Source organism: Myotis daubentonii, chromosome 16, assembly GCF_963259705.1.
Source record: "Myotis daubentonii chromosome 16, mMyoDau2.1, whole genome shotgun sequence".
NCBI classification, from domain to species: domain Eukaryota; kingdom Metazoa; phylum Chordata; class Mammalia; order Chiroptera; family Vespertilionidae; genus Myotis; species Myotis daubentonii.
This window is the reverse complement of record NC_081855.1, coordinates 9,691,176-9,835,354: the sequence shown is the minus strand read 5'-3', so window position 1 is coordinate 9,835,354 and position 144,179 is coordinate 9,691,176. Positions and strand designations below refer to the sequence as shown.

The following is a 144,179-nucleotide window of genomic DNA, read 5'->3' as shown; positions in this document are numbered from 1 at the left end:
GTGAGGCACAAGTGATCCAAGAATTGTGTATGTGAAAAGGAACCACATGCTCACTGACTAGCTCAGGGAAGCCCTGTGTGGTGTTCTTGCAAACTCAGAGACCTAAAGTTATCAAAAAGAATGTTCTGAAATGAAAACTTTTAAACTAAAAGCAGTTTATGGTGGGTAGTCATGTCCTAGGCTGGCATCTTCCCTGACAAAGGGCAATCTTAACCTTCACTGAGCCTGTCTGTTGCCTTTTGGCATCTACAATAACATATAATTTGGAATGTCAAAGGAATTTCCCTATTTCCAAGCCCCTCAACACATAGGCAATGCTCTGCGGAGACCACAAATCCCCTCATTCTTACTGAGTTCATTGTTCACTTGGAACTATCCTATATCCACATGTAAAAGAAGTATGTCTGTGTCATTTTACTGTTTATCCAGTCACAGAGGATTCACTGCTTTGATTTCTCTGAAACCCTAATGCATCACCACTGGGTTTCCTGTTACCACCATACATCTCCTGTTCTGATTGTAATGTATAAAATAAGGTGCAAAACTGCCAGAGAGAATATCTCAATCCGCTGAGAGTTTCATCCTGCCAGTTATTGACAGTGGGACTTAAATAAACGACCAAAATTCTTGACAAGTTTGAATGTTTCATACTTTGACTTTTACTTGACGTAGTGGGTCAGGATTCCAAAAGAGCTCACCCAGGACCAACCCGTGGACATGGTGTTAGGATTCAACAAAGGACCCATTGAACTGCTGGTTCCCCACCCATTGGGTGAACCTGGGTGAGTTGTATCTTAAATCCATGCCTTTTCCCTTGCTGGTGGTAGAGGGTTAGATTTATTTGAGCTGTATTTTTAAATAGTCCAGATAGACCTAAGATTAAGGGTTGATGGAACTTAGGTTAAGACAAGACAGTAGGAAAAAAATTGGTGGCTGTTGTTAAATTGTGCCTTTCCAATCGGAATTGCTTTCTGAGAATCAGAGCAAAAAAAACCCAAAAAAACAACAACACCCAATATCATTCAAATTAGAGTTGAACTAAATCAGCTCCAAAAATACAGTGTCATATTCTCCCTCAGGTCCGAGTATTAGGTATTCTTAGGGGACTAAGAATCTCTGTGGATGTGTGATGTCATTCCTCATGATGTGCAGAAGCCCCAATTCAAAATTTCAACACAATTGCAATTAAAGTGACTGGTTCTGGTGGGGGAGCACCCATAAGGTTTGGTCAACCGTTCCCTGACCCTCTGGTTGTTTGAGACAGCAGGGAGATCAACCGAGGCACATCAGAGGTTTGAATGTGATTTGAGGGGTGAGAGCCTCGTGGAGCTCAACAGATAAGCAACACAGGTTGACCAACTACATTATATAACAATCCTAGAGAATTTGCTCAGATTCTGCAGATATCGGAAAGAAAAGAAAAACCACATACACATACACACAACTACAAAACAACAACAACAAAACACACCTAAAATTAACATGGGAAGTGGTGCCTCCAAGTCCAGGAGATGCCCGATCCCATCCCTCACTAATATTCCTGATAGGAAGCTTTTACTTACACGTGCTTTACAGAAATGGGAAGATTTAATTAGAAAATATCCTCCTAAAATGGCCAAAGTGCAGTTTTATTTGTGTGCCTAAATTAATTTTTGGCATGCAATGAAAATTAGGAAAATGCCAGGTCTAGCATTAAACTGAATGAATGAATGGAAGCATATCTTGATTTGGAAATCAGGAGATTTTCAGAAGCACATATAAATTCCTTTAAAAACAATTAAGGAATTAGAAATTTTATAGACTGTCTCTGAACTCTTCTGAAGGTAATAATTGCCAACACCCCATTCTTCCACCTTCTCTAGTTCCCCCACTATATTCTGCACCCTTTTCCATCCTTCTTCCTTTCCCTTCAGTCCCCTCCATTATCACTTCCTACTGACTTAAGAGAAAATGAGAATAGGAATTCTAACAACTCCCTTTGGAGAAAAGCTTGTCTCAGCAAGAGAGGAACCAGCAAATGTTCCTGATTTTCTCAATGACCCTGGTGGGTTCACAAAGGCATTTAACTCTTAGAATATGTAATCCTGGATTTTCTAACTGATTCCAATTAATATAGCTAATGGTTTTTGTCAGCAAATGCAACACAAATTCTAAATAAGGCTTTCAGGAAAATTCCTGTAGAGAAATCTGTTCACTGAAATGGGATGTAGAAAACCAATAACAAACAAACCACACACACACACACACACACACACACACACACACACACACACACACAAATATAGGGTTGATCCATGGGTGTTTGCATTCTCACTGATAGTTTGGGAGCAGGTGAAATTATCATAGAAAGAGAAGCCACTAAGACCCCTGTAGACACTGGGGCTACTGTATTCCTAACCACAGCGAACTAATTATCTTCTCCTTCAGAGTAAACCTTCTGTGGAAATGGCAGGAATATTTAACCAATGTCTGTTTTTAATCAAAACCTGTTTCCAACTAGGGAATGTTATAGCAATATTAGCAAATATCTATCTTTGCTAATAAAATATGCCCCAAATCAGCTGATAGGGAGAGGTGTTTAGTTTGCTTATTTGTTTGTTTTATGAAATCAGTAATACCCACACATGCTTTTTCCAGAAGGGTAATATGTATTTAGAAATAAATGAACAAGATACTGAGCCCAACAGAGCCTGAGATGAATCCAGCGGTGTGTCCTCAAAGTTGGGGTCCTGGCTCCACCCAGGTTTCCTCGGGGGCTCTGGAAAAGGATCTGCTGGTGGCATCATGCACAGACATGGAAAGGCATGGGGGAGATGGTGAGCATTCAGCAGGTAAATGAGCCTTTCGCCAGTATTTTACTGAAAGGGAGTCCAGAGTTGGAACCACAGGCATGCACCTCTGTCCAGTGCCCACCCAGGGTGGAGGGAGCTGGGCCCCTTTGTTGTGAGGTCAGGCTTATGCAGTTCTGAACCCAACCCTCAATGGAAAATTGGGAAACTGATGTCCATAGAGTGGCAGATATCACCCAATGTCCATAACATTCAGAGCCCAGAGTTCAGGAATGTTCATACCTTCCAGGCCAAGGATCCCACCTCTCCAACAGAGTTGGTCTGGACATTAGAAATCCTGACATACTGGGAAGCTCCTGCATGTTCCTCCATATCTAGGGGTCAGGGGGCGCTTTGTTCTGGGACCCAGAAAGAGCACTAGCTCTCTCTCTCTTTTTTTTTTTTACTAAGAGAAATATTTGTATTATTTTATTTTATTATGGTTTAAAGTATAACATATGTTTCCATTTTTCCCCTAGACCCCTCCCCAGCCACCCCCACCTGCAGCACATGCACCTACCCCCTTAATGACTGTGTCCACTGATTATGCTTATATGCATGCATTCAAGACCTTTGCTTGGTCTCTTACTCTCTCCCCCACTCTCCCCTGCCTTCCTGCTGAGGTTTGAGGGTCTGTTTGATGCTTCTCTGTCTCTGGATCAATTTTTGTTCATCAGTTTATGTTATTCATTATATTCCACAAATGAATGAGACCGTGTGATATTTACTTTTACTGACGGGCTTATTTCACTTAGCATAATGCTCTCCATGTCCATCCAAGCTGTTGTGAATGGTAAGACTTCTTTCTTTTTTACAGCAGCATAGTATTCCATAATGTAGATGTACCACGGGTTTTTTACACTCAGCTGCTGTTGGGCACTTACGCTGATGGGAATATAGGCTGTTTCCAAATCTTAGCTATTGTGCTGCTACGAACACAGGGATGCATATATCCTTTTTGATTGGTGTTTCTGCTTTCTTGGGATATATTCCAGAAGTGGAATTACTGGGTAAAATGGGAGTTTCACTTTAATTTTTCAAAGAAGCTCCATACTGTTTTCCAGAGTGCCTGCTCCAGTCTATGTTCCCACCAGCAATGCACAAGGGTTCCTTTTTTTCCACATAATCACCGGCATTTGTCCTTTCTTGATTTCTGGATGATAGCCATTCTGACAAGTGTGAGACGGTATCCCATTGTGTTTTGAAAAAATATATTTTTATTGATTTCAGAGAGAGAGAGAAAAACATCAATGATGAGAGAATCATTGATTAGCTGCCTCCTACATGCCCCTATTTGGGATCAATGCCCAAAACTGGGCATGTGCCCTTGACCGGAATCGAAGCCGGGACTTTTCATTCCTCAGGCCAACACTCTATCCACTGACTAAACCAGCCAGAGCCCTCGTTTTTGTTTTCATTTGCATCTCTCACATGATTATTGACTAAAAGCATGTTTTCATAAGGCCATGAGACATATGAAAACAGAACTTTTTTTCTTGTGACTAACAAAAAGAATTTTATTCAACTCACTGAAGTCACATGTCCACATACAACCGTCATCACTGTGGCCAGGCCAGTGAGCTGTGCTGATAACTCCACTCTGGGGCCTTGACCCAAACTCCCCAGACCACCTGGATATGGACATTGGCAGCTGTTACAAAGGGGGAAATGGAAGTCATGTCCCCCACAAGCCATTGTCAAATAAAATGTCAACTTCTGGTTTCCACTCTGACATATGACCTTGTAAGTTCTTACTCTCATCCTTACAATAAGAAAAATGATGAATAATCCAAAAAATCAGGAAGTCTTTTTAGTTCCACCAGATCATTGAAGGCATATGGCTATGAAATGAATCGTTGCCTCTGCAAACTACTGTATTCAGGCTTTGTTAACACAATACAACCTAGCACTAACATATGTGTGTGTGCGCACACACAATCTCTCTCTCTCTCTCTCTCTCTCTCTCTCTCTCTCTCTCTCTCTCTCATACACACACACACACAGTCAAATGACCCTGGGTGGAATTAAAAGAAAATCAGACATCGAGGAGGTGACAATAGGAAGAAAAAGAGGTTGTAGGCACTTTTGCCTTGTGGCATTCCTCCTCCTACTTTATAGCTACTACCTTCATGAGCGTGAATATCGCTAAGAAGCAAATGCTGCAATAATCCATTGTGCAGGCAGAGAAGAGACAGGATCTAACAGGCACAATGACTTATCCAGGATCAAGAAGAGGTAAGAATGAGGGGTTGAGTCTGAGCCCTGGTCTGTCTCCTCAAACCTAGCACCTTGGCTTCAGCTAAACATTGTGGAGAGGGTGTGTTCGTGTCACTGTGTACAATGTTGGTATTCCATGGAGAAGGTAGTTGAGCAGTCAGCAGCCCTCAGGACTATCTATAGCTGTAATTAGGTGAGGGGAGTCAGGGAGGCAATTCCAGGAAGTGAGGTCACTTCCTGATAGAACTTGGAACCCCCGTAACCAGGCACCCACTTTCTTGCAACTGCCCAACTGCCACTCACTTGGCAAGAGACAGTTGACAGTTCAACATGTTCTCTTGTTGTGTTCCCAGTTATGGGGGCTCTGGTTCCCGGAGACCCTGCAGGGAGTGTTGTTCCAGACTCTGTAGACGATTCAACACTCGTGCCCGACATCTCTGGCCGTTTTCAAGAAGATCCCCTCAGGTAAGTGAAGGTGGCCTGAGTCAGACCCATTCCCACCAGGCCAGCCTCCTCTGTGGGCCATCCCTGTGCAGCCCACATCCCCCCTCTTCATGTGGTGGATAGGAGGTCCTGCAGGGAGAACCGCGGGAGTGTTTGGAGCAGTGGATAACCTAGAGGTCCTGCTGTGATCACACCCCAGGGTAGGGCAGGCAGGTGGAGATGGGGCTCTAGAGGGGTCCCTTATCTATGCCAATGGGAGTCCCAGGCCCTCAGGCTGTCATGCCTTTTCCTTGCCAGTAGAGGTCTCAGCAGATCACATTCTGTGTGTCTGGAGTGGAGAGTCACAAGTTTTAGAGAACCAGCAAAACAGGGCTCTGAGGTTTTCCCCTGGTGACTGGAAACTGTCTTTATAGAGCTCTGCACAGGAGAGCGGACTGGAGCCAACAGATGGGGTCTTCAATTCCATGCCCTTGCAGGCGGCACAGACACCTGATATATCCTCCAGCCTGAAGCACCGCCGCAGGGTGAGTGTAGGTGCCCAATTGACCCAAACTCCAGGACCCCAGGGAGTCAACAGGACTCAGGTTCCAGAAGGCACCCTGCTACTCCCCTGAGATCCCTCCTAGTGTCCAGTTCCCAAAGGAATCTGGGTCCTCATCTCCTCCATGTCAGGAGCTGGGGCCTCCCAGGGCTGCACATTGTATGGGGACTGGGACTGCATATCACAGAGATCCATGTCTTTTTTTCTGTGGAACCTGGTTTTAAAACCTTCCATTGCCATGACGACGGTGCCACACTAAACATACCACATGTCCTAATATCCAAATCCTCCACCCCAGGAAAAGCCTCGGTGTTCTCATCATACATTGGGATGTTCTGTCAGAAATCGCATGGGTGACACTGTTAATACAAGCATGTGCAGTTTGTCCTCTGCTAAGAGAATGACCTAAGATACTAATGTGCTTCATATTCCTCACCTGCAATTCTACTTTTCCTGCCAAGGACCTTTTCTCTTATTAATGTGAAAAACTTTCAGAGCTCTGAAAAATTTGTGTGTGTTTATTTGATCCAAAGTATCAACAATTGTGAGCGAGAAAAATCTCAATGGGTTGAGAGAATGCTCCCGAGAATGACAATTTTTCACGTTATTTTATACAATACAAGCAAAATTGCAGACTTATGTGGGTTGCATGAAATCCATGGGTGATAGATTAGGGAGACAGGAGAAAGCAAATTGGAGACACTTCTGTGATTGGATAAAGGGTAAAATGATAGGCACATATTTGTTTTACCATGGTGGATGTAGGATAGTTTCAAGTCAACAAGGAACTCAATAGCAACGAAGGGATCTCTGATCTCCGCAGAGCACAGAACAGTGCCTGAGCATGAGGTGTCCAAAATAAGGAAAATCCAAAGATATGTTATCATAGAGGCAAAAAGGCAGTACACACACTCAGTTAAGGTAAAGATTGACCTTTGTCAGGGAAGATGCCAGGCAAGGATCTGACTACCCATCATGAGCTCCTGTTAGTGTTTTAATTTCAGACCATCCTTTGTAGTTACTTAAGGTCTCTGAGTTTGCAAGGCTGCCTTGCATCACTTCCCTGAGCTAGTCAGGTTAGCATGGGGCCCCTTTTTCATTCACACATCCTCCTTTTATTCAGAAATCAATACAAATTATGCATTGATGATGAGTGTTAGTGTTATGTCTTGCTGAACAATGGACCATTCGGGATAAGGTAAGACTCTAACTTTGAATGGCATTCAAAGTGGAATTTTTATTATTAATCAAAATTAAAAGGCAGGCGCATGGGAGGCCATGAGATCCTATATGTTCTTCTTAAAAAATGTTCTGTATCAAATTTATATTTTGAGCTAACATGAGCAGAGTCCGTTTGCTGCTTGTCTTAAGTTTTGGTATTTTGCATCTAGTATAACACTTACATACCAGGAACAAAAGCAAAAACATTAAAGCAGGAACACTGCTTAGGAATAGAAAATGTCTACTACTAGACAAGAAAGTGACGAAGGAAAATAAGCATCCCAGCCAACCAAAAACCCTTTGCATGTATTTTCATAATTGTTTATTAAGCTAATTTTATGTTTCCTTCTTCATCCACTGTTCCTTGTACTTATGCTATGTTTGACCTGAAGAATTTAGACTCTCTACTGTTTCCTTACCATACTGATCATTAGAATGTACTTGTCTAGTAGGTGGGAAAACTTAGCAGATGTCGAAATTCAACTATTCATATGTAATAAGGTGTGTAATAGAAATATAAAAATCAGTTGATGTACATATAATCAATAACAGTTAGGAGATAGAAGAACAAGGTTTGAGCAGCAGTAATCTGTCAGCATCCAGGCCTTGTTGACTTCTTGGGAAAGCTGTCAGCCCCCACTGCCCGTGGGTTCTCATCCTTGAAAAGTCTTCAGTCTCCTTAGTGGATGGAGGGCAGTGTCAGTGACAGATATCCATTTAGGGTTAGGCCTCTCATAAGGTAACGTCCTTTTTAACACATTGAAGAGAGTCTTTAATTAATGTGTTTCAATAAACAAAATCTCCTGGTTGTAAGTTTTGGTCCTTGAAGTCTTTGTCTCTTGGGATTACTGTGAAATGAGTGTCACTAATGTATCATTCCCTCTAACCTACCTAGTGAGTCATGGATAGTAATGTAGAATTTCTGCTTTTAGTTTTCCTTATATTTGAAAAACAAAATGATTTAAAAATCAGCAGTATTTTAAACAGAGTCATAACAATAATAACCATCTTCTCTTCATTTAGTTCCCTACCCATTTTGTTGTTTATCCTGGTTATTTGCTAGTATTTTCGTGAATTCAGTCATTCCTTAGAGTTCTATACTTCTTCATTCAGTTCAAAGATGTGCCCTGCGTAGAAACCTGTTACTTAGAGTAAGTCAAGCCCTGACCAGTTTGACTCAGTGGGTGGAGCTTAGACCTGAGGACTCAAGGGTCCCAGGTTCAATTCAGGTCAAGGGCATGTACCTTGGTTGCAGGCACATTTCCAGTAGGGATTGTGCCAGAGGCAGCTGATGGATGTTTCTCTCTCATCAATGTTTCCAACTCTCTATACCTTTCTTTTTCTGTAAAAAAATCAATAAAATATATGAAAAGAATAAAAAAATAGAGTAAGTCAAGAGTCCTTTTCATGAATTTTTCTAAAGATGTAACATATTTGAAAATGCAGTAAAGTAAAACAATATCTATGAACGACAAAACAAAGTGGTATGGTTATAGTTTTGATTGCAATGCAATTGATGAAAACCTGCCTTTTTGGTAAAATATAACATTTCAAGGCAATAATTTTTGGGTAACAAAAATTACTGTAAAATTACAGAGAACGATATGAAAATATATACGTATATGTATATATTTGGATTCAATACATAATTTCAATATAAAAGGAACAGATAGCATGTAAGATTTTAAAACATTGTCCATGGCTTCTTGTATTGAGAATTGGATATAATTCATAAACTTCCAATGTTTGTGCCACAAATACCCGGAGTCCAACTGCCAGACACCCTCACAGGGAACCATCCTCTTGGCTGGCCTGGTGTCGCTGACACCAAGACCACTGTTACACCAGAGTGTTTCCTATTTGAAATTTTCTTGAATCTTTGTACGTTCCTTCCTAGAGCAGGTTGAAATCTTTAGAACATCCATTTTAATAAAAATATAGGTACACAAATAGCACAGTTATTTATATTTTTAATTTTTTAAAGCTTCTCAGGTAATTTCAAGCATATTAAGTAGTCCTAAATTAGTTAAAAACGTTTCTCTAATAAGGAGAGAGAATAAATCCTTGAGGTACTCCAGGGCCCATTGGAATTGACTCAAAGTCATCTCCTGTTTTAAAAGTCTCTTACAATAGAAACTTTGGGAAGGTTGCAAATATACTTGTGCAAAAGATTATACCATGGACTTTTTGTAAATCTACGTAAAGCAAACACAGACTTAGGGTAACTAACTCTAAAAGATATTAATCATACTTGCAAACAGTTGTAATATTAAGTATTTTGTCCAGACTACAGAATTCTCCTTAATTTACATAAGCATTTAATCTTTGTAGGCCAATAAAAGATTATATCCTAGTAATGTCATATGGAGGCTGACAATTCACCACACATGACACATAGATGAACACATATCACACAAAGACTGTACACACAATTTGAATTATTTTTTTGGTAGAGAAATAAAAGAATATTTTTATATAAAACTTTCACAAAGTTGTATAGCCTATACCCCCTTTTACAAACCTTTCCTCACCTTTTACAAACCTTCTTACCCATTCAGAAATAACTATCCTTAGAGAAACTTACATTTGCCCTTTTCCTTCAAATATGACTCTCCATACCTCAAGCCTTCTATTGTCATAACTGTATAATTTCTTCCAACTTAACTGGAACTTTTAACTGTTAGGAGCATTAATTTCCAATCGTAAGCACACAAGTGAACAAACAGCATTCCTTAGATAGACGTTGATGAACATATTTTAATCAAACTCTTACTTTCAAAAAACACACCTTCAGCAAAGCAAAAAACATTACATCAACAGCTCCAAATCCATTTTACAGACCTTCTGCAATTAAAAAACCCCCAAAAGCAGTGAACTTCAGACTTGTCTAGCAATCAATGTGTCAGTATTCACGTTAATTCAAAATGTGTAGATATTTAATAACTTTCATTAAAACTTACTAAGTTAGAAAGATATAGTTGAAAAAGCTAAAGAGATTTGTGTTGGTGGGTAAGGTATTGTTTTTTCTATTGGGATAAGTCATATCTTCCAGAGATTTGTATTTTTAAAAATGGCCTGGACAAGACGTCTTGGTGAACTCAGGTATTTTCACTTCAAAGGTTCTGGGACTTTGGTTGCATGAAGCCAATTACCTGTAAGCCTCCAAAATGAATAGGGGAGGTTTGGAGAAGGTAAAAGGACTTGGTGGGCTTTGAATTGTTTCTGGAGCAAAACCTATGGCACCTTGAAAACTTCATTTGTAAAACAAGGAGAGTCATTTTCAATACCTCAGGAACTGGGTTGCCCCCCCCACCCCCCACAAATGTTAGCAAGGGATTGACAAATTCATTCGCCCATTTTTGGATTGTTTCTATTTGGGAATATTCTTCTACTTTCCAGAAAGCTCACAACTCTGAGAGGTATAAAGACTTTCAGGTATATGAAACCTCCGTCTATCTCCCCTGGGAATGGCAACACAGGTCCCAGGTGCAAGATAGTCTTAAAGTTAATGGTGCCAAAGCCTCTCTATTACCCACTTTATATTGCAACCAGGTAATTGGTGTCACAAAAGAAGATTGGCTTCTTGTTTGAGGCACCCAGGGTGAAGTTACTCCCATTTGGTGAATATGTACCCCAAAAGAGAATTCTCACTTCACTGTGGGCTGGTCCCCCATCTTTAGGCAGACATATGAGAAAGCCTAGTGTCAGAGGCATGGCTGCATGTCTCTGGGCTGTTTGGGGCCATTCTGAGTTGGGTGGGTACCCTGTTAAGCCATCTCTCAGGGTCTTGTGGAAGATAATACTGAAGAAGAGATGATTAGCAAACATTCAGTCAGTCTCAAGCTTAGTTTCCTCCTGGAAGGTTCCTTTAAAATCATTACTTTCCCTTTTGGTTCAGTATCTGGTTCATTTATTCTAAGTATATATGTTACTATTCTGGAGAAAGCATATGTCAGCATCACTGATATCATTAAACAGTAAAAAAAAAACAAAAACCCACTCACTAAACAGGGGAATTGGGGAAGATTTGATAAGCAAACCATATATATTCTCATAACATTCCCTAGTTGGAAGGAAACAGGTTTTGATTAAAAAACAGACATTTGTAGGAAAGCTTTATTCCGATGGTGAAAGCAATTAATTGTTTGTGGTTAAAAACAAATAAAATAGCCTCAATATATACAGGGTTTATATGTTTGCTTCTCCCCCTCCCCCTTTTTTAAAATAGATTTTGTATTGATTTCAGAGAGGAAGGGAAAGGGAGAGAGAGATAGACACATCAATGATGAGAGAGAATCTCCAATTGGCTGCCTTCTGCACGCCCCCTAATGGGGATCAAGCCTCCAACCTGGGCATGTGCTCTTGACCAGAATCACACCTGGGACCCTTCAGTCTGCAGGCGACACTCTATCTTGGAGCAGCCCTAGGCATGTTTCTGTTTGTATCCTTTTTCTAAATCCTGTTTCAGTTTCCTATATCCCTAAAGTGTGGAGGCTTCTCTATGGGAGTTTTCTATAAACCTTATTGAGTAATTCTCTTGCTTTTGCTCCCAGAAACCAGGAGTATATTAATTGCAATAGGTTAAAATAGCCAGGATTACATGTTCCATCAGTTAAATTTCTCTGTGAACCAATCAGGGCCATAGAGAAAATGGAGGATGATTGCTGGTTCCTGTCTGGCTGAGAGCAGCTTTTCTCCAAAGGGAGTTGGCAGAATTCCTAATCTCATTTTCCCTTAAGTCAGTAGGGAGGGGCAGTGGAGGGGACAGAAGGGGAAGAAAGAAGGGAAGGGAAGGAACACATCTGGACAAGGAAGCTCAGAGAGCAAAAGATATAGGGGACGTGCTATAGAAGGGGGAGGATGGGGAGTTAGCATGTATTAGCTTCAGGAGAGTTTGAAGATAATCTCTGAAATTTATTGTTCATTTATTTTTTAAAGAGAATTTGTCTGTGCTTCTCCTTAGAAGTTTCTAATTTCCAAATCAAGATATGCATCCTATACACTCAATCAGTTCAATTTTCAGGCCGCCATTGTTATAGTTATTTGTTTCTTTTGTTTTATTTTGCCTGTGAAAAATTAAATTAGGCACCCAAAGAAAACTGTATATTGGCCATTTTTCAGTTGATATTTTGAAGTTAAAACTTCCTACATTTACACTTCTGTAAAGCACTTGCAAGTCAAGGCTTCCTATCAGGAATATTAATGAGGGCTGGGGCCTGGGAGTTCCCAGCCATGGAGGCACAACTTCCCTTGTTAATTATAGGTGTGTTTGTTGCTGTTGTTTTTATGGTTTGGTATCTGCAGAGTCTCAGCACAGTTTCTGGGAGTGTTATGTAGTGGGTTAAAGTTTGTTGCTTTATGGGTTGAGCTGCAAGTTGCTCACTCACCTAGAGTCTCATTCAACCTTCTTATGTGCCTCAGTTTCTCTCCTTGCTGACTACAACAACCAGAAGGGCTACCAGCAGAGGTGGACTAAACCTCATTAGTACTCCCCCTGAAGAGCCAGTTAGTTTAATTGCAGTTGTGTGGGAATTTCCTTATGGGGCTCCTGCATGTCATGAGGAATGACCTCTGACACATCCGCAAAGATCCTCAGTTGTCTAAGAACATCTGAGATTCATGCAGGAAGGAGGATGTGCCCCTTTATCTTCTGAGCTGAACAAGATCAGCTCTCACTTAAACAGCTAAGGTGTTTGCCCAGACTCTCAAAAGGCAAATCTTATAGAAAAGCCAGGGGTAAAAACCAGTCCCATTTTCCCTCCTGTCTCTCCATAGCCTGGGATCTATTAACTGTTAACCTTTGTTCCACCAAGAGTATTACAAAATATGGCTCCAATAAAGTCAGCAACACAAGCAAGGGAGGGTCCTGAATCCAACAGACAAGTGTCACAAGTTCACCGGCAGGCAGGGAACTGGTGCGTCAATGGGCCCTTTGCTGGATGCCAGCACCAGGTGTAGGTCTGCAAGGTGGTGCTGGGTGAGAGTTTCTGGGATCCTGCTGTATTGTGCCAAGTAAATGTCCATGTAAGAAGCATTCAAAACTGTGAACAATTGTTGAGATTTTATCTGAGCCAAATGGTCATTTGCCTTGAATCAAAACCTCAAAGGATTGAAATAATGCTCTGAAGAATGGGAGTTGTCACCTTATTTTAGATATTACAGTCAGAAGTGGCGATGTATGTGAGTTGCATGAAATCCATTGGTGATGGATTGGATGAAAAGTGAAATGACAGACACATACTTCTTTCCCATAGGGGGATATAGGACAGAACAGCCAACAATGAACTCAATAACAATGAGGGGATTTGTGGTCTCCACAGACCACAGAGTATCCAAAAAAAAAGGAAAATTCCTTTGACGTTCCAAAGCTATGTTCTTGTAGATTCCAAAAGATAGTAGGCAGTCTCAGTTAAGGTAAATAATGACCTTTTTTTGCAGAAGATTCCAACCTAGGACCCAGCGACCACCGTAAACAGCTTTTAGTTAAAACGTTTTAATTTCAAAGCATCTTTGTGATATCTTTAGGTCTCTGAGGTTAAAAGACCATCACCCAGGCCTTCCCTGACCTAATCACAGATTAGCGAGTGGCCACTTTTTGTGTGGCCACACTCTCCTTTGATCACTCATGCGCCACTTCTTGCCACCAATCATGTCCCTCCTCTGTCCCACCACAGGAGAAAAAACCACGAACCCTGAGTAGGAAAAGGTCCAGTAGGATGCCAGCAGCTGCAGCTTCCTCACGAACTGTGGGCCTGGCCAGCACGTCCAAGGTGCTCAAAACACAGGTCCCCCAGAACCTGTTCGCCACCTGGGAGGTGGACTGCTCCAGCCCCAGCTGCGTGCCCAGGTGGTGTAGTCTCACCGTAACGAAGCTAGTGATCTTCAAGAAGCTGGCCAAGGACCTCCACTCCGTGGTAATTTCCGTGAGGATGCGAGACTCCAAGGGCATCCTGAGGTCCCAAGAGATTGTGCTGCCCCGCAGTAGACCAGTGCAGACCAACCTGGCGCTCACCTTCTCCCTGCAGTACAACCACTTCCTCAAGGGAGAAGGTAACAAGCTCCTGATCATGCTGGAGCAGAGGAAGTGCTCTAAGAACAGAAACGTCCTGGGCTACGAGACACTGGCCTCTGGCGCCATCCGCATGGCTGACGTCATGCAGCGAAACCCCAGGTGTGGCCAGATGGTGAGCCTCTTTGGCAGCATCAAGGAATCCTCCACTACGGTGGCCGAGATCTGGATCTCCTCCCTGTGCAGTGAGCCCATCGAACACGAGGGCACTGCCATGCAGGTCAGCCCTAAGGCCAAGTCGGCAGGTAACTATGAGGGGCAGGATGAGCTGCAGGCCAGTGGCAGGGGAAAGCACAGACACGACCTGGACAAGGATGCCTTGGAGAAGGGGGAACCAAAGAAGCAGCGGCCATCAATACGAGGAAAGCTGAAGCAGAAAGTCCTGGCGCTGTTTCACAGGTCCAAAGTGTCAGAGAGGGACCTTCGGTCTGACATGATGGGGAATCGCAGGAAAAGTGACCCATACCTGGAGGATGATGAGAGCGTCCTCAGCACCCCCAGGCCCAAGCTCAGGCCATACTTCGATGGCCTGTCAGACTCCAGTTTGCAGACGGAGATGTGGGGCAGCCACAGTGACAGGACCCAAACAGAGCCTCTGAGTCTGCCCCACATGCCCGAGAATTCGTGGGCCCTGGGAGGCAAGCAGCCAAGCGAGAGGGACAACGAATTTGTGGCCCACAGCACACCCACCAGCAAGGTGGACAAGATCCAGATCTCCTCCCTGTCCATGCCGCCCATCGACCACGAGGACAGCGCCAGGCAAGACAGTCCTGAGGCTGAGTCCTCGGACAACTACTCTGAGTGCATGTGTGAGAGCTTCTTCTCGCAGCGGGAGGCCAGCTACCATACCGCTGACTAGGAGGAGGATGACTGTGATGAGGGGAATCTCATATTCACAAGGAGCACCCTGACCACGCAACAGAACTACCAACAGAAAGTCCTGTTATGGCTGCGCACTGTCCAATTGTCGGAGGAGGTCCTGGGCCCTGAGCAGGACCATGGGGAGCATGTCCCGGAGGTGGAGGAGGACCTGGACCTCCTGTATGACATGCTGCCGAACCCCAGTGACAGTGGCCCAGACACTGAGGACGATGGCAGCGTCCTCAGCACCCCCACACCTAAGCTTTGGCCATACTTTGAAGGCCTGTCTAGCGGCCCAGACATGAAGTACAATCACAGTGTCCTCAGCAGCCCCAATCCCAAGCTCAGGCCATACATGGAAGGCCTTTCAGACTCCAGCTTGTCGATGGAGATGCGGGGCCTCCACAGCACCAGGATCCAAAAAGAGCCTCTGAGTCTGGCCCACCTGCCTGAGAACGCTAGGGCCCCGGGAGGCAAGCAGCCAAGCCACAGTGACTCCCAACTTGTGGCCTACAGCAAACCCACCACTGAGATTCGAATGCCCTCCCTGTCCCGCCAGCATATCGATCAGGAGGCCACTGCCATGCCGGCCAGCAACAAGGTCCAAACCTCGCATAACGACCTCGCCAGCACATCTGAGAGCTGCTTCTTTGAGCAGCCGGCCAGCCACAATTCCGTCCACAGGCAGTCCCAGGAGAATAACTTGGACAAAGGTAATCTCATAGTAAGAAGGAGGTGCATGAACAGTCAACACAATTACCACCAGGAAGCCATGGCATCTATGCTCAGGGCCCAAGTGTCGGAGAAGTTCATATCCTCAGAACAGGCCCTTGTGAGGCATGTCCCCAAAGTGGAGAAGGCTCTGCACCGTCAGTATGACATTGTGCTGAGCTCTAGTGACAGTAGCCTAGACACGGAGGACGATATCAGTGTCCCCAGCACCCCAAAGCCCAAACTCAGGCGATACTTTGACAGCATGTCAAGTGATAGCAGCTCTGACTCAATGGCCCACAGAATTTGCTCCCCTGGGAAGCAGCTGGCACAGCTGGAGGACAACCGGGAGGCAGGGTCCTCCGCCCAGCACTGGTTCACCAAGAAGCTGCCATCCATAGTGCGCTTCACCAAGTCTCTGGTCCTGCCCTCCAGCAGGTCCAAGAGGAAGCAGGCTGGCCACCGGGGCTGCGACACAGCCCGGAATGAGTGGGTCAACAGACTGGACAACGAGAGCCCAGACCCACAGAGCCAGCGGCAGATCCCCAGGAAGCCCGTCCGTGACCAGCTCAGCAACATCCTCATTTCCCAGGACAAGATGCCCGAGAACATCATCCTGGTCAACACCTGCGACTGGCAGGGCCAGTTACTTTCGGACATCCTGCAGGGGCACACGCTGCCCGTGGTGTGCACTTGCTCCACAGATGACGTCCAGGAGGCCTTCAGCATCATCGTCTCCCACATGCAGAGATACTGCAACTGCAATTCCCAGGCCCTGACGCCTGTGAAGATGGCGGTGGCAGGGGCACAGCCCTACTTCAGCGCTGTGCTGCGGGTCTTCGTGAGGCAGCTGTCCCAGCAGCCACCCCAATGGCTAGACTACATGCGCTTCCTGGTCATCCCGCTGGGTCCCCACCCCTTGGCCAGCTACCTGGGCTCCATGGATTGCTGCTACAACAACTTATTCCAGGACCTGTACTGGCGGGACATGTTCAACAACCTGGAGTCTGAGAACACCTTGCAGGACACACAGGACGTTGTGTCGAGAATCTCTGAGTACGTTGCGGGGGCCAACTGTGTCTACCTGCTGCCCATTGCTGAGGCCATTCTCATGTCTAAGCAGCAGCGCCCCAATGAAAAGTCCACACAGCTCATCCCCTTTGTGGGGGCAGTGAAGGTTGGAAGAGTGGAACCATCTGCAGCCACGTCAGGAGGCTCAGATGATGTAGTCCTCTCATGGTGCGGTGAGCTTCTGTCCCCTACCGGGAAGGCCTCACCCAACACACTCTCCCCCACATCAATGAGTGGGGGCCTGTCCTCCACCAGCCAGAGTGTCCATGCACAGATGATGGAGCTGCAGGTGGATTACTGGACAGCAGTCCAGCCAATAGATACAAAGAGAGTCGCAGAGAAGAAACAGCTGCCTACCACCAAAAACACACTCAAGTGCTTCTTCCAGTCTGTCCATGTCAGCAGGCTGCCCCGCAGTGGTGAGGGCACAGCAACACCTGCCATGTCCATGACTGTGGTCACCAAGGAGAGAAAAAAGAAGGCGCCCAAGAAAACCACGGACGAGGATGTGGAGTCCCAAAGCCAGTGCATCCAGGGCATTGGTTGCCTGGTTTGCAGGGCCAAGCACCAGCAGAGCATGCTGCCGGTCGTCATCGATGGCGTGGAGTGGAATGACGTGGCGTTTTTCCAGTTGTCCGCCCAGTGGTCCTCCCACGTCAAGCACTTCCCCATCTGCATCTTCGGACACAACAATCCCACCTTCTAGCCCTGCCCCTCCCCCTGCCCTTCACTCTGCCTTGGCCAAGACCAGAAGGACCCAGCTGCTTTTCTGTGAACAGTTCAGTTTACTACAGACACAGACCCTGGGAACCCAAAGAGAATGTGCTCACAGCCTGGAACCTAAGGGGGTTGCCCCTCACTGGGAGCTCCTCAATGCTCTGTTCAGTAACCAGAACGCTGTGGCGGGTGGGACTCAGGAGGGCAGTGTTGAGCTGGAGCATCATGGAAGATGTGTTTTGGCCTCAGGATGCCCAACATTCTCAGTGAGAAGGGTTCTGGCCTTGAAGACCTGCCCTTCCAGGATGCCAGGACTCTGCTTCCATGGGAGACAGCTCCAACCTGTGCCCAGACTCAGAGGTTGGCAGCCAGAGGTCAAGGGCTAGCCTCTGATGGCAGCCTTCTGAGCAGAACTTGGAGTCCATTCAGCCCAGGCCTGGGAAACAGCTGCCGGACAGCCAACCGGTCTAGCACCACCTACTCAGGGTTACCAGTGAACTTCAGCCTCACAGGCAGAAAGAAAAAAGACCTGTATGGTGCACATCGCCTTAGCACACTGGCTAGACAAAGTGGTCAATTACCTGAGGAGGGAACCCACCTTCGTTCCTGTTACTACAGAACATTTGTTACCACCCAGCAGCAGTGGAACCAATTATTTACCAGGTGAGCCCCTCCCCCTCCAGAGCACATGCTCATGGGGCCACCTGTTGGCTGTTTGCCTTCAGGTCACTGCAACTCTCTGAGTGTTTGTTCCTCTGAAACCTCTGAGAAGCAGGGAGCAGGCTCATAGGGCTATTGTAGGGACTTGCTGGGTTCTTCCCTGGTAAGTGTTCTCTGGGAGCCTAGACCGAGGAGAGGTCTGCTGGAGGGGCTATGATTGAACCAACTGGTCATTTTCTCTTCCTGTTGAAGAAGCCACTGCCAAATTGTGATTCTCTTTGGGGCCTTGGGTTTAGCTCTTTTCTAATATTACAAAGAGATTGGAGATACTCTTAGGGGTCTCTGTCCCAGGTGAATCCAGATTAGAGATGCCAGGGGTGAGCAGTGGGGCCCAGGGTCACCCAGCAATCTGAGATGGGGCTGGTTTGGGCTCATTCAATCAGCACGTATATTAGAAGCCCTGCCAGGTACAGAAATGTTTCTAGGCACTGACCATAACCCAGTGCTCAGAGCAGACACCAAGCCTGCACTCCAGAGCTTCCTTCTGGGAGGGAGCGATTCAGTCCCACTAGGCGGCACAGGCTCATAGTGTCCACAGGAAACCTGATGTGACGTCCTCCTGGCCTCCTCTCCCTATGGCTGCATCTTCGCGTATTGTGAAGAGGATGGTAAACCTCTGTTCAGCAGAAAACGTGAGTCAGTTTTGGATCAGATCCATGAGGGGAGTATGGAGACTGTGAATTCAAGGTGTTGGCAAAACCCTGGATCCCACTCATGGTGGGATTTATGCAAGAGGCAGAGGTCGGAGGGCTTCCCTAGAAAAAGGGACATGAGTCAGAGAACTGTGCAAGTGGATTTGGGTGGTGTGGGCGAGTGGGAAGGTCAGTGGACAGACAGCCCCTCAGACAATTCATAGCCTTCCACTCCTAATTCTAGCCCAGTCTGCACCCCTATCCCGGGACCTTGCTCCCTAATGTGGTAGAACCTCCGCAGTGGCAGCTTGGGGTACCCCACCCTGTGGGAGTTGAGTTTCAGTGGGAGGCAAAGAACCACACAGGACAGCTAGTGACAGAGGCAGCATGTAGGTGCAGGAGCTAAAGTTTGAGGTGATAGGAAGGCCCTGGGGTTTGTTTGATTGCTCACTGGTCAGTATTTCTGAAGCACCTGCTCAGTGCCAATCAGTGACATGAACTGGGTGGACACCAGCCCTCTCAGTCCTAATGGGAGGGAACAGGGACACTGGGAGAGCATGTCAGGTTCCCCTGAAGAAGGGGACAGGTGGTTCCCTCATTGATCCAGAGCTGTCAGGTAGGAGGGCTTCATGCCAACCATTCCTGGGTGACCAGGCCCATCTCTGCCAGGACTGCCAGACTGAAGGTGGACAAGGAGTAGGTCTGGCTTCTGGATGGGCAGGAGCAGCAGGCACAGGACCCCAGGCTCTCTGAGTGGTGCTGTGGGAGGGCCGTGTGGAAGGGAAAGGCAGGCCTCACATTCTGCTGCTCACCTATCTCTCTCCCCAGGGCCATCTCCTGCATCCTGAGCATCTGGCTGGACCAGCACCTTCAGAATTTCCCAGCCTGATGATGCTGTTGGCTTCCATAGAGCTCAACTTGCAGTCTCCTACCTGCCAAACCAGGCCCAGTGCCCCAGGGGGAGCACCTGAGCCCACTGAGGCCGAGACAGGAGGAGGAGGAGGCTTCCGGGGGTGGCGTGGGTGAGTGTGCCTTTGGAAGGCACACAAAACGCAGTGAGGGTGGTAACATGTCCTCTTCTTGCATCTACAGAACCAGCTCCAGAAGAACATCAGGAAAACCCTCAAGGGCAACGCCACCCTAGTGGCCTCTCCAGAGCCAGAGCCGGATCCAGGCCCAGCTTTCACTGAACTTCAAGAGGCAGAAGAACCACCTGCAGCATTTGAGCAACTCACCCCAGCATCTGTGCGGCCTGTGGTGCTAGATCCCGGGCCAGAGCGCATGTCAGCAGCGATAGCAGAGAGGGCACCCTTCTAACCCCATTTAGACACAGTGTTAAATGTTTAATATTCTTGTTAGATATGTTTATAATTTTATTATATTTTTATGATATTTAATAGCATACAGTGTACCGTAGAGAAAATATACTGAAATACTCCTAAACAGAAACTTAATTTAGATTCTATAAAATTTAACCCTAAAAACCCTCAAAGCTTTGAGCAAGTCTGTTTTTCTGGACCCTGACCCACCCAGGGAGAACTGCCCTCACCTTCTCCACCTGCCCTTCCTGGAGCCAGGACTCTGCTTCCCAGGGAGCTGGCTCCACCCTGTGCTGTGCCCAGACTCAGAGCTGACCTCCCAGTGGGGGCATCCTAAGCCCAACATGGAGGCCTGTCAGCTCACCCCTGGGCCTCCATGTTGTCCCCAACACCACTCACTCAGGCTTCCAAATAAGCTTGACCTTCACAGGGCAAAAAAAAAAAAAAAAAATTAAATTAAAAATAAAAATGGACATGTAAGGTGCAGACCTCCCAGGAACAGTTAATGGAAAAACTGGTCAAATACTTGGTGCCCAGCTTCCTGGGCAGCGTCCCCACCTTGGTTCGCACCCACCCTTCTGTGTTAATACAGAACTTTTGGGACTCACCAACGTGTGTGGGACCAACCATGGACCAGGTGAGCCCTGCCCCTCCACAGCGCAGTGGTCACTCAGCCACCTGCTTGCTGTGAGTCTCCAGATCACTGCATGTCTCTGAGTGTTTTTTTCTCTGAACATGGGGAGAGCCTAGGCCCAGCTTCATAGGGTTATTGTAGGGACTTGGGGCGGCGGGTGGGGGTTCCTCCCAGGAAAATGCCCGCTGGGAGCCTGGACTCTGGAGAGCTGTGCTGGAGGAGCTGTGCTTGTTCCAATTGGCCATTTTCTCTTCTTTTAAAGAAACTTGTGCCTTATTTGTGATTCTCCTCAGGACTTAGGCTAAGCTATTTTCTCTTTTGATAAAGACGTTAGAGATTCCATTAAGGGTCTCTGTCCTGGGTGAAGCCAGATCAGAAATCCCAGGGGTGAGCAGGGGGACCCGAGGCTCACCCAGCCTTCTGAGATGGGGGTGGTTTGGGCTCATTCATTCAGCAAAGGCCCTGACCCCAGGGCTGCACTCCAGCGCTTCCTTCTAGGCAGGTGTGATTTCAGTCACACTGGGCTGCGCAGGCAGGTAGCATCCACAGTACACCCCATATGACCTCTTCCTCAAAGTATCGCTGATCTACACGTACTGTGAAGCAGAAAGTGGATCTCTAGACCAGCAGAAAAAGTGAATGGGCTTTGGATCAGAGCCTTAAGGGGAGTATGGGGACTGTGAGTTGGAGAAGCTGGCAACACCCTGGATCCCATGCCTTGTGAGATTTCTGCCAGAGGGCAGAGGTCTGAGGGCTTCTGCTAGAAAAAAGGGAGGGAGTCAGAGAGCTGTGCATGTGGATTGGGTGGTGTGGGTGAGTGGGGATCAGGCTGGCCCACACAGAAAAGAGCTCCCAGAGGCTGAGCTTAGGCAGGAGCACAGAGCCACTCAGGTCATAGCCCAGGGCCTGCAGTCTGGAGGGCTTCCTGGGGTGGGGCCTTGAAATGGGACTTCAGTGATGGAGATGGGAAGTTTCTTTCTTGTAAGGCACACAAAAGGCAGTCATGGTGGTAACATGTTCTCTTCCTGGATCTACAGAAGCAACTCCAGAGCAAGATGAAGAAACACCTAAAGTGGCAACGCCTACTCTGGTGCCCCCTCCAGAGCCAGAGCAGGCACCAGGCACAGCCGTCACTGAACTTCCAGATGTGGACCCACCTGCAGCTTGTGAGCAACGCCCCTCAGCTCCTTTGGAACCTGTGGTCATAGATCCTGGGCCACAGCGTGTGTCAGCTGCCACAACAGAGAGGGCTCCCTCCCCTCATTTATATGAAGTTTTAAAATATTTGTGTTCATCACATATATGTTTATAACTTTATGTATTTTTCATACTATTCAGTAACATTCAGTCTAATTCAAGAAAATGTAATGAAATACTCAAATATAAATTTAATTTAGATTCCATAAAATTTAACTCTACAATCCTTCAGAGACTTGAGCAAGTCTGTTTCTTCTGGGGCTGCGTTGTGTTACTATGAGTCATAGGTTGGGAAGAATGAGTCAGGAGCCATCTGCTCTAAGGATGTGATGTTCTTCAGGCCCAAGACAATGGGACTTTGGGGGAAATTGACCCACCAGCATTGGGGCAGGGACCCTTGATGTCAGGGCTGCAAACCCACATTGTGTTTGACTTCATCTCCCAAAAGCACATGGACAAAGCCTGGCCTTCAGCGCCCCCTGGTGTCCACGTTGCAGAATGCTGTAGGGTTTAACCAGCAGAGAGCAGTTCCTGAACACTGACTGCCACCTGCACCTGGACAGAAAGTCCACCCTGCTCCACGGGCACTGAACAGCTTTCTGAGCATCTCCTCTGTCGGCCCACAGCACTGAAGAGGGAACAGGGAATGTCCCTGGGCCCGGGGTCCACACTCATCTCCTCCAGAGGCACCGCTTCGAAATTTCCTCTGGGGTCAGAGCCTCTGTCTGTCTGCCCTCAGACCCTAGGCTCTGGTTCAGCTGGGCTTTTTCCTGAGGCTCTTCTGTCTCACCAGAGCCCAGCAGCCATTCTTTCTCACGCCCCAAGGCTGAACAAGGTTGTGGTGACAGCCTGGCTTCTCCTTTTACATCAATCCTCCTCAGTGCTCTGAACCACCCTGGTGAGGATGGACTAGCAGCCTTGTACAGCACCCCGCCATGGCACAAGCTACACTGACGCAGGACAAATGGGCGCTCACTGGGGACCACACCCAGGGTCCCTACTCTCAAGGAGATCTGCCCTGTTGGTTGACACAGAGAGAAAGGAAATCTGAATGGAGTCTGATGAGACCTCCCACTGACCCCTGAGGACCATAAGCACTGCGAACGTGAGCCCATCGTGGGGACATTGCACAGGCTCTCTTTAGGATGTGATTTCTAAACCAGAAAGATGAATAAGTACTTGTCTACCCTCTTCATCCTGATTTCACAATGGCAGCCGATGAAGGCTTGTGAAATTAAAGGAGGTCTGGAAATCAGGGGCAGGTCTACTTTAGAGGTCCATGGTGATGACAGTGCACTTGCATGCACTTGCAGTGGGCCTGGAGGGGCAGCCGCCAGCCTTGCCTGTAGTGTCTCTGCAGTACACCAATTCCAGCATGTCATAATTTTAAGAGGTTCATCAAATGTTGATGAAACTTGGGGTCTCAACAGGGTTGAGTCACACATGTTGGGAATGGCTAAAGGCATTTCCCCAAACCTGAATAGGAAACTGATTGTGGTTGCCAGACAGCTAAAAGGCATCTTAATCTACATGTTATTGCCTCCTACTGGCCAAACAACCTGAACAGCCTTAGGCTAATACCCAAACTGACAATGCCTCTGTACCCTTTGAAACCTTACCTTTTGAAGTGTATTATCTCCACCTTGCCTTAGGACAAATTGTATTAATAAAAGCAAGGGGCCTAGACAAGGAGGTACTCTTCAGTTCCTTTAGCTGAAGGTCCTCTGACCCCAATGCCTTTCAAAATTATAACTCGGCTCTGGACTCTTTATCAGTCTCTGGATTTCTATGTCATCTGCTCACAGCCTTTTCCAGATTCTTGAACCCTTCTTGATGCTGGGACATGAACCCTGGCACATCTCCTTACCTTGGAAGCTCAGAACTGTGGTCACAACCGGTCCTGTTTCTTCTTTCGAATTACACTTTTCAGTTTGGCTCTACTTTGCAGTGTCCTTTCCTATGTTTCACAGCCATCATCCAAACTGGAGGCAGAGGGTGTGGGAAATGAGGGGCTGGGGGCTGGAGGTAATTGGGAGGAAAAAAGGAGGGAGATAGGAGGGCAGGGCCAGGGCCTGGTGTGGGACGACTGTGCTAGTGACCTATTGCTGACAGTTACCCCACATTAGAGACTTAACCAACACACACTTATTAGCTCACACATCTGTGACCAGGAATCCCGCACGGCTCAGCTGGGACTACTGTGGTCTCACCTGGGGCAGGATCTCTGTCACTGAGGGTCTGAGCTCACTCAGGGGAGGGGGTGTCTTTAGGATTCAGTTTGGATGGAAGGCCTGACTTCCTCTCTCTGTTGGTCTCATTCAGTGCTGGGTCACATGGGTCTGTCCAGATAGCAACTCACAGCACAGAGGCTTATTCCTCAGTAGAGAGAGAGAGAGAGAGAGAGAGAGAGAGAGAGAGAGAGCAGATCAGAGTGAGCAAGTGGATAAGCATCAACTTTTAAAATCTTATCAGGTTGGGAATTATTCAACTAAAGAACTTGTATGCATATATACATAACTCAGGGACATAGATAATAGGGTGGTGAAGGCCTGGGGTGCGGGGTAGGGATCGGCTAGAAGTGGTCAATGGGGTAAAAAGGGGACATATGTAACACTTTCAGCAATGAAGATTAAAGAAATAAAATGGATTTGCTTTAAAATTGTTAAATTAGCCGAAACCGATTTGGCTCAGTGGATAGAGCGTCAGCCTGCGGACTGAAGGGTCCCAGGTTCAATTCCGGCCAAGGGCATGTACTTGGGTTGCAGGCATATCCCCAGTAGGAGATGTGCAGGAGGGAGCTGATCGATGTTTCTCTCTCATCGATGTTTCTAGCTCTCTATCTCTCTCCCTTCCTCTCTGTAAAAAATCAATAAAATATATTTTTAAAAAATTGTTAAATTATTTTTTTCCTAAAAAATTGATGAGACAGTGAGAGAGAACCAAAAGTGTGTGAGAGAAGCATCAATAGGTTGCCTCCTGTATGCACCCCGACTAGGAATCAAACCCACAACCTAGATATGTGACCTGACCAGGAACCAAATCCATCAGTGCACAGGATGATGCTCAACCACTCTGTCTGGCCCAGGCACTGACTTTTAGAAACAAATCATGGAGGTCGTGTTGGATACCTTTGCCGTCTTCTATGGAGTCACTACGAGCACCCACATTGAAAGGGAGGGAACACATTCACACCACATGAGGAAGGTGAAGAACATGGGGAGTCACTGAGGAGGGAACCAGTGACCTGAGAGGTCCATGCCTTGCCCCGGATCACAGACGGTCAGAAGGTAGAGCCTGAGAAAAACCCAGTTGTGTCCTCAAAGAGGGGGTCTTAGGTGCCCCCAGGTTTGCTCAGGGGCTCTGGAAAAGGCTGTGCTGCTGGAATCATGTGCTGATATGGAGATGGCACAGGGGAGACTGTGAGCACTTGGCAGCCAAGACAGTATTTGTCTGCAAAGGCGCCCAGATCTGGAATCATGTAAGTGCACCTCTGTCCACAACCCACCCGCAGTGGAGAAAGCCAGGCCCTCTTATGCTCAGCTCACGCTTGCGAAGTTGTGGATCACACCCTCATTGGATAATTGGGAAACTGAAGCCCTTGGTCAGGCAGGGATTGGCCAGGGTACATGACATTCAGAGTGCAAACTTCAGGAATGTTCACACCTCCCAGGTCAAGGCTGCCACCTCCCCACAGAGTTGGTCTGGACTTTAGAAATCCTGACACACTGGGCAGCTTCTGCCTGTTCCTCCCTTTGTGGGGGCTGATTTGTTCTGGGGTCCAGAAAGGGAGCACTGTCATGTGCACACACACACACACACACACACACACACACACTCACACACACAACATTCACTCTAGATGTGATGACTTTGGGAGGGATTAGAAAAAAAGCAGACACAGAGGAGGTGACAACAGGAAGGAAAAAGAGGTTGGAGGCACTACCTACATGTAATAGTCCTCCTCCTACTTTGTAGCTCCTCCCCCACAGTAGCCTGAACAGCCATAAGAAGCACTTGCTCCATAACCCATTGTGCAGGCAGGACAGAGACAGGCCCTGACAGGCACAATGACTGATCCAGGATCAAGAAAAGGTAAGAATGAGGGATTGAGTCTGCACCCAGGTAGGTTTCCTCAAGTCTGGGACCCTGGCTGCACCCAGAGCTTCTAGGGGGCTGGGCAGAGGGCTGTGCTGGTGCCACTGTGTACAGATAAGGTGTTTCATGCAGAAGAGGTGTCTGCAGACAGCAGCCCACAGGACTACTTGCATAGCTGTCATGAGATGAAGGGACTCAGGGAAGACAATACCAGGTATGAGGTCACTATCCAATATAACTTAAAACCCCGTAACCAGGCACCCACATGTAGCCCAACAGGCAGCTCACTTGCCAGGAGGCATCTGCCAGTGCAACATGTTCTCTTGCTGTGTTCCCGGTGATTGGTGCTCTTGCTTCCGGAGTCCCCGCAGTGAGAGCTTTTTTCAGACGGTGCAGACATTGGTTCAACCCTCATCCCTGATGTATGTGTCCACTTCCTAGAATTTGGCCTCAGGTAACACAAGGTGGCCGGGGCCAGACCCATTCAGGCCAGGCCACCTCTGTGTGCCATCCCTGCACAGCCCACATCCCCTCCCCTTCATGTGTTGGGGAAGAGGGACCTGAAGGGAGAACCCTGGGGCTGGGACAGCTTTCGGGGGCAGTGGATCACCTAGAGGTCCTGCTGTGATTACCCCCTAAGACAGGGCAGGCATCTGGAGATGGGCTTCTAGAGGGGTCCCTTATTGGTGCCAATGGGAATCCTAACCCTCAGGCTGTCACACCTTTTCCTCTGCAGTGGAGATCTCAGCAGACCACACTATGTGTGTGTGTGTGTGTCTGCAGTGGAGGATTACAGGGGTAGAGAACCAGCAAAACAGGGCTCTGAGGCTTTCCTCCTTGTGACTGGGAACTGTCTTTACAGAGCTCCTCACAGGAGAACTTAGAGGACCTGAAAGATGGGGTCCTCATCTCCATGCCTCTGCAGGAGGCATAGGTGCCCCATACATCTTCCAGCGTGCTGTACTCCTGCAGGGTGAGTGCAGGTGCTGAGGTGACCCAGACTCCAGGATCCCATGTAGTCAAAGGTAGCCCTGGGTTCCAGTAACTGCCCTGCCACTCTCCTAGGTCCCTCCTAGAGTCCAATTTCCAAAGGAATCTTGGGCCTGTATCCTCCCCACAACCCACTCTCACTGTCCAGCCCCCTTCAGATGAGATGCAAAGTCACTGCCCACAAAGTTTTAGGAATATCAGAAGCGAGACCTTGCTCCATTTCACGTCACACTCAGTCAAGTGTATTTTTGTATTTTTTTTTACAGACTTTCCTGTTTTAATGCCCATCTCCCAGTGTCCATGTTGGCCTGACAATCATTATAAACCTTCTCCCACTCTTACACATCATCATGATTAATAGGGATGCTTTTCCCAAAAGGACGTGGGGCTGAAGATACCAAGTCTGTTGCTTTGCCATTTGCTTCCCAGAGGACCCCATCCCTATGGTCCCTCCAGGTCAGGAGCTGGGGCCAACCTGCGCTGCACTACTTACCAAGGGGGGACCTGTTATCAGGGCTGGCGATCCAGCTGTTCACTGCTGTGGGACCTGGATGTGACCCCCTCCTATTGTCATGTCAATGGCGCTGCCCTGAACAACCCACTTGTCCTCATATCCAGACTCTCCCACCCCAGGAAAAGCCTATGTGTTCCCATCTTAGAATGGGATTTTCTGTCAGAAATCCCAGGGTGACCTTGGTAACACAGGGAGCTGTTGTCCATTCTCTACTACGAAATGACTAAGATACCAATGTGTCACATGATAACTCACCCCCAAGTCTACCCTGCCTGACGAGAACCTTTTCTCTTGTCCATCTAGAAAACATGGAAACCTGTGCAGAATTTTTCTGAGTTTATTGAGCCAAAATGTAGACAATTGCAGTGAAGCAAAATCTCAAGGGAATGAGATAATTATGCTCCGGAGAATGGAGCTTTGCACCTCATTTTAAACATTACAATCAAAAGTGGAGGCTTGTGTGGTTTCATGAAATTCATTGTTGATAGATGAGGGAAGCAGGAGAAAGCACAGCAGGGAAATCTCTGGGCCTGGAAAAAAGGTAAAATGATAGACATGCACTTCTTTCACTTAGGTGTGTATAGGTCAGTAAACAGTCAACAATGAACTCAATAACAATGAGGGGATGTGTGGTCTCTGCAGAGAGCAGAGCAGTGCCTGTGCTCCGAGTGTCTAAATAAAAAGGAAAATTACTTTGGCATTACAAAAATATGTTGTTATAGATGTAAAAATAAATAGACAGGGAAAAAATCAAGATGGCGGAATAGGTAAACACTGGAAATTGCTGCCTCGCACAACCACTTCAAAAATACAACTAAAAGACAGAAAGAACATCATCCAGAACCACAGGAAGACTGCTGAGTGGAAATTCTACAACTAGAAGGAAAGAGAAAAGCACACTGAGACTCAGAGGAGGTGCGGAAGTAAAGTGCAGAGGTACAGAGGTGCACATGGAAAGGGCTGCCAACTGAGTACTCGGTTGTCTTTTTCAATCGGGAGGGAGGCACAATCTCCCTACAGCCCTGACTCCAGTTCCAGGTGAGTCTCTGGGGACCCAGACTCACACAGGAGACACTGTACTGTCTGGCATCAGTCGGAACTCGAGGGCGGCTTTCTATCAGAGGTGCTTGCAGTGATTACTGGGACACTGAGAAGCGGGGCCTCTTAGGGCAGGACTGAGGAGAAGCCAAAGCTGCTTGCTCTGCCCTGTTGATCCTGATACCCCGCCCCACCCAAGCTGTGCACAGAGCCTTTTGCATATGAAAGGCCTGGCCCTTTGCAATCTAAAATTTCCTAAAAAACTGCAGCTGGGTCAAAGAAAGCCAGAATATCCAAAAGAAGGCCCAAGGCCCCCAGTGGCTTGCATTGCTTCACAGCTGGTCTCCTGCTGGACAGCCTCAGGCAGAGGCTAAATTAGCACCTCCTTAGAGATCCAAGAGCCATTGTACCCAGTGGTCAGAGTGGGACCATCCAGATTACAACTCCTCAGATCCATAAGGGACACACTCAGGGTACAGACTCAGTGAGCACCAAAGCCCCACTGAAGCAAGTCTTGCCCTATAAGTGTGTCTTCAACACAGAAGTTCTCCCACTGCAGACACAGCTGATTCTCACAGCCAATTGGCCTAGAGGTCAATTCCTCCCAGTGATACCTACAACAACCAAGGCTTAACTCCAACAAGACTGTGTACAAAGCCCACAAAGGGATGCACCAAGAGTGTCCACCTCCGGTAATTGGGGAGGCTGAGCCACTGGGCCCTATAGGACAGCTAGCACAGAAAGAACACTCTATCAACACAGGAGAGCATAAAAATGCGGAGACAAAGAAACAGGTCACAAATGACAGAAATGGAGGAAAGCAAATTACTGGATATAGAGCTCAAAACCCAATGTATACGGTTTTTCAAGAATTTTCTAGAAACTTCCAATAAATTTAGTAAGACCCTCAATAAGTCTAGTGAGACCACCGATAAACTTAGTGAGATCCTCAAGAAATCTAGTGAGACCCTCGAGGTTATGAAAAAGGGCCACCTAGAAATTAAACATACACTGACTGAAATAAAGAACCTTATACGGAGTTCTAACAGCAGACTAGGGGATAGCAAGAATTAAGTCACAGATTTGAAATATGAAGAAGCAAAAAACACCCAACCGGAAAAGCAAAAAGAAAAAAGAATGCAAAAATATGAAGATAGTGTAAGGAGCCTCTAGGACAACTTCAAGCATACCAACATACGAATTACAGGGGTGCCACAAGAAGAGAGAGAGCAAGATATTGAAAATCTATTTGAAGAAATAATGACAGAAAACTTCCCCTACCTGGTGAAAGAAATAGACTTACAAGTCCAGGAAGCACAGAGAACCCCAAACAAAAGGAATCCAAAGAGGACCACACCAAGACACATCATCATTAAAATGCCAAGAGCAAAAGACAAAGAGAGAATCATAAAGCAACAAGAGAAAAAAAGTCAGTTACCTACAAGGGAGTACCCATACAACTCTCAGCTGATTCCTCAACAGAAACTTTGCAGGCCAGAAGGGAGTGGCAAAAAATATTCAAAGTGATGGATAGCAAGAACCTACAACCAAGATTATTTTACCCATCAAAGCTAGCATTCAAAATTGAAGGTCAGATAAAGAGCTTCACAGATAAGAAAAAGTTAAAGAAGTTCATCACCACCAAACCAGTATTATATGAAGTGCTGAAAGGTATCCTTTCAGAAGAAGAAGAAGAAGAAGAAGAAGAAGAAGAAGAAGAAGAGGAAGAAGAAGGAAGAAGAAGGAAGAAGAAGAAGAAGAAGAAGAAGAAGAAGAAGAAGAAGAAGAAGAAGAAGAAGAAGAAGAAGGTAACCATACAAATTATGGACAACAAATACACATCAAAAAGTGAATCTAAAAATCAAGTGAACAAATACTCTGATGAACAGAATAAACTGGTGAATATAATAGAATCAGGGGCATAGAGAGGGAATGGACTGACTATTCTGAGGGGGTAAGGGGTGTGGGGGATGCGGGAAGAGAATGGACAAAAATTGTACATCTATGGATGAGGGCAGTGGAGGGGGACATGGGGTAAGGGCAGAGGGTGGAGTGGGAACCGGGTGGAGGGGAGTTATGGGGGGAAAAAAGAGGAACAACTGTAATAATCTGAACAATAAAGATTTATTATAAAAAATAAGCAGGCTCAGTTAAGATAAAGATTGACTTTTTCAGGGAAGATGACAGCCTAGGACACCAGTACCCACCATAAGCTGCTTTTATTTAAAAAAAAAAAAAACAACAAAAAACAAACAAACAAACAACACTATAAGTTCAGACAAACCTTTTCATTTACATTAGGTCTCTGAGTTTGCCACGCCGCCAGGTTAGCATGTGGTCCCTGGAATCACACCTGTCCCATCTCTTGCCACCAATCACTGAGTGCTTGGGGTTCAGTCTGAGCTGGAGTGCCCAACCCACCTGGCAGTTTATGAGCTGCCTCTGATGGCATGTAACCCTCTCCCAACACAGGATAGAAATCAGACCACCATTTCGGTGCCCGCGGGCCAGGAAAGCATGCCCACCACACTCAACACACAGGTGCCCATGAACTTGTTTTCCACCTGGGAAGTGGAATGCTCCAGCCCCACCTGCGTACCCAAGCTGTGTAGCCTCACCTTAACCATGCTGCTCATCTACAAGAAGCTGGAGAAGGAGCTCAGGGCTGTGGTGATCACTATAAAAATGCAGGGCCCCTAAAATCACTTGAGGTCTGAGGAGATTCTGCTGCCCCCTAGTGGTCAGGTGAAGACCGACCTGGTGCTGACCATCTCCCTACAGTACCCTCACTCTCTCAAGAAAAAAGGCAACAACTTAACAGATCCTGCTGCAGCAGAAGCAGCGCCTTAACAACCAGACCATTCTGGGTTACCGGACACTCGCCACGGGCACCATCGACATGGAAGAGGTGATGTAGCGACCCCTCGAGGGTGGCCAGATGCTGAGACTCCATAGCACCAACATGGAGGAATCTGCCCACATGGCTGAGGTCAGCATCTCCTCCCTGTCCAGCCAGCCCATAGACCCCAAGGACAGCACCCAGAAGGCTGGCCCCAAGTCCAAGTCCAAATCCCTGGTTCATTACTCAGAGGTGGAGTATGAAATATTCTCAGATCAGCAGGGCAGCTATCATCCCGGGCATGGGCAGGACCAAGAGGCGGAGGACTTCCACTTTGAGGAGCCCAAAAAGCAGCGCCAAAGTGTAGTAAGATCGCCACTCATGACCAGGCAAGAAGATGACAACAAGAAAGTTGGGGCGTAGCTGCTCAGGGTGCAAGAGTGGGAGGAGGTCCTGGATTCAGAGCAGGAGTCTTCGGAGCATGTGCCTGAGGTGGAGGAGGACCTAGATCTGCTGTATGACTCACTAGAGAACCGAACCGTGACAGTGGCCCATGAGAGTGTCCTCAGGACCCTGAAGCCCTGGCTTAGGCCATACTTGGAAGGCCTGTCCCAGCCCAGCTAGAGCATCCACAGTGCCCAGCTCTCAGATGGAGTGCTAGAGAATCCACAGTGCCAGCACCAGGAGGAGCCTCCAGGTCCAACCCATGTGACAGAGAAGATAAGCCCAAAGCCACCAGTGGGCGCATCAGCAAGACCGAGTCTCTCCTTATCGCTTCCACCAGATCCCAGGGGGAACACGTTGGCCGCTGGGCCTGGAGCACATCCCTGAAGGAGCATCAGGTGGCAGAGCCAGAAACAAGCGGGCCAACAGCCTGGACAACAAGCACTGCCCCAACCCCTGAGCCAGCTGCAGATCCCCAGGGAGACGGTATATGACCAGCTGAAACACTTCCTCATCTCTGACAGCCAGCTGCCCCACAACATCCTCCTCCTCAACGCCCCTGACTGGCAGGGGCAGTTCCCGTCTGAGTCCAGCAGCAACACATGCTGCCCGGGGTGTGCACCTTCTCCAAGGCTGAGGCCCAGGCAGCCTTCAGCACCATCATCTCGTGGAAACAAAGATGCCGGCTCTATAATTCCCAGCCCCCCAGCCTGTGAAGATCGTGGTGTCAGGGGCACAGCAGTACTTAAGCACCGTGTTATGGGTCTTCCTGGAGCTGCTGTCTGACAACCTATGCCCCTCACCACCTGGCTGGGCTACATGCACTTCCTGGTCATCCAGTTGCGTTCCTACCTTGTGGCCAGGTACCTGGGCTCCGTGCATTACCGCTACAACAGCTTCATCCAGAACCTGCCCAGGCGGGACCTGTTCTACAAGGAGGCCCAGAGGGCTGTACAGGACATGCTGCCCATGGTGTTGAGAACCACACAGTGCATCACAGGAGCCAATTTGTCCACCAACTGCCCATCGTGGAGGCCACACTCACCTACAAACAGAAGAGCCCCAATGAGGAGTCCTTGAACATCATTCCCTTCGTGGGGGTTGTGGAGCTTGGTATTGTGAGACCATTCTGGGTCGGCTCAGGACACTCAGGTTATGCGGCCCGCTTGGGCTCTAGAGTGCTGTCGTCTACCCTCCATACGGGCCTGTGGCAAACAGGGAGGCATCACACATCCTTCTCTCCTCCCCGTCAGTGAGAGGAGATGAGTCTTCCCTGAGCCAGGGTGTTGGAGCTGAGCTGATGAGGCTGCGGGTGGATTCCTGGATGGCAGCCCTGCCCACAGACAGAAAAGGAGACTCTGAGAACAAAGCCCAGGCTACCCCTAACAACACCCTCAAGTTCCCCTCCAGTTTCTCCAGGTGAGCAGGCTGCCCAGCAGTGGTGAGGCTGCAGCCACGCCCTCCAGGTCATGGACAAGGAGAACAACAAGAAGGTGATGTGTTTTCCCAAGAAAACCAAGGACAAGGAACTGGAGAACCAGAGCCAGTGCCTGGAGGGCATCAGCCGCCTGTTCAGCAGGGCCAAGCACCAGCAGGACAACTGTGGGTCCTTGTTGACGCTGTGGAGTGGAACAGCGTGGAGCTCCCACATCCAGCACTTCCCACCTGCATAGTCGGAAGCTCCAACCCCACCTTTGATCCTGCCCGTCCCCTACCCTTCCCTCTGCCCTGGCCAAGCCCGGGCAGGATGAGCTGCTTTTCTGTTCACATTTCGGTTTAGCACCGAGACACACTCTTGAGACACAAAGTGTAACCCTTTCAGTGTGAATAAGCTCATAACCTGGAAACTAACTAGGTGGTGCCCACAGGGAACCCCCAACTGCTCTGCTTATTACCCAGAATGCTCTGGCAAGTGGGAGGTCAACAGTGTTGAGCTGGGCAATCATTGAAGGTGATGGTCTTCAGGACCCAAAAACTGCCATTGAGAAAGCTTCTCAGTGTCAACACCTGCCCCTCCTGGAAGCCTGGACTCCGCTTCCCCGGGGAGTCAGCTTCACTTTCTGCCTGACTCAGCGCTGGCCTCCCATGGGGGCACCTGACTGAAAACAGAGGCTGGTCAGCCAGCCTTGGGCCCCACTGCCAACCATCCCAGTGGCCTCAGCACTACCCTCTCATGCTGTCCAATAAACTCCATCCTCATGAGGCAGAACAGAAGAGAAAAACCAAGGACCAATGTGGTACTGACCACCTGGGCACACTGACTGGACAAACTGGGCAAATACCTGATGCCCACCTTCCTGGGCAGGGACCCCACTTTGGTCCCCACCTTTCTTTGTTGAAATAGAGCATTTGCTACAACAGGAGTTGGATCAACCATGTATCAGGTGAGCTCCTGCCCCTGCACAGCACAGTGGTCATTTGGCCACTTGTTTGCTGTGAATCTTCAGGTCACTGCATGTCTCTAAGTGATTGTTCCCCAGAAAGTGAGTCCCAATAGGGTTATTGTAGGGTCTCAGTGGGGTGCCTCTGGGTGCCTGGACAGTGGAGAGGTCTGCTGGAGGGGCTGTGTTTCAGCCAATTGGTCATTTTTTTTTCATTCTGTTGACAAAGTCTCTGCCAAATTTGTGATTCTCCTCAGGGCTCAGGGCTAAGCACTTTTCTCATTAGATAAAGAGATTGGAGATTCCATTATGAGTCCCGGTCCTAGGTGAAGCCAGATCAGAAACCCCAGGGTTGAGTGATGGAGTTCAGACTCATCCAGCTGTCTGAGATGGGGATGGTTTGGGTTCATTCATTCAGCAAATATACGAGAAGCCCTGCCAGGTACAGACACGTCTCTAGGCACTGACGATGATCCAGTGCACAGAGCAGACCCCAAGCCTGCACTCCAGTGCTTCCTTCTAGTCGAGAATGATTCAGTCACACTAGGCTGCACAGGCTCTTAGTATCCATAGGACAGCCGATGTGACGTCCTCCTGGCCTCCTCTACCTATGGCTGCATCTTCCCATGTTGTGAAGAGGACAGTGGACCTCTGTTCCAGCAGAAAACGTGATTTGGCTTTGGATCAGAGCCATGAAGGGAGTATGGGACCTGAATTCTAGGGGCTGGCAGAACCCTGTTTCCCACGCATGGTGGGATTTCTGCAAGAGGGCAGCAGTCTGAGGGCTTCTCCTAGGAAAAAGAGCAGGACTCAGGGAGCTGTGCATGTAGATATGGGTGGAGGGGGCGAGTGGGGACGTCAGTGGACAGAGTGAGCCCCTCAGAAAATTCACACCCTTCTGCTTCTAATCCCAGCCCAGTCTGCACCCCTACCCAGGGACCGTGCTCACTAATCTGGTAGAACCTCCTCAGTGGCAGCTTGGCTGTTGCTCTCTACCCATGGGAGTTACCTGTCAGTTAGAGGAGAAGAACCCCACAGGGCAGCTAGTGAATTAGACAACACGCAGGAGCTGGAGCCAAAGTCTGAGGTGTTAGGAGGTCTCTGGACACCAGAGGTGCAGACGGATTTTCTTCGTTCACTCTTGGTCAGCTATTCCTGGAGCACCTACTACTGTGTGCCAATGAGTGACAGGAACTTAATAGACACCAGCCCTCCCTGTCCTCATGGAGTTGACATTTTGGCGGCAGGGTAGTAGGAGGGAACAGGGACACTGAGAGAGCATGTCAGGTTCCCCTGAAGAAGAGGACAGGCGGTTCCCTCATTGATGCAGAGTTGTCAGTTCGGAGGGCTTTCTGCCAGCCCCTCCTGGGTGACCAGGCACATCTCTGCCAGGACTGCCAGGTTGAATGTTGACAAGGGAATAGGTCTGGCTCCTGGATGGGCAGGAGCAGCAGGCACAGGACCCCAGGCTCTCTGAGTGGTGCTCTGGGAGGGCCATGTGGAAAAAAGGCCAGGCCTCAGACCCTGCTGTCTGTCTCTCTCTCTCCTCAGGGTCATCTCCTGCATCTTGGGCATCTGACTGGACCAGTACCCTCAAGATTTTTATTAGCCGCCAGAATTTCCCAGCCTGATCATGCTTTTGGCCTCCATAGAGCTCACCTTTCAAGTCCCAGACCTGCCAACCTAGGCCAAGTATCTTCACTCACACCTGGAGCACCTGAGCCCACTGAGGCGGAGACACAGGAGGACGAGGAGTGGGTGGTGTGTGTGAGGGGGAGTGCAAATGGCTGGGCCACTCAGAGAAGAGCTCCCAGAGGCTGGGCTTAGGCAGGAGTGCAGAGCCGCTCAGGTCAGTGCCCCATGGCCTGCAGTCTGGAGGACGTCCTGGGGTGGGGACATGAACTGAGACTTCAGTGATGGAGTTGGGAGGTTCCCTTCCTTGGAAGGCACACGAAAGGCAGTCGTGGTGGTAACATGTTCTCTTCCTGGATCTACAGAAGCAGCTCTAGAACAAGATGAAGAAACACCTAAGGTAGAAATGCCAACTCTGGTGCCCTCTCCTGAGCCAGAGCAGGCTCCAGGCACAGCTGTCACTGAACTTCCAGATGTGGACCCACCTGCAGCTTGTGAGCCACTTGCCTCAGCTCCTGGGAGGCCTGTGGTCCCAGGTCCTGGAGGCAGCCTGTATCAGCTGCCTCAGCAGAGAGGACTTCCCCTCCCCAATAATAGCTATTAAAAAACTTTTTGTGTTTATCTTGCACATACTTAGAAGGTTAGGGTATTTTTCTTACACTATCGAGTAAAATAAAATGTGTTTTAAATAAAACTTAGTAATATTATATTAAAAATAAGTTTAAATTATATAAATTTTAACTCTATGATCCTTCAAATTGTAAATTCCAACATGGAATATATTCACTATTTTTCGCAACTTTTCCATAACATCACAAACACTCTCCCGTTCCACAACATTTTCAGAACCCACATCCGAGGTATGTGTCCTCACCAGGAATCAAACCTGCATCCTTTTGGTGTATGGGATGACTCTGCAACCAACTGATGAGGCACCCTGTCCAGAGCGAGAAAGAGCAATATTTTCATTTGAATTTTTCATTCTGGTTTAAACTGCAGTTGGGTATCTTTCGCATGCTTTTGGCCTATCCCTTCTTATGGAATTTCAGTTTGAGACCTTTTGCCCTCTTTTCCATTGGATTGTTAGCAAATCTGAATTGTCATGGATATCAGCTTTTTGCCATGTAACTTGCAAATGGTTTCTCTAGCTTGCCACTTGTCTCCATTTGATGTGTGTTTTGCCAAATAGGCGCATTGCATTTTGATGTGGTCGAATCTGTCTTCTCTTCTCATGCTCTTTGATCTTGTCTCTCACTTTGAGTAAAAAACATGTTTTCTGTCTTATCTGGAAAACTGGCAAGGTTGTATTGTTCTAACAGAGCCCTAAATCTCCATGGTTTGCAGCAGCAAAGGTTAATTTCGTAGTCATAGTTAATTTCAGATGGGTTTAACAAGAGCTCCTGTAGTTCAGATCATTCATCTTTTTTTTTCTTGTAAGGATGGAAGTAAGGACTTCCAAGGTCTTATATATCACAGTGGAAACCAGAAGTCAAATACTTATTTGACAATGGCCTGTGGTGGACATGACTTCCATTTTCCCCTTTCTAACAGCTGCCAATTTCCACATCCAGCTGTTTCTGGGGAGTGTTATTCAGGGCCCCAGAGTGACGGTCTCAGCACATCTAGCTGGCCAGACCACAGTGATGATGGTTGTATGTGGACATGTGACTTCAGTTAATTTAATGATATTATTTATACTAGTGACCAGAAGAAAATTCTGGATGTTTTCAATTAAATTAGAGCAGCCTGTGAGTGAGAGAACGAGACAGAGCTGGGAACCAGTGGACTGAAAGTTCTTGGGTTTGATTCCAGTCAAGGTACATACCTCAGTTGCAGGCTAGATCCTTGGCCCTTGTCTGGGCCAGGGAACCTTATCCTGGGGTGAGGATTGACAAAGAAAATTTTAGTGATAAGAATGACACTGTCAATTGCATTAAAACCTCAGGCACGTTAGCTGAGCTCTTTACGTCTTGTTTTTTTCCTGTGAAAAATGAGTTGCAAGGATAAAATGGAATAATAAAGTGCTTAACGTAAAGAGTGGTCATATGGTAGGCACTTAATATGTATTACCCATTACTATTATAAATACACTAGAGGCCCGGTGCACGAAAATTTTTGCACTGGAGGGGGGGGTCCCTCAGCCCAGCCTGCCCCCTATCACATACTGGGAGCTCTCAGGGAAGTCCTACTGATGGCTTAGGCCTGCTCCCTGTTCCCCTTGGGCAGCGGGCCTAAACCACAGTCTGGCCTCCCTTTGTGGGAGGCGACCGGGCTCATCAGGGGAAGGCACCAGCCCCATAACCCCGCTGTTGCAGCCATTGCCAGTCACCACAGCCACCAGGGTGTTTTCATCAACACGGACTCCAGTTGAGTCCATGAAAAAAAGACAACTTTCTTTAGGCATTTTCAAGGTGTGTCTTTCATAGGATATGACATTTCTTTCTTTCTTTCTTTTTTTATCCTCACCTGAGGATATGTTTCCATTGACTTTTAGAGAATGTGGAAGAGAAAGGCAAAGACAGAGAGGAACATCAAAGTGAGAGGAACACATTTATTGGTTGCCTCCTGTATGAGCCCTGACCTGGGCCCAGGCCAGGGAGGAGCATGCAACCTAGGTACATGCCCTTGGTCAGAATTGAACCCAGACCCTGTGGTGGGCAGGCCAAGGCATTATCCACTGAGCAAATCCAGCTAGGGCAGGATACGACATTGCTTAGCCCTCCAGTAGCAGACCTTTCTTTTTTTCTCCAGGAGTGTGGTAAAAATACCTTAGATCACCTTATTGGATTCTTATTATGCAAGTTACTAAGAATATTACCAGTGGCATACAGGGAACTTAGCCAATGAGCAGTCAGAAAAGGTGTTTCCTCTGTAGTTACACCAATTGCTGGCTCCGCCCCTGCACAGGCCTAATGCCTGTGGCCAAGTCATTAGGCCTGGGCAGGGGACCTCCATCTCCTCGCCATGGCCGGTTCCGCCCCTGCTCCCCACCATCGCTGGCTCCACCCCTGCCCAGGACTAACACCTGTGGCAGAGGCATTAGGTCTGGGCAGGGGAGTCCCAGCTCCCAGTGATCACCAATCACCGACTCCTCCCCTGCACCCCGCCATTGCCGGCTCCACACCTGCCCAGGTCTAACTCCTCAAGGCATTAGGCCTGGGCAGGAGACCCCTCAGCTCTGATTGCAGGCTCCAATTGCCACTGGGCGCCTATGTATGCAAATTAACCGCCATCTTTGTTTGGTTAATTTGCATAATCATCCAATTGGCTGGTGGGCATAGGAAAGGTATGGCCAATTTGAATGTTTGTCTATTATTAGGTAAGACTAGAGGCCCGGTGCACAAAAATTTGTGCACTCGGGGGGTAGGGGGGTCCCTCAGCCTGGCCTGTGCCCTCTAGCAGTCTGGGACCCCTCGGGAGATAACGACCTGCTGGCTTAGGCCTGCTCCCGGGTGGCAGAGGGCAGGCCCAATCTCTAGGTGCAGCCCCTGGTTAGGCTCAGAGCAGGGCCAATTGGGGCGTTGGGGCGCCACCCCATGTCATGCACAGAGCAGGGCGGATTGGGAGGTTGCGATGCCACCCTCAGTCACGCTCAGGGTAGGGCCGATTGGGGGGTTGGGGCACCACCCCCTGTCACACTCAAGGCAGGGTTGATGGGGAGGTTGCGGCGCCACCCCCTGTCACGCACAGAGCAGGGCCAATCAGGGGGTTGGGGCGTTGCCCCCTGTCACTCACAGAGCAGGGCCAATCAGGGGTTTGGGGCGCTGCCCCCTGTCACTCACACAGCAGGGCCCATCAGGGGGTTGGGGAGCTCCCCCCTGTCACTCAGAGAGTAGGGCCGATAGGGGAGTTGGGGCACCGCCCTCTATCACCCACAGAGCAGGGCCAATCAGGGGGTTGGGGCGCCGCCACTGTCATACTCAGGGCAGGGCCGATGGGGAGGTTATGGCTCTACCCCGTCACACACAGAGCAGGGCCCGTGGGGGGGGGGGTTGGGGTGCCGCACCCTGTCACACACAGAGCCGCAGGGCGATCAGGGGGTTTGGGCGCTGCCCCCTCTCACGCTGATTCCGGTGCCGGGAGGCCTCGTGGCTCCACTGATCCCGGTGCTGGGAGGCATATTACCCTTTTACTATATAGGGTAGAGGCCTGGTGCACAGGTGGGGGCCAACTGGTTGGCCCTGAAGGGTGTCCTGGATCAGGGTGGGGGTCCCCACTGGGGTGCCTGGCCAGCCTGGGTGAGGGGATGAGGGCTGTTTTCAGGCTGGGGGTGACTGAAGCTCCCAACCGCTCCTTTTTTCCTTTTTTTTTTTTTTTTTATTCTGGGCCAGCTTTAGCTTGAGGCTTGGCTGTAGGTTTCTGGCCTTTGCATACAATGTTGCGATCCTGCTGGCTGAAGTCCAGCGGTATTTGTTACAATGTTTGAAACTGCAGGCTCAGAGGCCTGCAGCCCCAGGCGCAGGCGGGGAACGTTGGTTTCCTCTGTCACGGAGGCAAGCAAGCCTCATGTTAGTTTCAAGCTGCCTGGCTGCGGGCCGCCATCTTGGCTGACAGTTAATTTGCATATCTCGCTGATTAGCCAATGAAAAGGGTAACGGTCGTACGCCAATTGCCATTTTTCTCTTTCATTAGTGTTGATGTGTATGTAAACAATCATCAGGTGGAAATACCATGTGTAACATCCACAAAATAATCTAAAGCAGTAAGATGTTAACAGGAATTGCCCAGGGCCTTCCAACGGTCTATTTCTCCATTTAATCATAAATGCATGGACTTACTCATTTCTGGATAGAAAGATAAAATATTACAAAGGCACATACTCTCCTGAATTAATCTAAAATTTACATATATATGTAATATGCAAATTAGGCCAGGAAGCTTTAACGCAGTGGTTCTCAACCTATGGGTTGTGACCCCTTTGTGGGTTGAACAACCCTTTCACAGGGGTTGCTTAAGACCATTGGAAAACACATATAGAACTACATATTGTTTTTGTGATTAATGACTATGCTTTAATTTTGTTCAATTTGTAACAATGAAAATACATCCTGCATATCAGATATTTACATTATGATTCATAACAGTAACAAAATTATAGTTACGAAGTAGCAACGAAAATAATTTTTTGGTTGGGGGTCAGCACAACATGAGGAAATGTATTAAAGGGTTGTGGCATTCGGAAGGTTTAGAACCACTGCTTTAAAGGACCACAACCAGACAGGAGGAGGTTGCCTGTGCAGGTGAGGCCAGGGGCAGAGATGGAGACACACACAGGGGGGCCTGCCTGAGCGAGAGTGGACACAGGAAGGGGGCAGAGGGAGGCCTGGGATGGGTTGAGTTGCTGTGCCTGGCTAGGGCAGCCCTGGAGCGGACACAGGCAGGGTGGCAGGGGGTGCCTGGGGCGGAAGTCAGGTGCAGGTCCCTCTGCCTGCAGCGTGGGTCAGGTCCAACTCCTGTGGCAGCCCTCCGGGTGCCTCCTAGTGCAATTTCAATAGTGCACTGGGCCTCTAGTTTAAAGTAAAAATTATAATAGGATTTTGGGGAAACAAACACTGTTCTAAATTTTATCTAAAAATAAATTTGCAAACAAATCAGGAAACAGTTGAAAAGAATATAGGAAGGGGACTGGCTCTGTCAATTAGGAAGGACTCTCAAGCAGTGCGGCCCTGGTGCTGGAGTGAGCAGGTCCTGGGAGCTGGGCAGCGACATCAGGAACGGGGCGCAGCACACTTGGGACTCAGGGGATTATTGTGGGGGCCCTTTGGCAACAAATAGCACTGGGGCAGCTGCTCAATTATTGAGGGGAAAACTTTAGATCAATATTTCAGATCTTACCCAAGACATTTTAATGTATTTACAATTAATATATTTTACTGTGTCTTTTCCTTCTGAAAATTGAATGAAGGTGGAATCAAAATTTTAAAAATAAAAAAAATGAGAGAATATGCATAAACTCTATTTAATTCCATGATATAGAGAACACTTTCCACATGTTGATGTCTCTTTTGGGTGAGATGTAAAGGAGAAAAAAGGTCAGTCCTATGAAGTCCTGAGCAAAGAGCCTTGCAGACAGAGAGGTGTGTGAGCAAAGGCCTGAGGTGGGAAAGAGCCCACTGGGGTGAAGGAATGACATAGGGGCCAGGGTGGCTGGAGTAAAGAGGAGAGTGTGGGACAGGAAGTTGTGCGGGCCAATGGGGTCCCCCAGCCTGCAGAGTCCTGTTCAGGCTGTAAAATTTATTCCAAGTGCAATGAGGACTTTTAGAGGATTTTAAGTGAAAGACATTTAGCAACTATCTTTCTGTTTGTATTTGAAAATAGTACTTTAATAATCAGATTTGGCTGTTGCATTTTTGATCAGATGCTTTTTCAGTGCCTAGCACTTTTTATTAACTTTTATAAAGATACGGTTTTTATTTTAGACTATTCATTCCTAGGTTTAATTTCTTAACAAACCTACAGCATCTGAGAAACTTATTTATTTATTTTTAATTTAAGTATAGTTGATATACAATCTTATATGGTTATATTGTTTCTGGCGTATGATATAGTGAATCGACAATTTTATCACCTCACCAATTCATATAACCATCTGTCATCATACAAACTTATCACATTATCATTGACTATATTTCCCTTCCCCTTTTCACCCACCTCCCACACCTCCCTTCTGGTCACCATCCCTTTTCTCTCTTTTATTATGAGTCTGTTTTTGTTTTGTTTTGTTTTTTGATTCCACATATACATAAAGCTCTATGGTAATTGTCTCTCACTGCCTGACTTACTTCACTTAGCATAATACCTTCTAGACTAGATCAGTGGTTCTCAACCTTGGCTGCACATTAGAATCACCTAGGAACCTGTTTAAAATCCTGATTTCTAGGCCTCATCCTCTGGAAATTCTGTTTCTTTGTTACTAATGTTGTGGCCCCACCCCATAACAAAGAAACAGAATTTCTGGGGATGAGGCCCAGAAATCAGGATTTTAAAAGATTCCCAGGTGATTCTAATGCACACCCAAGGTTGAGAACCACTGTTGTAGACCCACCCATGTTGTTGCAAATGGTAAGATTTCCTTCTTATTTGTGGCCCAGTAAGATTCCATTGTACATATGCACCACATCATCTTTATCCAGTCATCTGTTAATGGGCACTTAGTTACTTCCGTATCTTGGCTATTGTAAATAATGCTGCAGTGATCATAGGGGTAGAGCATAGGCGTAGAGCTTTCAAAGCTCTCCTAATATTAAACCATACTTGTGTTCCAGTATAAGCTAATGAAGTAGATATGCTCATGTTTGTTCCTCTTAGTCACATTTATTAATAAGTTGGTCCACAGCTGTTTTTTTGTATGTGCCAAACTTCCTTTTTATTATGATATCTGTTGCAGTAACTTCCATAGTAAATTTGTATCCACATATGTTTATTTTCTACTGTTTGGATTTTGTTGAATTTTTGTAATATCATTAAATATAAAATGTAAAGGAAGTAAAAATCACCCAGGTCTTGTTAACAAAATTCTTCCAATTTTTGTTTTCTTACTAAATTATTTTTATTCACTCAATGTGCTGGTGAACATACTCTAAATATTTTCTTCATTTTTAATGGCTGCATGCTATTACATTTTGTGATTGCATCATACATATTTTTAATCAATATTGTGATGATGATATTTAGCTTTCTTTCTGTCTTTCCTATTCAGACAATGGATCAGTAAATGTCTTTGCACATCACTTTTGGACAGATTTCTAGGTACATTCAAAGGGAAGCACACTTCATTGTTATACATATTGCCAGAGTGTCCTCCAGGGAGGTAGTTTCAACTTGCATTCCCCAAGTTCATGGAAATTGTCAGGTTCATGCAGCCCTGCCAATCTGATCTGGGAAACAGGTTTAATTCTCACAGCACTCCTTACTGGTAATTCAAGGTGAAGATTAACAAGTTGTTGTTTTTAAAAAATTAATATCTTTTTTTAAAAAATATGTTTTATTGATTTTTTACAGAGAGGAAGGGAGAGGGATAGAGAGTTAGAAACATCTATGAGAGAGAAACATCGACCAGCTGCCTCCTGCACACCTCCTACTGGGGATGTGCCCGCAACCAAGGTACATGCCCTTGACCGGAATCGAACCTGGGACTTTTCAGTCCGCAGGCCGATGCTCTATCCACTGAGCCAAACCAGTTTGGCAAAAAATTAAAATCTTAAGGAAATAGCAAAAGGAACTTCTTGGAGCTAAATCACAAATATTGAGAAAGGTATCTCTCCAAGATGCAAGGATAAGAATCATAAATGATACAGACAATTATTGCAGATACATGAGACCAAGAAACTCTTTGCTTTTATGCGAGAAATCATTGTGATAAGATTAGTCACTGAAGCAAATACCAAACTGCTTATATTTGTTCTTCCAGTTTATTGTAAATTTAATTTTACATTTCTTGAAAATCTTGGAAGTATGGTACACAGTCACTTCTCTCTCTGTCTCTGTCTCTCTCTGTCTCTCTCTGTCTCTCTCTCTCTCTCTCTCTCTCTTTCTCTCCCTCTCTCACTCTCTGTTATTCTTTAAAAATACTGTCTCCATATTACTGAGTATTTTTCCACACACACCAAAAAGGAGAAAAATGTACATTCAACATTGTCATTTTGTGACTTTAAAAAATAAAGTAACAAATAGGACATGCTTTTGATTGAATTCTAGTTCTAGAAATTTATCTTAAGAATATAATTATCTATGATGGTGGGATTGGGTCAGGTGCTGGGTTGCTTCCCCTCATGGACTTTGTAAACCAGCACAGGAGAGAGCTCCTCAAAGCAAGCAGACAGGACAAAATAACCACAAACCGATAAATGCTACAAGGAATCAGTAATCTGGAATAGAGAGTCATGGCGGGGCGGGGTGTGGGGAGAGAAAAGGGCCATGTCTTAGATTAGATGGTCAGGGAGGTTTTCTCTGAGAGACTTTAAGCTGAGTCAGACAGCTGAGAGTGTCTGATACTCAGAGAGTTGGGAAAAGAGCTTTGCAAAGAGAAGGAAGAACATCTGCAAAGACACAAAAGTGTGTCTCAAGGACTGAAAGGAAGTCAGTGCTGGTGTTTTGTGAGTGAGGCTGTGAGAGACACTAGTTGAGGTTGGGAGGTCCATGGGGCACAACAAGCCAGTGAGTCATTCTGTTTTATGTTTTAAGGACAATGAGAAGTCATTAAAGTGTCTTAAGCAGGTAGGGTGGGATGGCTGGTTTTAAGTTGAATGGATCACTCTGTTTGCCGGGAGGAGAACAGGTGGAAGACAGGACAAGATCAGAAGCAGAGAGAGCAGAGGCCCAGCAGATGGGGAGGGTGGCCTTAACTAGGACAAGAGCAGGACAAGTAGAAAAAGAACTGACTCCACTTGGAGATGAAATCATGACATGTCAATGGTGGACTGGGTCCTGGAGATACAAGGTAGGGTAAAATCAAAGATGACCCTTCATTTTAGACTAGGGGACCTCTAGGAGGGTCCATAAAGGGTTAATATGGGGAAGTGTTTGAACTCCTGAGAGGTGAGCAGGAGAGATGGCAGGAAGGTATTTAGATGCATAAGGCTTGGATGGTGGTATGAATTTGGAAGAGGAGGCGCTACTGATAATAGAATCCAATTGAGTAAGACAGGGAAACAGGGCAAAGGAAAGTCACAGTAAAGGTAAAATTGGGGAATGAAAACCAGGACAGGAGGTCAGAAAATGTTACCACACTTTGAATGCTGCGTCAAGGCAACAAAGTGGGGAGCTTTTAAATTATGAAGCCAGGGAAACAACTTTAACCACACTTTCCTTTGACAAGTTCACGAAAAATAATTTCCTTTGCAGATGAGCAATAGGAAAAGTTGAGTACTGGAAAGAGTGTGAAAAAATGGCCACTCATACATTTTAGGGAAACATTTTATTGGGACAAGCTTATTAGAGAATAATTGAGAGCAGGGGTCCTCAAACTACGGGACGCGGGCCACATGCGGCCCGCCGAAAACATTTATCCGGCCCACCGGGTGTTTTTGCCGCCGCTGTGTGCATAGGAATTTGTTCATAGTTTTTTTTAAACTATAGTCCGGCCCCCCAACGGTCTGAGGGACGTTCAACTGGCCCCCTGTTTAAAAAGGTTGAGGACCCCTGATTTAGAGCATCCATACAAATTAAAATATTCAATCATTTTGTTACAACTCCAAGTTGAACTTATTTTATAGGAATTCAAGAAACAGTGTAAACGTTGAAATATATGAATATTAGTAAATTTATGACAACACTGTCATCATAATATTTTGGCATTACTGCAACATCTATCAATAGAGAACAGAGTAAAAGACATTATTGTGCATACATAATGAAATACTTGAGCAGTTGTAAACAGGAGTCATGTTATCTTAAGTTAGACAGGAATTTTCCAAGATGAAGTTTAAATTAAAAGCACAAGTTTGTGTGATCCTATTTTAAATTACCTATATGTGTGCTTGTATGTTACCAGAAAAACCTGCAAGTCCATTACTAAATTATTACATCAGGATTTTATTTTTAAATGACAAGATATTAAAAGAATCATTGTTCATATAATTTGATTCTATAATTCTATTTCCACTGATAGAGATCCTCATAAATCATTCAAAATGGTATAAATTTTATAAAGAAAGATATCCATCACAGCATTATGTATGTATTTTAAAAACAAAAAGAGCATAAAGACACATTTAGGCAATACTTAAGCACATGATGGTACTGAAACAGATGAGATAAGAATGACAAGATGGAAACTATGTCAACATTCACAGGATAATACTAGGAACAAATATACTAATATGTTGCATGTGATTGTCTCTGGGTGATGGAATCTGAGGTGATTTTACTTCTGTCTGTTTGTCAGTGGACTGAGATCCAGGACTGCTCCTGGGCAAGAATTACTCTTTCCTTTCAATGTCCCAAGGGCTGAGGCAAGGTCTTGGGGCCCAGAAGACATGAGTACTGTCTGTCTAAGGGGAGATCATGTGGCTAAGCCTCCAGGAAGGATTGGCTTCCCCCAAGCTGCTCATTCAGATACAAATCAGTAAGAAAATACTACCCACCAATGAGCTTGCTCAGTAAGTAACATTGGGTGTTGGATCTCCCTGAACAGTGTCTGAGAATATGACTCTAGAACAGTGGTTCTCTACCTGTAGGTCGCGACCCCTTTGGGGGTCGAACAACCCTTTCACAGGGGTCGCCTTGACCATCGTAAAAAATATTTATAATTACATATTGTTTTTGTGATTAATCAGTATGCTTTAATCATGTTCAATTTGTAGCAATGAAATTGGGGGTCACAACAATATGAGGAACTGTATTAAAGGGTCCCGGCTTCAGGAAGTTGAGAACCACTGCTCTAGAGCACCTCAGAGAAGCAGGCCATTGGATAAAGCCAGCATCCACTCTATTCTAGCCATTGAGAGTTTGTCTCTCAGGGCCAGACAGGGAACCAAAGAAACCACCTCAACAAACTCTTTGAACACCAACTGACAAATGCATTTGCAGAGCATGCCCTGTGCTTCTCTGGGCACTTGAAGAAAAACGTGGAGGGAAAGCCCAAGGTCCTTGCCCCCTATCAAGGAAGGATTCAAGCGATCACTTTTGATCCACAGGCATTTATTGATACCTAATGTGTGTCTACTCCTGCCCTGGGCACCCAGGCACAGAGTGACCAGACCTGGTGGAAGTTTGGTCCCCAGATCTCCTGGGACCAGGTCATAAACTTGTATAAAGGGGAAATAACAAGACATGTTAACCTGGATTATCTCTGATCCCAGAGATAAGACCTGGCACCATGGAGCCCCAGGGAAATGTGGAACTAGGCTGAGAGGGAGCATCAGGAGCCCCCCACCAGGTCAGGCATGAGACTGCCTCAGGGCTCCCATCTGTGTCCTTACTAATGAGGCTCCAGGGAGGTTCTGCTTCCTCTTCCCTCCAGGTTCCTTGACTCAGATGCTGCATTAATCACTAGGAAGGCCTCTGCCATCCAGTTCCACCCACTTAGTAGGTAAAAGTTGGATTATTTGGAAGGTCTCTCTGAAAACCTGTTCCCCATCGCAGATGTGGGTCTCCACAGGGTGAAGGGAAATAATGGGTAGGGAGGTGGGTGGTAGCTGTTGTTTTGATTTTTGTTTTCTTGGTTCAGGGCTCCAGAAATCACATGCTTCAATTTATCCCACCTTCTCACCACCATTCCTTGCAAGACAACTTCCAGGTTTTATTGTCTCTTATTACCGCTAATCTCCATTCCCTTCCTCTCCCTCCACATAGTAGCCACTTCAAAATTGGCATGTATGCTTAAAGAATTTATGTCTTTGTATGTCTGTGTGTTTTATAGACACAGGAAGTGTTGTGTTAAAAATCCCATTGTGTTTCTTACTTTCTGTGTTGACACTAATTTTTATGATCCACTCTCCTTGCTGTGTAAATACTCAAATCCCTGCTTATTTTATCTTTTTTACCAAACCATTCTCCCTACACACACATTTTCTTGGTCTAAATTGAACCCTATCACTTTCTGCTTAAACCATTTCAAAAACTTCCATTTACAATTAGAAAAAAAAAAATTGGAAACCAGCCTATGGTCTCCTTGTCGGCTCCTACATACATCTCCAACCTCAACCAGTGTCCTTCTCTTTCTTCTGCTCCCCACACTTCAGCCACACTGGCTTCATTCAGTTTGCTGAATTCACAAAACTCTTTCTTTCATCTCAGTACCTTTGCCTTCTCCCCCTCCCCCACCTCATCTCTAGGATGGGCTTTCTCTTTCTCAGCCTTCAAGCCTCTCCTACCTGTGAACATTGGTGCAGCCCTTCTGGAGAGACTTTGGCAATATTAGTCATCTTGGGCCAGGTTCCCTGGCAGCAGTGACTCCTGGGAAGTGGGACAGAGTTTAGTGAAGGAATGACCTCAGAAAAAGAAGATGGAGGGAGGTGAGCAGAGATGTGGACTCAGCACATTACGTTCAGGCTGGTCTTGAGAGGGGATCTGGAAGAGGAATTGTACCCATTGAGTGATTCCCATTTTAGGTAAGGAGCCAGGCTTCTCTACCCAGTACCAGTCATTACTGGCCTCCCAGGGTAGTGGACTGGGAGCACCTACCCGCTCAGGACAGGGGAAGGGCCATCAGGAGCCATGAGCAGCCAACATCCACAGCAGCTGGGAGGGGGGATGGCTGAACCAGCCAGTGAAGTTGCATCCACTAGTAAAACCTAAGGTGTGTATGGCCTTCCTGCTAGAAATTCATTCTTAGCAACATACTCTAGAGAAGCTTCATTCATGTGCCCATGAAGGATACAAGAAAGTCCATTTCAGCATTGTTTATGATGGTGGAAAACTAGAAATAACCCAAATGTCCTTCAACAGGAGAATAAAGTTATCGTAGTAAATGCGTAGTAAAGCGGTAAAACTAATGGACTGCAGTATGTGTGGCAATGTGGACAAATCTCAAAGCATGATTTGTGTGGAAAAGAAAGTGTCAGGGTACATTCTGAATGATGCTATTGAAATAAAATTTCAAAAATGCAAAATCAACTCTAAATTAACTTGTGTGTACACAACTTTTGAGTAAAATTATAGAAACCTACTTAGGGACAAGCACAAAGTGGATGATAGTAAGTAGCTCTGGGGAAGGAAAACTGGGATGGAATCAGGAGTTCAAAGGTCTCCCAACTGTCACCCTAATGTTCTATTTAAAGACACACAGGCAATGGCAGAATTTAAGATTTAATAGGAACACAGGTGATCACAAATTATTCTACATAGATTTTATTCTTTTACATTTAATCCTTAATAGTCACACTATAAAAATTACAGAAAATATTCATGTGGCCTTATGTACACCTTGAGTGATACTTTTGTCTTTTTGTTTTCCCTATACTATCGTTTTACTTTCAGACGATAGCAGAAGAAAGTACACAGATGATCCATTTTCTCTGTTTAGACTCCATCACAGCTCTTTGCCACATTTCATCATGTCACAGGAATTTGTTAGCCATGCTGTTCATATACAATGCAATTAACATCGCATAAGGATATTTATGTCAGTGGGGAAATACTCATAAAAAAGGCTAATGTCCTTTAGGTGGAATTGACAGGATAAGGTTTGGGAACCCACTTATTCCAGGTATCTCTTTGCTATCTATTCTAGCCAATATTTCCAGTGGTCCATTCCCACCCAGTGATGCTGATCAGAAGAACCAGATTCATGCTGTTAGACTCTGAGGGGTTATATTTTGACACAGAAGGCCTGCTCACCCCCCTGTATCCCAGCCAAGAAAATGTTATTCAAAAAGTGATCAGATGAGATTGGGCGCTTTGAGGGTGGTATGGCCATAGACAGGGAAGCATCTTTCAGATGCTCAAAACTCAGAGGGAAGGCGGGGGTTGGGGGGTGCGGTGAGGGGGAAAGATCAACCAAAAGACTTGTATGAATGCATATCAGCATAGGTGATGGATGTGGACAACATGAGGGAAGGGAGAGGGAGAGGGCAGGATTGGGGGGATAAGGTGATATTGGTGGGGTAATGACACATTTGTAATATCTTATTCAATAAAGAAAAAAAAATGATCAGTTCAAGATTGAGAATGAGAGGCCTATGTTCTAGGTTCTCCTATGGTGATTCTTTTGCTCTTCGGACTTAGCAAAATTATACATATGAATATTCAAATATATAAGAGCATATTTAATTTTGCTAAGTACTTCTAGATGGCCCACCTGGGTGCCTGTACTAGTTTACACCCCCATCATAGCCCATGATGTTCCCATTTGTCCCATAGCCTCACCAACACTTCCCATCATCCCACTCTAATTTGTCTTGCAAATCGGTTTAAAGAGGGCCTCATTACTTCTCTGACTACAAGTACAATTCAACATCTCTGCATATCTTACTACAAGTGCAATTGAATACCTCTTCATACCTTGTTAACGTTTTGGGTTTCCCTTTATGAAATTCCCTTTTCATATACTCTACCCATTTTTATGTGACAGACATTTCTTATAAAATGTAGATATTAATCCCAACAAGGGATTTCAGAGATCACTTGCAGGTTTTAAGATAAAGCTCCCATAAACATTTGTGCTCAGGTTTCTGAGTGGATGAAAGTTTCTATTTCTCTGGCATAAATGCCCCAGAGTGCAATTGCTGGGGTGTGTGGTAGTTGCATGTTGAATTTCATAAGGAACAACCAAAGTACTTTCCCCAGTGGCTGTAATAGTCTACATTCCCACCAGCACTGTATGAGTGAGTTTTTCCACATCCTCCCCAGCATCAAGTGTCATCACAGTCTTTTATTTCAGTTAGTCTCCTTGTGGTCTAAATAACCTTGTCCTAATGGCTTATGATGTTGAAGTTTTCAAGTGCTCATGCGACATGTTATAGCCTCTTCAGTGAAGTGTCTGTTCATTTATTCTGTTTAATTCTCCAGTGAACCACCTGGGCCTGGATTCCCTTCCTTAGATGCTTTAACTACAAATTCAACTTCTTTGATAGACTAGTCAGGGCATCACTTTCTCTTGAGGAAGGTTGTATAGTTTGTTTCCTCCCAGGTATTGGTCCGTTTTGCCTAACTGGTTAGCTATATGCGCACAGCGTTTTTCTCTGTTTCTTGGTCAGTCTGGCTAGAAATCTGTTTGTTTTACCAGTATTTTTAGAGAAGCAGTTTTCTGGTTTGTTGAAGGCTTTTTCAAATTCTTTGTTTTACTGATTTCTGCCATTATGTTTCCCCCTTTCCTTGTTTCTTCTAAGTCACTCTGTTGCTCTGTGTAATTTACTATTTGGATACTTCAATCTCTCTTCCCAGCTGTAATGCTTTCCTTAGAAGTCTATTTAAAACAAAAACTCTGTCTTTTATGGCTGCTTTTGATATGCAGCTTTTCTTTATTGTTTTTTAGTTGGGAATATTCCATAATTTTACTCATAATTTCCTTTGAACTCAGGGTTTGTATAGAATATACTTCACTTCAGCTTCTGCTATATTTTCTAAACTGTCCAGATATTTGGTGATTTTAAAGCTATTCTTTATTATTAACTTCTTACCTTAGTGCATTATGGTTAGAGAATATATAGGCATCATGCATGATGGTTCATGAACATATCAATGGAGAAAAAACATATATATCTTCTTTGGAATTTATTGAGACTTCCTATGTGGCATGGTATGTGGTAATGATTTATTTTGTTTAAAAGACTGGGTATTATCTGTTAGTCTGATATAATATGTCTAACAAAGCAAACAATAACTTCCATTTGTCAAATTTTCTTCTTATTTTAAAAAATCCTTTATTGCTTCTCATTTAATAGGTCCTATTTCAGGAGGCAGGGTTAAAATTAATGAATTCTATTTTGCAAGACAAGGTGCTTTCCCATAACTTAAAATACATGCACTTAAACGTATCCCTGTGATTTATTACACATATCTATATTTTCCTCAGCAAGACATGCTCTTTAATATGCCCTCCTGTGTATCATTCCTCTACCCTCATCAACTACACAGTGCTGACACTAATATTTTAGATTTTTTCCACTCTTTTTCTGTATTCTTTTAGTCAAGAATAAAATTAACATGGGGCCACATGGCTCACTTCTGGGATTTTTGGTTCTGGCTTCACCCAGGACACCGACCCCTCATAGAATCTCCAATCTGTATCTAAGGAGAAAAGAGCTTAGCCCAAGACCTTGTGGAGAATCAAATGAGGCTGAGGCTTTGTCACGAGGCAGAGAAAATGGCCAATGAGCTCAACCACAGCCCGTGCAGCAGACCTCTCCACTGTCCAGGCACCCAGAGAGCAGTTCCAAGGGAGGACCCCACTGAGTTTCTACAATAAACCTGTGAGCTTGACCCTAGGTCAGTGATGCCGAACCTATGACACATGTGTCAGAGGTGGCATGCAAACTCATTGGTTGATTTTTCTTTGTTACATGGCATTTAAGTTTATAAAATAAATATCAAAAATATAACTCTTGCCAAAGCCGGTTTGGCTCAGTGGATGGAGCGTCTGCCTGTGGACTGAGGGGTCCCGGGTTCGATTCTGATCGGGGGCATGTGCCTGGGTTGCGGGCACATCCCCAGTGGGAGATGTGCAGCAGGCAGCTGATTGATGTATCTCTCTCATCAATGCTTCTGACTCTATATCCTTCTCCCTTCCTCTCTGTGGAAAATAAATAAAATATATTTAAAAAAATTTAAAAAATATAACTCTTTCTTTTACTATGGTTGCAAATATCCAAAAATTTCTATATGTGGCATGGCACCAGAGTTAAGTTAGGGAGTTTCAAAATGCTGACATGCAGAGCTCAAAAGTTTCGCCATTACTGCCCTAGGTTCACCCTGTGGTTAGAGGCACAAGCACTCAGAGACATGAAGTGCCCTGAAGACTCCCAGCAAGCAGGGTGCCGCGTGAAAACTGTGCTGTGCAGGGACAGGGTGCTCACCTGGTAAATAGGTGGACCCACACCTGTTGGTTGGAACAAATGTTCTGTCATAACACAGAGAGATGAGGGCGAAAGCATAGTCCCTGCTCAGGAAGGCGGGCAGCTGGTATTGCACCAGTTTGTCTAGCCGGTGTGCCTGGGGGTCTGCACCACACACCTATTATTTTAGGAAAGCACGAGTGGATGGTGTGGGGCCACTTGGCGGGTTGGCAGCTACGGCCCAGGGCTGGGCTGACTGGCCTCCATGTTCTGCTCAGGATGCCCGCAATGGGAGGCCAGTCCTTGGCATCTGACCACCAGCTCTGAGTCCTGTGGAGGCAGAGTCCTGGCTTCCGGGAAGGGCAGGTGGAGAAGGGAGAACCCTTCCCGCTGGGAGTGTTAGGGGTCCTGAGGCCAAAACTCACCTTCCATGATTCTCCAGCTCAGCACTGCCCGCCTGACCCCCAGAGAGTTCTGGTTAATCAGCAGAGCAGTTGGGGCTCCCAATGGGGGCTGCACATTAGCTTCCGGGTAGTGAGCACTTTTGTACTTAAGAAGGTTTCTCTTTGTGTTTCCAGGGTCGGTTTCTGTACTAAACTGAAAGGTGAACTGAAAAGCAGGTGGGCCCTCCTGTGCTTGGCATCTGCAGGGTCGCAGGCAGGGCTGGAAGGTGGAGTCAGAATGTCTGGAGATGCACATGGGGAAGTGCTGGATGCGGAAGGACCCTGGGCTGCCAGCTGGAAGAACTTCATTCCACACCACACCTTTGATGAGGACCCGCAGAATGTTCTCCTGCTGCTTCGCCCTGCAGACCAGGTGGCTTATGCCTCCAAGCACTGGCTTTTGGATTTTGGACTCCATGCCTTGTCCTGGTTTTCTTGGGCGAAAACAACACCTTCTTTTTCTTCTCCTTGGTGAGTACTGTCATGCACATGGTGGGTGTTGCTTTGGCCTGGCCACTGCTGGGCAGCCTGCTGACCTGGAGAGACTGGAAGCTGCACTTGAGGGTGTTGTTGGCGCAAGGCAGGTCTTTCTTCTTCGAGTCTTTCTTCCTGTCTGTGGGCTGGGCTGCCGTCCAGTAATCCACCTGCCGCTCCATCAGCTTGGTGCCATCGCCCTGGCTGGGGGAGGACAACCACCACTCACTGACAAGATGAGTGGGATGACAAGGCATCGTTGGTGAACAGAGGTAGGGACAAAGGGAAGGATAAAAGCACCCTGCAGCCCAAGGGGGCCCATCATCTGAGTCTCCCGACGTGTCTGAGGACTGTTGCACTGTCCCAACTTTCACCCACTCCCTGAAAAGAATGAACTATAAGGAATCCTCATGGGGTCTCTTCTGCTTGTAGGAGAGCAGGGCTTCCTCGATGGGAAGCTGAGAGGAACAGATGTTCCCGTGATGTACTGCGTGATTCTCGTCACGATGTCCAGTGTGTCTTGTATGGCGCTCTGGGCCTCCAGATTATGGAACAGGTCCCATCAGGCCAGGTCCTGGGAGAAGCTGTTGTAGTGGTAATGCATGGAGCCCAGGTACCTGGCCACAGGATTGGAACCCAGCGGGATGACCAGGAAGTGCACATAGCCCAGCCAGCCGAGCATCTTGTAGGACAGCAGCTCCAGGAAGACCCGCAGCACAGCGCTCAAGTAGTGCTGTGCCCCTTCCACCAGGATCTTCACCAGCTTAAGGGGCTGGGAATTATCATTACAGTATTTCTGTATCCACCAGATGATGGAGCTGAAGGCCACCGGACGTCAGCCATGAAGCAGATGCACAGCACAGGCAGCATGAGCCCCTGCAGGGTGTCTGAGGGGGAACTGCTCCTGCCAATCAGAGGTTTGACCAGGATGATGTTCTCTGGCAGCTGGTCATCGGAGATGAGGATGTGGTTCAGGTGGTTGTACGTGGTCTTCCTGGGGATCTGCAGCTGGATCCCTGGGTCTGGCCATGCTCATTGTCTGGGCTCTTGGCTCACTTGTTCTACGGCTGTGCCATCTGCCGCCGCTTCAGGAACGTGACCAGCCATGGTGGCGGGTATGCTTCCCCTTGGCCTTGGTGGAGGGGATGAGAGACTCAGTCTTGGTGATGCGCCTAGTGAGCCGCATCTTCTTGGTGAGCATGTCCAGGGCTGAGGTCTCTGCCTCCGGGCTGTCCTTGGGCGGTGTTGGGTGCTCCCCTGGGTGGGCATGCTCTGGGGCTCTAAGTGGGAGACACTGTCACTTGGCTGTTGCTGACTGAGCTTGGTCTTTTTGGGCACTTCAGCTGGACTAGGAAGCTCCTTTGTTTGGCTTTGTTTGTTTTGTGAACCCTCACCAGAGGTTTTTTTTCCACTGAATTTTTAGAGAAACTTGAAGGGACGGGGAGAGACAGAAAGAGAGAGAGGAATCGATGTGAGAGAGACACATGGATTGCTTGCCTCCTGCATGTGCCATGGCCAGGGCTGGGGATCAAGCCTGTAATCAACACAGTTGTGCCCGTGACCAGATTTGAACCCGGGACCATTTACTCCGTGCGTCAACACACTAGCCCTCAGCAGAACCAGCTTAAACTCGGAAGCTCCGCCTGGCTCTGGGCACCATGGATGCTCCCCATGTCCATTTTTGAACTGAAATGTGACAGTCCTTCGCATTATGGCCTGAGCTTGGGTTTGGTGGTGCTGAGAAGGCTGTCATCTTCTTCCCTGTCTGGGCTACTGTCACTGGTTCTCCAGCATGTTAGACAGAAGGTGCGGGTCCTCCTCTACTCGGGTACATGATCTGCAGGGTCCTGCTCACGGTCCAGGGCCTCCTCCGACACTTAGGCCCTGCTCAGCCAAGCCACTACATTCTGCTTGTCATGGACCTTGTTGTGACTTTCAATAGTCACTGCTTCCTGATCCAGTTCCTATCCATGGGCAGCATCTTCACCGGCCTCCTGCTCAGCGAAACTCTCATACTCCTTTTTAGAGTAGTGATTTGTAGACTTGGTCTTGGGCCGGCCTACATGGCGCTGTCTACACGGTGAGTGGACTGGCTAGACATGAAAGAGGTCCAGATTCAGGCGACTTTGGGGGAGGGGGTGCTGTGGGCCGCCGAGTCTGAAACACTGTCTCTGGGCTGTTCGATGCCTGAGGCCTCACGTGTTTTCTTGCACTTTGGCCATAATTGCAGGCTCCTCTTGGCTCTGGGCACTGTGGATGCTTCGGTCTGTGTCTGTGAGCTGGAGTGTGCCAACCCTTTAAAGAACAGTCTGAGCTTGGGCTTGTGGGTGCTGAGGGTGCTGTTCTCATCCTCCATGTCTGGGCCACTGTCCCTGGGGTTTCGCAGTGTGTTAAATAGAAGGTCCATGTCCCACTCCAACTCTAGGACATGCTCTGCTGTGTCCTGCTCGAGTCCACAGCCTCCTCCAACACTTTGAACTTTCCCAGCCACGCCACCACTTTTTCCTTGATATTTTGTGGCCTGGTAATGCACATCTTCCCTAATATCCATGGCCTCTACTTCTTGAGCACCCCCATGTCAATGCCCTTCTCAGCCATGTTCAGTCCATAGGTGGCATAGTTGCTGGCCTGTTGCTCAGAGGAGAAGCTCTGATGAACCCCCTCGGAGTAATTAACCCTTGACTTAGCCTTGCATCTGTCCTGTATGGCACTGTCCTCCCAGTGGATGGGCTGGTTGGACAGGGAGCAATCCAGATATCGGCCACTTTAGCAGAAGCCTCCTCGGCCACTTTGTCCACCCTTCAGGGTTCGCTGCCTGACCTTGGCCATGCGTATGGCGCCCACAGGGAGTGTCTTCTAGCTCCAGATGGTCTGGTTCTTAAAGCACTTCCTCCAGTGCAACAGGGCCTATAGCTTGTTGCCTTCTCACAGAGGAAGTGGGGGTCCTGCAGTGAGGTCAACCCCAGGACTGTGTCCAGTTGTTCACTGGGGAACAGCATACTCCCGTAGGATGTACTTGGAGCCCTGCATCTTGACCGTGGTCACCATCGATATGAGGGTGGAGTACTGCATCTTCATGGCGATCACCATGGAGATGAGGTCCTTCTCCAACTCTTTGAACACCACCATCTTCATTAAGGTCAGGTTGCACAATCTGGGAACGAATCTGAGGCTGGGGCTGTCCAACTCCTGGGTAGCAAACAGGTTCTTGGGCATTGGTGTTGAACCTGGGCACAGGGATGGGGGAGCGGGAGGTGTGGAGACCAGGACTGTGGGCAGCAAGGTAGCTGCATCTGCTTACAACATACAGGTCCTGCTGCATTCTGGGGTGATGGTTTCTCTTCCTGTGTTGGGACAGAGGAGGGACATTCCCTCAGGGGCAGTTTATGAACTGCCAGGTGGGTTGGGGCTTTAGTTCGGACCAATCCCCTAAGTCCATGATTGGCAAACTGCGGCTCGCGAGCCACATGCGGCTCTTTGGCCCCTTGACTGTGGCTCTTCCTAAACCTTAGGAGTACCCTAATAAAGTTAATAACAATGTACTTACCTATATAATTTAAGTTTAAAAAATTTGGCTCTCAAAAGAAATTTCAATCGTTGTACTGTTATATTTGGCTCTGTTGACTACTGAGTTTGTCGACCACTGCCCTAAGCACTCAGTGACTGTTGTCAGGAGGTGGGGCACAAGTGATCCAAGAACTGTGTGTGCGAAAAGGAACCACATGCTCACTGACAAGCTCAGGGAAGCCCTGTGTGGTGTTCTTGCAAACTCAGAGACCTAAAGTTATCAAAAAGAATGTTCTGAAATGAAAACTTTTAAACTAAAAGCAGTTTATGGTTGGTAGTCGTGTCCTAGGCTGGCATCTTCCCTGACAAAGGTCAATCTTAACCTTCACTGAGCCTGTCTATTGCCTTTTGGCATCTACAATAACATGTAATTTGGAATGTCAAAGGAATTTCCCTATTTCCAGGCCCCTCAACACATAGGCAATGCTCTGCGGATACCACAAATCCCCTCATTCTTACTGAGTTCATTGTTGACTTGGAACTATCCTATATCCACATGTAAAAGAAGTATGTCTGTGTCATTTTACTGTTTATCCAGTCACAGAGAATTCGCTGCTTTGATTTCTCTGAAACCCTAATGCATCAACACTGGGTTTCCTGTTACCACCATACATCTCCTGTTCTGATTGTAATGTATAAAATAAGGTGCAAAACTGCCAGAGAGAATATCTCAATCTGCTGAGATTTTCATCCTGCCAGTTATTGACAGTGGGACTTAAATAAACGACCAAAATTCTTGACAAGTTTGAATGTTTCATACTTTGACATTTACTTGACGTAGTGGGTCAGGATTCCAAAAGAGCTCACCCAGGACCAACCCGTGGACATGGTGTTAGGATTCAACAAAGGATCCATTGAACTGCTGGTTCCCCACCCATTGGGTGAACCTGGGTGAGTTGTATCTTAAATCCATGACTTTTCCCTTGCTGGTGGTAGAGGGTTAGATTTATTTGAGCTGTATTTTTAAATAGTCCAGATAGAACTAAGATTAAGGGTTGATGGAACTTAGGTTAAGACAATACAGTAGGAAAAAAATTGGTGGCCGTTGTTAAATTGTGGCTTTCCAATCGGAATTGCTTTCTGAGAATCAGAGCAAAAAAAAAAAAAAACAAGAACAAAAAAAACCAAAACCCATTATCATTTAAATTAGAGTTGAACTTAATCAGCTCCAAAAATACAGTGTCATATTCTCCCTCAGGTCCGAGTATTAGGTATTCTTAGGAGACTAAGAATATCTGTGGATGTGTGATGTCATTCCTCATGATGTGCAGGAGCCCCAAAGCAAAATTTCAACACAATTGCAATTAAAGTGACTGGTTCTGGTGGGGGAGCACCCATAAGGTTTGGTCAACCATTCCCTGACCCTCTGGTTGTTTGAGACAGCAGGGAGATCAACCGAGGCACATCAGAGGTTTGAATGTGATTTGAGGGGTGAGAGCCTCATGTAGCTCAACCGATAAGCAACACAGGTTGACCAACTACATAATATAACAATCCTAGAAAATTTGCTCAGATTCTGCAGATATCAGAAAGAAAAGAAAAACCACATACACATACAAACAACTACAAAACAACAACAAAACACACCTAAAATTAACATGGGAAATGGTGCCTCCAAGTCCAGGAGATGCCCGATCCCATCCCTCACTAATATTCCTTATAGGAAGCTTTTACTTACACGTGCTTTACAGAAATGGGAAGATTTAATTAGAAAATGTCCTCCTAAAAATGGCCAAAGTGCAGTTTGATTTGTGTGCCTAAATTAATTTTTGGCATGCAATAAAAATTAGGAAAATGCCAGGTCTAACATTAAACTGAATGAATGAATGGAAGCATATCTTGATTTGGAAATCAGGAGATTTTCAGAAGCACATATAAATTCCTTTAAAAACAATTAAGGAATTGGAAATTTTATAGACTGTCTCTGAACTCTTCGGAAGGTAATAATTTCCAACACCCCATTCTTCCACCTTCTCTAGTTCCCCCACTATATTCTGCACCCTTTTCCATCCTTCTTCCTTTCCCTTCAGTCCCTTCCACTATCACTTCCTACTGACTTAAGAGAAAATGAGAATAGGAATTCTAACAACTCCCTTTGGAGAAAAGCTTGTCTCAGCAAGAGAGGAACTAGCAAATGTTCCTGATTTTCCCAATGACCCTGGTGGGTTCACAAAGGCATTGAACTCTTAGAATATGTAATCCTGGATTTTCTAACTGATTCCAACTAATATAGCTAATGGTTTTTGTCAGCAAATGCAACACAAATTCTAAATAAGGCTTTCAAGAAAATTCCTGTAGAGAAATCTGTTCACTGAAATGGGATGTAGAAAACCAATAACAAACAAACCACACACACACACACACACACAAACACACACACACACATACACACACACACACAAATATAGGGTTGATCCATGGGTGTTTCCCTTCTCACTGATAGTTTGGGAGCAGGTGAAATTATCATAGAAAGAGAAGCCACTAAGACCCCTGTAGACACTGGGGCTACTCTATTTATTCCTAACCACAGCCAACTAATTATCTTCTCCTTCAGAGTAAAGCTTCTGTGCAAATCGCAGGAATATTTACCAATGTCTGTTTTTAATCAAAACCTGTTTCCAACTAGGGAATGTTATAGCAATATTAGCAAATATCTATTTTGCTAAAAAAATATGCCCCAAATCAGCTGATAGGGAGAGGTGTTTAGTTTGCTTATTTGTTTGTTTTATGAAATCAGTAATACCCACACATGCTTTTTCCAGAAGGGTAATATGTATTTAGAAATAAATGAACAAGATACTGAGCCCAACAGAGCCTGAGATGAATCCAGCGGTGTGTCCTCAAAGTACGGGTTCTAGCTGCACCCAGGTTTCCTCGGGGGCTCTGGAAAAGGATCTGCTGGTGGCATCATGCACAGACATGGAGAGGCATGGGGGAGATGGTGAGCATTCAGCAGGTAAATGAGCCTTTGGCCAGTATTTGACTGAAAAGGAGCCCAGAGTTGGAACCACAGGCATGGACCTCTGTCCAGTGCCCACCCAGGGTGGAGGGAGCTGGGCCCCTTTGTTGTGAGGTCAGGCTTATGCAGTTCTGAACCCAACCCTCAATGGAAAATTGGTAAACTGATGTCCATAGAGTGGCAGATATCATCCAATGTCCGTGACATTCAGAGCCCAGAGTTCAGGAATGTTCAGACCTTCCAGGCCAAGGCTCCCACCTCTCCAACAGAGTTGGTCTGGACATTAGAAATCCGGACATACTGGGAAGCTCCTGCAGGTTCCTCCGTATCTAGGGGTCAGGGGGCGCTTTGTTCTGGGACCCAGAAAGAGGACTAGCTCTCTTTTTTTTTTTTTACTAAGAGAAATGTTTGTATCATTTTATTTTATTATGGTTTAAAGTATAACATATGTTTCCATTTTTCCCCTAGACCCCTCCCCAGCCACCCCCACCTGCAGCACATGCACCTACCCCCTTAATGACTGTGTCCACTGATTATGCTTATATGCATGCATTCAAGACCTTTGCTTGGTCTCTTACTCTCTCCCCCACTCTCCCCTGCCTTCCTGCTGAGGTTTGAGGGTCTGTTTGATGCTTCTCTGTCTCTGGATCGATTTTTGTTCATCAGTTTATGTTATTCATTATATTCCACAAATGAATGAGACCATGTGATATTTACTTTTATCTGACTGGCTTATTTCACTTAGCATAATGCTCTCCATGTCCATCCAAGCTGTTGTGAATGGTAAGACTTCTTTCTTTTTTACAGCAGCATAGTATTCCAGTATGTAGATATACCACAGGTTTTTTCCACTCAGCTGCTGTTGGGCACTTACGCTGATGGGAATTTAGGCTGTTTCCAAATCTTAGCTATTGTGCTGCTATGAACACAGGGATGCATATATCCTTTTTGATTGGTGTTTCTGCTTTCTTGGGATATATTCCAGAAGTGGAATTACTGGGTAAAATGGGAGTTTCATTTTTAATTTTTCAAAGAAGCTCCATGCTGTTTTCCAGAGTGCCTGCTCCAGTCTATGTTCCCACCAGCAATGCACAAGGGTTCCTTTTTTTCCACATAATCACCAGCATTTGTCCTTTCTTGATTTGTGGATGATAGCCATTCTGACAAGTGTGAGATGCTATCCCATTGTGTTTTGAAAAAAATACATTTTATTGATTTCATTGAGAGAGAGAAAAACATCAATGATGAGAGAATCATTGATTAGCTGCCTCCTACATGCCCTTATTGGGGATCAATGCCCAAAACTGGGCATGTGCCCTTTACCAGAATCGAAGCCGGGACTTTTCATTCCTCAGGCCAACACTCTATCCACTGAGTAAACCGGCCAGGGCCCTCGTTTTGGTTTTCATTTGCACCTCTCACATGATTATTGACTAAAAGCATGTTTTCATAAGGCCATGAGACATATGAAAACAGAACTTTTTTTCTTGTGACTAACAAAAAGAATTTTATTCAACTCACTGAAGTCACATGTCCACATACAACCGTCATCACTGTGGCCAGGCCAGTGAGCTGTGCTAATAACTCCACTCTGGGGCCTTGACCCAAACTCCCCAGACCACCTGGATATGCACATTGGCAGCTGTTACAAAGGGGGAAATGGAAGTCATGTCCCCCACAAGCCATTGTCAAATAAAATGTCAACTTCTGGTTTCCACTCTGACATATGACCTTGTAAGTTCTTACTCTCATCCTTACAATTAGAAAAAAGATGAATAATCCAAAAAATCAGGAAGTCCTTTTAGTTACACCAGATCATTGAAATCATATGGCTATGAAATTAACCTTTGCCTCTGCAAACTACTGTATTCAGGCTTTGTTAACACAATACAACCTAGCACTAGCATATGTGTGTGTGCGCACACACAATCTCTCTCTCTCTCTCTCTCTCTCTCTCTCTCTCTCTCTCTCTCTCTCTCTCTCCCACACACAATCAAATGACCCTGGGTGGAATTAAAAGAAAATTAGACACCAAGGAGGTGACAATAGGAAGAAAAAGAGGTTGTAGGCACTTTTGCCTTGTGGCATTCCTCCTCCTACTTTATAGCTACTACCTTCATGAGCGTGAATATCGCTAAGAAGCACATGCTGCAATAATCCATTGTGCAGGCAGAGAAGAGACAGGATCTAACAGGCACAATGACTTATCCAGGATCAAGAAGAGGTAAGAATGAGGGGTTGAGTCTGAGCCCTGGTCTGTCTCCTCAAACCTAGTACCCTGGCTGCAGCTAGACCTTGTGGAGAGGGTGTGTTCCTGTCACTGTGTACAATGTTGGTTTTCCATGGAGAAGGTAGGTGAGCAGTCAGCAGTCCACAGGAGTATCTATAGCTGTAATTAGGTGAGGGGAGTCAGGGAGGCAATTCCAGGAAGTGAGGTCACTTCCTAATAGAACTTGGAACCCCCGTAACCAGGCACCCACTTTCTAGCAACTGCCCAACTGCCACTCACTTGGCAAGAGACAGTTGACAGTTCAACATGTTCTCTTGTTGTGTTCCCAGTTATGGGGGCTCTGGTTCCCAGAGACCCTGCAGGGAGCGTTGTTCCAGACTCTGTAGACGGTTCAACACTCGTGCCCGACATCTCTGGCCGTTTTCAAGAAGATCCCCTCAGGTAAGTGAAGGTGGCCTGGGTCAGACCCATTCCCGCCAGGCCAGCCTCCTCTGTGGGCCATCCCTGTGCAGCCCACATCCCCCCTCTTCATGTGGTGGATAGGGGGTCTTGCAGGGAGAACCGCGGGAGTGTTTGGAGCAGTGGATAACCTAGAGGTCCTGCTGTGATCACACCTCAGGGTAGGGCAGGCAGGTGGAGATGGGGCTCTAGAGGGGTCCCTGATCTATGCCAATGGGAGTCCTAGGCTCTCAGGCTGTCATGACTTTTCCTTGCCAGTAGAGGTCTCAGCAGATCACATTCTGTGTGTCTGGAGTGGAGAGTCACAAGTTTTAGAGAACCAGCAAAACAGGGCTCTGAGGTTTTCCCCTGGTGCCTGGAAACTGTCTTTATAGAGCTCTGCACAGGAGAGCGGACCGGAGCCGACAGATGGGGTCTTCAATTCCACGCCCTTGCAGGCGGCACAGACACCTGATATATCCTCAAGCCTGAAGCACCGCCGCAGGGTGAGTGTAGGTGCCCAATTGACCCAAACTCCAGGACCCCAGGGAGTCAACAGGACTCAGGTTCCAGAAGGCACCCTGCTACTCCCCTGAGATCCCTCCTAGTGTCCAGTTCCCAAAGGAATCTGGGTCCTCATCTCCTCCATGTCAGGAGCTGGGGCCTCCCAGGGCTGCACATTGTATGGGGACCGGGAATGCTTATCACAGAAATCCATGTCTTTTTTCTGTGGGACCTGGACTTAAAACCTTCCATTGCCATGACGACGGTGCCACACTAAACATACCACGTCCTAATATCCAGACCCTCCACCCCAGGAAAAGCCTCGGTGTTCTCATCATACATTGGGATGTTCTGTCAGAAATCGCATGGGTGACACTGTTAATACAAGCATGTGCTGTTTGTCCTCTGCTAAGAGAATGACCTAAGATACTAATGTGCTTCATATTCCTCACCTGCAATTCTATTTTTCCTGCCAAGAACCTTTTCTCTTATTAATGTGAAAAACTTTCAGAGCTCTGAAAAATTTGTGTGTGTTTGTTTGATCCAAAGTGTCAACAATTGTGAGCGAGAAAAATCTCAATGGGTTGAGAGAATGCTCCTGAGAATGACAATTTTGCACCTTATTTTATACAATACAAGCAAAAGTGCAGACTTTTGTGGGTTGCATGAAATCCATGGGTGATAGATTAGGGAGACAGGAGAAAGCAAATAGGAGACACTTCTGTTATTGGATAAAGGGTAAAATGATAGGCACATATTTCTTTTACCATGGTGGATGTAGGATAGTTTCAAGTCAACAAAGAACTCAATAGCAGCGAAGGGATCTCTGATCTCCGCAGAGCACAGAACAGTGCCTGAGCATGAGCTGTCCAAAATAAGGAAAATCCAATGAATTGTTATCATAGAGGCAAAAAGGCAGTACACACACTCAGTTAAGGTAAAGATTGACCTTTGTCAGGGAAGATGCCAGACAAGGATCTGACGATCCATCATGAGCTCCTGTAAGTGTTTTAATTTCAGACCATCCTTTGAAGTTACTTAAGGTCTCTGAGTTTGCAAGGCTGCCTTGCAGGACTTCCCTGAGCTAGTCAGGTTAGCATGGGGCCCCTTTTTCATTCATACATCCTCCTTTTATTCAGAAATCAATACAAATTATGCATTGATGATGAGTGTTAGTGTCATGTCTTGCTGAACAATGGACCATTCGGGATAAGGTAAGACTCTAACCTTGAATGGCATTCAAAGTGGAATTTTTATTATTAATCAACATAAAAAGTGGATGTGAAGCCATGAGATACTATATGTTCTTCTTAAAAAATATTCTGTATCAATTTTATATTTTGAGCTAACATGAGCAGAGTCCGTTTGCTGCTTGTCTTAAGTTTTGGTATTTTGCATCTAGTATAACACTTACATACCAGGAACAAAAGCAAAAACATTAAAGCAGGAACACTGCTTAGGAATAGAAAATGTCTACTACTAGACAAGAAAGTGACTAAGGAAAGTAAGCATCCCAGCCAACCAAAAACCCTTTGCATGTATTTACATAATTGTTTATTAAGCTAATTTTATGTTTCCTTCTTCATCCACTGTTCCTTGTACTTATGCTATATTTGACCTGAAGAATTTAGACTCTCTACTGTTTCCTTACCATACTGATCATTAGAATGTACTTGTCTAGTAGGTGGGAAAACTTAGCAGATGTCGAAATTCAACTATTCATATGTAATAAGGTGTGTAATAGAAATATAAAAATCAGTTGATGTACATATAATCAATAACAGTTAGGAGATAGAAGAACAAGGTTTGAGCAGCAGTAATCTGTCAGCATCCAGGCCTTGTTGACTTCTTGGGAAAGCTGTCAGCCCCCACTGCCCGTGGGTTCTCATCCTTGAAAAGTCTTCAGTCTCCTTGGTGGATGGAGGGCAGTGTCAGTGACAGATATCCATTTAGGGTTAGGCCTCTCATAAGGTAACGTCCTTTTTAACACATTGGAGAGAGTCTTTAATTAATGTGTTTCAATAAACAAAATCTCCTGGTTGTACGTTTTGGTCCTTGAAGTCTTTGTCTCTTGGAAGTACTGTGAAATGAGTGTCACTAATGTATCATTCCCTCTAACCTTCGTAGTGAGTCATGGATAGTAATGTAGAATTTCTGCTTTTAGTTTTCCTTCTTTTTGAAAAACAAAATGATTTAAAAATCAGCAGTATTTTAAACAGAGTCATAATAATAATAACCATCTTCTCTTCATTTAGTTCCCTACCCATTTTGTTGTTTATCCTGGTTATTTGCTAGTATTTTCGTGAATTCAGTCATTCCTTAGAGTTCTATACTTCTTCATTCAGTTCAAAGATGTGACCTGCTTAGAAACCTGTTACTTAGAGTAAGTCAAGCCCTGACCAGTTTGGCTCAGTGGGTGGAGCTTAGACCTGAGGACTCAAGGGTCCCAGGTTCAATTCAGGTCAAGGGCATGTACCTTGGTTGCAGGCACATTTCCAGTAGGGATTGTGCCAGAGGCAGCTGATGGATGTTTCTCTCATCAATGTTTCCAACTCTCTATCCCTCTCTTTTTCTGTAAAAAATCAATAAAATATATGAAAAGAATAAAAAAATAGAGTAAGTCAAGAGTCCTTTTCATGAATTTTTCTAAAGATGTAACATATTTGAAAATGCAGTAAAGTAAAACAATATCTATGAACGACAAAACAAAGTGGTATGGTTATAGTTTTGATTGCAATGCAATTGATGAAAACCTGCCTTTTTGGTAAAATATAACATTTCAAGGCAATAATTTTTGGGTAACAAAAATTACTGTAAAATTACAGAGAACGATATGAAAATATATACGTATATGTATATATTTGGATTCAATACATAATTTCAATATAAAAGGAACAGATAGAATGTAAGATTTTAAAACATTGTCCATGGCTTCTTGTATTGAGAATTGGATATAATTCATAAACTTCCAATGTTTGTGCCACAAATACCCGGAGTCCAACTGCCAGACACCCTCACAGGGAACCATCCTCTTGGCTGGCCTGGTGTCGCTGACACCAAGACCACTGTTACACCAGAGTGTTTCCTATTTGAAATTTTCTTGAATCTTTGTACATTCCTTCCTAGAGCAGGTTGAAATCTTTAGAACATCCATTTTAATAAAAATATAGGTACACAAATAGCACAGTTATTTATATTTTTAATTTTTTAAAGCTCCTCAGGTAATTTCAAGCATATTAAGTAGTCCTAAATTAGTTAAAAACGTTTCTCTAATAAGGAGAGAGAATAAATCCTTGAGGTACTCCAGGGCCCATTGGAATTGACTCAAAGTCATCTCCTGTTTTAAAAGTCTCTTACAATAGAAACTTTGGGAAGGTTGCAAATATACTTGTGCAAAAGATTATACCATGGACTTTTTGTAAATCTACGTAAAGCAAACACAGACTTAGGGTAACTAACTCTAAAAGATATTAATCATACTTGCAAACAGTTGTAATATTAAGTATTTTGTCCAGACTACAGAATTCTCCTTAATTTACATAAGCATTTAATCTTTGTAGGCCAATAAAAGATTATATCCTAGTAATGTCATATGGAGGCTGACAATTCACCACAGATGACACATAGATGAACACATATCACACAAAGACTGTACACGCAATTTGAATTATTTTTTGGTAGAGAAATAAAAGAATATTTTTATATAAAACTTTCACAAAGTTGTATAGCCTATACCCCCTTTTACAAACCTTTCCTCACCTTTTACAAACCTTCTTACCCATTCAGAAATAACTATCCTTAGAGAAACTTACATTTGCCCTTTTCCTTCAAATATGACTCTCCATACCTCAAGCCTTCTATTGTCATAACTGTATAATTTCTTCCAACTTAACTGGAACTTTTAACTATTAGGAGCATTAATTTCCAATCGTAAGCACACAAGTGAACAAACAGCATTCCTTAGATAGACGTTGATGAACATATTTTAATCAAACTCTTACTTTCAAAAAACACACCTTCAGCAAAGCAAAAAACATTACATCAACAGCCCCAAATCCATTTTACAGACCTTCTGCAATTAAAAAACCCCCAAAAGCAGTGAACTTCAGACTTCTCTAGCAATCAATGTGTCAGTATTCACGTTAATTCAAAATGTGTAGATATTTAATAACTTTCATTAAAACTTACTAAGTTAGAAAGATATAGTTGAAAAAGCTAAAGAGATTTGTGTAGGTGGGTAAGGTATTGTTTTTTCTATTGGGATAAGTCATATCTTCCAGAGATTTGTATTTTTAAAAATGGCCTATACAAGACGTCTTGGTGAACTCAGGTATTTTCACTTCAAAGGTCCCGGGACTTTGGTTGCATGAAGCTAATTACCTGTAAGCCTTCAAAATGAATAGGGGAGGTTTGGAGAAGGTAAAAGGACTTGGTGGGCTTTGAATTGTTTCTGGAGCAAAACCTATGGCACCTTGAAAACTTCATTTGTAAAACAAGGAGAGTCATTTTCAATACCTCAGGAACTGGGTTGCCCCCCCCCCCCCCCCAAATGTTAGCAAGGGACTGACAAATTCATTCGCCCATTTTTGGATTGTTTCTATTTGGGAATATTCTTCTAGTTTCCAGAAAGCTCACAACTCTGAGAGGTATAAAGACTTTCAGGTATATGAAACCTCCGTCTGTCTCCCCTGGGAATGGCAACACAGGTCCCAGGTGCAAGATAGTCTTAAAGTTAATGGTGCCAAAGCCTCTCTATTACCCACTTTATATTGCAACCAGGTAATTGGTGTAACAAAAGAAGATTGGCTTCTTGTTTGAGGCACCCAGGGTGAAGTTACTCCCATTTGGTGAATATGTACCCCAAAAGAGAATTCTCACTTCACTGTGGGCTGGTCCCCCATCTTTAGGCAGACATATGAGAAAGCCTAGTGTCAGAGGCATGTCTGCATGTCTCTGGGCTGTTTGGGGCCATTCTGAGTAGGGTGGGTACCCTGTTAAGCCATCTCTCAGGGTCTTGTGGAAGATAATACTGAAGAAGAGAGGATTAGCAAACATTCAGTCAGTCTCAAGCTTAGTTTCCTCCTGGAAGGTTCCTTTAAAATCATTACTTTCCCTTTTGGTTCAGTATCTGGTTCATTTATTCTAAGTATATATGTTACTATTCTGGAGAAAGCATATGTCAGCATCACTGATATCATTAAACAGTAAAAAAAAACAAAAACCCACTCACTAAACAGGGGAATTGGGGAAGATTTGATAAGCAAACCATATATATTCTCATAACATTCCCTAGTTGGAAGGAAACAGGTTTTGATTAAAAAACAGACATTTGTAGGAAAGCTTTATTCCGATGGTGAAAGCAATTAATTGTTTGTGGTTAAAAACAAATAAAATAGCCTCAATATATACAGGGTTTATATGTTTGCTTCTCCCCCTCCCCGTTTTTTAAAATAGATTTTGTATTGATTTCAGAGAGGAAGGGAAAGGGAGAGACAGATAGAAACATCAATGATGAGAGAGAATCTCCAATTGGCTGCCTTCTGCACGCCCCCTAATGGGGATCAAGCCTCCAACCTGGGCATGTGCTCTTGACCAGAATCACACCTGGGACCCTTCAGTCTGCAGGCGACACTCTATCTTGGAGCAGCCCTAGGCATGTTTCTGTTTGTATCCTTTTTCTAAATCCTGTTTCAGTTTCCTATATCCCTAAAGTGTGGAGGCTTCTCTATGGGAGTTTTCTATAAACCTTATTGAGTAATTCTCTTGCTTTTGCTCCCAGAAACCAGGAGTATATTAATTGCAATAGGTTAAAATAGCCAGGATTACATGTTCCATCAGTTAAATTTCTCTGTGTACCAATCAGGGCCATAGAGAAAATGGAGGATGATTGCTGGTTCCTCTCTGGCTGAGAGCAGCTTTTCTCCAAAGGGAGTTGGCAGAATTCCTCATCTCATTTTCCCTTAAGTCAGTAGGGAGGGGCAGTGGAGGGGACAGAAGGGGAAGAAAGAAGGGAAGGGAAGGAACACATCTGGACAAGGAAGCTCAGAGAGCAAAAGATATAGGGGACGTGCTATAGAAGGGGGAGGATGGGGAGTTAGCATGTATTAGCTTCAGGAGAGTTTGAAGATAATCTCTGAAATTTATTGTTCATTTATTTTTTAAAGAGAATTTGTCTGTGCTTCTCCTTAGAAGTTTCTAATTTCCAAATCAAGATATGCATCCTATACACTCAATCAGTTCAATTTTCAGGCCGCCACTGTTATAGTTATTTGTTTCTTTTGTTTTATTTTGCCTGTGAAAAATTAAATTAGGCACCCAAAGAAAACTGTATATTGGCCATTTTTCAGTTGATATTTTGAAGTTAAAACTTCCTACATTTATACTTCTGTAAAGCACTTGCAAGTCAAGGCTTCCTATCAGGAATATTAATGAGGGCTGGGGCCTGGGAGTTCCCAGCCATGGAGGCACAACTTCCCATGTTAATTATAGGTGTGCTTGTTGCTGTTGTTTTTATGGCTTGGTATCTGCAGAGTCTCAGCACAGTTTCTGGGAGTGTTATGTAGTGGGTTAAAGTTTGTTGCTTTATGGGTTGAGCTGCAAGTTGCTCACTCACCTAGAGTCTCATTCAACCTTCTTATGTGCCTCAGTTTCTCCCCTTGCTGACTACAACAACCAGAAGGGCTACCAGCAGAGGTGGACTAAACCTCAGTAGTGCTCCCCCTGAAGAGCCAGTTAGTTTAATTGCAGTTGTGTGGGAATTTCCTTATGGGGCTCCTGCATGTCATGAGGAATGACCTCTGACACATCCGCAAAGATCCTCAGTTGTCTAAGAACATCTGAGATTCATGCAGGAAGGAGGATGTGCCCCTTTATCTTCTGAGCTGAACAAGATCAGCTCTCACTTAAACAGCTAAGGTGTTTGCCCAGACTCTCAAAAGGCAAATCCGATAGAAAAGCCAGGGGTAAAAACCAGTCCCATTTTCCCTCCTGTCTCTCCATAGCCTGGGATCTATCAACTGTTAACCTTTGTTCCACCAAGAGTATTACAAAATATGGCTCCAATAAAGTCAGCAACACAAGCAAGGGAAGGTCCTGAATCCAACAGACAAGTGTCACAAGTTCACCGGCAGGCAGGGAACTGGTGCGTCAATGGGCCCTTTGCTGGATGCCAGCACCAGGTGTAGGTCTGCAGGGTGGTGCTGGGTGAGATTTTCTGGGATCCTGCTGTATTGTGCCAAGTAAATGTCCATGTAAGAAGCATTCAAAACTGTGAACAATTGTTGAGATTTTATCTGAGCCAAATGGTCATTTGCCTTGAATCAAAACCTCAAAGGATTGAAATAATGCTCTGGAGAATGGCAGTTGTCACCTTATTTTAGATATTACAGTCAGAAGTGGCGATGTATGTGAGTTGCATGAAATCCATTGGTGATGGATTGGATGAAAAGTGAAATGACAGACACATACTTCTTTCCCATAGAGGGATATAGGACAGAACAGCCAACAATGAACTCAATAACAATGAGGGGATTTGTGGTCTCCACAGACCACAGAGTATCCAAAAAAAAGGAAAATTCCTTTGACGTTCCAAAGCTATGTTCTTGTACATTCCAAAAGATAGTAGACAGTCTCAGTTAAGGTAAATAATGACCTTTTTTGAAGAAGATTCCAACCTAGGGCCCAGCGACCCACCGTAAACAGCTTTTAGTTAAAACGTTTTAATTTCAAAGCATCTTTGTGATATCTTTAGGTCTCTGAGGTTAAAAGACCATCACCCAGGCCTTCCCTGACCTAATCACAGATTAGCGAGTGGCCACTTTTTGTGTGGCCACACTCTCCTTTGATCACTCATGCGCCACTTCTTGCCACCAATCATGTCCCTCCTCTGTCCCACCACAGGAGAAAAAACCACCAACCCTGAGTAGGAAAAGGTCCAGTAGGATGCCAGCAGCTGCATCTTCCTCACGAACTGTGGGCCTGGCCAGCATGTCCACGGTGCTCAAAACACAGGTCCCCCAGAACCTGTTTGCCACCTGGGAGGTGGACTGCTCCAGCCCCAGCTGTGTGCCCAGGTGGTGTAGTCTCACTGTAACGAAGCTAGTGATCTTCAGGAAGCTGGCCAAGGACCTCCACTCCGTGGTAATTTCCGTGAGGATGCGGGACTCCAAGGGCATCCTGAGGTCCCAAGAGATTGTGCTGCCCCGCAGTAGACCAGTGCAGACCAACCTGGCGCTCACCTTCTCCCTGCAGTACAACCACTTCCTCAAGGGAGAAGGTAACAAGCTCCTGATCATGCTGGAGCAGAGGAAGTACTCTAAGAACAGAAACGTCCTGGGCTACAAGACACTGGCCTCTGGTGCCATCCGCATGGCTGACGTCATGCAGCGAAACCCCAGGTGTGGCCAGATGGTGAGCCTCTTTGGCAGCATCAAGGAATCCTCCACTACGGTGGCCGAGATCTGGATCTCCTCCCTGTGCAGTGAGCCCATCGAACACGAGGGCACTGCCATGCAGGTCAGCCCTAAGGCCAAGTCGGCAGGTAACTACGAGGGGCAGGATGAGCTGCACGCCAGCGGCAGGGGAAAGCACAGACACGACCTGGACAAGGATGCCTTGGAGAAGGGGGAACCAAAGAAGCAGCGGCCATCAATACGAGGAAAGCTGAAGCAGAAAGTCCTGGCGCTGTTTCACAGGTCCAAAGTGTCAGAGAGGGACCTTCGGTCTGACATGATGGGGAATCGCAGGAAAAGTGACCCATACCTGGAGGATGATGAGAGCGTCCTCAGCACCCCCAGGCCCAAGCTCAGGCCATACTTCGATGGCCTGTCAGACTCCAGTTTGCAGACGGAGATGTGGGGCAGCCACAGTGACAGGACCCAAACAGAGCCTCTGAGTCTGCCCCACATGCCCGAGAATTCGTGGGCCCTGGGAGGCAAGCAGCCAAGCGAGAGGGACAACGAATTTGTGGCCCACAGCACACCCACCAGCAAGGTGGACAAGATCCAGATCTCCTCCCTGTCTATGCCGCCCATCGACCACGAGGACAGCGCCAGGCAAGCCAGTCCTGAGGCTGAGTCCTCGGACAACTACTCTGAGTGCATGTGTGAGAGCTTCTTCTCGCAGCGGGAGGCCAGCTACCATACCGCTGACCAGGAGGAGGATGACTGCGATGAGGGGAATCTCATATTCACAAGGAGCACCCTGACCACGCAACAGAACTACCAACAGAAAGTCCTGTTATGGCTGCGCACTGTCCAATTGTCGGAGGAGGTCCTGGGCCCTGAGCAGGACCATGGGGAGCATGTCCCGGAGGTGGAGGAGGACCTGGACCTCCTGTATGACATGCTGCCGAACCCCAGTGACAGTGGCCCAGACACTGAGGACGATGGCAGCGTCCTCAGCACCCCCACACCTAAGCTTCGGCCATACTTTGAAGGCCTGTCTAGCGGCCCAGACATGAAGGACAATCACAGTGTCCTCAGCAGCCCCAATCCCAAGCTCAGGCCATACATGGAAGGCCTGTCAGACTCCAGCTTGCCGATGGAGATGTGGGGCCTCCACAGCACCAGGATCCAAAAAGAGCCTCTGAGTCTGGCCCACCTGCCTGAGAACGCTAGGGCCCCGGGAGGCAAGCAGCCAAGCCACAGTGACTCCCAACTTGTGGCCTACAGCAAACCCACCACTGAGATTCGAATGCCCTCCCTGTCCCGCCAGCATATCGATCAGGAGGCCACTGCCATGCCCGCCAGCAACAAGGTCCAAACCTCGCATAAGGACCTCGCCAGCACATCTGAGAGCTGCTTCTTTGAGCAGCCGGCCAGCCACAATTCCGTCCACAGGCAGTCCCAGGAGAATAACTTGGACAAAGGTAATCTCATAGTAAGAAGGAGGTGCATGAACAGTCAACACAATTACCACCAGGAAGCCGTGGCATCTATGCTCAGGGCCCAAGTGTCGGAGAAGGTCATATCCTCAGAACAGGCCCTTGTGAGGCATGTCCCCAAAGTGGAGAAGGCTCTGCACCGTCGGTATGACATTGTGCTGAGCTCTAGTGACAGTAGCCTAGACACAGAGGACGATATCAGTGTCCCCAGCACCCCAAAGCCCAAACTCAGACGATACTTTGACAGCATGTCAAGTGATAGCAGCTCTGACTCAATGGCCCACAGAATTTGCTCCCCTGGGAAGCAGCTGGCACAGCTGGAGGACAACCGGGAGGCAGGGTCCTCCGCCCAGCATTGGTTCACCAAGAAGCTGCCATCCATAGTGCGCTTCACCAAGTCTCTGGTCCTGCCCTCCAGCAGGTCCAAGAGGAAGCAGGCTGGCCACTGGGGCTGCGACACAGCCCGGAATGAGTGGGTCAACAGACTGGACAACGAGAGCCCAGACCCACAGAGCCAGCGGCAGATCCCCAGGAAGCCCGTCCGTGACCAGCTCAGCAACATCCTCATTTCCCAGGACAAGATGCCCGAGAACATCATCCTGGTCAACACCTGCGACTGGCAGGGCCAGTTACTTTCGGACATCCTGCAGGGGCACACGCTGCCCGTGGTGTGCACTTGCTCCACAGATGACGTCCAGGAGGCCTTCAGCATCATCGTCTCCCACATGCAGAGATACTGCAACTGCAATTCCCAGGCCCTGACGCCTGTGAAGATGGCCGTGGCAGGGGCACAGCCCTACTTCAGCGCTGTGCTGCGGGTCTTCGTGAGGCAGCTGTCCCAGCAGCCACCCCAATGGCTAGACTACATGCGCTTCCTGGTCATCCCGCTGGGTCCCCACCCCTTGGCCAGCTACCTGGGCTCCATGGATTGCCGCTACAACAACTTATTCCAGGACCTGTACTGGCGGGACATGTTCAACAACCTGGAGTCTGAGAACACCTTGCAGGACACACAGGACGTTGTGTCGAGAATCTCTGAGTACGTTGCGGGGGCCAACTGTGTCTACCTGCTGCCCATTGCTGAGGCCATTCTCATGTCTAAGCAGCAGCGCCCCAATGAAAAGTCCACACAGCTCATCCCCTTTGTGGGGGCAGTGAAGGTTGGAAGAGTGGAACCATCTGCAGCCATGTCAGGAGGCTCAGATGATGTAGTCCTCTCATGGTGCGGTGAGCTTCTGTCCCCTACCGGGAAGGCCTCACCCAACACACTCTCCCCCACATCAATGAGTGGGGGCCTGTCCTCCACCAGCCAGAGTGTCCATGCACAGATGATGGAGCTGCAGGTGGATTACTGGACAGCAGTCCAGCCAATAGATACAAAGAGAGTCGCAGAGAAGAAACAGCTGCCTACCACCAAAAACACACTCAAGTGCTTCTTCCAGTCTGTCCATGTCAGCAGGCTGCCCCGCAGTGGTGAGGGCACAGCAACACCTGCCATGTCCATGACTGTGGTCACCAAGGAGAGAAAAAAGAAGGCGCCCAAGAAAACCACGGACGAGGATGTGGAGTCCCAAAGCCAGTGCATCCAGGGCATTGGTCGCCTGGTTTGCAGGGCCAAGCACCAGCAGAGCATGCTGCCGGTCGTCATCGATGGTGTGGAGTGGAATGACGTGGCGTTTTTCCAGTTGTCCGCCCAGTGGTCCTCCCACGTCAAGCACTTCCCCATCTGCATCTTCGGACACAACAATCCCACCTTCTAGCCCTGCCCCTCCCCCTGCCCTTCACTCTGCCTTGGCCAAGACCAGAAGGACCCAGCTGCTTTTCTGTGAACAGTTCAGTTTACTACAGACACAGACCCTGGGAACCCAAAGAGAATGTGCTCACAGCCTGGAACCTAAGGGGGTTGCCCCTCACTGGGAGCTCCTCAATGCTCTGTTCAGTAACCAGAACGCTGTGGCGGGTGGGACTCAGGAGGGCAGTGTTGAGCTGGAGCATCATGGAAGATGTGTTTTGGCCTCAGGATGCCCAACATTCTCAGTGAGAAGGGTTCCGGCCTTGAAGAACTGCCCTTCCAGGAAGCCAGGACTCTGCTTCCCTGGGAGACAGCTCCAACCTGTGCCCAGACTCAGAGGTCGGCAGCCAGAGGTCAGTTACTTTCGGACATCCTCAGTGAATTCAAGGTGTTGGCAGCCTTCTAAGCAGAACTTGGAGTCCAGTCAGCCCAGGCCTGGGAAACAGCTGCCGGACAGCAAACTGGTCTAGCACCACCTACTCAGGGTTACCAGTGAACTTCAGCCTCACAGGCAGAAAGAAAAAAGACCTGTATGGTGCACATCGCCCTAGCACACTGGCTAGACAAAGTGGTCGATTACCTGAGGAGGGAACCCACTTTCGTTCCTGTTACTACAGAACATTTGTTACCACCCAGCAGCAGTGGAACCAATTATTGACCAGGTGAGCCCCTCCCCTCCAGAGCACATGCTCACCAGGCCACCTGTTGGCTGTTTGCCTTCAGGTCACTGCAACTCTCTGAGTGTTTGTTCCTCTGAAACCTCGGAGAAGCAGGGAGCAGGCTCATAGGGCTATTGTAGGGACTGGCTGGGTTCCTCCCTGGTAAGTGTTCTCTGGGAGCCTAGACCGTGGAGAGGTCTGCTGGAGGGGCTGTGATTGAACCAACTGGTCATTTTCTCTTTCTGTTGAAGAAGCCACTGCCAAATTGTGATTCTCTTTGGGGCCTTGGGTTTAGCTCTTTTCTAATATTACAAAGAGATTGGAGATACTATTAGGGGTCTCTGTCCCAGGTGAATCCAGATTAGAGATGCCAGGGGTGAGCAGTCGGGCCCAGGGTCAGCCAGCAATCTGAGATGGGGCTGGTTTGGGCTCATTCAATCAGCACGTATATTAGAAGCCCTGCCAGGTACAGAAATGTTTCTAGGCACTGACCATAACCCAGTGCTCAGAGCAGACACCAAGCCTGCACTCCAGAGCTTCCTTCTGGGAGGGAGCGATTCAGTCCCACTAGGCTGCACAGGCTCATAGTGTAAACAGGACACCTGATGTGACGTCCTCCTGGCCTCCTCTCCCTATGGCTGCATCTTCGCGTATTGTGAAGAGGATGGTAAAGCTCTGTTCAGCAGAAAACGTGAGTCAGTTTTGGATCAGATCCATGAGGGGAGTATGGAGACTGTGAATTCAAGGTGTTGGCAAAACCATGGATCCCACTCATGGTGGGATTTATGCAAGAGGCAGAGGTCGGAGGGCTTCCCTAGAAAAAAGGACGAGTCAGAGAGCTGTGCAAGTGGATATGGGTGGTGTGGGCGAGTGGGAAGGTCAGTGGACAGACAGCCCCTCAGACAATTCATAGCCTTCCACTCCTAATTCTAGCCCAGTCTGCACCCCTATCCCGGGACCTTGCTCCCTAATCTGGTAGAACCTCCACAGTGGCAGCTTGGGGTACCCCACCCTGTGGGAGTTGAGTTTCAGTGGGAGGCAAAGAACCACACAGGACAGCTAGTGACAGAGGCAGCATGTAGGTGCAGGAGCTAAAGTTTGAGGTGATAGGAAGGCCCTGGGGTTTGTTTGATTGCTCACTGGTCAGTATTCCTGAAGCACCTGCTCAGTGCCAATCAGTGACATGAACTGGGTGGACACCAGCCCTCTCAGTCCTAATGGGAGGGAACAGGGACACTGGGAGAGCATGTCAGGTTCCCCTGAAGAGGGGGACAGGTGGTTCCCTCATTGATCCAGAGCTGTCAGGTAGGAGGGCTTCATGCCAACCATTCCTGGGTGACCAGGCCCATCTCTGCCAGGACTGCCAGACTGAAGGTGGACAAGGAGTAGGTCGGGCTTCTGGATGGGCAGGAGCAGCAGGCACAGGACCCCAGGCTCTCTGAGTGGTGCTGTGGGAGGGCCGTGTGGAAGGGAAAGGCAGGCCTCACATTCTGCTGCTCACCTATCTCTCTCCCCAGGGCCAACTCCTGCATCCTGAGCATCTGGCTGGACCAGCACCTTCAGAATTTCCCAGCCTGATGATGCTGTTGGCTTCCATAGAGCTCAACTTGCAGTCTCCTACCTGCCAAACCAGGCCCAGTGCCTCAGCGGGAGCACCTGAGCCCACTGAGGCCGAGACAGGAGGAGGAGGAGGCCTCCGGGGGTGGCGTGGGTGAGTGTGCCTTTGGAAGGCACACAAAAGGCAGTGAGGGTGGTAACATGTCCTCTTCTTGCATCTACAGAACCAGCTCCAGAAGAACATCAGGAAAACCCTCAAGGGCAACGCCACCCTAGTGGCCTCTCCAGTGCCAGAGCCGGATCCAGGCCCAGCTTTCACTGAACTTCAAGAGGCAGAAGAACCACCTGCAGCATTTGAGCAACTCACCCCAGCATCTGTGCGGCCTGTGGTGCTAGATCACGGGCCAGAGCGCATGTCAGCAGAGATAGCAGAGAGGGCACCCTCCTAACCCCATTTAGACACAGTGTTAAATGTTTAATATTCTTGTTAGATATGTTTATAATTTTATTATATTTTTATGATATTTAATAACATACAGTGTACCGTAGAGAAAATATACTGAAATATTCCTAAACAGAAACTTAATTTAGAGTCTATAAAATTTAACCCTAAAAACCCTCAAAGCTTTGAGCAAGTTTGTTTTTCTGGACCCTGACCCACCCAGGGAGAACTGCCCTCACCTTCTCCACCTGCCCTTCCTGGAGCCAGGACTCTGCTTCCCAGGGAGCTGGCTCCACCCTGTGCTGTGCCCAGACTCAGAACTGACCTCCCAGTGGGGGCATCCTAAGCCCAACATGGAGGCCTGTCAGCTCACCCCTGGGCCTCCACGTTGTCCCCAACACCACTCACTCAGGCTTCCAAATAAGCTTGATCTTCACAGGGCAAAAAAAAAAAAAAATTAAATTAAAAATAAAAATGGACATGTAAGGTGCAGACCTCCCAGGAACAGTTAATGGAAAAACTGGTCAAATACTTGGTGCCCAGCTTCCTGGGCAGCGTCCCCACCTTGGTCCGCACCCACCCTTCTGTGTTAATACAGAACTTTTGGGACTCACCAACGTGTGTGGGACCAACCATGGACCAGGTGAGCCCTGCCCCTCCACAGCGCAGTGGTCACTCAGCCACCTGCTTGCTGTGAGTCTCCAGATCACTGCATGTCCCTGAGTGTTTGTTTCTCTGAACATGGGGAGAGCCTAGGCCCAGCTTCATAGGGTTATTGTAGGGACTTGGGGCGGCGGGTGGGGGTTCCTCCCAGGAAAAGGCCCGCTGGGAGCCTGGACTCTGGAGAGCTGTGCTGGAGGAGCTGTGCTTGTTCCAATTGGCCATTTTCTCTTCTTTTAAAGAAACTTGTGCCTTATTTGTGATTCTCCTCAGGACTTAGGCTAAGCTATTTTCTCCTTTGATAAAGACGTTGTAGATTCCATTAGGGGTCTCTGTCCTGGGTGAAGCCAGATCAGAAATCCCAGGGGTGAGCAGGGGGACCCCAGGCTCACCCAGCCTTCTGAGACGGGGGTGGTTTGGGCTCATTCATTCAGCAAAGGCCCTGACCCCAGGGCTGCACTCCAGCGCTTCCTTCTAGGCAGGAGTGATTCAGTCACACTGGGCTGCGCAGGCAGGTAGCATCCACAGTACACCCCATATGACTTCTTCCTCAAAGTATCGCTGATCTACACGTACTGTGAAGCAGAAAGTGGATCTCTAGACCAGCAGAAAAAGTGAATGTGCTTTGGATCAGAGCCTTAAGGGGAGTATGGGGACTGTGAGTTGGAGAAGCTGGCAACACCCTGGATCCCATGCCTTGTGACATTTCTGCAAGAGGCCAAATGTCTGAGTGCTTCTGTTAGAAAAAAGGGAGGGAGTCAGAGAGCTGTGCATGTGGATTGGGTGGTGTGGGTGAGTGGGGATCAGGCTGGCCCACACAGAAAAGAGCTCCCAGAGGCTGAGCTTAGGCAGGAGCACAGAGCCACTCACGTCATAGCCCAGGGCCTGCAGTCTGGAGGGCTTCCTGGGGTGGGGCCTTGAACTGGGACTTCAGTGATGGAGATGGGACGTTTCTTCCTTGGAAGGCACACAAAAGGCAGTGATGGGGGTAACATGTTCTCTTCCTGGATCTACAGAAGCAGCTCCAGAGCAAGATGAAGAATCACCTAAAGTGGCAACGCCTACTCTGGTGCCCTCTCCAGAGCCAGAGCAGATTCCAGACACAGCCGTCAGTCAATGAACTTCCAGATGTGGACCCACCTGCAGCTTGTGAGCAACGCACCTCAGCTCCTTTGGAACCTGTGGTCTTAGGTCCTGGGCCACAGCGTGTGTCAGCTGCCACAACAGAGAGGGCTCCCTCCCCTCATTTATATGAAGTTTTAAAATATTTGTGTTCATCATATACATGTATACAACTTTATGTATTTTTTCATACTATTCAGTAACATATAGTCTAATTAAAGAAAATGTAATGAAATACTCTTAAACATAAATTTCATTTAGATTCTATAAAATTTAACTCCACAGTCCTTCAGAGCCTTGAGCAAGTCCCTTTCTTCTTGGTCTGCGTCGTGTTACTATGAGTCATATGTTGGGAAGAATTAGTCTCTCAGGAGCCATCTGCTCTAAGGATGTGATGTACTTGAGGCCCAGGACAATGGGACTTTGGGGGAAATTGACCCACCAGCATTGGGGCAGGGACCCTTGATGTCAGGGCTGCAAACCCACATTGTGTTTGACTTCATCTCCCACCAGCACATGGACAAAGCCTGGCCTTAAGCGCCCCCTGGTGTCCACGTTGCAAAATGCTGTAGGGTTTAACCAGCAGAGAGCAGTTCCTGAACACTGACTGCCACCTGCACCTGGACAGAAAGTCCACCCTGCTCCACGGGCACTGAACAGCTTTCTGAGCATCTCCTCTGTCGGCCCACAGCACTGAAGAGGGAACAGGGAATGTCCCAGGGCCCGGGGTCCACACACATCTCCTCCACAGGCACTGCTTCCAAGTCTCCTCTGGGGTCAGCGTCTCTCTCCACGCTCATCCCCTGAGCTCTGGTTCAGCTGGGCTTTTTCCTGAGGCTCTTCTGTATCACCAGAGCCCAGCAGCAATTCTTTCTCACGCCCCAAGGCTGAACAAGGTTGTGGAGACAGCCTGGCTTCTCCATTTACATCAGTCCTCTCCACTGCTCCAAACCACCCTGTAGAGAAAGGACTGACATCCTTCTAGGCACCATGCTCTGGAAAAAGCTGCAAAGTCTCTGAACAAATGGGAATAATCTTTGTACCAGACATGCAAACCATGCCCTCAAGATGAGCACCTCTCTGGGCTGACAGGGGCACTAAAAAATTCTAGTGGAATGTGACAACTCCTATGGCTGACATGGCACCATAAGCACTGAGAACAGGAGCCCATCTGGGGACCATACACAAGGCTCTTTAGGATCGGATTCCTAAAGCAAACCGGAAGATGCATAAGGATTTGTCTACCCACTTTATCCTGATTTTTCATGCGCCATGGCAATTGAGGGAAGCACTGTGAGATTAAACAAAGGCTGGAGATGTAAAGGGAGGGTAGGTTTACCTTAGAGACCATGGGCCTTTGTACATTTAGGATTGCTGTTAACAATCCTAACATTCATTAGTTGGGATAAACCAGATTTTGAACAAATATATTTAACAAAAAAAATGGTTTTAGAGTAAGTCCTGTATGCTGGAACTGCTAAGTACTAGGGATCAGCGATGCTAAAGTCTTTTCAACATGATTATCATTGGAATACAGATATATGAGGACAATGACATCATGTGGTTCCCATAGTACAAGTGGGCTTAGGGTGACAGGAAGAGGACATTTCTTTGTGGAGAAGTATTGTGTTTCCACTTCCAAAGAGAGTCCCTATAGAGAACTTTCTATTTCTAGTCAGTGGAGATATATGATATTAACCAGGCAAGCCAGGCATTGAGAGACATTTCAGGCAGAAGGAAGAATTAGAAAAATAGAATTGAGTCAGGAAACAATAAGGGATGTGGGGGTGGGCTTGCAAGTACTAGGATCATCAGGAGGTTGGTTCCCAGGACCAGAACAGGGATGGCTGAGCAGAGAGCAAGTCAGACACCAGCTCTGGGAGCCCTGGCATGATGGTCCCTAGCAGTGACCCGCTGTCCTGGTACAGGAGGGAAAAGGGAAGCAGATGTTCCTGAGTTTGAGAGCAGGTAGAATGAGAAGCAGAAGGGCATGGACAATAGTAAGGAGAGAGTGGGGTGTAGGTGGGGAGACGTCACACATGTCCTAAATGATGAAAAGCTGCAGAGTATGGTGAGGACAGGTGTCCATGAAGTGGAGGGAGGTGATGGTCTCAGCACTGAGGTGCTAATAAAATGGTGGGAGTAAGAGGTGGATGAGGCAACCTCAAGGACAATCCCGAGTTTCCTGCAGGTGAGACAGAAGGAGATTTTGGAGACAGTTGCCTATTTTGTCCCTAAAGAATGTGGCCTGATTGATGGGTTAGTAGGAGACTGTGGCAGAAGTTAGTAGTTACCAACCTGGGTGATGGAATCTCAAAGAGGGGGGCTCCTGAAGCAACAGAAGCATGTCTGGAGGTTGCCCAGAGTACACAGGTGAGTGCTGACTGGCCTGCTGGCACCATGGACACACCCATAACTGTGGGAGAGCCAGCGCTCCTCAGCCCGTGTGTCCTGCTTGTTTCTGAAATCCTCAGATGCTAGCACGCTTTATGATCTTGAAAAGCCCAAGGGTAATGACATGACCCTTCAGATGAAAGATAAAGGGCCTGCTTATTTAGGATGCTCAGCATAGCTCTCCACTCTCCCCTCAGTGCCCTCTCCTCCCTACTCCCCTTCAGCCCTGTCTGCTCACTGGGAACCCCGAGGTTGTCTGCAATCCAGGCCTAACTTCACTCCTCATACTTGGAGTACCATCAACAAGTGGTTTCCCTAGACTCCCAGCTCCTGGTTTTTAAGGAACCATTGTGAGAATCAGCTCAGCTAACAGGGTGACTCTCTCACCTCCATAGGGACACGCACACAGTCTTAAATACACACAGATGCACACTGAGAGAACACAGCTCAGGAGCCCAGGGCACAGGACTAGGGAGCCAGGCCTCTCGGCACAACTGAGTGTCTCATTTCCAGTGCCCACATGTCCCCAATCCACAGAACTCCTGTTTCACTGGTGCCCTCTTCCCTATGTCCTCCGCATCATGCTGGGGTAGAAGCTGGTAGGCATGAGGTGCCATGTTGATACCTGGGCTCCTGCTCACTCACTGAAGTCCCATTTAAATGACAAAGTCAATTTGGCTCTAAGAACTGAGCTGATCTGTAATGGATGGATCTGCCTTTCTGTTCCCTCCGCAACTATGTCCTGAGCACTCACAATGGTCCATGAGGAGAAACCATAGGGCCTGCCCCCAAGGAGCTCACAGGCTGCAGGCAAGGCAGACACAACCATGCAGACACAGTCATGTGATAGGGAAGAGCAGTGGCTGTGTAGAAAGGGAGCAGGTGCTAAGAGGAGGACTGGAGGCTTCTGGGTGAAGGGCTGAAAGCCTGCACTGAGGTGGCATTTATTTTCACATCAGTATGACCAGAAAGAGCCAGCCCTACACACACTCAGGTGTAGTTAGCCTGGCGGAAGGCACAGCTAGCTGTGCAGACACTTAGAGGCAGTAAGTGTCTGGATGGAGAGGAGGTTAGAAAGATGGATGCATGGCTGGAGGGAACTGGGAGGAGATAAGGGAGGGAGGGAGGGCAGGCTCAGGGCCTGGTGTGGGACAACTGTGCTAGTGATCTATTGCTGAGAGTTACCCCACACTACAGACTTAACCAATGGACACGCATTAGCTCACAAGTCTGTGACAAGGAATCCCGCATGGCTCAGCTGGGACTACAGTGGTCTCACCTGAGGCAGGATATGTCACTGAGGATCTGAGCTCACTCGGCGGCTGGGGGTCTTTAGGATTCAGTTTGGATGGAAGACCTGTCTCCTGTCTGTCTGTTGGTCTCATTCAGTGCCACGCCATGTGGGTCTCTCCAGATAGCAACTCCCAGCACAGAGGCTTATTCCTCAGTGTGGCCTGAGAGACAGAGAGGTAGAAAGAGAGACAGACAGACAGACAGACAGACAGAGAGAAAACAGTTCAGTGTGAGCAAGTGTGAGGCACCAACTTTTTAGAAAACAAAAATTAATTGAGTTTATAGAGCAAGGAAGGGAGAGACAAGTAGAGAAACATCCATGCAAGAGAGCAGCATCGATTGGTTGCCTCCTGTACCCGCCCCAACCAGGGATTGAACCTATAGCCTAGGCACGTGCCCTGTCATGGAATTACACCAGCAGCCTTTTGGTGCACAGAATGACACTGAACCAACTGAGCCTCTCTGGCTGGGCCAGGCACTGACCTTTAGAACCAAGTCACTGTGGTTGTGTTGGATCCCTTTGCCGTCTTTTCTGCAGGCACTACTGACACCCACACTTAAGGGGATGGCACACATTCACACCACAGGAGGAAGGTGAAGACCACGGGGAGTCCCTGAGGAGAGAACTGCTGACCTGAGAGGTCCATGCCTTGCCCAGGATCACAGACGGTCAGAATGCAGAGCCTGAAGTAAACCCAGCTGTGTCCTCAAATTTGGGATCCTAGGTGCACCCAGGTTTGCTCAGGGGCTCTGGAAAAGGCTGTGCTGGTAGAATCGTGTGCAGACATGGAGATGGCATGGGGGAGACAGTGGGCATTTGGCAGCCTAGACGGTATTTGTCTGAAAAGACGCTCAGATCTGGAATCAGGAAGGTGCACCACTGTCCACAACCCACCCACAGTGGAGAAAGCCAGGCCCCCTTATGTTGAGCTCATGCTTACGCAGTCCTGAATCACATCCTCATTGGATAACTGGGAAACAGAAGCCTGTAGTCAGGCAGAGATTGGCCAGGGTACATGGCATTCAGGGTCCAGAGTTCAGGAAAGTTCAGACCTTCTAGGCCAGTGATGGCGAACTTATGACACGCGAGTCAGAGGTGACACACGAACTCATTTTTTGTTTGATTTTTCTTTGTTAAATGGCATTTAAATATATAAAATAAATATCAGAAATATAAATCTTTGTTTTACTATGGTTGAAAATATCAAAAAATTTTTATATATGTGACATGGCACCAGAGTTAAGTTAGGGCTTTTCAAAATGCTGACACTCTGAGCTCAAAAGGTTCCCCATCACTGTTCTAGGCCAAGGCTCCCACCTCCCCCACAGAGTTGGTTTGGAAATTAGAAATCCTGACCTATTTGGTAGCTCCTGCCTGTTCCTCCCTATGAGGGCCGTTTTGTTCTGGGATCCAGAAAGGGAGCACTGGTATGCGCGTGCGCACGCGCGCACACACACACACACACACACACGCAGATGCACACGCACACACACACTAACAGTCTAGATGTGATGATCTTGGGTGGGATTAGAAGAAAAGCAGACACAGAGGAGGTGACAACAGGAAAGAAAAACAGGTTGGAGGCACTACCTACTTGTGACAGTCCTCCTCCTACTTCACAGCTCCTCCCCCACAGGAGCCTGAACAGCCCTAAGAAGCACTTGCTGTGTAACCCATTGCACAGGCAAGAGAGATATGGGCACTGACAGGCACAATGACTTCTCCAGGATCAAGAAGAGTAAAGAATGAGAGGTTGAGTCTGAGCTCAGGTCAGTTTCCTCAACTCTGGCACCCTGGCTGCACACAGAGCTCCTAGAGAGCTGGGGGGGTGTTGGTGTCACTGTGTACACATAAGGGGCTTCATGGAGAAGAGGGGTCTGCAGACAGCAGCCCACAGGACTACTTGCATAGCTGTCATGAGATGAGGGGACTCAGGGAAGACAATCCCAGGTATGAGGTCACTATCCAATAGAACTTTGTACTCCCGTAACCAGGCACCCACATTTTAGCCCAGCAGGTAGCTCACTTGCCAAGAGGCATTTGGCAGAGCAAGATGTTCTCTTGCTGTTTTCCCCGTGATTGGTGCTCTTGCTTCGGGAGACCCCGCAGTGAGAGCTTTTGGAGACGGTGCCGACGTTGGTTCAACCCTCGTTCCAGACGTATCTGGCCTTGTCCAAAAACATGGCCTCAGGTAACACAAGGTGGCCTGGGTCAGACCCATTCAGACCAGGCGACCTCTGTGTGCGATCCCTGTGCAGTCCACATCCCCTCCCCTTGATGTGGTGGGAAGAAGGACCTGAAGGGAGAAGCCTGGGGGCAGGAACAGCTTTTGGGGCAGTGAATCCCCTAGAGGTCCTGCTGTGTTCAGACCCCAGGACAGGGCAGGCAGGTGGAGATGGGCTTCCAGCAGGGTCCCTTATCTGTGCCAATGACACTCCTAGCCCTCTGGCTGTCAGACATTTTCCTCTGCAAGGGAGGTCTGAGTTCATCACACTGTGTGTGTGTCGGCAGTGGAGGGACCCAGGGGTCACAGAACCAGCAAAACAGGGCCCTGAGGCTTTCCCCCTGGTGACTGGGAACTGTCTTCACAGAGCCCCACGCAGGAGAACAGCGAGGAGCTGAAAGAAGGGGTCCTCAACTCCCTGCCCCTGCAGGAGGCACAGGTGCCCCATACATGCTCCAGTGAGCAGCATGGCCCCAGGGTGAGTGCAGGTGCTGAGGTGACCCAGACTCCAGGACTCCATGCTGGCAAAGGGGTCCCTGGGTTCCAGAAGCTGCCCTGTTATTCTCTCAAGATCCATCCTGGATTCCATTTTCCACAGTAATCTGGCTCTCCATCTCCTCCTCCCAAGCCACTCTCACTGTCCGTCATCTTTCAGATGAGATGCAAAGTCACTGCCCACAAAGTTTTAGGAATATCAGAGGAGAGACTTTGTACCATTTCACCTCATGCTCAGTCAAGTGTATTTTCGAATTTCTCTACAAACGTTCCCTTTTTAACACCCATCTCCAAGTGTCCAGGTCGGCCTGACAATGCTTACACACCTTCTCCCACTCTTACACACCATCATGATGAGTAGGGATGCTTTTTCCAAAAGGACATGGGGCTCAAGGTACCAAGTCTCTTGCTTTGCCCTTTGCTGCCCCCCGAGGACCACATCCCTGTGGTCCCTCCAGGTCAGGAGCTGGGGCCTCCCTGGGATGCACAACATACTGAGAGGGGGACCTGTTATCAGGGCTGGCGATCCAACTGTTCACTGCTGTGGGATCTGGACATGATCCCCTCCTGTGCCATGTCAAGGGTGCTGCACTGAACACCCCACTTGTCCTAATATCCAGACCTGCCCACCCCTGGAAAAGCCTCTGTGTTTCCATCTCAGAATGGGATCTTCTGTCAGAAATCCCAGGTTGACATTGTTCACACCAGGAGGTGCTGTCCATTCTCTGCTAAGAAAATGAATAAGATACTAATGTGTCTCATCATAACTCACCTTCAAGTGGATTCCGCCAAGAACCTTTTCTCTTGTTCATGTAGAAAACATGAAAACCTGTGAAGAATTTTTCAGAGTTTCTCTGAGCCAAAGTGTAAACAATTGCGCTGAAGCAAAATCTCAACCGAATGAGATAGTAATGCTCCAGTGAATGGCAGCTTTGCACCTTGATTTATACATTACAATCAAAAGAGGAGACTTGTGTGGGTTGCATGAAATCCATTGGTGATAGATTAGGGAGGCAGGAGAAATCAAAGCAGGGAATCTCTGGGGTTGGATAAAAGGTAAAATGATAGACACATACTTCTTTTACATAGGTGTGAGCAGGATAGTTAACAGTCAACAATGAACTCAATGACAATAAGCGGATTTGTGGTCTTTGCAGAATGATGCCTGTGCTTTGAGTGTTCTGAAAGAAGGAAAATTACTTTGACATTACAAAAATATGTTGCTGTAGATTCAAAAAGACAATAGACAAGCTCAGTTAAGGTAAAGATTGACCTTTGTCAGGGAAGATGACAGCCTGGTACATGACTCCCCACCATACACTGCTTTTACAAGTAGTTTAAAAAACACTTTAATTTCGGATCATCCTTTGTGGTTACTTTAGGTCTCTGAGTTTGCAAGGCCGCCAGGTTAGCATGTGGTCTCTGTGATCACTCTTGCCCCACCTCCAGCTACCAATCCCTGAGTGCTTGGGGTTCAGTCTGAGCTGTAGCCTCCAACCCACCTGGCAGTTTATGAGCTGACCCTGATGCTATGTGCCCCCTCTGTCCCAACACAGGGTGCAAATAAGGCCTCTATGGGGCCTGCGGCTGCAGGCCTGGACAACCTGCCCGCTGCACTCAACACTCAGGTGCCGATGAACATCTTTGCTACCTGGGAGGTGGACTGCTCCAGCCCCACCTGTGTGCCTCGGCAGTGCAGCCTCGCCTTAAACAAGCTGCTGATCTACAGGGAGCTGGAGAAGGAGGTCAGGGGTGTGGTCATCAGTGTGAAGATCCAGGGCTGCAAGACCATCTTGAGGTCGGATGAGATCCTGCTGCCCCCCAGTGGTCAAGTGCAGACCGACCTGGCGCTGACCTTCTCCCTGCAGTACCCCCACTCCCTCAAGAGGAAAGGCAGCACCTTGCAGGTCCTCCTGCAGCAGAAGCAGCGCCTCAGCACCCAGGCCCTCATGGGGTATAAGACACTCGCCATGGGCACCATCAACATGGCTGAGTTGATGCTGCGACCCCTCCAGGGCGGCCAGATGCTGAGCCTCCATAGCACCATCACGGAGACATCTGCCCATGTGGCTGAGGTCAGCATCTCCTCCTTGTCCAGCCAGCCCATGGAAGTGGAGGACAGCACCCGGCAGGCTGGCCCCAATGCCAAGTCCAGCTTTAGTTACTCTGACCATCAGGCTAGCCGTGATCCCAGGCTCTGGCAGGACCAAGAGGAGGAGGATTTTGACTTTGGGGAGTCCAAAAAGCAGCTCCAAGGAGGAGGAAGTGTGCCACCCATGACAAGGGAACAATATGCCATCAAGAAGGTTGGGGCGTGGCTGCGTAGGGAGAAACTGTGGGAGGAAGAACTGAGCCTGGAGCAGGAGTCTTGGGGGAATGTCACCGAGGAGGACGATGACCTCAATGTGCTGTGTGATTCGGTTGAGAACATTAGCGACAGTAGATCATGAGAGTTGTCCTCAGTACCCCAAATCCCTGGCTCAGGCCATTCTAGGAAGACCTATGTTACCCCGGCTCTCAGAGGGAGATCTAGACCATCCACAGTGCCGGAGCCAGAAGGAGCAGCCAAATCCAACCAACGTGACAGGATGAGATGCTAGAAATCAGCGGGCACATCACCAAACCGAGTCTCTCCTCATCCCCTCCCCCAGATCCTCTGGGCAGCAGGTGGGCTGCTGGGGCTGGAGCACATCCCAGAAGGAGCGACAAGTGGCACAGCCACACAAAGGCAGGTCAACAGCCTGGACAAGCACTGTCCTGACCGACTGAGCCAGCTGCAGATCCCCAGGATGACAGTGTATGATCAACTAAACAGCATCCTCATCTCTGACAACTAGCTGCCGAGAACACCCTCTCCTCAATGCCTCTGACTGGCAGGGGCAGTTCCTGGCTGAGTCCTGCAGCAACACATGCTGGCGAGGTGTGCACCTGCTCCAAGCCTGAGGTCCAGGCAGCCTTCAGCACCATCATCTGGAGGATACAGGCCACTGTCCTCCTCTCCTTTGAGGCTTGTGGTCCCAGGTCCTGGGCCACAGCATGTGTCAGCTGCTATGGCAGGAGGGCTTTCCCCTCCCTGATAACAGCAATATAAAAAAAATTGTTTATCTTACACATACTTCGAATTTTAGTGTATTTTTCTTATATGATTCAGTAAAAGAATACTTATTTAAAATAAAATTTATTTAAAATAAATTTAAATTATATAAATTTTAACTCTATGATCCCTCAAAGTGTAAATTCCAAATTCAAGTACATTCACAATTTTTCACAACTGTCACATCACATCACAAACACACTCTAGTTCTGGAACATTTTCAGAACCCACAACCTAGGTATGTGCCCTGACCAGGAATCAAACCTGCCACCTTCTGGTGTATGACATGACTGTCCAACCAACTGATGAGGCACCCTGTCCAGGCTTTGAGAGAGCAATATTTTCATTTGAATTTTTCATTCTGGTTTATACTGCAATTGGATACCTTTTCACATACTATTTGCCCTGTTTCTTGTTTTGGAATTTCAGTTGGAGGGCTTTTGCCCTCTTTCCCATTGGATTGTTAGGAAATCTCAATTGCTATGGATATCAGCTTTTTGCCATGTCACTTGCAAATGGTTTCTCTAGCTTGCCATTGTCTCCACTTGCTGTGTGTTTTGCCAAGGAAATGCATTCCATTTTGATGTGGTCAAATCTGTCTTCTCTTATGCTTTTTGATTTTGTTTCTCACTTTGAGTGGAAAAGATGTTTTCTGTCTTATCTGGAAGATAGGCCAGGTTGTATTGTGCTAACAGAGCCCTAAACCTCAGTGGTTTGCAGCAGCAAAAGTTAGTTTCATAGTCATGTGACTTCAATGAACTGATGGATTTCAAAAGGGTTCCTTTTTTCAGATTGTTCACCTGTTCTTCATTTTTTATAGTAAGGATGAAAGTAAGGACTTCCTACTTCTTATATGTCAGAGTGGAAACCAGAAGTTGACGTTTTATTTGGCAATGGCCTGTGGTGGACATGACGTCTATTTCCCCCTTTTCTTACAGCTGCCTGTTTCCACATCCAGGTGGTTCTGGGGAGTGTGGTTCAGGGCCCTGGAGTGGAGGTATCAGCACATCTAACTGGCCTGTTGCCTTTTGGATCAGATGCTTTTTCAGTGGTTGTATGTGGATATAAGAATCTTTATACTAGTGACCAGAAAGAAATTCTGGATATTCTCAATTAAATTAGAGCAGTCAGAGAGTGGAAGAGACAGAGCAGTCAGCCAGTAGTAGCGGGGAGCCAGCAGTCTGAAGGGTCTTGGGTTTGATTCCAGTAAGGGCACATACCTTGGTTGCAGGCTAGATCCTTGTCCCTAGTCTGGGAAGAGCAGTAGTCAACCAATCGATTTCTCTCTCACATCGATGTATGTCTCTCTGTCTGTCCCCCTTTCTTCCATTCTCTCTAAAAATCAATGGAAACTTATCCTTGGGTGAGGATTAACAACAACAACAACAACAATAATTTAGTGAGAAGAATGGCACTGCCACTTGCATTAAAACCTCAGGCATGTTAGCTGAGTTCTTTAAGGCTTGCTCCTTTCATGTGGAAAATGAATTGCAAGGATAAAATTAAGTAAAATGGGCTTAACATAAAGAATAGGCACATGGTGGACACTCAATATATATGGTCCATTACTTTATTAATACATATGTATGTAAACAATCAGGTGGAAATGCAAAGTGTAACGTCAACAAAACAATCTAAAGCCTTAAGATGTTAACAGGAATTGCCCAGGGCCTTCCAATGCTCTATTTCTCCATTTAATCCTAAGTGGAGGGACTTCCTAAATTCTAGATAGAAAGATAAAATGTTGCAAGGGCACATAGTCTCATGAATTAATCTACAATTTACTTCTTTGAAGTAAAAATCATAACAGGATTTTGGGGAAACAAAAACTATTCTAAATTTTATCTAAAAATAAATATGCAAACAAATCAGGAAACAGTTGAAAAGAATATAAGAAGGGGACTTGCTCTGTCAACTAGAAAGGACTCTCAGGTAGTGCGGCCCTGGTGCTGGAGTGAGCAGGTCCTTGGAGCTGGGCAGCGACATCAGGAACAGGGCAGAGCACACATGGGACTGAGTGGATCATTATGGGGCCCTTTGGCAACAAATAGCCCTGGGACAGCTGTTTATTGCCGTGGTTCTCAACCTTGGCTGCACATTAGAATCAGCTGGGAACCTTTTTAAAATCCTGATTTCTGGGCCTCATCCTCCGGAAATTCTGTTTCTTTGTTATGGGTTGGGGCCACAACATTAGTAACAAAGAAACAGAATTTTCGGAGGATGAGGCCCAGAAATCAGGATTTTAAAAAGACTCCCAGGTGATTCTAATGTGCAGCCAAGTTTGAGAACCACTGATTTAGGGGAACATATTAGATCAGTATTTCAGGTCTCACCAAAAACATTTAAAATGAGTTTAAGATGAATACATTTTACCGCGCCTTTTTTTCTCTTGAAAGTCTAGAGCAGGTGGAATGAAAAATTTAAAAACAAAAAATGAGAGAATATAAATAGACTCTATTCACTTCCATGATGTAGAGATAGATAACACTTTCCACATGTTGATGTTTTTTGGGGGGAGATGAGATGTAAAGGAGGAAAAAGGTCAGTCCTATGAAGTCCTGAACAAAGAGCCTTGCAGACACAGATGTGTGTGCAAAGGCCCTGAGGTGGGAAAGAGCTCCCCGGGTTTTAGGAATGAAATACAGGCCAGGGTGGCTGGAGTAAAGACGAGTGTGAGACAGAAGTTGTGCAGGTCATGGGGTCCAGAGCCTGCAGTCTTGTTCAGGTTGTAAGATTTATTCCAGGTGCAATGAGGAGTTTTAGAGGATTTTAAGTGAAAGATTTTAAGTGAAAGATATTTAGTAACTATCTATTTGTATTTTACAACAATATTTTAATAATCAGATATGGCTGTTGCATTTTGGATCAGATGCTTTTTCAATGCCTGTCAATTTCATTAACTTTTATAAAGATAACTTTTTAAATTTTAGAATATTCATTCTCAGGTTTAATTTTCTAAAAAGCCAACAACATCTGAGAAATTTAATTATTTTTATTTTAAATTTATTTTTAAGAATAGTTGATATACAATCTTATATAGTTATAGTGTTTCAGGTGTTTGATATTGTAATTTGACAATTTTATCAGCTCACCAGTTCTTTCTTTCTTTCTTTCTTTCTTTCTTTCTTTCTTTCTTTCTTTCTTTCTTTCTTTCTTTCTTTCCTTTCTTTCTTTCTTTCTTTCTTTCATTCTTTCTTATTAATAACTAGAGGCTCAGTGCAAAAAATTTGTACACTCGGGGGGTAGGGGGGGGTCCCTCAGCCTGGCCTGTGCCCTCTCGCAGTCTGGGACCCCTCGGGAGATAACGCCCTGCTGGCTTAGGCCTGTTCCTGTGAGGCAGAGGGCAGGCCCAATCCCTAGGTGCATCCCCTGGTCGGGATCAGAGCAGGGCCAATTGGGGAGTTGGGGCGACGCACCCTGTCATGCACAGAGCAGGGCAGATTGGGAGGTTGCGATGCCACCCTCAGTCATGCTTAGGGTAGGGTCGATTAGGGGGTTGGGGCACCACCCCCTGTCACACTCAAGGCAGGGTCAATAGGGAGGTTGCGGCAACCACCCCCTGTCACGCACGGAGCAGGGCCCATCAGGGGGTTGGGGCTCCATACCCTGTCATGCACAGAGCAGGGTCGATCAGGGGGTTGGGGAGCTCCCCCCTGTCATGCAGAGAGCAGGGCCCATTAGGGGGTTGGGGAGCTCCCCCCTGTCATGCACAGATCAGGGCCGATCAGGGGGTTGAGGAGCTCCCCCCTGTCACTCACAGAGTAGGGCCGATAGGGGAGTTGGGGCACCGCCCCCTGTCACACTCAAGGCAGGGTCAATAGGAAGGTTGCGGCGCCACCCCCTGTCACGCACAGAGCAGGGCCAATCAGTTGGTTGGGGCACTGCCCCCTGTCACACTCAAGGCAGGGTCAATAGGGAGGTTGAGGCGCCACCCCCTATCACACACAGAGCAGGGCCCATCAGGGGGGTTGGGGCTCCATACCCTGTCATGCACAGAGCAGGGCCCATTAGGGGGTTGGGGAGCTGCCCCCTGTCATGCACAGAGCAGGGCCAATCAGGGGGTTGGGGAGCTCCCCCGTATCAGGCACAGAGGAGGGCTGATCAGGAGGTTGGGGCACCTTCCTCTGTCGCGAACAGAGCAGGGTGGATAGGGAGGTTGTGGCCCCACCCCCTGTCACACACAGAGCTGCAGGGCGATCAGGGTGTTTGGGCGTTGCCCCCTGTCATGCTGATCCTGGTGCCGGGAGGCCTCTCGGCTCCACTGATCCCGGTGCTGGGAGGCATAGTACCCTTTTACTATATAGGATAGAGGCCTGGTGCATGGGTTGGGCTGGCTTGTTTGCCATGAAGGGTGTCCTGGATCAGGGTGGGAGTCCCCACTGGGGTGCCTGGCCAGCCTGGGTGAGGGGATGATGGCTGTTTGCAGCTGGTCACACAGCCTTCAGGGTGGGCGTCCCCACTGGGGTGCCTGGCCAGTCTGGGTGAGGGGCTGAGGGCTGAAGCTCCCAACTGCTCCTTTTTTCCTCTTATTTTTATTCTGGGCCAGCTTTAGCTCTGGCTCCAGCTCTGAGGCCTCTGCTGCTGAAAGCAGGTATCTGGTTTTTGGGTTCTATAATCGAAACAATGTATAACTCCAGCTCTGAGATCCTGGCTCACTAAAAGCAGGTTTCTGGGTTTTGTTTAGCTTCTATATTTGTTACAATGTTTCAAACTGCAGGCTCAGAGGCCGGCAGCAGCAGGCGGGGAACATTGGAGTCCTCTGTCACTGAAGCAAGCAAGCCTCATGTTAGTTTCAAGCTGCCTGGCTGCCGGCCACCATCTTGGCTGGCAGTTAATTTGCATATCTCCCTGATTAGCCAATGGGAAGGGTAGCGGTCGTACGGTAATTACCATGTTTCTCTTTTATTAGATAGTATAGCTACTTTATTCATATATATATATATATATATATATATATATATATATATATTTATTAAGATATTACATATGTGTCCTTATCCCCACGTTACCCCCTATCCCCCCGCTCATGCCCTCCCCCCGACCCCCTGTGGTCCGTGTCCATTGATTAGGCCTATATGCTTTCATATAAGTCCTTTGGTTGATCTCTCCCCCTTACCCCCACCCTCCCCTACCTTCCCTCCAAGGCCTGACAGTCCACTCGATGCCTCTCCGTCTCTGGATCTGACATTGTTCATCAGTTTACGTTGTTCATTATATTCCACAAATTAGTGAGATCATGTGGTATTTATCCTTCTCTGACTGGCTTATTTCACTTGGCATAATGCTCTCCAGCTCCATCCATACTGTGGCAAATGGTAAGAATCCCTTCTTTTTTACAGCAGAGCTACACATATAGTGGAAGTTCTATAGAAGGGGGAGAATGGATGTTAGAATTTATTAGCTTCAGGAGAGTTCAGAGATAATCTCTGAAATTTCTTATTAATTTCGTTTTTAAAGAGAATTTATCTGTGCTCCTCCTTAGAAGTTTCTAATTTCCAAATCAAGATGTGTTTCCTATTCATTCAATCAGTTTAATTTTCAGGAGGCATTTTTCTAATGGTGGTGTTTGTATTTCTTGCCTGGGAAAAATTAATTAAGGCACCGAAAGACAACTGTATATTGGCCATTTTCAGTTAATATTTTCTAGTTAAATCTTCTCATTTCTGTAAAGCACTTGCAAGTCAAGGTGTCCTATCAGGAATAGTAATGAGGGCTGGAGTCTGGGAGTTCCCAGCCATGGAGGCACAACTTCCAATGTTAATTATAGGTGTGTTTGTGGCTCTTGTTTTTATTGTTGTTTGGTATCTGCAGTCTCTCAGCAAATTTTCTAGAGGTGTGATGTAGTGGATTGAGGTTTGTTGCTTTAGGGCTTGAGCAGCATGTTGCTCCCTTTCCCAGAGTCTCATTCAACCCTCTTATGTGCCTCGGTTTCTCTCCCTGCTGTCTACAACAACCAGAAGGGCCACCAGTGCAGGTGGACCAAACCTGATTAGTGCTCCCCCTGAAGAGCCAGTTAGTTTAATTACAGTTGTGTGAGAATTTATGGGGCTCCTGCATGTCCTGAGGACTGACCTCTGACACAGCAGCACAGATCCTTACTTGTCTAAGAACACCTGAGATTCATGCAGGAAAGAGCATGTAATTGGATATTGAATTACAATATTAAGTGAAAGATTTTTCACAATCAAAATCCCCTTCATCTTCTGAGATGAACAAGACCAGCTGTCATTTGTACAGCCCAGGTGTTTGCCCCAGACTCTCAAATGGCAATTCCAATGGAAAAGCCAGTGGTCAAGTCCAGGCCCATTTTCCCTCCTGTCTCTCCTTAGCCTGGGATCTGTCAATCGTTAAACTTAGTTCCCCCAACAGTATTAACAATACGGCTCAAATAAAGTCCGCAGCACAAGCAAGGGGAAGTCCTGGGTCCAAGAGACAACTCACACAAGTTCACCAAATGGACAGGGAGCTGGGAAGTCAATGGGCCCTTTCCTGCATCCTAGCACCAGGTGTAGGTCTGCACAGTGGTGCTGGGTGAGCTTTTCCGGGATCCTGCTGTATTGTGCCAAGTACATGTCAATGTAAGAAGCATTCAAAACTGTGAACAATTGTAGAGATTTTATCTGAGCCCACCTGTCAATTGCCATGAAGCAAAATCTCAATGCATTGAAACAATGCTGTGGAGAATGGCCGTGTTCACCTTATTTTAGATATTACCATCAAAAGTGGAGATGTATGTTTGTTGTATCAAATCCGCTGGCGATAGATACACACATACTTCTTCACACTGGTGGATATAGGATAGCACAGCCAACAATGAACTTAATAACAATGAGGGGATTTGTGGTCTCCACACAGCACGGTGTGTCCAAAACAAGGAACATTCCTTTGACATTCCAAAGCTATGTTTTTGTGGATTCCAAAAGACAATAGACAGGCTCAGCTAAGTTAAAGATTGACCATTTTTTAGAGAAGATGCCAGGCTAGATGTAGCGAAACACCAAAAACTGCTTTTGATTAGAAATGTTTTAACTTCAGGACATCCTTTGTGAAAACTTTAGGTCCCTGAGCTTAAAAGACCACCACCCAGGCATTCTCTGACCTAATCACAGGTTAGTGAGTGCCCACTTTTTGTGTGACCACAATCTCCTTTGATCACTTAGGCCCCACCTCTTGCCACCAAACATGTCCCTCCTCTGTTCCACCACAAGAGGACAAACCATCAATGCTGAGTAGGAAAAGGACCAGTAGGGTGCCAGCAGCTGCAGCTTCCTCACAAACTGTGGGCCAGGCCAGCACATCCACAGTGCTCAAAGCACAGGTACCCAGGAACCTGTTAGCTACCTGGGAGGTGGACTGCTCCAGCCCCAGCTGAGTGCCCAGGTGGTGCAGTCTCACTTTAAAGAAGCTAGTGATCTCCAAGAAGCTGGCCAAGAACCTCATCTCCGTGGTGATTTCTGTGAATATGCAGGACTCCAAGGGCATCCTGAGGTCCCAAGAGATTGTGCTGCCCCGCAGTAGACCGGTGCAGACCAACCTGGTGATCACCTTCTCCCTGCAGTACAACCACTTCCTCAAGGGAGAAGGTAACAAGCTCCTGATCATGCTGGAGCAGAGGAAGTGCTCTAAGAACAGGAACGTCCTGGGCTACAAGACACTGGCCTCTGGCGCCATCCACATGGCTGACGTCATGCACCAAAACCCCAGGTGTGGCCAGATGCTGAGCCTCTGCAGCAGAGTCAAGGAGTCCTCCACCAAGATGGCCGAGATCTGGATCTCCTCACTGTGCAGCCAGCCTATCAATGAGGAGGACAGTGCCAAGCAGACCAGCCTCAAGGCCAAGTCCACAGGTAACAACACTGAGGGCAGGATAAGAGCTCCTTTTCTGAGCTGTAAGCCAGCTAGAGTGGAAAGCACAGACAGGACCTTCACAAGGATGACTTCGAGAAGAGGAAGCCGAAGAAGCTGCAGTGATCAATACAAGGAATCTTGAAGCAGAAAGTCCTGGTGCTGTTTCACAGGTCCAAAGTGTCAGAGAGGGACCTTCGGGCTGACATGATGCGGAACCGGAGGAAAAGTGACCTCTACATGGAGGATGATGAGATCGTCTTTAGCAACCCCAGACCCAAGCTCAGGCCATACTTCAAAGGCCTGTCAGGCTCCAGCTAGCAGATGGAGATGCGAGGAAGCCACATTGCCAGGACCAAAAAGGAGCCTCTGACTGTTGCCCACATGACAGAAAATGCGTGGGCCCTGGGACGAAAACAGCTAAGTGACAGTGCAATGAATTTGTGGGCTACAGCACACCACCAGCAAGGTGGAAAAGATCCATACCTCCTCCCTGTCCATGCCGTACATCAACCATGAGGACAGCGCCAGAGAAGCCAATCTCAAGGCTGAGTGCTCAGAGAACCACTCTAATGGCAAGTCTGAGAACTTTCTCTCGAAGCTCGGGGCCAGCTACAATGCCAGCCACAGGCAGGAACAGGAGGAGGATGACTTCGACAAGGGGAATCCGATAGTCAGAAGGAGGTCCATGACTCGGCAACAGAACTACCACCAGAAAGTCTTGTTATGGCTGCACACAGTCAAAGTGTCAGAGGAGATGCTGGACATTGGGCAGGAAGGACTATGTGGAGCATTCCAGGAGGTGGAGGAGGACCTGGACCTCCTGTATGACATGCTGGAGAACGCCAGTGACAGTGATCCAGAAATCGAGGACGATGACAGTGTCCTCAGCACCCCAACGCCTCAGCTCAGGCAATACTTCGAAAGCCTGTCTAGCCGCCCAGACATGAGGGACAATCACAGTGTCCTCAGCAGCCCCAATCCCAAGTTCAGGATATACCTGGAAGGCCTGTCAGACTACAGCTTGCAGATGGAGATGTGGGGCCTCCACAGTGCCAGCATCTGAAAGGAGCCACTGAGTCTGGCCCATCTGCCTGAGATCACATGGGCCCAAGGAGGCAAGCAGCCAAGCCACAGTGACTCCAAATTTGTGGCTTACAGCATACCCACCCGTCAGATGGACAAGATCCTGGATGGCCACCCTGTCCAGTCAGCCCATGGATCATGATGTCGGTGCCATACAGGCCAGCACCAAGGCCCAGACCTTGCATAACGACTCTGCCAACATGTCTGAGAGCTTCTACTTTCAGCAGGCAGCTAGCTAAAATGCCACCCACAGTTCATCCCAGGGGAATAACTTTCATGAAGGGAATCTGATAGTAAGAAGGAGATGCATGACCAGGCACCAGAATTACCACCCGAGAGCTGTGGAATGCATGCTCATGGACCAAGTGCTGGAGGAGGTCGTATCCTCACAACAGGCCCTGGTGAGGCATGTCCCCAAAGTAGAGAAGGCCCTGGACTTTCGGTATCACCCTGTGGACAGCTCCAGCGAGAGTAGTCTAGACATGGAGGACGATGTAAGTGTCCCCAGCACCCCAAAGCCCACGCTCAGGCGATACTTTGACAGCATGTCAAGTGATGGTGGCTCTGACTCAATAGTCCAAGGAATTCACCTGGGGAGCAGCTGGAGGACAACCTGGAGGCAGAGTCCTCCATTTGGGGTTGGTTCACCAAGATGCTCCCATCCATAGTGCTCTTCTCCAAGTCTGTAGTCATCCCCTCCAGCAGGCCAAGGGGAAACAGGCTGGCCACCGGGGCTACAACACAGCCCTGAATGAGTGGTTCAACACCCTGAACAATGACGGCCCAGACCTACAGAGCCAGCGGCAGATCCCCAGGAAGCCCATGAGTGACCAGCCAAACAACACCCTCATTTCCCAGAACAAGCTGCCCGAGAACATCATCCTGGTCAACACCTCGGACTGGCAGGGCCAGTTACTTTCAGACATCCTGCAGGGGCACACACTGCCTGTGGTGTGCGCTTGTTCCACAGTTGATGTCCAGGAGGCATTTAGCATCATCATCTCCCGGATGCAGAGATATTGCAACTGCAATTCCCAAGCTCTGATAGCAGTGTTCTCACCAATCACCCCAATGGCTGGACTACATGCGTTTTCTGGTCATCCTGATGGGTTCCCACCCCCTGGCCAGATACCTGGGTTCCATGGAATGTCGCTACAACAACTTCTTCCAGGACCTATACTGGTGGGACATGTTCAACAACCTGGAGTCCCAGAACACCTTGCAGGACACACAGGGCGTTTTGTCGAGAATCACAGAGTAGGTGCCAACTGTGTCTACCTGCTGCCCATCGCAGAGGCCATGCTCAATGAGCAGCAGAAGCGCCCCAATGAGATGTCCTCACAGAAGCTCATTCCCTTAGTGTGGGCAGTGAAGGTTGGAAGAGTGGATCGATCTTCAGCCATGTCAAGAGATTCAGATGATGTGGACCCCTCATGCTCCAGTGTTCTTCCTGCCAGGAAGGCCTCATCCAACACACTCTCCCCTTCGTCAATGAGTGGGGGCCTCTTCTCCCCCAGCCAGAGTGTCCATGCAGAGATGATGGAGCTGCAGGTGGATTACGGAACAGCAGCCCAACCAATAGACATGAAGAGAATTGTGGAGAATAAAGACCTGCCTACCGCCAAAAGCACACTCAAGTGCTTCTTCCAGTCTATCCAGGCCAGCAGGCTGCCCAGCAGTGGTGAGGACACAGCAACACCCACCATGTCCATGACAGTGGTCACCAATGAGATGAAAAAGAAGGCGCCCAAGAAAACCAAGAACAAGGATGTGGAGTCCACAATCCAGTGCATTGAGGGCATCGGTCACCTGGTTTGCAAGGCAAAGAACCAGCAGAAAATGCTGCCAGTCGTCATTGATGGCACAGAGTCGAACGACGTGACGTTCTTCCAGCTGGCAGCCCAGTGGTCCTCTCACGTCAAGCTCTTCCCCATCTGCATCTTTGGACATCCCAATTCCACATTCTAGCCCTGCCTCTCTCCCTGCCCTTAGCTCTGCCTTGGCTAAGCCCAGAAGGACCCAGCTGCTTTTCTGTGAACAGATCGGTTTACTACAGACACAGGCCCTGGAGCCACCCAAAGAGAAACTGTTCTGAGTATGAATGCACTCAGAGCCTGGAACCTAAGGGGGTTGTTTCTCACTGGGAGCTCCTAACTGCTCTGTTCAATACAAGAATGCTCTTGTCCGTGGACATTCAGGAGGGTATTGTTGAGCTCGAGAATCATGGAAGATATGTTTTGGCCTCAGGATCCCCAGCATTCCAAGTGAAAAGGGTTATGGTCTTGAGAACCTGCCCATCCTGGAAGCCAGGACTCTGCTTCCCTGGGGAGCCAGCTCCAGCCTGTGCTCAGACTCAGAGCTGGGTGGCCAGAGCTGAAGGGCTAGCCTCTGATTGTTGGCATTCTGAGCAGAACAGGGAGGCCGGTGAGCCAGCCCTTGGATCCAGCTGCCACCCAGCCAAATGGCCCCAGCACCACATTCTTGAGATTTCCAATGAACTTCAGCCTCACAGGGAGAAAAAAACAAACAACAACAACAACAAAAAACCTGACCTGTGTGGTGCACAGGGCCCTGCTATACTGGCTAGACAAAGTGGTTGAATACCTGGGGAGGGAACCCACCTTCATTCCTGTCTATACTTACAGAACTTTTGTTACCACCCAACAGCTGTGAGACCAATTATTTACCAGGTGAGCCCCTCCCCTTCGAGAGCACATGATCACCAGGCCACCTGTTGGCTGTTTGCCTTCAGGTCACTGCAACTCTCTGAGTGTTTGTTCCTCTGAACCCTCGGTGAACCCAGGAGCTAGGGTTATTGTAGGGACTCACTGGGGTCCTCCCTGGTAAGTATTCTCTGGGTGCCTAGACAGTGGAGAGGTCTGCTGGAGGGGCTGTGATTGAGCCAATTGGTTATTTCCTATTCTTGTTTAGGAAGCCACTGCCAAATTTGTGATTCTCTTTGGGGTCTTGGGCTAAGCTGTTTCCAGATTTCAAAAAGAGATTGGAGATACGATTAGGAGTCCACTTCCCAGGTGAATCTGCATCAGGTATGCCGGGGGTGAGCAGTGGGGCCCCAGGGTCACCCAGTTTTCTCAGATCGGGCTGGTTTGGGCTCATTCATTCAGCACATATATTAGTCACCCTGACAGGTACAGACATGTCTCTAGGCACTGACCATAATCCAGTGCTCAGAGAAGACCTCAAGCCTGAACTGAAGAGCTTCCTTCTAGTCGGAAGTGATTCAGTCACACTGGGAAACACAGGCTCGTAGTGTCCACAGGACAGCACATGTGATGTCCTCCTCTTTTCCTCTACCTATGGCTGCCTCTGCCTGTATTGTGAAGAGATGATAGAATTCTGTTTTAGCAGAAAATGTGAGTCAGTTTTGGATCAGAGCCATGAGGGGAGTATAGGGACTGTGAACTCAAGGTGCTGGCCAAACCCTGGATCCCACACATGGTGGGATTTCTGTAAGAGGGCAGAGGTCTGAGGCTTCTCCTACAAAAAGGGAAGGAGTCAGAGAGCTGTGCATGTGGATTTAGGTGGTGTGGAGAGCAGTGGGAGCTCAGTGAGAGAGTCAGACCCTCAGCAAATTCATATCCTTCCCCTCCTAATCCAATCTTGCCTGCACCCCTATCCCGGGGACGTTGATCACTAATCTGGTAGAACCTCCTCAGTGGCAGCTTGGCAGCTGCACCCCACCCTGTGGGAGCTGAGTTTCAATGGGAGGCAAAGAACCACACAGGACAGCTCCTGAATTATGCAGCATGTAGGTGCAGGAGCCAAAGATTGAGGTGATAGAAAGGCCCTGGGGTTCCTTTGTTCGGTCATTGGTCAATATTCCTGAAGCACCTACTCTGTGCCAATGAATAACATGAACACAGTGGATACCAGCCCTCTCAGTCATAATAGGAGTGTCGTGAGAGGGGCAGGGACACTGAGAGAGCCTGTCAGGTTCCCCTGGAGAAGGGGACTGGTGGTTTCCTCATTGATCCAGAGCTGTCAGTTAGGAGCGAATTCTGCCAGCCCCTCCTGGCTGACCAGGCATTTCTCTGCAAGGACTGCCAGACTGAAGATGGACAAGGAGTAGGTCGGGCTTCTGGATGGGCAGGAGGAGCAGATACAGAACCCCAGGCTCTCTGAGTGGTGCTCTGGGAGGGTCGTGTGGAAGGAAAGGCCAGGCCTCAGACCCTGCTGCCCACCTATCTCTTTCCCAAGAACCCTCTCCTGCATCCTGGGCATCTGGGTGGACCAGCACCTCCAGGATTTCCCAGCCTGATGATGCTGTTGGCTTCCCTAGAGCTCAAATTTCCAGTCGCTGACCTGCCAAACCAGGCCCAGAGTCTCCATTCACAGCTGCACCACTGAGGAGGAAACAGAGGAGGAGGCCTCCGTGGGTGGTGTGGGTGAGTGAGCCTTTAGAAGGCAAAACAATAAATAAATAAATAAATAAATAAATAAATAAATAAATAAATAAATAAAAGCCAGTGAAGGTGGTAACATTACCTCTTCTTGGATCTACAGAACCAGCTCCAGAGCAACATCAGGAAAATGCTCAAGAGGCAATTCCAACCTAGTGGCCTTACCAGAGACAGAGCCAGATCCAGGCCCAGCTTTCACTGAACTTTAAGAGGCAGAACCACCTGCCCCATTTGAGCAACTCACCCCAGTTCCTTTGAGGCCTTGGTGCCAGATCCTGGGCCACAGCCTGTGTCAGCAGCCATTGCAGAGAGGGTGCCCCCACCCCCATTTTGATGCAGTATTTAACATTTTGTGTTTGTTACATATGCTTATACTTCTACTGTACTTCTTAATGATATTCAGTAACATATAGTGTATTGTAGAGAACCTTGAATAAAATACTCCTAAACATAACCTTACTTTAGATTCTATAAAATTTAACCCTTTAAATCATCAGAGCTTTGAACAAGTCTATTTTTCTGGACCTTGACCCACCCAGGGAGAACTGTCCACACCTTCTCCACCTGCCTTTCCTGGAAGCCAGGACTCTGCTTCACAGGGAGCTGGCTCCACCCTGTGCCCAGACTCAGAGCTGGGTGGCCAATGGCAAGGGCTGGCCTCCCATTGGGGGCATCCTCAGCCTGACATGGAGGCCAGTCAGCTCAGCCCTGGGCCTCCATGTTGACCACAACACCACTCACTCAAGCTTCCAAATAAACTTGACCCTCACACGGAGAAAAAAATACATGTAAGGTGCAGATCTCCCAGGAACAGTGACTGGACAAACTGATCAAATATTTGGTGCCCAGCTTCCTGGGCAGCATCCACACCTTTGACCACACCCACATTTCTGTGTTAATAGAGAAGATTTGCTACTAACCAATGTGTGGGACCAACCATGTACCAGGTGAGCCCTGCCCCTCCACAGCACAGTGGTCACTCAGCCACCTGCTTGCTGTGTCTTCAGTTCATTACATCTCTCCGCGCGATTGTTTCTCTGAACATGGGGAGAGCCGAGTCCCAGCCTCATAGGGTTATTGTAGGGACTAGGGGTTGGGGGAGGAATCTCCCTGGGAAATGGCTCTCTGGGTGCCTGGACACTGGAGAGGTGTGCAGAGGGTCTGTGGTTGTTCTAATTGACCATTTTCTTTTCTTAACAAACCTCCTGCCTTATTTGGATTCTTCTTGGGGCCTTAGTCTAAGCTATTTTCTATTTTGAGAAAAAGATTGGAGATTCCATTAGGCATCCTTATCCTGGTTGAAGCCAGTTTAGCAATCCCAGGGGTTCCCCAGGGTCACCCAGCTATCTGAGATAGGGCTGGTTTGGGCTCATTCAGTCAACAAATGCCCTGACTCCAGGATTTCCCTCCAGAGCTTCCTTCTAGTCAGGAGTGTTTTAGTCACAATAGGTTGCACAGGCAGGTAGCATCCACAGGTCAGGCCATATGACTTCCTCGTTCCAATATCGCTGCACCTTGCCATATTTGGAAGCAGAAAGTGGATCTCAAGACCAGCAGAAAAAGTGAATGGGCTTTGGATCAGAGCCTTAAGGGAAGTATGGAGGCTGTGACTTGGAGAAGCTGGAAAAATCTTGGATCCCATGCCTTGCCTTGTGAGATTTCTGCAAGAGGGCAGAGGTCTGAGGGCTTCTCCTAGAAAACACGGAGGGGTTCAAAGATCGCTGTGCATGGTGGTGTCTGTGAGTGGGGAGGGAATGGGGCTGGATTCCACAGAGAAGAGCTCCCAGAGGCTGGGATAGGCAGGAGCAAATAGTCCCTCAGGTCAGTGCCCCATGGCCTGCAGTGTGGATTACTTCCTGGGGTGGGCTCTGGAACAGAGACTTCAGTGATGCAGATGAGAGATCCATTCTTTGGAAGGTACACAAATCAGTCAGTCATGGTGGTAATATGTTCTTTTTTTGGATCTAGCAGCTCCAGAGTAAGATCAAGGAACACCTAAAGAGGAAACACCAACTCTGGTACCTTCTCCAGAGCCAGAGCAGGCTCCAGGCACAGGTGTCACTGAACTTCCAGATGTGCTACCACCTGCTGCATTGTAAACAGTAAACAGTAAACAGTGGCCAAGTCAGAGCAGCCTCCTTTCTGTGTAGGCGCTGAGCTGAGTGTGGGTGGGCAGGACAATGGTGACTGTCACAGACTTCAGATGACGGGGCAGTTGCTGAGACTGGAGGTAAATCCCCTTGAATAGCACAGCCTTTTCTTTCCATAAATAATAAGATGCCTGCTGTGCCCCTGCAAGGCCTTGGGGGTTGCACCGCTGAAAAAATTGGCCCTCAGGACTCCTATCTCAGGAGACACAGTTGTAGGGGGCCACACCGCCCACATCACACTCCTCTAACCAGAGATGTGCAAGCAGCCAGCCTGGTTCGCCTGAGATGTCCTGCCAGTCAACCCCCTCCAGCCTCCCAGTTTCCAGAGACTGTTCTGCAGGCTTATGTGTAGACCACTTGCTACCCAAAAATCCATATCACCAAGATGGGGCTACATGATAGACAGATGTCTGTAATACATCACATGTAAGGTCAGAGACACTTTGCACAGACCTTTATACATGGAGGGAGGGAGAAAGGTAGGGATGGAGGTGCACATACAAGGTGTAATACGTGATTTTACATGTCTGTGCCACAAGTGACAGCTGCCAGGAGAGGATCATCTTATTTTTCTAACTTGAAGGGTACTTACATTAGCTTCCAAATTAAATTGAAGAACATCAGCAAGTGAATATTCCTAAAGAAATCCTCCAAGTTCATGAAGCACCTTCTGAAGAAAGTGAACTTGTCAAATTTGGAAGTGGGTCAAGGTTATTGCCATGAACTGCAATGACTGCCCTCTAGTGGCCGAGTGAGACATGGCACACGTGTTGTGGGGCTCCTGGTTCTGACAGAATTGGAAGCAGACACCAAACTGAGCCTTTGCATGGGCTTGCCTCAAGACTACAATAAAATAGTAAGAGTCAATCTTTTGGGGTACCTTCTAGTAGAAGTCATTGTCCCATCATTTCACACTAGGAAAACACAGGTTTTGTCTCAAGTCTGGTATTTCAAGGAGTCTGTATTGAGCTCCTGATTCAGGTCCTGGGTTCCAGAACAGAAAAGCCAGGCAAGATCCCAGCCACTGGACTTGAGGGCAGGGTCAAGGTAGTGTGGGGATAATGGTTGCACATCACCCTGCCATATGTTCATTGAAAAAATAGTACATAAAACCAAAGCATATTGATGGAAGCCTTCTGATTAAACAAGAAACATTTCAGATGATTGGATCATTCCCCCTCAAGCTACTTGAATACTTTAATCTAAATGTAAACACAGTCATTCCTAATATAGGGTCACCCTACATTCCCACTCACCATTCATTTAACATGAATATTATCCCTGTTCTTTAATAATTTTGAACCTAAGATTGCACAGCTGCATAGCACTTCTTATGATACGTTGTACATAACTGACCTGCTGCCTACCTCTTGGCCAACCACATCTGTTTGTCTCTTCAAAGTGCAATTCAACAGCTATGAGCTCCAGGTAGTTTCCAAATGTACAATCATTCACTATCCCTCCAGAGCACATCCACCATATCTGTTACCCTTAAAGTGCCAGCACTTCATGCTATGTCTTATCTCCTTGAGATCAGAAGCTTGTCCCAGGCCAAGATTGTGCTCAATCAGACCTCCATCAGCTCTTTCCACAGCGCTTGGCATATGGTAAACATTCTGTAAAGACATAAACAGCACCATAATTCTAAATGAGTTCCTCATGGTGTCAGAGAACTTTAATTGTCCATCAAAACACATTCACCCAACTTGGGGCACACAGCTGAATGGCACAACCCAGCCCCCCTTGGTGCCCTCTGAGCTGCTGTTGTCAGTGGGACAGGACCAGAACTGAGGTGTGCTACGGCAGACCTGGCAGATACAATCCACTGGTCTAGATGTAGTGACCTTGTGTGGGAGGAGAAGCAAAGCAGACACAGAGAAGGTGAAAACTGGAAGGAAAGAGAGGTTGGAGGCACTACCTAGATGTGACATTCCTCCTCCTACTTTATAGCTCCTACCCACCAATGAGCCTGAGCAGCCCTAAGAAACACTTGTTGCAATAACCCATTGTGCAGGCGGGAGAGAGAAAAGCCCTGACAGGTACAATGACTTATGCAGGATTAAGAAGAGGTAAGAATGAGGGGTTGAGTCTGAATCCAGGTCTGTCTCCTCAACTCTGGGACCTTGGCTTAGGTTAAGCCTTCTAGGGTGCTGGGGAGAGGAGAGTGTTGGGGGCAACTGTGTAAAGATACGGTGTTTCCCAGAGAATAGAGACCTGCAGACAGCAGCCCACAGGACTATTTGCAGAGCTGTTAGTAGATGAGGGGACTCACGGAAGACAATCCCTGGAATTGAGGTCACTTCCCAATAGAACTGGGGACCCTTGTAAACAGGCACCCACATTCTAGCAACAACCCAACCGCAAGCTCACTTGCGAAAGTCATTTTCCAGTGTAAGATCTTCTCTTGCTGTGTTCCCAGTGATTGCTGCTCTTGCTTCCAGAGACCCCGCAGTGAGAGCTTTTCCAGATGGTGGAGACCTTGATTCAACCCTTGTCCCTGTTCTCTCTGGCCATTTTCCAGAATATGGCTTAAGGTAACACAGGCGGCCTTGGCCAGACCAATCCTGGCTAGGCCACTTCTGTGCACCATCCCTTTGCAGCCCACATTGTTACAGAAAAACCGGAGAAGAACCAAACGACGCTCTGAGAGTTTGGAGTTACACTTTATTCACTGTGGTGGACTTAGGGAAATGAATCCAAATTCTAAGCCCCGCTACAAGCAGAACTTCCCTTTTTATGGAAGAGCCAGCCCTTTGTCTGCTAGCTGGCGGAGGCCTTGAAAACTACACAGTTCTATCCAATTAAAAATGCACCTGGCATGGCATTGGGTGTATCTAGTCTCTGGCCTACAAGGTCAGACAGCTAAGTTTATCTCCCCCATTATTCAAGCAGGCTAAAGCGGGCTAGAAAGCAAACTTATTTTTTGAATAAGAGGCCGTCTAAAGAATAGCAGAGAATTCCAAACAGTAGTTTTACAGAATAGGGGTTTGCCTTCACAACATAGCCCCCGGGGCAGGATGGGGCTGCTGGGTGGTGGATAACCTAGCAGTTCTGTCATGTTCACAACCCAGGACTGGCAGGCAGATGGAGATGGGCTTCCAGAGGAATTTCTTATCTGTGCCAATGGGAATCAGGCCCTCAGGCTGTCATGCATTTTCTTCCCCTTTGAGGGTCTACTCTAAGCGTACCATGGGGTGTATGTGTGTGTGTCTGGAGTGGAGGGTCACAGGGACCGAGAACCAGCAAAAGGGGGCTCTGAGGATTTTCTGGTGACTGGGACCTGCATTTACAGAGCTCCGCACAGGACAGTGAAATGGAGCTGACAGATGGGGTCCTCTACTCCATGTCCCTAGAGGGGAAACAGGTGTCCCATACATCCTCAAGTGTGCAGCATGGCCTCAGGGTGAGTGTGGGTGCTGAGATGACCCAGACTCGTGGACCCCATGCAGTCAAAGGGAGGTCTGGGTTCCAGAAGCTGCCCTGTTATTCCCCTAAGATCTATCCCAGATTCCAATTTCCAAAGGAATCTGGATCCCCATCTCTTCTTCCGAACCCACTCTCACTGTCCATCCTCTTTCAGAAGAGATGCAAAGTCACTATCCACAAAGTGCTAGGAATATCAGAGGAGAGACTTAGTTCCATTTCACTTTATGCTCACTCAAGAGTATTTTTGCATTTTTCTACTTACTTCTTCTTTTTAATGCCCATCCCCGAGTGTCCATGTTGGCCTGACCATCCTTACAAACCTTCTCCCACTCTTACACATCATTGTGATTAGTAGGGATGCTTTTCCCAAAAGGACATGGGGCTCAAGGTACCAAGTCTGTTGCTTTGCCATTTACTGCCCCGCGGACCACATCCCCTTGTCCCCTCCAGGTCAGGAGCTGGGGCCTCCGTGGGCTACACAACATACCAGCATGGGACCTGTTATTAGGGCTAGCGATGCATCTCTTCACTGCTGTGGGACCTGGACATCATCCCTTTCTGTTGCCATATCAACCATGGTACCCTGAACATCCCACTTGTCCTAATAGCCTGACCCTCCCACCCCAGGAAAAGCCTCTGTGTTTTCATCTTCGAATGAGATGTTTAGACAGAAATCCCAGGACTGATACTGTTAGTACAAGCATGTGCTGTCCGTCCTTTGCTAAGAAAAGACCTAAGACACTAATGTGTTTCACCAGTCCCCACCTCCAATTCTACTTTTCCTGTCAAGAATATTTTCTCCTGTCAATGTAGAAATTTTCAAACCTGTGAAGAAGTTTTGTGAATTTGAGCCAAAGTGTCATTAATTGCTGGGAAACAAAAATCTCAATAGAAGCAGATAATGCCCTGGGGAACGGCAGTTTTGCACCTTATGTTAGGCATTACAATACAGGAGACCTATATGGATTCCACGAAATCTATTAGTGATAGATTAGGGAGGCTAGAGACAGCAAAGTGGGGAAACCTCTGGGATTAGATAAACAGCAAGATGATAGACACATACTTCTTTCACTTATGTGTGTGTAGGACAGTTAACAATCAACAATGGACTCAGTGACAATGAGGGGGTGTGTGGTCTCTGCAGAGAGCAGAGTGGGGCATGTGCTTTCAGGAGTCTGAATTAAGGAAAGTTATATTGACATTCCAAAGATATGTTATACTATAGGCAAAAAGACAATAGACAGGCTCAGGTAAGGTAACAATTGACCTTTGTCAGGGAAGATGCCGGCCTAGGACATGACTACCCACCATAAACTGATTTAGTTTAAAAGTTTTATTTCAGAACATCCTTTGTGGTTACTTTAGGTCTCTGAGTTTGCAAGGTAGCAAGGTTAGCGTGTGCCCCTGTGGTCACTCCTGCCCCACCTCTTGCCATCAATCACTGAGTGTCTGGGGGTTCAGTTTGAGCTGTAGCCCCCAACCCATCTGGCAGTTTTTGAGCTGCCTCTGATGGAACGTGCCCTCTCTGTCCCAACACAGGTTGGAAATAATATGGCATGCTGCTACAGCTTATCCACCACCAGCAGAGCTGGACAGCATCCCCCCTGCCCGCAACAAACAGGTGCCCATGAACCTCTTGCTCCCTGGGAGGTGGATTGCTCCAGCTCCACCTCCACCTGCATGCCCAGGCTGTGAAACCTCACCTTAACCAAGCTGGTGGTTCTAAAGGCCCTGGCAAAGGAGATCATCTCCTTAGTGATAGCTGTGAGAATTAAGGACTCAAAGTGCATCCTGAGGTCTGATCAGATTCTGCTGCTCCCCAGTGGGTTAGTGAAGACTGACCTAGAGCTGACATTCTCCTAGCAGGACCCCCTCTACCACTAGGCAACAAACTGCAGATCATGCTGCAGCAGAAGCAACACCTTAAAAAACAGACCATCAAGGGTACAAGATGCTCACAGTGGGTAACATAGACATGGCTGAGGTGATGCAGGGAGCCTCCGAGGATGGCCAGGTTTTGAGCCTCTACAAAACCATCAGGGAGGCATCTGCCTACATGGCGGAGGTCAGCATCTACTCCCTGTCCAGCCAGTCCATGGACCCTGAAAATAACACTCAGCAGGCCAGGCCCAAAGCCAAATCCAGGGTTCAGTACACTGAGAGGGAAGATGAAATATTCTCTGAGCAGCAGGCTATCCATGATCCTGAGCGGGTGCAGGACCTGGAAAAGGAGGACTGCAATGTGGGAGGAGCCAAAAAGCAGCACAAAAGAGTAATAAGAACACCATTGGTTACCAGGCAACAATGTTCCAACAAGAAAGTTAGGATATAGCTGTGCAGGGTGCAAGTGTGGGAGGAAGACCTAGACTTGAAGCAGGAGTATTCAGAGCATGTCCCTGAGCTGGCGGAGGACCTGGATATGCTGTATGACTCGCTAGAAAACCTCAGAGACAGTGGCCCATGACAGTGTTCTCGGTACCCCGAAGCCCTGGCTCAGGCTATACCTGGAAGACCTGTTCCACTCCAGCTTTCAGATGGAGATGGAGAATAGCCACAGTAGCCAAATAGCCCAGCACCTCTCACTCGGGGTTCCAAATAAACTTCACCCTCACAGACAAAAGAAAGGACCTGCAAGATGCACACTGCCCAGGCCCCCGCCTGGACAATCTGATCAAATCCCTGGTGCCCGCCTTCCTGGGCAGTGACCCAACCTTCATACCCACCCACCATTCTGTGTTAATACAGAACATTTGCTACTAACAACCTGTGTGGGACCAACCATGTACCAGGTCATCCCTGTCCCTCCACAACACAGCGGTCACTCAGTCGCCTGCTTGCTGTGACTCTTCAGGTCACTGCATCTCTCCGATCATTTGTTCTTCTGAACACAGGGTAAACTAAGGCCCAGCCTCATAGGGTTATTGTAGGGCCTCCAAGGGGTTCTCCTTAGAACAGGGGTGGGCAAACTTTTTGACTCGAGGGCCACAATGGGTTCTTAAACTTGACTGGAGGGCCAGAACAAAAGCATGGATGGAGTGTTTGTGTGAGCTAATCTAAATTCAAAGTAAACATCTACACTAATAAAAAAGAAACATGGTAATTGGCGTACGACCGCTACCCTTTTCATTGGCTAATCAGTGAGATATGCAAATTAACTGTCAGCCAAGATGGCGGCCGGCAGCCAAGCAGTTTGAAACTAACATGAGGCTTGCTTGCCTCAGTGACCGAGGATCGTTGGAGGAAACCAACGTTCCCCGCCTGCGGCTGCAGGCCTCTGAGTGGGCAGTTTAAGAAACAATGTAACAAAAACCGCGGGACTTCAGCCAGCAGATTCGCAACATTGTATGCAAAAGCCAGAAACCTACTTTCAGCCGGAGGCCTAAGAGCTGGAGCCAAGCCTCAAGATAAAGCTGGCCCAGAATAAAAAAAGAAAAAAGAAAAAAAGGAGCAGTTGGGAACTTCAGTCACTCCCAGCCTGAAAACAGTCCTCAGCCCCTCACCCAGACTGGCCAGGCACCCCAGTGGGGACCCCCACCCTGATCAAGGACACCCTTCAGGGCAAACCAGCTGGCCCCACCCATGCACCAGGCCTCTACCCTATATAGTAAAAGGGTAATATGCCTCCCGGCACCAGGATCAGCGTGCCAGGGGGCATGGCCCCAACCCCCTGAGCAGCTCTGCTCTGTGCCTGATAGGGGGGAGCTCCTCACCACCCCCCCCCCAAGGGCCCTGCTCTGTGTGTGATGGGGTAGAGCCATAATCTCCCCATCGGCCCTGCCCTGGGTGTGAGAGTGGCGGCGCCCCAACCCCATGATCAGCCCTGTTCTGTGGGTGATAGAGGGCGGCGCCCCAACCCCCTGATTGGCCCTGCTCTGTGCGTGACAGGGGGTGGCGCTGCAACCTCCCCATCGACCCTGCCTTGAGAGTGACAGGGGACAGTTCCCCAACCCCCCAATTGGCCCTACCCTGAGCGTGACTGAGGGGGGCATCACAACCACCCAATCTGCCCTGCTCTGTGCATGACAGGGGGCAGCGCCCCAACTCCCCAATCGGCCCTGCTCTGAGCCTGACCAGGGGCTGCACCTAGGGATTAGGCCTGCCCTCTGCCACCCGGAAGCAGGCCTAAGCCAGCAGGTTGTTATCTCCTGAGGGGTCCCAGACTGCGAGAGGGCACAGGCCGGGCTGAGGGACCCCCGCTACCCCCCGAGTGCACAAATTTTTGTGCACCGGGCCTCTAGTCATTACATAAAAGGGTACGGTCTTCTTTTTATTTTTTAGTTTTATTTATTTCAAACAGGCCGGATCCGGCCCGTGGGCCATAGTTTGTCCACGGCTGCCCTAGAAAGAGCACACTGGGTGCCTGGACAGTGGACAGGTCTGCCGGAGGGGCTGTGGCTGTGCTCATTCTCCATTTTCTCTCCCTCTTGACAAAGCCTCTGCCTCATTTGTGATTCTCCTCTGTGCCTTGTACTAAGCTATTTTCTCCGTTGATAAAGAGATGAGAGATTCTATTAGGTATCTCTGTCCTGAGTGAAGCCAGATTAGAAATCCCAGGGGTGAGCAGTGGGGCTCCAGGGTCACCCAGCTATGTGAGATGGGGCTGGTTTGGGCTCATTCATTCAGCAAATATATTTGAAGCCCTGCCAGGTACAGACCCGTGTCTAGGTACAGACCCGTGTCTAGGTACAGACCCGTGTCTAGGCACAGACCCGTGTCTAGGTACAGACCCGTGTCAAGGCACAGACCCGTGTCTAGGTACAGACCCGTGTCTAGGCACAGACCCGTGTCTAGGTACAGACCCGTGTCTAGGCACAGACCCGTGTCTAGGTACAGACCCGTGTCTAGGCACAGACCCGAGTCTAGGCACAGACCCGTGTCTAGGTACAGACCCGTGTCTAGGCACAGACCCGTGTCTAGGTACAGACCCGTGTCAAGGCACAGACCCGTGTCTAGGTACAGACCCGTGTCTAGGCACAGACCCGTGTCTAGGTACAGACCCGTGTCTAGGCACAGACCCGTGTCTAGGTACAGACCCGTGTCTAGGCACAGACCCAAGTCTAGGCACAGACCCGTGTCTAGGCACAGACCCGTGTCTAGGTACAGACCCGTGTCTAGGCACAGACCCGTGTCTAGGCACAGACCCATGTCTCGGTACAGACCCGTGTCTAGGTACAGACCCGTGTCTAGGTACAGACCATAATCCAGTGCACAGAGCAGACCCCAAGCCTGCACTGCAGAGCTTCCTTTTATCAGGAGAGATTCAGTCACACTAGGCTGCACAGGCAGGTATGTCCACTGGATGGTGGATGTGACATCCTCCTGGTATCCTGGTGTATCTCTGCATCTTCCCATGTATTGAAGAGGAGGGTGGATCTCTGTACCAGCAAAAAATGTGAGTGGGTTTAGAATCAGAGCCATGAGGGGAGGATGGGGACTGTGATTTTCAGAAGCTCGCAAAATCCTGGATCACACAAGTAGTGGTATTTCTGCAAGAGGACAGAGTTCCGAGGCCTTCTCCTAGAAAAAATGGAGGGAGTCAAAGAGAGCTGTGCATGTGGATTTGGGTGTTGTAGGTGAGTAGGAATGGGATAGAGCTGGGGCCACACAGGGAAGAGCTCCCAGAGGCTGGGGTTAAGCAGAATCATAAAGTTGCTCAGGTCAGTGCCCAGGGCCTGCAGTCTGGAAGACTTCCTGGGGTGGGGGCTTGAACTGAGACTTCAGTGATGGAGATGGGAGGTTCCTTCCTTGGGAGGTGCACAAAAGGCAGTCATGGTGGTAACATGTTCTCTTCCTGGATCTACAGAAGCAGCTCCAGAGCAAGATCAAGAAACACCTAAATGGGAGACACCAACTCTGGAGCCCTCTCCAGAGCCAGAGCAGGCTCCAGGCACAGCTGTCACTGAGCTTCCAGATGTGGACCCACCTGCACTTAGTGAGCAACTCACCTAGGCCCCTGTGAGTCCTATTGTCTGCCATCACCAATAATAGCAATTTTTGCAATGTTTGTGTTTATCTTACATACATACTTTGAATTTTACTGATTTTCTTATACTATTGAATAAAATGAAATGTATTTTGAATAAAATTTAATAAGATACTATTAAACATTAATTTAAATTATACAAAATTTAATTCTTTCCTTCTTCAGTTTCCATTTCAACATCATTAAGTACATTCACAATTTTTGGCAACCACCACATCACATTACAATCCTCTCCAGAATATTTCCTCCAGACCAATCCAGGTGGTTCCAGTCATCGCTCCTCCTCCCCACTCAGCTTCTGATAGTCCCTCATCTCTAAGTGTCCCCATGGATTTACCAACTGTGGGTTTTCATGGAAACGAAATCATAGCATATGAGGCCTTTGCTGTCTGACTATGTAATGAATTAGATGAGAAGACTGATTGTGATTTGGTGAGAACAAAAACAATTATTATTAAGAGGGAAAAGTCCCTAAAAGGCGAACATAATGTGTAAAATGAAAACCCCATATTAAATATTTGCATTACTTTGGGGGAATGGACCACTTTGAGAATTATGACATGAGAGCTGGAAACCATGGGGAAATGCCTGGATCGCTGAGACACCTTTCTTTTCCTGTTTCTATTGAGCATAGAATGAAAATATGAAAGCCAGATATTTTCCTTTATTGTCATATATTAAGTAATAAAATATATGTTTTTTAAGGTTTTAGAAAAAATAACGTTTTTAAAATGTTTTTAGTGACTTTAGAGGCAGAGGGAGGGAGAGGGATAGAGCGATAAAACATAGATGAGAGAAAACCATTGAATGGCTGCATGCCTCCTAAGGGGATCGAGCCAGCAACTGGGGTTGTGTGCCCTGACCTGGAATCATACTGGGGACCTCTTGGTTCCCGGGTCAACACAATACCACAGAGCCATATTGGTTGGGCAGAAAAAATGATTTTTATTAGTTAAATAAGGATTTAAATGTGAACCAAAAGAAGATACACTCAGTCCTTCTACCAACAAATAATTGCCTTGAGGTTTCCATCCTTTCATCTCAGTGCTGCAGTGTGTGGGGTGTTGTTGGGAGAGCCTATCAGGACTCTGCTCTTGTGTAACCTGACATCTCCACAGGTGGGCACAGCACAGCCTCGTTCCCCTCATTCCTTCTCAGTGACCTTCACAAGAATACATCATAGGAAAAGTGTATTGTTACCTAGTCAGTGTGCAGCTGCCTGCCATATGGGACTTTACTTTGAAGGATGTAGGAAGCCACCCATTGTCTTCACTGGCAGAGAAGTGCAAACAAGGATCCCGGAATGCTGGTGAACCTTACATACATGACAAGGGCCAGCATTATGCACCGATTGTCTAGTCCAGACAATTGGGATTCAAGTTATTTTCTGATCAAATAGCCTCAGAGTAAATCCTTCTAACACTTACTGTCCTTTAAGATAGTCTGTCTGTTACCACAATTACCTGTCTAAGAGCTAGATGTGTATCCATAATTGAATGAAAGGCTGGCAAAGCCAGGGCACCAGTGGAAGTCATTCCCCTTAAATTGGGCTTGCCCACCTGGCCCCAATATTTCCAAATTATTTCTTGTCTCTTTCCTTTGCGTGCGGCCCTTCTTCCAGATCCTGAACCCTGAACCACACGGGAAGTAGGGGAACATTCACAGAAGGACTATTTTGTCTAGTAGCTCCTTGTTAGCATTGGCTATATGGCCACTGGCTCCTACTGTTGTGTCTTAAATCAGTGAGTGAGATACAAGGCGCCTTAATGAGCCAAATAATTAGGAGTCATTTACTGCAAGCAGCCCAGAGGGAGGTGTTTCTTCCAAATCTCTGGGCAAAGTCACACAGGAAGTCCTGTATTTGTACCTTTTGAGCTTCTTTGTCTGCAGATGTTACAAAGAGCTCTGTGTGAGTTATTGTTACAGACAGTTTGTAATCTTGGATACACAAAGAACAAACATTTAGCATAGAGTATGGGGATTACTATCAGTATTAGTTCTTACGTTAGACGGCTAGCTTGCAAGGTCAGACAGTGCTGTGGCCACAGGTTGCTTTACCTTCTTCGCCCCATAAGGGCTCATGATCGCGCCCTATTCCGGATTGTCCAAGCCATCCTCTGAACACCCTCAGCCACTGCGAAGTATAAAGCCTGCTCCACCTGTGGCTGTGAAGGAGAGACTGGCCAGAAAGAATAAATGGGAGTGTGCAGGCAGGAGTCAGTGCCTCTGACCAGGATCATGAGCCCATTTCCCACGCCGTGACCAGGTTTATGCAGAGGAACATGCAACACAGGACCTGCGGGTCTGCAGGACTCTCAGAGTTCCCAGGAGAAGAACATTGGAGACTCTGCTTTGCTGGCCTCCATCCATTTCCCCAACTGTCTGCAACATTGGCACCAACCAATGTTTGTTTTCTAAGTGTCTTCAATTGAGCAATGACATTCATAGGAGCAAAATGAAGTATAATGTTAGCATTGATATAACTTAGAGTAAACTATGTAATATCTTTAGATTAGTAAGAAAATGAAAACAGGCACACACATATTACTTGGAAAATGTTTTTGCAATTTAGTCTTTCCAGCTTCTTTTAATCTCACTGCATGAATAATGTCTTATTGCAAACCCTACATTTCACAGTATTCCTGAGATGCTTAAAGATTGCTATATTATGATAGTTAATGGATTTAAAAAATGGTATTTAAACAGGGTATGTATTGTAACAAATGGCTATTGTCATTTGGGCAATGGAAGGATGAAAATATTGGAATAGTGAAGGGAAAGTATTATTATTTGCTGAAAAGTTGATCTATCTGTTAAACCTAAGATAAATAACTGAAATGCCACTAGAAATAAAAAGCAACTTCAGCCTGGCCAGCATGGCTCAGTGTTTGAGCATCAACCTATGAACCAGGAAGTCAAAGTTGGATTCCTTTTCAGGGCACATGCCCAGGTTGTGGGTTCAATCCCCCATAGAGGGTGTGCGCAGGAGGCAGCCCATCAACGATTCTCACTCATCATTGATGTTTCCATCTCTTTCTATCTTTAATTCCTCTCTGAAGTCAATAAATTACATATTTTAAAAAAGCAATCTCAGTACAGTGGGCACTTATTTTGAATAGACTCAAAGGTAATGGTGTTCCCAGAGGCCATATAATGCAATGGTTAAGGCTGTGTTGTCAGACTCTGGGATTCATATCTGATCTCTGCCACTTGCACTGAAACCTCAGGCAAGTGATCTGAGCTCTTTAAGACTTGCCTTTTTCATGTGAAAAATGAGTTGCAAGAATAAAATTAAGTAACAAAATGTTTAACACAAAGAGTTGACCAGTGGTGGCCCCTCAGTAAATATTGCCCATTGCTATCATAAATATACTAGAGGCCCGATGCACGGAATTCATACAGAATAGGCCTTCCTTTCCCCAGCTGCTAGCACCAGCTTCCCTCTGGTACCTGGGACCCAGGCTTCCCTCGCAGGCCCGCCATCATTCTGAAGGTTGTCCAGAAGTACGTCTGGAAGGACATTTGGTCTAACTAGCATATTATGCTTTTATTATTATAGATGTAAATGTATATAGACATTCATCAAGTGAAAATATAATGTGAAACATCAAAAAATTATCTAAAGCATCAAGGTGTTAACAGGAATTGTGCAGGGCCGTCCAATGCTACATTACTCCATTTTATCATAAAGGAATGGATTTACTAATTTCTAGATGGAAAGATAGAATATTGCAGAGGCACATATTCTCCTGAATTAATATAAAATTTACTTATTTGAAGTCAAAATCATAACAGGATTTTTGGGAAACAAAAACTATCCTATTTTTATCTAAAAGTAAATATGAAAATAAGCCAGGAAGTGGCTGGAAAGAATATAGGAAGGGGACTTGCTTTGTAGAGTAGAAAGGACGCTCAAGCGTGTGGCCTGGTGCTGGAGTGAGCAGGTCCTGGGAGCTGAACAGCGACATCAGGAAAAGCAGTGAGCACACCTGGGACTGAGTGGGTCATTATGGGTCCTTTGGCATAAACAGCACTGGGGCAGCTGTTTATATAGGGGAACATATTAGGTCAATATTTCAGGTCTCACCAAAAACATTTAAAGGTATTTTAGATAAAAAGAATTTACTGTGCCTTTTCTTCATTTGAAATCAAATGCAGGTGGAATGAAAATTCTAAAATAAAAAATTAGAGAATATAAATAGACTCTATTTAATTCCATGATTTATATAGATAACACTTTCCATATTTTGATGTCTTTTTTGGATGAGATGTAAAGAAGTAAAAATGTCTGTCCTATGAAGTCCTGAGCAAAGAGCTTTGCAAACAGAGGGATGTGTGTGCAAAGGCCCTGAGGTGGGAAAGAGCCCACTGGGGTGAAGGAATGACATACGGGCCAGGGTGGCTGGAGGAAAGAGGAGAGTGTGAGGCAGGAAGTTGTGCAGGCCAACGGGGTCCAGAGCCTGTAGAGTCTTGTTCAGGTTGTAAAATTTATTCCAAGTGCAATTAGTAGTTTTAGAGGATTTTAAGTGAAAGATTTTAAGGGAAAGATATTTAGCAAATGTTTTTCCAGTTGCATTTCACAATAGTACTTTAATAGTCAGATATGGCTGTTGTATTTTTGATCAGATGCTTTTTCAGAGCCTATCACTTTTTATTAACTTTTATAAAGATACCTTTTTTATTTTAGAATATTTGTTCCTAGGTTTAATTTTCTGAAAAAAACTACAGTATCTGGGAAATTTATTTTAAATTTATTTTTATTTAAGTATGGTTGCTATATAATCATCTATTGCTTATGTTGTTTCAGGTGTATGATATAGTGATTTGACAATTTTATCACCTCACCAATTCTCATAACCATCTGTCACCATGCAAACTTATCACAATATTACTGACTCTATTTTCCTTCCTCTTTCCACCCATCCCCCACACCCTCCCTTCTGGTAATCATCCTTTGGTCACTTTTATTATGATTCTGTTATTGTTTTGTTCTCTTTTGTTTTTAGAGTCCACATATAAATAAAGCTCTATGGTAATTTTCTTTCTCTGCCTGACTTAGTTCATGCAGAATAATACCTTCTAGATCCCCCCATGTTGTTGCAATTGGTAAGATTTCCTTCTTTTTTATGGTCCAGTAATATTCCATTGTACAGCCATAACCGGTTTGGCTCAGCAGATAGAGCGTCGGCCTGCAGATTCAAGGGTCTCAGATTTGATTGCGGTCAAGGGCATGTACCTTGGTTGTGTGCACATTCCCTGCAGTGACTGTGTCAAGTGGATGGACCATCCTCCAGCAACAGAGAAATATGGAGAGCATCCACAGGGCCCTGAGCCAGAAGGAGCCTGCAAATCTGGCCAAAGCATGAGAGAACACATGAGCCTCAGGCATCAAACAGCCCAGCGACAGTGTTTGGAACAAGGTGGCCCACAGCACCCCCAAGCCCAAAGTCACCTGGGTCTGTATCTCCTCCATGATTAGCATGAGGACAGTGCCATGCAGCCCAGCCCAAGGCCAAGTCCACAGATCACTACTCTAAGGAGGAGTATGAGAGCTCCTCTGAGCAGGAAGCCAGTGAAGTTGCCACGCACGGGTAGGACTTGGACGAGGAAGACTTTGACATGGGGGAGCCCAGGAAGCAGCGACTATTGAAAGTCACAACAGTGTCCATGACAAGACATCCAAACTTAAATCAGAAAGTCATGCCTTGGCTGAGCAGGGCCCAACTGTCAGAGGAGGCCCAGGACCTGGAGCGGCACCCTGCAGGTCTTGTCCTCAAGTGGAGGAGGACCTGCACAGTCTGTCTAACATACTGGAGAACCCCAGCAACAGTAGCACAGTCAGGGACTATGATGACAGCATTCTCAGCATCACCAAGCCCAAGCTCAGGCTATACTTCTAAGACCTGTCACATTTCAGTTTGAAAATGGACATGGGAGCATCAGTGGTGCCCAGAGGCAGACAGAGCTTCTAAGCCCTACCAGCTTTCACTCAGGGCTAGAACCTCAGCCCACGGACTAAAGGGTCCCAGGATTAGTTCTGGTCAATGGCACCCATGTTGTTTACCGGCTCAATCCCAGGCCCTGGTTGTGACACATGCAAGAGGTAACCTATCCATGGTCTCTTTAACATTAATGCTTGCCTCGCTCTCTGTCTCTCCCCTTCCCTTTCACTCTCTCAATGGAAAAATGTCTTCCATTGAGGGTGAACAAATTAACAAAAAAATAAATAAATAAATAAAAAACAGAAGGAGCTCCTAGTCTGCCTGAAGTGCCCGAGAAGACCAACCCCAGCAGCAATAGTGAGTGACAGTGTCTCCCACTTAGTGCCCCAGAGCATGCCCACCCAGGGGAGCAGCCAGCACAGTCCAAGGACAGTCCAGAGGCAGAGACCTCAGCCCTGGATATGCTCACCAAGAAGCTGCTGCCCAGTGGGCGCATCACCATGACAAGTCTCTCATCATCCCCTCCACCAGGTCCAAGGGGAAGCAGCCCATCCATGATGGCTTTGGCAGGTACATGAAGGAGTGGCAGACACCTCATCCACAAAACAAGAGGGCCAACAGCCTAGATAATGAGTGCTGCCCAGACCCAGGGAGCCAGCTGCAGATCCCCAGAAAGACCACGTACAACCAGCTAAACCACATCCTCATCTCTGATGACCAGCTGCCTGAGAACATCATCCTCATCAACACCTCTGACTGGTAGGAGCAGTCCCCTCAGACATCCTGCAGGGGCACACGCTATATCGCTGTGCACCTGCTCCATGGCTGATGTCCAGATGGCCTTCAGCATCATCATCTCTCAGATGCAGAGATATTGTAACTGTAATAGCCAGCCCCTCAAGATGGTGAAGTTCCTGGTGGCAGGGACACAGCACTACTTCAACGCTGTGCTGCGGATCTTCCTAGTGCAGCTGTCCTACAAGATGCTCGACTTGTTGGGCTACGTGCACTTTCTGGTCATTTCCCTGGGTTCCCAGACATGGCCAGGTACCATGGCTCCATGCATTACCGCTACAACAACTTCTTCCAGGAGCTGGCCTGGCAGGACCCATTCCATAATCTGGAGTCACAGAGCACCAAACAGGACACACTGGACATCATGGTGAAAACAACAGGACATCACAGGGACAACTGTGCCTACCAGTTGCCTATTGAGTATGCCATGCCCTCCTACAAGCAGAAGAGCCCCCAAAAGGAGTCCTTGCAATTCATTTCCTTTGTGTTGCGGGGGAGGGGGTGTGTGTGTTAAAAACTGGAATAGTTGAACTGTCCACAGCCATGTCAAGAGACTCAGATGACGGGCACCCTTTGGCTACAGCATTCTTTCATCCATCCCACTCTCCATACCTCTGGTCACCAAAGAGGCCTCGTCACCCCACTCTGTTCCCCATCAGTGAGTGTGGCTTGGCCTCCCCCAGCCAGGGCGATGGCACTGAGCTGATGGGGTTGCAGGTAGATTATTGGATGGCAGCCTAGCCTACATTACAGGAAGAGAGACTCTGAGAAGAAAGACCTGCCTCCTGCCAAAAACTCACTCAAGTGCAAACTTTCACTCTCTCCAGGTCAGCAGGCTGCTGAGCAGTGAAGAGGTACAGTAATACCCACCATCCATGACAGTGGTCACCAAGGAGAAGAACAAGAAGGTGCTGTTTTTGCCCAGCAAAACCAAGGACAAGGTCATGGAGTCCAAAAGCCAGTGCCTGGAGAGTATAAGCCGCTTTGTCTGCAGGCCAAGTGCCAGCAGAACATGCTGTGGGTCCTCATGAAAGGTGTGGTGTGGAATGACCTGAAATTCTCCCAGCTGGCATCCCAGTGATGTTCCCACATCAAATGCTTCCCCATCTGCATCCGGGCACTCTGAGTCCAGCTTTCAGCCCTGCCTGTGGCCCTGCTGACGACAAGCACAGGAGGGCCCAACTGCTTTTCTTTTAACGTTTCAGTTTAGTACAGAGACTGGCCCTGGAAACACAAAGAGAAACCTTCTTAAGTACAAATGTTCTCACAACCCAGAAACTAATGTGGTGGCCCCATTGGGAGCCTCCAACTGCTCTGTTTTTTAACCAGAGCTCTCTGGCGGGTGGGAGGTCAGTCGGGCGCTGTTGAGCTGGAGAATCATTTGAGGTGTGTTTTGGCCTGAGGACCCCCAACCCTCCCATGAAAAGGGTTCTCACCTTCTCTACCTGCCCTTCCTGGAAACCAGGACTCTGCCTCCACAGGACTCAGAGCTGGGTGGTCAGATGACAAGGACTGGCCTTGCATTGGAGGCATCCTGAGCATAAGACAGAGGCCAGTCAGCCCAGCCCTATGACTCAACCTCCAACCAGCCAAGTGGCCCCTGCACCACCTACTCATGGTCCCCAATAAAATCCAGACTCACAGAGAAAAAAAAGCAACTGAATAATGCAGACCCCAGGCATACTGACTGGACAAACTGGTGGCATACTAGCTGCTGGCCTTCCTGAGCAGGGACTCTGATTTCATCCCTACCTTTCCGTGATACTTCGGAATATTAGTACCACCCAACAGGTGTGGGACAAACTACTTTCCAGTGACCACCGGCCTCTCCACAGTACAGTGGTAACTGAGCCACCTGCTTACTGGGAGTCTTCAGGTCACTTCCTGTCTCTGAGTGTTTGTTCCTCTGAACCCAGAGAGGTGAGGGGACCAAAGAGTACGCGCATATGTTTATTGCAGAGACTCAGGGGAGTCCTCTCTGAGTGCCTGCATAGTAGAGAGGTGTGCTGCAGGGGCTGTAGTTGAGCTAATTGGCCATTTTCTCTTCCTTTTAACCAAGGCTCCACCTCATTTGTGATTCTCCTCAGAGCCTTGAGCTAAGCTTTTTTTCTCCTTAGATAAAGAGATTGGAAATTCTCTGAGGGGTCCGTGAACTTGGTGAGGCCAGAACCCAAAGTCCCAGGAATGAGCAATGGGTCCCTAGGCTCACCTAACTCTGAGAGGGGCTGGTTTGTGTTCATTTGGCAAATATATCAGAAGGCCTGCCAGGTACACATACATTTCTAAGCACTGACCACAATCCAGGGAATAAAGCAGACCCCAAGCCTGCACTGCAGAGCTTCCTCCTAGTTAGGAGTGAGTCATTCACTCTAGGCTGCACAGGCTCCTAGTGTCCACAGGACAGTTGATGACATCAACCAGGACCTGTGCCTGCATCTTCCCATTTGTGAAGAAATGGTGGATCTCTGGAACTGGAGAAAAAGAGAGTGGCCTTTGGTTCATAGCAGTGAGGGGAGTATGAGGGCTGTGAATTCCAGTTGCTGACCAAACACTGGATCCCACACATGGGGGGATTTCTGCAAGAGAGCAGAGGTCAGAAGACTTCTCCTAGTAAAATGGGAAGGAGTCAAAGAGAGGCGTGGATGTGGATTTCAGAGAAATAACATAGCAAAGTTTATTCTTGACTAAAAGGATACATAGAAAGTGTGAAATAAAATTCAAAAATACTACATAGTGTCAATACTGTGTAGTGGATGAGAGTAGGGGAATACAAGACAGGAGAGCATGTTAAAGAGTGTGTCTTGCTGGGGAACAAATGCACGTGTGTAAGAAATCCCTAGGGATGCATTTAACTGCATGTATTTTAAGTTAATGGAAAGGATGCTGGCTTATAAAATAAAATGTGTACATTTTAAACCTCTCTCAAGAAATAGGACCTATGAAATGAGAAGCAGTAAGTTATTATTTTTAAAAATCAGGAGAAAATTTGACAAATGGAAGCTATTGTTTGCTTTGTTACACACATTATATTAGCACCTGACATCTAACACCCAGTCTTAAAAAATAAATAAATAAAACATTAGCTTGTGCTATGTCACATAGGAAGTCTCAATAAATTTTAAAGGAAAAATATGTTTTTTCTCCATCACTATGTTCATGATCCATAATATATAATGCAAGTATGTTCTCTAACCATAATGCAGGAAGCTAAGGAGTAAATAATTAAGAATAGCTTTAAAACCAAATATCTGCACATGAGAAAGCATAAGTGAACCTAAAGTGGAGTATATTCTACATGTACCCTGGGTTCAAAGGCAATCAAGAGTGAAATTATGGAATATTTACAACTAAAATATAATAAAGAAAAACAAAATCAAAAGCAGTCATAAAAGAGAGAATTTTAGTTTTAAATAGACTTCTAAGGAAAGAACTACCATTGTAAAGAGAGTCAAATTATCCAAATAGGCCGAAACCGGTTTGGCTCAGTGGATAGAGCGTCGGCCTGCGGACTGGAAGGTCCCAGGTTCGATTCCGGTCAAGGGCATGTACCTGGGTTGCGGGCACATCCCCAGTGGGAGATGTGCAGGAGGCAGCGGATTGATGTTTCTCTGTCATCGATGTTTCTAGCTCTCTATCTCTCTCCCTTCCTCTCTCTAAAAAATCAATAAAATATATATATTTTAAAAAATTATCCAAATAATAAATTAGAGAAAGCAACAGAGTGACCTCCAAGAATCAAGGAAGGGGAAAAACATAATGGTAGAAATCAGTAAAACAAAGAATTATTTTCTTTCGAAATAGATACTTTTGTAAAGAAGACATGTAGAAGGCCAAGAGACATATGAAAACATGTTCAAAGTCACCAGTCATCTGAGAGATGGAAATCAAAACGACAATGTGGTACCATCTCACACCTGTCAGAATTGCTATCATCCACAAATCAACAAACAAATGATGGCGAGGATGAGGAGAAAAAGTAACCCTCGTGCACTGCTGGTGGGAATGCAGACTGGTGTAGCCACTGTGGAGAACAGTATGGAGTTTCCTCAAAAAACTAAAAATGAAACTCCCTTTTGACCTAGTGATTCCAGTTCTAGGAATATATACTAAGAGACTAAAAATACCAATCAGGAAGGATATATGCACCCCTATGTTCATAGCGGCACAATTCACCCTAGCTAAGATTTGGAAACAGCCTAAGTGTTGATCAGCAGATGAGTGGATTAAAAAACTCTGGTACATCTACACAATGGAATACTATGCTGTGACAAAAAAGAAGGACTTCTTACCTTTGCAATAGCATGAGTGGAACTGGAGAGCATTATGTTAAGTGAAATAAGCCAGTCAGAGAAGATAAATACCACATGATCTCACTCATTTATGGAATATAATGAACAACATAAACTGATGAACAAAAACAGATCCAGAGACAGAGAAGCATTGACCAGACTGTGAAACCTCAGAAGGAAGGTAGGGGAGGGTGGGGGTAAGGGAGAGAGATCAAGCAAAGGACTTGCATGCATGCATAGAAGCCTAACCAATGGACACAGACACCAGGAAGGTGAGGGCACGAGTGGTGGGGTGTGGGGTAATGGGGCTATAAGGACATATATGTAATACCTTAATCAATAAAGAAAAAAATAAATAAAGTAAAAATTTAAAAAATAAAACAAAAAAACAAAGAATTTTAAAATAGCCTTCAACAAACTGGAAAACTGCTTCTCTGCAAACATTGGTAAAATAAACAGATTTCTAGCTAGACTGACCAAGAAACAGAGAAAAACACTGTGCCCACAGTTCCAACAAGTTAGGTGAAACAAACCAATTCTTTGAAAGAAACAAACTATGAAACCTTAGTCAAAAGAAAGTGACGCCCTGACTAGTCTACTAAAGAGATTGAATTTGTAGTTAAAGCATCTAAAGAAGGGCATCCAGGCCCAGGTAGTTTCACTGGAGGATTAAATGCAATAAAGAGACACTTCACTGAAGAGGCTATAACATGTCCCATGAGCACTTGAAAAGTTCAACATCATAAGACATCAGGAAAAGGTTAATTAAATCACAAGGAGACTAAGTAAAATAAAGCCTTGCAATAACTCAATGCTGGGGAGGATGTGGAGAAACTGTCACTCATACAGTGCTGGTGGGAATGAAGACTGTTACACCCACTGGGGAAAGCAGGTTGGTTGTTTCTTACCAAACTAAACATGCAGCTACCACCCAACCCAGCATTTGCACTCCTGGGCAGTTATCCCAGAGAAATAGAAACTTACATCCCCTCAAACACCTGAGTACAAATATAGAAGCTTTACCTTAACACCTGCAAGCTATCTCTGAAATTCCTCTTTGCGATTAATATATAGAGTTTGTAAGAAATGTCTGTCACATAAAGGTAGGAAGAAAATCCGAACAAAAAATGGATAAAGTATATGAAAATGGAATTTCATAAAGGGAAACCTGAAATGTTAACACAATATGAAGAGATGTTAAATCTCACTTTTGGTCAGAGAAGTAATGAGATGCTCTTTACACCACTCTAAATGCCATGGACTGTGATGGAACCATAAACTAGTACAGGCACCTAGGAGGGCCATCTATAAGTACACAGAAAAATTAAAAATAAATACATTATATATATTTGAATATTCATATATATACTTTTTCTAAGTCCTGATAGTTGTTCTAATGTCCTATATTAGGATATATACTATATATACATATATTTGCATGTATATATAACCACTAATCTATCTATATCTATCTATCTATCTATCTATCTATCTATCTATCTATCTAGAATCCCATTCCTGGCATATACCTCACAGGACTTGTCTTAAGGTCCATAGTGAGACATGCAAGGCCGTTCATCACAGCCTTGTTTGTAGAGGTGTGCAGTTAGGTGTTCATCACCTGGGGAAATGGATAAATAAACTCTGGTGGATACGTGCATTTGTTAAAAGAAGCATTGCTCTGACTGGGTCCACAGTACTCTAGACATGGACACACAGGGGCAAGGTAAGACATGGTCAGGGAAAGCATTTTCACTGTGCATGGTCCCGTTCTCATCACTCAGGATCTGTGTGCTCAACTAAACCTAAGCACTACCTCACATGCATGGCACTGAGCTGTGCCTCCTCATATGATCTCATTCAGTGAAAATGATCAGATGCTTGCTCCTGGCCACCGCCCAGCAGGAAACAAGCCAAAGAGCATTAAGAATCACTGTAGGAGAACTTATAGCATAAGTCTCTCATTCTCAAGCTTGAATTTTCATTTTTTGAATAACATTGGCTGCGCTGGGACACATGAGAAAAGCAGGCCTTCTGTGTCAAATTGTAGCCCCTAAGAGTTTAAGAGCATGAACCCAGCTTTCAGGTCAGCATCAGTGGGTGGGCATGGGCTACTGGAAATATTTGCTAGAATAGATAGCAAAGAAACAGCTGCAAAAAGTTCCAAAACCTTATCTATCTCAAAAACGTGAGTCTTTTTATGATTATTTTTTCACTGACAAAAACATTCTCAGGCAATGTTAACTGCATTGTATATGAACAGCATAGCTAACAAATTTATCTGACATGATAAAATGAGGCAAAGTGCTGTGATAGATCCTAAAAAGAGAAAATGAATCATTGGTGTACTTTCTTCTGTTGTCATTTGTCAGTAAAGAGATGACATAGAAATAAAGAAGTATTACTTTAGGTGTATATATAGTCACATGAATATGTTGTAATTTTTTAAGGTGTGAGTATTACAAATACATAGACCAGTGTCTAGAAAAAATACAATCACCGGTATTACTCCTAAATCATAAAATGCTGCCCTTGCATTTGTGTCTTTAAATGGAACATTAGGGTGGCAGTTGGGAGACCGTTGAACTCCTGATTCCATCTCAGTTTTTCCTTCCCCAGAGCTAGGAACTACCATCCACTTTGTGCTTGTCCTTCTTATGTATGTTTTTATAATTTTACTCTAAAGTACTATATCCACAAAACATTTTAGTTTTGATTTTACATTTTTGAAATTTTATATCAATATTATCAATCAGAATGTATCCTGAAATTTGCTATTTCACTCAAATCATATTTTGAGGTTTATCCACATGGCTACACATACTCCATTCCATTACTTTTATTGCTTTAATAGATACTTACTATGATTACTTTATTCTCCTGTTGAAGGAAATTTAGATTATCTCTAGGGTGTCACCATTATAAACAATGCTGACATGGACTTTCTCGTATCCTCCATCCTGGGCACGTGAATGAAGCTTCTCTAGAGTATGTTGCTAGCAATGAATTTGTAGGCGGAAGGCCATGCACACCTTAAGATTTACTAGTGGGTGCAATTTCACGGGCTGGTTCAGCCCCCTCCCAGATGCTGTAGATGTTGGTGGCTAATGGCTCCAAACTGTCCTTTCCCTGGCCAGAGGGGTTAGGTGCTCCCCCTCCACTGCCCTGGGATGTAGGCTCAGCCACAGGCCAGTAACGACTGTCACTGGGTAGACAAGCCTGGCTTCTTACCTCCAATGGGACTCATTCAATGGGTACAATTCCTGTTCCAGTTCCCCTATCAGGACCAGGCTGCACGTAATGTACTGAGTCCACATCTCCCCTCACCTCCCTCCATCTTGTACTTCTGAGGTCACTCCTTCACTGAACTCTGTTCCACTTCCAGGGGGCCTGACCCAAGGTGACTAATATTGCCCAAGTCTCTCCACAATGGCTGCAACAATGTCCACAGTTAGGAGAGGCTTGAAGGCTGAGAAAGAGAAAGCCATTCAAAAGTTGAGGTGGGATAGGGGGAGAGGGCAAAGGCACTGAGATGAAAGAGCTTTGTGAATTCAAACAACTGAAAAAAAGCCAGTGTGGCTGAAGTGTGGGAGTAGAAGAAAGAGAATAATACTGGTGGAAGTTGGAGATGTATGTAGGAGCCAGACAAGTAGAAATTATACGCCGGTTTCCATTGTTTCCCTAATTGTAATAGGAAGTTTTTGAAATGCTTTAAGCAGAAAAGTGATACAGTTCAATTTAGACTTTAAGAAAATTAGTCTGTGTGTAGAGAGAATGGTTTGGAAAAAAGATAAGAGAATTAAGAATTAGTATATTCATACAGTAATGACAGTGGATCATAAAAATTATAGTGTCAACACAGAAAGTAGGAAACACTATGGAATCTATAGCACAATACTATGTGTGTCTTTAAAACATACAGACATACAAAGACATGAATATATCTGTATCTTCAAGCATACATGCAAATTTTGAAGTAGCTACATATGTGGAGGGAGAAGAAGGAAATGGAGATCAGATGTAAAAAAATATATAATAAAACCAGGAAGATGCCTCACAAGGAATGGAAGTGATGAGGTGTCGTGATTGAGGCATATGATTTAGGGAGCTCTGCACGAAGAAAATGAAATTCAAAACAACAGTAACCACCCACTTCCCTACCCATTGTTTTCCTTCACCTTGTGGAGACCTAAGTCTGGGATGGGGAACAGGTTTTCTGAGAGACCTTCCAAATCATCCAACTTTTACCCACTAAGAGGGTTGAACTGGATGACAGAGATCTTCCTAGTGATTAATGCAGCATCTGAGTCAAGGAACCAGGAGGGTAGAGGAAGCAGAACCTCCCTGGAGCCTCATTAGTGAGGAAACAGATGGGGGCACTGAGGCAGTCTCATGCCTGACCTGGTGGGTGCTCCTGATGCACCGTCTCAGCCTAATTCCCCCTTTCCCTGCGGGCTCCGTGGAGCCGGGTCTCATCTCTGGGATCAGAGATAATCCGGGTTAACATGTCTTGTTATTTCCCCTTTGCACAAGTTTATGTCCTGGTCCCAGGAGATCTGGGGACCAAACTTCTACCAGGTCTGGTATTCTGTGCCTAGGTGCCCAGGGCAAGAGTAGACACCATGCCATGGTTGAAGTTGGAGATATATGGAGGAGCCAGACAAGTAAACTTTATAGGCTAATTTCCATTAAATATCAACAAATGCTTATGGATCAAAAGTGATCCCTTGAATCCTTGATTGGGGGCAAAGAACTTGAGATTTCCCTCTATATTTTCTTCAAATGATCAGAGAAGCACATGGCATACTCTGCAAATGCATTTTTCAGTTGGTGTTCAAGGAGTTTGTTGAGGTAGTGCCTCTGTTTCTCTGTCTAGCCTTGAGAGACAAAATCCCAGTGGAGAATAGAGTGGATGCTGCTCTGAGGTGCTCCAGAGCCACATTCTCAGACCCAGCTCAAGAAGTTCCAACTCCCGATGTTACTTCCTGAGGAAGCTCCTGGCGGGGTGGTAGTTTCTTAGTCATTCGTACTAAGGAGCTTGGGGGAAGCCACACCTTGCTGGAGGCTTGGCCACATGGTCTCCCTTAGGCAGACAGTACTCATGTCTTCTGAGCCCCAAGTCCTGGGCTGGACCCTTGGGACATTGAGAGGAATGAGCAATTCTCACCCAGGAGAAGTCCTGGATCTCAGTCCACTGAGAAACAGAAATAAAATCACCTCAAATCCCATCACCCAGAGACAATCATATGCAACGCAGTAGCATATTTACTTCTAGTATTTCCTGTGCGTGTTGAAATAGTTTCTGTCTTATTATCCTTATCCCACAAGAAATGTCTGGTCCCATAAAAATGCTGCATAATATTTCATCTGTTTAGGGACCATCATGTGCTTAGAAATTTCCTATTTGATGGGTATGGGTATTTAGACTCTCTTTATTTAAAAAAATGTACAAAATGTTATGATGGATATCTTCCTTTATAAAACTAATTCCATTTTGAATGATTTATTAGGATCTGTATCCATAGGAGTAGAGTTCTAGAGTCAAATCACATGAACAATATATTTTTAATAGCTTGTTTTTTACATAATAAAATACCCAATCTTAATGGTGTGATTTTTCTGATAATATACAAACACACATGTATGTAATTAAAATAGGATTGCACAAACTTGTGTTTCTTATTTAAACTTCATCATGGGAACTTTTTTCATATCTGCATTAAGATAACATCACTTTTTTATAACTGAATAAGTATTCATTATGATGCACAATAATGTATTTTACTCATGTCTGTTGATAGATGTTGTAGTGAATCCAAATTTTTATGATAAGGTTGTCATAAATTTACTAGTACTCATATTTTATTTTCATCACAGTTGCTTGAATTCCTATAAAATAAGTTCAAAGAGTGGAATTGTCTCAAAAAGAATGAACATCTTAATTTTTGTAGATGCTCTAAATTAATTATCTAAATTGATTGTGTAGCATACTTCCATGACGTTCAAGAAATATAAAATTAAATTTACAAAAACCGGAAGACCAAACATAAGCAGTTTGATATTTGCTTCAGTGTCTAATCCTATCACAGTGATTTCTAGTATAAAATAAGTTTCTGGGTCTCAAGTATGTATTATAACTGTCAGTATGATTTGATTGCTATCCTTGATTCTTAGAGAGAGATACCTTTCTCGATATTTGAGGTTGAGCTACAAAAAGTTCCTTTTGCTATTTCCTTAAGGTATTGGGTTAATTTTCAAAAAAAAAAATCTATATTCCACAAATGAGTGAGATCATGTGATACTTATCTTTCTATGCCTGGCTTATTTTGCTTAGCATAATGCTCTCCAGGTCCATCCAGGCTGTTGAAAATGGGTGGGCTGGGAGAGGTCAATGGGATAAAAGGGGGGCACATGTAATACTTTCAACAACAAAGAATTTATAAAAAAAAAACTTCTTTATCTTCACCTGATTTATCAGTAGTGAGTGCTGAGAAATTAAACATGCTTCACAGATAATGCGGGCAGGGCTGCATGAACCTGACAGTTTGCATTAATTTGCCAAATGCAAGTTGAGACTATCTTCATGGAGGACACTCTGGCAAAATGAAAAGTGTGCGTCCCTTTGAATGTATCTAGAAATACATCAAAAAATGATGTACAAAGACAGTTACTGATTCATTGGCTATAATAGAAAAAACAGGAAAAATCTAAATATCCATGATCACAATACTGATTAAAAATATTTACGACACAATGATAATGCAATAGCCATTCAAAATGATGACAATATTTACAGAGTATTTTCTCCAGTACATTGAGTGAATAAAAACTATTAAATAAAAGAACAAAATTAGAAGAACTTTCACCAAAATGTTAACAGAACCTGGGGTGATTTTTACTTCCTTTACATGTTATATTTGAGGATATTAATGAAAATTCAATAAAATCCAAATAGTAGAAATTAAAATAAGTGAATTCAAGTTTACTATGGAAGTTAATGCATGGATATCATATTATAAAGTAAGATCGGCACCTACAGAATAGCAACTGTGGACCAACTTATTAATAAATATGACTATAAAAGCCTAAATAAAACATGACCATAATCTACTTACTAGTTTATACTGAAGCACAGGTGTCGTTTAATATTAGGAGAGCTTTTAAAAGTGATATGTGCTACCCTTATGTTCACTGCTGCATTATTTACAAAAGCCAAGACATGGAAGTAACCTAGGTGTCCATCGACAATGAATGGATAAAGATGATGTGGGGCATAGATTCAATGGAATATTACTGGACCATAAAAAAGAAGGAAATCTTACCAATTGCAACAACATGGGGGGACCTAGAGGATATTATGCTGCATGAACTAAGTCAGGCAGAGAAAGAAAATTACCATAGAGTTTTATTTATATGTGGACTCTAAAAACAAAAGAGAACAAAACAATAACAGAATCATAATAAAAGTGACCAAAGGATGATTACCAGAAGGGAGGGTGTGGGGGATGGGTGGAAACGGGAAGAAAAATAGAGTCAGTAATATTGTGATAAGTTTGCATGGTGACGGATGGTTATGAGAATTGGTGATGTGATAAAATTGTCAAATCACTATATCATACACCTGAAACAACATAAGCAATAGATGATTATATAGCAACCATACTTAAATAAAAATAAATTTAAAATAAATTTCCCAGATACTGTAGTTTTTTTCAGAAAATTAAACCTAGGAACGAATATTCTAAAATAAAAAGGTATCTTTATAAAAGTTAATAAAAAGTGATAGGCACTGAAAAAGCATCTGATCAAAAATACAACAGCCATATCTGACTATTAAAGTACTATTGTGAAATGCAACTGGAAAAACATTTGCTAAATATCTTTCCCTTAAAATCTTTCACTTAAAATCCTCTAAAACTACTAATTGCACTTGGAATAAATTTTACAACCTGAACAAGACTCTACAGGCCCTGGACCCCGCTGGCCTGCACAACTTCCTGTCTCACTCTCCTCTTTCCTCCAGCCACCCTGGCCCGTATGTCATTCCTTCACCCCAGTGGGCTCTTTCCCACCTCAGGGCCTTTGCACACACATCGCACTGTTCGCAAAGCTGTGTTATCTATATAAATCACGAATTAAATAGTCTATTTATATTCTCTAATTTTTTCTTTTTAGAATTTTCATTCCACCTGCATTTGATTTCAAAAGAAAAAAAGGCACAGTAAATTCTTTTCATCGAAAATACATTTAAATGTTTTTGGTGAGACCTGAAATATTGACCTAATATGTTCCCCTAAATAAACAGCTGCCCCAGTGCTGTTTATGCCAAAGGACCCATAATGACCCACTCAGTCCCAGGTGTGCTCACTGCTTTTCCTGATGTCGCTGTTCAGCTCCCAGGACCTGCTCACTCCAGCACCAGGCCACACGCTTGAGCGTCCTTTCTACTCAACAAAGCAAGTCCCCTTCCTATATTCTTTCCAACCACTTCCTGGCTTATTTTCATATTTACTTTTAGATAAAAATAGAATAGTTTTGTTTCCCAAAATTCCTGTTATGATTTTGACTTCAAATAAGTAAATTTTATATTAATTCAGGAGAATATGTGCCTCTGCAATATTCTTTCTATCTAGAATTTAGAAAATCCATCCCTTTATAATAAGATGGAGTAATGTAGCATTGGAAGGTCCTGCACAATTCCTGTTAACACCTTGACGCTTTAGATAATTTTTTGATGTTTCACATTGCATTTTCACTTGATGAATGTCTATACACATGTACATCTATAATAATAAAAGCTTAATATGCTAGTTAGACCAGATGTCCTTCCAGATGTCCTTCTGGACAACCTTCAGAATGATGCGGGGCCTGCAAGGGAAGCCTGGGTCCCAGGTACCAGAGGGAAGCTGGTGCTAGCAGCTGGGGAAAGGAAGGCCTGTTCTGTATGAATTCCGTGCATCGGGCCTCTAGTATATTTATGATAGCAATGGGCAATATTTACTGAGGGGCCACCACTGGTCAACTCTTTGTGTTAAACATTTTATTACTTAATTTTATTCTTGCAACTCATTTTTCACATGAAAAAGGCAAGTCTTAAAGAGCTCAGATCACTTGCCTGAGGTTTCAGTGCAAGTGGCAGAGATCAGACATGAATCCCAGAGTCTGACAACACAACCTTAACCATTGCATTACATGGCCTCTGAGAACACCACTACCTTTGAGTCTATTCAATATAAGTGACCACTGTACTGAGGTTGCTTTTATAAAATATATAATTTATTGACTTCAGAGAGGAAGAAAAGTTAGAAAGAGATGGAAACATCAATGATGAGTGAGAATCGTTGATGGGCTGCCTCCTGCACATCCTCTATGGGGGATTGAACCCACAACCTGGGCATGTGCCCTGACCAGGAATCTAACCTTGACTTCCAGGTTCATAGGTTGATGCTCAAACACTGAGCCATGCTGGCCAGGCTAAAGTTGCTTTTTATTTCTAGTGGCATTTCAGTTATTTATCTTAGGTTTAACAGATAGATCAACTTTTCAGCAAATAATAATACTTTCCCTTCACTTTTCCAATATTTTCTTCCTCCCCATTGCCCAAATGACAATAGCCATTTGTTACAATACATACCCTGTTTTAAATATAATTTTTAAATCCATTAACTATCATAATATAGCAATCATTAAGCAGCTCAGGATTACTGTGAAATGTAGGGTTTGAAATAAGACATTATTCACGCAGTGAGATTAAAATTGCTGGAAAGATTAAATTGCAAAAATATTTTCCAAGTAATATGTGTGTGCCTGTTTTCATTTTCTTACTAATCTAAAGATATTACATAGTTTACTCTAAGTTATATCAATGGTAACATTATACTTCACTTTGCTCCTATGAATGTCATTGCTCAATTGAAGACACTTAGAAAACAAACATTGGTTGGTGCCAATGTTGCAGACAGTTGGGGAAATGGATGGAGGCCAGCAAAGCAGAGTCTCCAATGTTCTTCTCCTGGGAACTCTGAGAGTCCTGCAGACCCGCAGGTCCTGTGTTGCATGTTCCTATGCATAAACCTGGTCACGGCGTGGGAAATGGGCTCATGATCCTGCTCAGAGGCACTGACTCCTGCCTGCACACTCCCATTTATTCTTTCTGGCCAGTCTCTCCTTCACAGCCACAGGTGGAGAAGCCTTTATACTTCGCAGTGGCTGAGGGTATTTGGAGGATGGCTTGGACAATCCGGAATAGAGCGTGATCATGAGCCCTTATGGGGCGAAGAAGGTAAAGAAACCTGACCATGCAAGCTAGCCATCTAACATAACAACTAATACTGATAATAATTCCCATACTCTATGCTAAATGTTTGTTCTTTATGTATCCAAGATTACAAACTGTCTGTAACAATAACTCACACAGAGCTCTTTGTAAAATCTGCAGACAAAGAAGCTCAAAAGGTACAAATACGGGACTTCCTGTGTGACTTTGCCCAGAGATTTGGAAGAAACACCTCCCTCTGGGCTGCTTGCAAGAAACGACTCCTAATTATTTGGCTCATTAAGGCGCCTTGTATCTCACTCACTGATTTAATATACAACAGTAGGAGCCAGTGGCCATATAGCCAATGCTAACAAGGAGCTACTAGACAAAATATTCCTTCTGTGAATGTTCCCCTACTTCCTGTGTGGTTCAGGGTTCAGGATCTGGAAGAAGGGCTGCACGCAAATGAAAGAGACAAGAAATAATTTGGAAATATTGGGGCCAGGTGGGCCAGCCCAATTTAAGGGGAATGACTTCCACTGGTGCCCTGGCTTTGCCAGCTTTTCATTCAATTATGGATATACATCTAGCTCTTAGACAGGTAGTTGTGGTAACGGACAGACTATCTTAAAGGACAGTAAGTATTAGAAGGATTTACTCTGAGACTATTTGATCAGGAAATAACTTGAACCCCAATTGTCTGGACTAGACAATTGGTGCATAATGCTGGCCCTTGCCACGTATTCAAGGTTCACCAGCATTCCGGGATCCTTGTTTGCACTTCTCTGCCAGTGAAGGAAATGGGTGGCTTCCTACATCCTCCAAAGTAAAGTCCCATATGGCAGGCAGCTGCACACTGACTTGGTGACAATACATCTTTCCTATGATGTATTCTTGTGAAGGTCACTGAGAAGGAATGAAGGGAATGAGGCTGTGCTGTGCCCACCTGTGGAGATGTCAGGTTACACAAGAGCAGAGTTCTGATAGGCTCTCCCAACAACACCCCACACACTGCAGCACTGAGATGAAAGGATGGAAACCTCTTGTTCATGGCAATTATTTGTGGGTAGAAGGACTGAGTGTATCTCCTTTTGGTTCACATTTAAATCCTTATTTAACTAATAAACATCATTTATTTCTGCCCAGCCCATATGGCTCTGTGGTATTGTGTTGACCCATGAACCAAGAGGTCCCCAGTATGATTCCAGGTCAGGGCACACAACCCCAGTTGCTGGCTTGATCCCCTTAGGAGGCATGCAGCCATTCAATGGTTTTCTCTCATCTATGTTTTTATTGCTCTATCCCTCTCACTCCCTCTGTCTCTAAAGTCAATAAAAACATTTTAAAAACATTATTTTTTCTAAAACTTTAAAAAACCTATATTTTATTACTTAATATATGACAATAAAGGAAAATATCTGGCTTTCATATTTTCATTCTATGCACAATAGAAACAGGAAAAGAAATGTGTCTCAGTGATCCAGGCATTTCCCCATGGTTTCCAGCTCTCATGTCATAATTCTCAAAGTGGTCCATTCCCCACAGTAATGCAAATATTTAATATGGGTGTTTTTTTTTTTTTACTCATTATGTTCACCTTTTTGGGGACTTTTAGCTCTTAATAATAATAGTTTTTATTCTCACCAAATCACAATCAGTCTTCTCATCTAATTCATTACATAGTCAGACAGCAAAGGCCTCATATGCTATGATTTCGTTTCCATGAAAACCCACAGTTGGTAAATCCATGGGGACACTTAGAGATGAGGGACTATCAGAAGCTGAGTGGGGAGGATGAGCGATGACTGGAACCACCTGGATTGGTCTGGAGGAAATATTCTGGAGAGGATGGTAACGTGATGTGGTGGTTGCCAAAAATTGTGAATGTACTTAATGATGTTGAAATGGAAACTTTGAAGAAGGAAAGAATTAAGTTTTGTATAATTTAAATTAATGTTTAATAGTATCTTATTAAATTTTATTCAAAATACATTTCATTTTATTCAATAGTATAAGAAAATCAGTAAAATTCAAAGTATGTATGTAAGATAAACACAAACATTGCAAAAATTGCTATTATTGGTGATGGCAGACAGAGGCTGCCTCCCAGGACCTAGGACAATAGGACTCACAGGGGCCTAGGTGAGTTGCTCACTAAGTGCAGGTGGGTCCACATGTAGAAGTTCAGGGAAAGCTGTGCCTGGAGCCTGCTCTGGCTCTGGAGAGGGCTCCAGAGTTGGTGTTTCCCATTTAGGTGTTTCTTGATCTTGCTCTGGAGCTGCTTCTGTAGATCCAGGAAGAGAACATGTTACCACCATGACTGCCTTTTGTGCACCTCCCAAGGAAGGAACCTCCCATCTCCATCACTGAAGTCTCAGTTCAAGCCCGCACCCCAGGAAGTCCTCCAGACTGTAGGCCCTGGGCACTGACCTGAGCAACTTTATGATTCTGCTTAACCCCAGCCTCTGGGAGCTCTTCTCGGTGTGGCCCCAGCTCTATCCCATTCCTACTCACCTACAACACCCAAATCCACATGCACAGCTCTCTTTGACTCCCTCCATTTATTCTAGGAGAAGGCCTCGGAACTCTGTCCTCTTGCAGAAATCCCACTACTTGTGTGAGCCAGGATTTTGTGAGCTTCTGAAAATCACAGTCCCCATCCTCCCCTCACGGGTCTGATTCTAAACCCACTCACAGTTTTTGCTGGTACAGAGGTCCACCCTCCTCTTCAATACATGGGAAGATGCAGAGATACACCAGGAGGCCAGGAGGATGTCACATCAACCAGCCTGTGGACATACCTGCCTGTGCAGCCCAGTGTGACTGAACCTCTCCTGAATAAAAGGAAGCTCTGCAGTGCAGGCTTGGGGTCTGCTCTGTGCAGTGGATTATGGTCGGTGCCTTTAGACGGGTCTGTTCCTAGACACGCGTCTGTACCTAGACATGGGTCTGTGCCTAGACACGGGTCGGTACCGAGACACGGGTCTGTACCTAGACACGGGTCGGTACCGAGACACGGGTCTGTGCCTAGACACGGGTCTGTGCCTAGACACGGGTCTGTGCCTAGACACGCGTCTGTACCGAGACATGGGTCTGTACCTGGCAGGGCTTCAAATATATTTGCTGAATGAATGAGCCCAAACAAGCCCCATCTCACATAGCTGGGTGACCCTGGAGCCCCACTGCTCACCCCTGGGGTTTCTAATCTGGCTTCACTCAGGACAGAGATACCTAATAGAATCTCTCATCTCTTTATCAACGGAGAAAATAGCTTAGTACAAGGCACAGAGAAGAATCACAAATGAGGCAGAGGCTTTGTCAAGAGGGAGAGAAAATGGAGAATTAGCACAGCCACAGCCCCTCCAGCTGTCCTCTCCACTGTCCAGGCACCCAGTGTGCTCTTTCTAGGGAGAACCCCTTGGAGTCCTTACAATAACCCTATGAGGCTGGGCCTTAGTCTACCCTGTGTTCAGAAGAACAAACGATCGGAGAGATGCAGTGACCTGAAGAGTCACAGCAAGCAGGTGACTGAGTGACCACTGTGTTGTGGAGGGACAGGGATGACCTGGTACATGGTTGGTCCCACACAGGTTTTTAGTAGCAAATGTTCTGTATTAACACAGAATGGTGGGTGGGTATGAAGGTTGGTTCACGGCCCAGGAAGTCGGGCACCAGGTGTTTATCAGATTGTCCAGGCGGGGTTCCTGGGCAGTGTGTATCTTACAGGTCCTTTCTTTTGTCTGTGAGGGTGAAGTTTATTTGGAACCCCGTGTGAGAGGTGCTGGGCTACTTGGCTACTGTGGCTATTCTCCATCTCCATCTGAAAGCTGGAGTGGAACAGGTCTTCCAGGTATAGCCTGAGCCAGGGCTTTGGGGTACCGAGGATATTGTCATGTGCCACTGTCACTGAGGTTTTCTAGCCAGTCATACAGCATATCCAGGTCCTCCTCCAGATCAGGGACTTGCTCTGAAGACTCCTGCTCCAGGTCCAGGTCTTCCTCCCACACTTGGACCCTGCACAGCTGGCTGGGCACGTCTCAGCAGTGCTTGCTGTCCTGTCTGTTGGACCACTTGTTGCTGGTTCTCCCACCTGCTGCTCCTTCCGGGATGTGCTCCAGCCCCACCAGCCCACCGGCTTCCTCTGCGATATGGTGGAGGGGATAAGAGACTTGGTCTTGGTGACACAGGGTGGCAGCATCTCCGTGGACACATCCATGGCTGAGATCTCTGCCTCTGGTCAGTGCTAGGGCTGTGCCAGTTTCTCCCTGGGGTGGGTGTGGTGTGGGCCACTGAGCCTGAGACACATTGCCTTGGTTGCTTGTGGCTCATCTTCTCAGGCACATGGGTTGGACTTGGGGGCTCCTTCCTGCTCTGGCACTGTGGATATTCTCCATCTGCATCTGAGAGCTGGAGTGGAACAGGTCTTCCAGGTATAGCCTGAGCCAGGGCTTCGGGGTACCTAGGACACTGTCATGGGCCACAGTCTTTGAGGTTTTCTAGTGAGTCACACAGCATATCCAGGTCCTCCGCCAGCTCAGAGACATGCTCTGAAGACTCCTGCTCCAGGTCCAGGTCTTCCTCCCACACTTGCACCCTGCACAGCTATATCCCAACTTCCTTGTTGGAACATTGTTGCCTGGTCATGAATGGTGATCTTACCAATCTTTTGTGCTGCTTCTCGGCTTCTCCCACATCGCAGTCCTCCTTTTCCAGGGCCTGCCCCCGCTCAGGATCATGGATAGCCTGATGCTCAGAGAAGATTTTTATCTTCCCTCTCAGTGTACTGAACCCTGGATTTGACTTTGGGGCTGGCCTGCTGAGTGTTATTTTCAGGATCCATGGACTGGCTGGACAGGGAGTAGATGCTGACCTCCGCCACGTAGGCAGATGCCTCCCTGATGGTTGTGTAGAGGCTCAAAACCTGGCTGTCCTCGGAGGCTCACTGCATCACCTCAGCCATGTCTATGTTACCCACTGCGAGCATCTTGTACCCTTCGATGGTCTGTTTTTTAAGGTGTTGCTTCTGCTGCAGCATGATCTGCAGTTTGTTGCCTAGTGGGAGAGGGGGTCCTGCTAGGAGAATGTCAGCTCCAGGTCAGTCTTCACTAATCCACTGGGGGGCAGCAGAATCTGATCAGACCTCAGGATGCACTTTGAGTCCTTAATTCTCACAGCTATCACTAAGGAGGTGATCTCCTTTGCAAGGGCCTTTAGAACCACCAGCTTGGTTAAGGTGAGGTTTCACAGCCTGGGCATGCAGGTGGAGGTGGAGCTGGAGCAATCCACCTCCCAGAGAGAAAGAGGTTCATGGGCACCTGTTTGTTACAGGCAGGGGGGATGCTGTCCAGGTCTGCGGGTGGTGGAAAAGCTGTAGCTGCATGCCCCATAGAGGTCTTATTTCCACCCGGTGTTGGGACAGAGAGGGCACGTTCCATCAGGGGCAGCTCATGAACTGCCAGATTGGTTGGGGGCTACATCTCAAACTGAACCCCCAGGCATTCAGTGATTGGTGGCAAGAGGTGGGGCAGGAGTGACCACAGGGGCACACGCTAACCTGGCTACCCTGCAAACTCAGAGACCTAAAGTAACCACAAAGGATGTTCTGAAATAAAACTTTTAAACTAAATCAGTTTATGGTGGGTAGTCATGTCCTAGGCCGGCATCTTCCCTGACAAAGGTCAATTGTTACCTTACCTGAGCCTGTCTATTGTCTTTTTGCCTATAGTATAACATATCTTTGGAATGTCAATATAACTTTCCTTAATTCAGACTCCTGAAAGCACATGCCCCACTCTGCTCTCTGCAGAGACCACACATCCCCTCATTGTTACTGAGTCCATTGTTGACTGTTAACCGTCTTACACACACATAAGTGAAAGAAGTATGTGTCTATCATCTTGCTGTTTATCTAATTCCAGAGGTTTCCCCACTTTGCTGTCTCTAGCCTCCCTACTCTATCACTAATAAGTTTTGAGGAATCCATATAGGTCTCCTGTTTGAATTGTAATGTATAAAATAAGATGCAAAACTGCCATTCTCCAGAGCATTATCTCCTTCTATTGAGATTTTGTTTCCCAGCAGTTAGTGACAATTTGGCTCAAATTCACAAAACTTCTTCACAGGTTTGAAAATTTCTACATTGACATGAGAAAATATTCTTGACAACAAAAGTAGAGTTGGAGGTGGGGACTGGTGAAACACATTAGTATCATAGGTCTTTTCTTAGCAAAGGACAGACAGCACATGCTTGTATTAACAGTATCAGTCCTGGGATTTCTTTCAAAACATCTCATTCGAAGATGAAAACACAGAGGCTTTTCCTGGGGTGGGAGGTTCAGGCTACTAGGACAAGTGGGATGTTCAGGGCAACATGACTGATATGGCAACAGAAAGGGATGATGTCCAGGTCCCACAGATGTGAAGAGATGGATCGCTAGCCCTGATAACAGGTCCACCTCCTGGTATGTTGTGTAGCCCAGGGAGCTCCAGATCCTGACCTGGAGGGGACAAGGGGATGTGGTCCTTGGGGCAGCAAATGGCAAAGCAACAGACTTGGAACCTTGAGCCCCATGTCCTTTTGGGAAAAGCATCCCAACTAATCACAATGATGTGTAAGAGTGGGAGAAGGTGTGTAAGGATTGTCCAGGCCAACATGGACACTCGGGGATGGGCATTAAAAAGGGAAAGTAATTAGGAAAATGCAAAAATACTCTTGACTGAGCATAAAGTGAAATGGAACTAAGTCTCTCCTCTGATATTCCTACCACTTTGTGGACAGTGACTTTGCATCCCATCTGACAGGGAATGGACAGTTATAGTGGGTTGGGAGGAAGAGATGGGGGCCCAGATTCCTTTGGAAATTGGAATCTGGGAGGGATCTTAGGGGAGTAACAGGGCAGCTTCTGGAACCCAGACCTCCCTTTGACTGCATGGGGTCCTGGAGTCTGGGTCACCTCAGCACCCACAGTCACCCTGAGGCCATGCTGCACATTTGAGGATGTATGGTACACCTGTTTCCCCTGTAGGAACAGGGAGTAGAATACCCCACCTGTCAGCTCCATTTCACTGTCCTGTGCGGAGCTCTGTAAATACAGGTCCCATTCACCAGAAAAGCCTCAGACCCCTCTTTTGCTGGTTCTCGGTCCCTGTGACCCCCCACTCCAGACACACACACACACACACACACACCCCATGATCCGCTTAGACCCTCAAAGGGGAGGAAAAGGCATGACATCCTGAGGCCCTAAGATTCCCATTGGCACGGATAAAAGATTCCTCTGGAAGCCCATCTCCATCTGCCTGCCAGTCCTGGGATGTGACCATGACAGAACTGCTAGGTTATCCACCACCCAGCAGCCCCATCCTGCCCCGGGGGCTATGTTGTGAAGGCACACCCCTATTCTGTAAAACTACTGTTTGTAATTCTCTGCTACTCTTTAGACGGCCTCTTATTCAAAAAATAAGTTTGCTTTCTAGCCCGCTTTAGCCTGCTTGAATAATGGGGGAGATAAACTTAGCTGTCTGACCTTGTAGGCCAGAGACTAGATACACCCAATGGTATGCCAGGTGTATTTTTAATTGGATAGAACTGTGTAGTTTTCAAGGCCTCTGCCAGCAAGCAGACAAAGGGCTGGCTCTTCCATAAAAAGGGAAGTTCTGCTTGTAGCGGGGCTTAGAATTTGGATTCATTTCCCTAAGTCCACCACAGTGAATAAAGTGTAACTCCAAACTCTCAGAGCGTTCTTTGGTTCTTCTCCGGTTTTTCTGTAACAATGTGGGCTGCAAAGGGATGGTGCACAGAGGTGGCCTAGCCAGGATTGGTCTGGCCAAGGCCGCCTGTGTTACCTTAGGCCATATTCTGGAAAATGGCCAGAGAGAACAGGGACAAGGGTTGAATCAAGGTCTCCACCATCTGGAAAAGCTCTCACTGCGGGGTCTCTGGAAGCAAGAGCAGCAATCACTGGGAACACAGCAAGAGAAGATCTTACACTGGAAAACGACTTTCGCAAGTGAGCTTGCGGTTGGGTTGTTGCTAGAATGTGGGTGCCTGTTTACAAGGGTCCCCAGTTCTATTGGGAAGTGACCTCAATTCCAGGGATTGTCTTCCCTGAGTCCCCTCATCTACTAACAGCTCTGAAAATAGTCCTGTGGGCTGCTGTCTGCAGGTCTCTATTCTCTGGGAAACACCATATCTGTACACAGT

The 144,179-nt window shown here is 46.6% G+C and overlaps 2 protein-coding genes across 2 annotated transcripts; both read left to right on the top strand.

The window, feature by feature from the left end:
- The first annotated feature begins 74,914 nt into the window (after positions 1–74,914).
- LOC132219343 (phosphofurin acidic cluster sorting protein 2-like) lies at positions 74,915–75,808 on the top strand. Its single transcript, XM_059671706.1, has one exon. The coding sequence runs from the start codon at positions 74,915–74,917 to the stop codon at positions 75,806–75,808; it is 894 nt and encodes a 297-aa protein (XP_059527689.1).
- A 5,744-nt stretch (positions 75,809–81,552) lies between these two features.
- On the top strand, positions 81,553–100,680 carry LOC132218722 (phosphofurin acidic cluster sorting protein 2-like). Its single transcript, XM_059670348.1, is given in 11 exon segments — positions 81,553–81,573; positions 86,560–86,670; positions 88,244–88,762; positions 97,547–97,628; positions 98,187–98,678; positions 98,788–98,935; positions 99,029–99,206; positions 99,314–99,416; positions 99,419–99,758; positions 99,760–99,968; positions 99,971–100,680. Coding segments are annotated over 11 exon segments (2,913 nt in total).
- The last annotated feature ends 43,499 nt before the right edge of the window (positions 100,681–144,179 follow it).

Bases quoted from the DNA above. Each gene is read 5' to 3' on its own strand.
- LOC132219343 (XM_059671706.1), top strand. From the start codon at position 74,915: ATGCGCTTCCTGGTCATCCCGCTGGGTCCCCACCCCTTGGCCAGCTAC.